This window comes from Falco rusticolus, chromosome 12 (assembly GCF_015220075.1).
Source record: "Falco rusticolus isolate bFalRus1 chromosome 12, bFalRus1.pri, whole genome shotgun sequence".
Classification (NCBI taxonomy): Eukaryota; Metazoa; Chordata; class Aves; order Falconiformes; family Falconidae; genus Falco; species Falco rusticolus.
Genome location: NC_051198.1, coordinates 30,097,205 through 30,236,473, shown reverse-complemented (window position 1 = coordinate 30,236,473; position 139,269 = coordinate 30,097,205). Strand labels below are relative to the sequence as shown.

At 44.9% G+C, this 139,269-nt stretch overlaps 3 protein-coding genes and 2 long non-coding RNA genes across 16 annotated transcripts; 1 reads left to right on the top strand and 4 right to left on the bottom strand.

Annotated features, from left to right (window-relative positions):
- Window positions 1-5,727: 5,727 nt before the first annotated feature.
- STON1 (stonin 1) lies at window positions 5,728-32,121 on the bottom strand. Of its 2 annotated transcripts, XM_037405746.1 has the most exons (6): window positions 32,086-32,121; window positions 23,337-23,531; window positions 19,012-21,005; window positions 9,725-9,927; window positions 9,222-9,328; window positions 5,728-9,120 (listed from the first exon to the last, which is right to left on the bottom strand). In XM_037405746.1, exons 3-5 carry the CDS (start codon window positions 20,954-20,956, stop codon window positions 9,254-9,256), a joined length of 2,223 nt encoding a protein of 740 aa, XP_037261643.1. In that variant the 5' UTR covers window positions 20,957-21,005; window positions 23,337-23,531; window positions 32,086-32,121; the 3' UTR covers window positions 5,728-9,120; window positions 9,222-9,253. The 2 variants fall into 2 exon arrangements, with proteins under 2 accessions (XP_037261643.1, XP_037261642.1); XM_037405745.1 differs by having other exon boundaries at window positions 5,728-9,328.
- On the bottom strand, window positions 12,987-18,978 carry LOC119156210. Its single transcript, XR_005107021.1, has 2 exons — window positions 14,274-18,978; window positions 12,987-14,125 (listed from the first exon to the last, which is right to left on the bottom strand). It is a non-coding gene; the product is annotated as an uncharacterized LOC119156210 (long non-coding RNA).
- A 6,719-nt stretch (window positions 32,122-38,840) lies between the features above and the next one.
- PPP1R21 (protein phosphatase 1 regulatory subunit 21) lies at window positions 38,841-72,240 on the bottom strand. 4 transcript variants are annotated; one of them, XR_005106945.1, is made up of 23 exons: window positions 69,753-70,473; window positions 69,019-69,087; window positions 68,453-68,599; window positions 66,526-66,627; window positions 65,661-65,825; window positions 65,503-65,561; window positions 63,024-63,118; window positions 60,596-60,648; window positions 58,437-58,586; window positions 55,301-55,402; window positions 55,132-55,220; window positions 54,258-54,394; window positions 53,163-53,255; window positions 51,851-51,978; window positions 51,329-51,481; window positions 50,463-50,555; window positions 49,079-49,312; window positions 47,809-47,844; window positions 46,488-46,604; window positions 45,451-45,549; window positions 43,263-43,391; window positions 40,217-41,511; window positions 38,841-39,499 (listed from the first exon to the last, which is right to left on the bottom strand). XR_005106945.1 is itself a non-coding variant. In XM_037405254.1 (22 exons), exons 1-22 carry the CDS (start codon window positions 72,150-72,152, stop codon window positions 41,482-41,484), a joined length of 2,340 nt encoding a protein of 779 aa, XP_037261151.1. In that variant the 5' UTR covers window positions 72,153-72,240; the 3' UTR covers window positions 38,841-41,481. The 4 variants fall into 4 exon arrangements, 3 of the variants coding, with proteins under 3 accessions (XP_037261151.1, XP_037261150.1, XP_037261152.1); XM_037405254.1 differs by lacking the exon at window positions 69,753-70,473 and adding an exon at window positions 72,093-72,240 and having other exon boundaries at window positions 38,841-41,511; XM_037405253.1 differs by having other exon boundaries at window positions 38,841-41,511.
- A 3,812-nt stretch (window positions 72,241-76,052) lies between these two features.
- On the top strand, window positions 76,053-82,723 carry LOC119156084. Its single transcript, XR_005106967.1, has 2 exons — window positions 76,053-76,883; window positions 77,028-82,723. It is a non-coding gene; the product is annotated as an uncharacterized LOC119156084 (long non-coding RNA).
- On the bottom strand, window positions 81,781-116,015 carry FOXN2 (forkhead box N2). Of its 8 annotated transcripts, XM_037405452.1 has the most exons (8): window positions 115,916-116,015; window positions 113,787-113,934; window positions 113,522-113,640; window positions 101,909-102,459; window positions 95,498-95,622; window positions 91,212-91,276; window positions 86,962-87,030; window positions 81,783-86,520 (listed from the first exon to the last, which is right to left on the bottom strand). In XM_037405452.1, the coding sequence occupies exons 4-8, from the start codon at window positions 102,443-102,445 to the stop codon at window positions 86,003-86,005; spliced, it is 1,314 nt and encodes a 437-aa protein (XP_037261349.1). In that variant the 5' UTR covers window positions 102,446-102,459; window positions 113,522-113,640; window positions 113,787-113,934; window positions 115,916-116,015; the 3' UTR covers window positions 81,783-86,002. The 8 variants fall into 8 exon arrangements, 6 of the variants coding, with proteins under 6 accessions (XP_037261349.1, XP_037261346.1, XP_037261347.1 ...); XR_005106965.1 differs by lacking the exons at window positions 113,522-113,640; window positions 113,787-113,934 and having other exon boundaries at window positions 81,781-84,828; window positions 85,351-86,520; XR_005106966.1 differs by lacking the exons at window positions 113,522-113,640; window positions 113,787-113,934 and having other exon boundaries at window positions 81,781-84,080; window positions 85,351-86,520.
- Between the last annotated feature and the right edge of the window lie 23,254 nt (window positions 116,016-139,269).

Genomic DNA, 139,269 nt, shown 5'->3' with positions numbered 1-139,269 from the left:
TGATCCCGCAGCTGGCTTTGACTTACACATCAGACAGATAAACCTGATGCAGAGCCATCTATCTGCCAGCAAACTCTACAGCAGTTTTAGAAAGGTGCAAGCGCAGAAAGATTTATAAAGGAGTTGCCTGCTTTCTACCACCCTTTGTTTATCTAGGGATTACAAAGTGCCTGGAAATTGGAACAATCTGTGTGCCTAACTTCAAAAAGACAGGTTTGGGAACTTGATATCCCAGGACTTCTCAGCTGTCTCAGATAGTGGTCAGGTTATTTGGCTACGTCCACATGAAAATTTGCAGACCAAAGCACTTTGGCTTGACAGCGTGTGTCTGTGTTTGCATATTCCTAGCACATCCCACCAGCACATGGCACTGTGGGCATACCCAGTATCTTGTAAATGATACCCTTTGTATTGCCAGTGAATACCAGAGCTCCTGTCGCCAAGGTCAACGCGTTAGCTCCCTTCGTGCGAGGGACAGCAGACTAAGCCTACTGATAGTACACAGCTATGGCTGGGGAGAAAGTAAAAACTGGGAATGGAAATAACGGCTTTCTGAGCTGCGCAGGGAGGTTGCAGAGGGTGCTTCCTGCTAACCAAGGTGCTTATGCTTTCATCTGATGTCTAGCAACACACTTTATATAATTTATTTTAAAAATTCCTAAAGAAGGTGTCTCTTCACCCAAGCACTATGAGAGTGTCAGCTGAACAGCATGAGAAAGCCTGGCATACAGTGAAAAAAATCCAGTCTTCTCTGAGCAAGAAAAAAAATATTAAAATATCTGTGAATAGCATCACTCATACCGACTGGCTAGCTTTGATATTGGTGATCTTAACCTAGTATCAGTGTCCTGCAGTATAAAGTGCAACCCTGTAGTGATTTTCATGCTTATGGCTTTTGTTAACATTTAACCCCATTTTCAAGAGAAGAAACTGAGGCACAGACACACCAGATAGCTTACCCAAGCTCACAAAGGCAGTCGGGAACAGTACCCAGGTTTCATCAGTCTCGGTTCAGCTTCCAGTCCAGCTCTCCCCGTTGTTGTCTCTTTAACAGCTCACAGGAGTTTTAGAAGTCAGGCTATCGAAAAGATTAGAATGCTGTTCAAGCTCTCCTGATTTTTCAGGGGTTCTGTCAGCATTTGGGATACTGCTGCTTAAGGGCACCTCAAACATTCATTTACTGGACAGGTTTTAATTTGTAATTATTTATACTCCTCTTGGTACTTGATGTCTAGAGAAGATTTATTTTTGGATTATGAACCTTTATTAATCTTTTTTTTTTTTCTTTCTTTTTTTTAAATTGCCGTTTTGAAAAGCCTTCGCTCTAGAAACGGCGAGCCCTCAGCAAACTCAGCTGCTTGGTAGTGACTGCCCTCTTCTGTTTAAATCCGGCATTGCAGCTGTAGAGGAACGTGGCTACTGAACCAGAGGACTGCAGCTTTCTCAAGGCGTATTTTACAAATACCATCTTGCCCTTCTTTCCAAGTAAAAGCAATAATTCTTAGGAGGAACCGGTTGCAGAATCCAGGCAGTCCTCACGGAGATGCCTTGACATGGGCAGAACTGTAATTTCATTTTAAAGATACCCTCTAACACGCTCCCTTTGTTTTCAGATGTTGACTCATAGATACACAGCACTCTAGACTCATAACCAATTTTATTAACAGTGTGATTTTGTTATAAGCTCCATCATTTCCACCAGAGTTCTGAGACAGGTAGCATTGGGACCTGTGATTTGTTCCTTTTTCATTTGTCATACGTGACTCCTGTTGTTTCAAGGGCCTCTCCTTTTTTTTACCTGATTTAAACCACTTTATCAGAGGAACGGCAGAAACACCTGTCCCTTAATTCAATGTGATGATAATTTTTAAGGACATTGGGTGGCATAAAAAGGCTCTGACATGTACAAACTGCTGTAGAAAAATGGCAGTCCCAATGGATTGAATATACTGAATAGTACTGTGTATCTCAGCTTCTTGATAAGACCAGAGACTTGTGTAGTATGAGTAAGCCTAATTAAGGATAAAATAAGCCTTGCCTCTCCTAAATACTCACCCTGATACATATACCTTATGTGGAGAGAAAGCCTCAAAGGGAAACAGCAGCCATCAGCCACTTCACTGTCCTTGCTCTTGTCCCTGCTTTCTACCACACTCCTGCCAGTGCCCAGCTCAGCACTTGTCTCCTGTTCTTCACCTCCGTTGTTGTCTGCCTTGTTTCCCTGGGTATGACAGACAGATGTTTATAGCACCGTCTTTCCCCAGAGACCCCAACCTCCTGCCCAGTGTCCCCAAGAAAAGCCCCAGTCCAACTCCTTCCTCTTTTGTCTGCTCTCGGTGCCTGTCCCTTCCCTGCCATCTTGCTTGACCCCCCATCACCCACGACTGAAATCCCACTCCTTCCTCACCTGTCCATAATTGCCTCTTACCTGCAGAACCACACAGAGGCAGGCTGCAGCAGGAGAGTAAATACCAGAAACATAATTTCTCCTTACTTGAATTAGCTGCTGGAAGTTCACAGTCGAGCAGATGATTGCAGAAGTCCAGCAGTTTTAGTGCAAAGTTAAATAAGAGCAGAGCAGCATGTTTTGGTCAAGGCCAGTTTGCTCTGACTAACTTTGCATTTGGTAATTTGGAGAGGAATAAAGCTGAGTGACCATGGTAGCCCCTTTCACCAGCAGTGAGTTTTGCAGCACCCACCATACCACTAAAATCATCCAGCAAGTGATGCTGAGAGACAGGTTGAAGCACAGCTTAGCAGTCAGGTTCTCCTTTTTACTGCCTAATTGATACCAATTTAACTCTACTAAAGAATAACTCAGATGTATGGAGACTAACCTGCATTGCCATTGGAAGCATTTATGTGAGGACCCCAATATTTGCTCAAGGTCATCTTCCTGAGCCTCGTGTTCTGAGCAAACATGGTTAGGCTCCTCCTGTCCTAATACTGTATGTACTTTTCAGTCTTTTTTTCTTCTTTTTTTTTTTTCCCCAACTCTACTTTTGCGTAGATCTACCTGAATTAGATCTTCTGCACACCCCTTTTGATGTTATAACCACGCAATTAGCAGCAAAGATATTAATGGGTTTCCATGAAAGGGGGCTAAAGCAGCCCTTCACCTTTTCGCTCCAGGCAGTGGATGGCTCCCTCCGTTTCAGATGAACTGTCATATAAATCCTGGTGTCAGTACTTACACTTAGGCAGTAAAATCTACTCAGCATTATAGATGACTTGACAGATGAAGGTCCCTCCCTTGAGAGCAGTCTGACAAGGTTACAGTGGTAGCTTACCTCTGGGTATCATCAGCCTAATGCCCAGGTTCTTGCTTTAAATCCTCTCTGTTCCAGGCTGGGTTTTATTTGATGTTTTTCATTGCATCTCCTATAGCATGCCTGTGTCATTGGTCCCTTGCTTGAGTGAGATCTTCCTGTCCAGGAAGATAGGTTACCATTTCCGACAGCTGTACAGATGTGATGCAGGGATGCTCAAGACAGATTGAGCAATTCTTCTGCTTGGCATGTCATGGCAGCACTATATATATGTATATATCAGTGCTATATGAAAGCAGAGCCAGCTGCATGGCGCGGCACTGCCCTGAGCCGTGGCATGCCACAAGCAGACACCAGCATGGCTTGTTTGGGTAGGGCACCTCTCACTGTGCCCCATCAGTCTCACAGCCACCTTGCTGTGCCTCCGGTAGCTCTGCCCATGTCCCTCCTTCTTCAGCTGCTCCCAGCTCCTCCTCCTCCCCACTGAAGGAGAGCATTCAGTTCGTTTTTCCCCCTGCAGCTACTCACAACTTTGTTCTCGATACCTTCCCTTGAAGGCATTTCTCTGCATGGCTTCCTCACTGCTTTTCTATTTCAGTCTCTTTTACAAGTAAACTTTTCACCTTGACTTAAGAGAGGCAGCAGTTCTCCTCAGCCCTTGCAAACAAGCTCTGCCTGCTGCCCTTCTGCCGGCTCCCTGCTCACTCCCAGCCTCCTCCCTCTTACCTCCACTGCCAGTCTCTCAGCGTGAGTCTCTTCCACTCCCAGCACATCCCCACTTCTGATTTTTTCCCCTCAGACTTTTATTGTTGAAAATGCAAATGGAAGTGAAAGTTATTCTATGTTAAACAAAAAAGGGCATCACAATGCAACGTAATGCTAGACCCACAACCTGAAATGCCTAATCGCACTGGGTTTTGTTTGATTTCAAAGCAGAATTTGAGCTGATGCTTTTTCTTTTATTTCTACCAGTAAGGCTTCAGCAGGGAGCATGAACATCACTTACAACGTGTTATGATTGTTATTGTAAAAAATTACAGGTTGTTTTTACTAAGAACAGGGCTATAAAATAGCACATACTAGGCATAGCACGTATTAAGAAACTGTCCCAAAAATAAATGGTTTCATTTTTTTGTTTGTATTCTAGCAACTTACCATCTAATTTTTTCATGTACTTGAATCATATTGTTCACTGATACTTTTAAATATTGCAAACTGTTTAAACTCTGGAAGGAGACTATACTTCTGCTAGACACCTGCTTTCCATTTGCAGGTGCTCAGTGAAGGATAGAACACCAATAAACTGAAAATGGATATTAACTGTATTTCCCAGTGTTTCCCCAAATAGCTGACTGGTTTGCTACAGAGACAGCAGCGCAGGAGAAGTGGCATGGTTATTTTACTCTTAAAGCTCATCCTTTGAATGCTGCCCCACAAACCTCTGCCTCATTTCCCTATTTCCCCACAGAGGTTCCACTATTTCCCTAGTAATGGCTCATTTGAAGAGCAGACTTTGAAATTTTTGGAAGTCTTAAAACATTTGTTGCTACATTATGTTCAAATATCCCAGCGAGATCAGAGGAAGAACTCAACAGGAAAAAACTCTGTATTCTTTGGGTTACTACTGTTATGCAAAGAAGGCCAGAAAAGGGCCTGCCATAAATGATCATTAGCAGAATATAGTGCATTATTCAGCTTCCTGCAACTAGCTTTATCTAAGACGAGGAGCGATGTCCCCCACTCACAGTAGAACTGCTCTTTCTAATAAACTGCAATACCTGATGATACAAGATCAACCAGTTAATTATAGCAAGTGTAAAAGAAGCTTGATAAATTTCTGGTAAGGGGACAAGAAACTGCTAGTTTGAAATACAACTTTATTTTTTTAATCAATAGGCAATCTACAAAATGTTATTACAAGATTATCAGCACGATCTGTTTATACTTATACTGACAAAAGACCCAAATAAAATTATATTTTCCATTAAGAATAACAGTACTGCTTCAGAGTTATCAAAATTATAGCTAAGAACTACCAACTGCAGCAGGTACTGTGTTTAGTCAACAAAAAGATAAATAAATGTAAAATAGAGGTGTGGACACCAATACTGCAGCTAAGAAGTCCATCAAGTAAAATAAATGCAACTAAAAGCAACACGTGAAAGCATGTTTTCAGATGTAAAGTACTTTTAGACAATTAATGTGGAATTGGGAGGAAAAAAAAACCAAGGAGCATAAGGAGGACAGCAGCTTGGCATCATTCAATGGAGTGCATCATCATCCTCATTTCTTGAGAGCTGCTACACAGGGGCAGCCAGACCATTGTTCCAAATCACTCAAAGCTTCAACTTTGACACCCAGTAACACCTCTTTTCCTCTCTTTTGTGCTCTTTTCTGGTTGGAATAAGCAAGCAGTGTAGGTTGCTTACCTACTAGCATCAAGAATCTTCTATAGTGGTTTTTTTTCCTGCCCATTACCACTGTTCCTTTCTTCTTCTCTTTTTTTTTTTTTTTAATTTGCCTCTCCTTTATTCTTAAAAGACTTTGATGCAGATCCCATTTTGTCACTTAAAAGACTTCCATTGACTTCAATGGGTGTTTTAATCCAAAATTACATCAAGTACCATTTACATACAGTAATATAAAATAGTACGAGAAAGATGAATTCGAAGTTTGTCAGTTTCAGCTAATACAACACTTTGTAAGTAAGGCAAACACACTATAAAAATAGCTGTTCTCATTGATTCCTGTTTAAAATATAAAATATCCCAAACCCTGCTGGTCCTTTGTGAAGGAAACAGACAATTTCTAAATACAGCCCTGTAGTAAATGTTAGTGAAGTGTCAGCATCCGAAGTGACCCAAACAGCTGGAAGCATTTCAGTGACTGCAGGCACTAGCTGTGGGAAGCAGCGATCAGAGACGTGTGAAACCTGGTTCCTCACATGATGCCAATGTACCTCATGGATTATTTAAGGCTCTGGTCCTTCTGCTAGCTGGACACTGAGCATCACAATGGCTTATTGCAACTATTCCTCACCTCCATTCCCCTCCCAAAATTACAGGTAGGCTACATATAGACCAGATTTCTAAAGAATCAAAGCCAGTCTGTTTACTCGCTATCACCTGCTATAGCATTCATCGAAAATGTTAACAAACAAGTCTTAAACATTGAGAATGTTCATTCAGTAGGTTATACTGAAGGACACTGGACAATGCAGAAGAAAAAAAGCCAGGGTGTTTCTGCTTTGGCATGCTGCTGTAGAATAGGAAGTTAGAATTTGAGGGGGGGGGGAAAGGAGTCAAACAACCCAAACTTTCTGCCATTAAACTGCAGCCTATTTTTAAATATTCTGACAGCAAAGCATACAAACATCGGTTTGAGACTGAACTTACAGTGTGGCAGTATTTCTGTGGAATTAATTCCCTGTGAACTTGATCCAATTCCAAATAAAATTAATGGTGAGTCTGGCAGGTCTCAGATGGAAAACCAAGGGTCTGCAACTTAGATAAAGCTGTAGCTTCCCGTTTTTTATGTTAACGAGTTCAGTAAGGCTGAATGGCCATTTTCACTACACCTGCTGTAATACAGATGCGCTAGCAGGAAAGGTGACTTGTAACGTGGGTGCTCATCACTGAGGCCATTCAAAAGGATAGCTCACATCTCGAGGGGTCAACGCTACACAGGCTTCTTAGACACATCAAGATACAGCAGATACCTGACAGAAGAAAAGCAGCCGATGCTTCTGCAGGACCGGTAACACCACCAGGTGCCAAATGCCCAGGAGACAAGTGCTGCACATGGTGATCCTAAGGTGAAAGAGTCCCAGAACAGCCTGGCTGTCCATCCTTCTTGAAAACAGAACAATAGGGGCCAGCTGGGCAAGACAGGCTCTGAACAGCAACCACTGCTAACAGATTTACTGAATGAGCTGTATTAATGCCAATCAAAACCAGCCAGCCTCAGACAAAGGTTAGTGCAGGTATCTGCAACACCTGTTTTGCTTCCTCTACCTTACCGAGCAAAGAGGTTAACAGATATTGTAGCTCTAGTGTAACCATGGGCTTCAGCGAACTGCAGAGCTCTGCCGTGAGGCGAAGTATAAACGCTTCGCCCTAGCGCACACTGTGCCCCTTCGTTCAGCTGAGAAGTATATAAATCAAAATTAAATAGGAATAAAACCAAACATGACTTGAAGGTGCCAATGGCTTCTCAAGTCAAAACACGGATGGAGGATACAACAACAGCTGAGACATATTTGGATCATGACTGCACTCAAACGCTTGCTTAGATCTATAATAATATAATCTGCTAATAAAAAGGGATATATAGAGAAGCCAAAATACCGTAATAGTCTATTTGGGGCTTTGGCAATGCAATGCCCATAAAAAACCTGCCCTCAGGACTTACTATAGAATCTATTACCCATTTCATTCTCAGCTTCCAAATGGGGGGGAAAGTATTGTGATGAACTAGGTTCATATTATGGCCTTCTGTTTCCTCAGACTGGTAATTTTCTCAGTGCATATCCCACGTATTTCTACTTTTGGGGAATAACATTTATCTGTATTTTTACACAGTGTTCATATAAACAGTTACAAGCTGTACAAAATATAAAGTGAGACTTAGTGCATATACTATATTTTTGTCCTCCACTAATTTGAGTTTGAAGTAAGGATAATTTTAAGAAAACTGCAGGGGGAAGGAAAACTAAAAGTATCAGGAGCAATTTTTTAATTTATCAGAATGTTTCAGACCTGGAATTACAAAATGACAAAGAGAATAATGCATGAGGGGAAGCATTTAAAACCTTTCCCTAAATGCCAATAGTTTGTTGAAAAAACAGTTAACACATTGATACAGGATTAGTAGCTCAAGCTGCCTGCTGATGCGTCACCGCTTCGCTTTTCTTGCAATAGTCCATTCCTGCATTATTTCCCCACAGAAAATGCCTTCAGAGCCCAGTAGCATGAAAACATCTCCCCTCCCGTGCATGGAAAGACTGTCTTAGAAGTTACTCAAAGCAAGAGTTCCTGCACTTTCCAAATCAACATCTGGAACTTGCATCCTCTAAAGGAGACCCAGGGCAAACAGCAGCGACCAACTGTTTTTTCAGTTTGTGGGGAAAACCCACCACTGGAGTAAATTCTCCAAGCTTCATCAAATGCAATGGGCCCCGAGTGAGTTACACTTGCTGAGGATCTGCCCCTTGTCTCACTCGCTGCAGCAGTGAAAAAAGATTTGTCTAATGCTGGCACAGACAGTTCACTCACATCTGCCATATGTTTTTTTACCCAAGAGATTACTTTGAGTGAGCCTATAAAGTGCTGGGGAGGAAACACTCGCAGCCACAGAAAAATGAAGAATATTATTGCGGAGGAACTTTTCCCATTTTACCAATGAAATCACCCCAGTTTCCAACTCATTAATTGAGGCTTTTGTTGAGAATAATATTACAACTTGCTCTGTTCACATATATCGAGGGGAGCAGAAACATGGGGGACTTTAGTTTTCAAACACCGCTAAAAGATGTAATTGGTCCTGCTGGACCTTACACAGATGCTGGTCTGCACATAAGCACTCTGGCAGTTTTTATTGCTGAATATTATATGTCCAACTGACATGAACTCTTTGAGTAGTGCCATTAGGTTTCAGTATGGAGTATGAGATCACTCCCAAGTCATAGATACACAACAGGAAAATAATGTATTGGAATCAGTCAATTAAGTGCTCACATTCTGCAAGTATTTACAAGGAGACTTTACTCATACCAGTATTCCCACGACAGGAAGTTTACTTGAACGCACGCCAGTCAAACGAGTACTGATTTTCAGAATCAAACCCAAAAGCACTAAAAAAGAAAAAAAAAGAAAATTCAATGACCATGTTTATCCTAAACTAGGTCACTGCGCTTCTTCTAACAATAAATTTCCTATGTAAATTGATTCCTACTAATATCCTATGATGTTGCCTCCCATCCTCTTTTACTGCATTAGGCAGTTCCCAGCCTTATCTGGATCTTCCCCATCAAGCCTAATCCACTTCTTTTCAATTTCAACCTGTAGTTAGAAAACAAAACAAACAAAAACAAAACAAAACAAAACACAGGTAGAATTAGCAAATAATTGTGCACTGAAAGTGTGAACTGTAACAATGGCACAAATAAAAGCTTTGACACAGTATCAAAACATTTCCAGACCCAACCGATTTCAAAACCACTAAGTCCAAAAATAGTGTAACTGAAGAAAAACAATGCCTCATTTGCAGTTCTGTTTTTCAGCATCTTCTTTGATCAGACAAGGAATTATTTTTTAATGATTCTTTTGCTCAAAGTCATTATCACAAGTACATGCAAGATATGTTGAGAATACAAAGCACATTTGCTTTGCAAATGCTGTATGGGGGAGTGGGGAGGAAGAAGAGGAGGAAAACACTGAAAACAGCCCCGAAAATACCTGGCAATTGTAAAAAGCTTTCTGGACCACGTGTTTCTGGGGCTGCAGATCGCTCTCTACGCCCAGTGATTTGACTTCTGTTCCTGAGGCACAGGTATCATGAACAATGAACTGGACAGTAGCAAACGGATACCAGTCAGACGGTATTTCCTGGTCTGATCCCAGTTCCAATTTGTAAGACAGGCTGTGTGGATGATCTGAACCTTGGAAAAGAAAAAACAAACAAACAAACAAAAAAACCACCATCAGTTAATTGTCTTTTCTTTGTTTACAGCAAGAGAACACAGTTCTATCTTTTACTAATGCAGAGCTGTCGTTATGATGCAAGATTATTCTATCTATAACCTTTTGCTACATGGGCGTAAGGTGGCCCCTCACTCATTTTTTGTCTGCTTCAGCATGCTTTCCACAATCATTGCAGTTTTATGAATTAATTTAGACAAGATTTACCAGAACCTTCCAGCTTCTGCTTGAGAGAAGAGTATTGCAAACTTAGGGATTGGTTGCTAAATTCAGACTATTAGGGAAGAATCTCAGTTTTCCCTTAAAAATACATTTCTTACTCTCGTAGAAAAATAAAAACTGGAAGGCCCCAGCTAAGGCAAAGTAGATGTGCTGCCCTGTGTCCAACAACCACCCTTTCCAGAGCCCTCTGCTGTAGGAATTTTACTGGAGTGTTTATTTCAAGTACTACAGCTATCTTGTGTAACATCATCTATTACAGTATGTCTATGGCAGCGAGATAACGGCACAGCTCAGAGTGCTGCTCCAACAAGATATATCCCAGCTGCCAGGATAAGGGCGACCTGGACTCCCTGCTCTAGCTTGATTTGTTATGGGAAAAGAACATACCCCGTTTCTTCCAAACAAAAGTATTAGTAAAGTAACCATCATGTTATAAAACAGAATCGTGAAGGTCTGCCCACATAGTGCAGCATATTCTAAATTACTGTAATCCAGCCTTAGATCTTAGGGATCACTTGCTTTTGAGTTTCGTATATGTGGCAATGTAAGGGAAAGCATTTCTCCTTCTCCTGGCGCACAGGAACACCAGGGTGAAAAGCCTGCTTTCCGAAGAAACTGAGGTCAGCTGGCTCACTATCTGCATGAAAGCAGTATAACATAACATAATGAAAAGAATCCTTTATATCGCAGCTGCCTCTCCAAATTCTTCAGGGCAAAAAGTACTAATTCTGCATTTCTCCGCCTCTCCCGGATTTTAAGCATCAGCATAGACAACTAACTACCATTTGGCTGCAGGCAGAAAAAAACCAGCAGAGAAAGGATTGGCTGTATTTTGTCAAAGGCAAGCCTGGCAGTGTCTATTTGGGTTTCATCCATTACACTGAATGGCATCTCAAAGTTCAGGCAAAAGCGTCCCATTCTTTATGCACTGCCTTTCTCTGGTGGCAGGAATCAATTTCGTATCAGAATGAAGGAAACACTGAAGATGGAGTTAACATGCACTGAGCTTTATCCATCCCACGGGAAAAATTGCTGTAACGCTCCACATCCACAGGCTCATGGGCATTTCATAAGGCAAAAATAAATAAAAAAGCTACATCTCCATTATTCCTGGGAGCCTTGGGCGGGGTGCGTCCTCTGGTCTGTGCTGCAGGTTTTCCCTGCAACCTGCCTCCCAGCCTGCCCAAGCCAGTTCTGATTTTAGGAGATAATTTATGTTTAAGCAGTTCGATGGGCAGAGTTCTGTCACACATGTCTCTGACTTCACCAGAACAAAGTCTAATTCAATAAACCATCCTCCAGCTTTCATTCCAGGTCTGGCATAAAGTCAATAGATCTGCAAAAACCAAGGCTTAAAGCATGAAATTCATGTTTGTCTTAATCGCACTCACTAGAACATTTAACATTTTTTTTTTCCTTTTGACTAGTTATGTAATTAGTATAATTAATAATTCCCTCCCTCTTCCTTGCTGTTACACTCAACAGCCCAATTAAAACTTGATTGCCTGAAGAAAAGGTGAGGGAAGGGGAGAAAGGAATGAGAATTATCCTTTGGGTTATCAGCCCCTAAACTTCAGATGGGGAGGTCTCCAGCTCTTTTTCTCCCCTTTCTTTTTTCCATGTTTAGTAACAACAACAGTAACCAGTAGCTTAAAAAGCCGTTTGCTGACTGCAAGTGCTTCTCTCTGTTCGGCTGACCCCGAAGGCACACACACACAAGAACACAGCAGCATTTACAGCCAGCAGTCAGACAAGGGGCACGTCCCTGGACAAGTGCAGTCCTTCACTGTCTGGGCTTTGCTGGACGTGGCTGATTTACAAGCATCCCCTGCAGGCTTGCTTCCAGCAGTACATCCTATATTCGATCCTTATCCTAAATGCCATTTCTTTATTTAACTTCTTGCAATGTTCAGAGAAAACCTGAACTGGATTTCAGAAAATAATGCTATCTACACATCGCCTAAACCCTGCACCATGGAAGAGTATCAAACACTGGCCATGAAGTCTTACAGGTGTCTTTAAAGGAAGATGTATCACAGTGGACAGCCAGCATCCACTCCCCACTAGCAGCTTCTTTCTACCAAAGCACAGCTCTAATACATGCTCCTAAGGAATGCATTACAGAAACTGTAGGAAGGGTATTACAGCTTGCACTCAGAAATGCAAGGGCAGAACCATAAAAGGGACCGGTAGGGATCACTGCAACAAAAAATGCCCAAGTCCTGAGCTCTGGGAATGAAGCTGCTCTAAATACATCCAGCACAACAGCATCTTTAGGGTGAGAAGGAAGTGCCCAGCTGTCACCAAAGCCAGCACAGAGGGAGGGAAATCAAACCGAGCAGGACAGGCTGGAGAGATGGGATGGAAAAACTTCACCCCTCCTTGCCGACTTTGCAACCCACTTGCCGCACCAAAAGCACGACGCTTTACAACACACACGCACTTAAAAAATGACAACCACCACCCAAACCCCAGCCCATGACCAAAAGCAGCAGCACTGTCATCTCCTTTTCATGTAACAGCCTACTGCTTAGCTCACTCGGGCATGAATCGGGCTCAGTGACCCACGCGGCTATAAGGTATGGGGGTGGAGTAGGCGGTACCGACTGCCATTTGTGCTAAATCAGTGCTCCTGGCATGTGCGAGACATCACTCACATCTCTGAGCACGCTACAGAACAGGGTCCTTCAAGGCACTAAAGCACAAAGTACCCGGTTTGCAAGCCGGCAAAGAGGTACAATGCCAGGGGGGTGCAGCATGTGGCTAAAGTCTCAAGACAATACACAGAGACAGGTAAAACTATTACATTAGAGACTTTATTACTGAAATAGAGGAGGGAACAAAGTCAGAAACAAGTGTTACAGCCACCTGCCAACCTCCTGAGAATGAAGTTGGAGCACTAAACAAGTGTGAGGAGGAGATGGCACTTCATCACTCGTGACAGGCAGATCTGTATACCTTTGTGACATAAGCCTTGTCCTGCTGCTGGCCATTTCTTGCTGTGTCCAAGCCCATTTCTCCTGCACTAACACTCTCTTGATCCACAGTCGTTCCTCCAGACTGCCTGGACGTGGTGGAATGAGCCCCTGTTGAGGTGGGCTTCTCCATCCTTGAATCTGCCATCGTCCCAGCAACAGCTGTGGTGACAGCAGCACCAGCGGTGAAGGAGGCCCCAAGAGGCACGCCGTTCCAGTGCCAAACTGTGAGATGTCATCCCGTCTATGGCACCACGACCCACCTGAGCTGTGCTCCTCTTGGCTCCCAGGACCAGCTCCACTTTCCTGTGGTGGTGCCAGAATGCAGCTTGGCAACAGACTTATTTGACCTGGTCTTTGTGCTGTTTGCTGTGTTGGGATGTGCAGACTGCACATCAGCCACAAGACAAGTGTCCTGCAGAAAACATCAGGGGTTGCAACGCTAAGATGGCACGTCATGCCTTGGCCAGGAAAGCGGCGCACTCTGCCTCTGGGGCTATGGTTGACCAAGATCTGAGGAGAGAGGGTTTGCTGAAGAGTAGCATCGTTTGGAGTCCATTTGTGGTAGAAGGAAAAGTAGATCTAAAGGCTTTTGGAGACCATGTTCAGCATCTTCCTGTTGTGGGAGGGAAACCTATGGAGAAACAAGTAGCAATGGGAATTGTCCAGGAAATTATTTTGTCTTCTGCAAAAGGGAATCCAGAAATAACCACTGCTTGGAATCTTCCTGGGCAGGTATCTGATGGTAAATGTTGGGTGATAGATGTCCACTTAAGCCCAGGCACAAACGGGCCGTTCCTCTTGGTCTGCTGCTACAGCCTTCACTGTTAGACGTGGCACAGTTGTGATTAGCCCTTAAAAAAAATCTCAGGGTTTATATTCCAGATAACTCACACCCATAAGGTGGTCTGTGTTTGGATCTGATGAGTTGTGGGGTCTTTCCTTTGCACTAGGTGGTAACCTGCAGAGGAGAGACAATAGTTTTGGGATCTGAGTAAGGTTACTGCTCTGGGTCCTCTGGAGCAGCCTCCACTGGACCTTTTTGCACAGGGTTGCCCCCAGCCCATGCGTCTCCTGCACCAATGTCAATGTCAGAAGGAGGTACTCACCGCTTCACTTGTGGAGAAGTTCTTCTGCCCATTGCTGGAGCAACTTCTTCCCATCGGCTGTCAGACAACAAAGTGATCAACCAACACTTGGAAAGACTGTGACCATTGCCTTAGTTTTCACCTAAAACTGGCCAGTCCTTGTCATTCTGCTCCATGAAACTATTGCTTCCCAGGCCTTGTATTACACCGGAGTTTGAAGAAGAAAGAGAGGCTGCATGTACAAGATCCTTTTGCAAAAGAAACTGTAATGCTGAAAATGCAAGATGTTGGCCAGAAACAGAGAAAGAGGTACTGGTGTGGAGAGACAAGTGGGTTGGTGCAGGCACAGTGTAAGTCCGTCCACCAGGCTAAGACAACGTATTCAGATTCAAGCCCAGCTATCCAAAATGTGGCCCATCAGGCTCTGTGGAGACATGATCACCTGGACTGGTGAAAACTAATCACTCCTGAAAGGCAACCAGATAATTCGGGGAGCTAAGTGAGCTTTTACGAACATGAGAGACAGAAACCCTGTGGTTTAAGTGTCTAGGCAACTTGTTAAGACTTTTGTGAATTGAGACACCTAAGACTTTCCTGTTTTATGTCTGAAAATCTGGCTCTTACTTCCTAAATATGTTCCAAATTCTTGCTGTCTTTCTTGAAGAATAACAACAAGAAAGCCAAAATAAACAAACAAACAAAATTATTCAGACTGTCTTTTAGCATTCATGTAGCATTTCACAAACAATTAATAATCTAACTTTGCTGCATGTACTCCCACAATTTAGCCCTTATTCACCTGTCTGAGTAGCATTCAAGCAACAATGATCTGAGAAAGGCTCATGAAAACAAGCAGTTTAGGCCAAAAAAATGTGGTGGTTATTTCAGTTAAGTACTAATTCTATTTTTACCAAAACAGCTCCAGTTCTAAAAGTCTTATTTTGAACATTAAAACGTCAACAATTACAAAGAACAGATTGACAGTAGGGTTGTTAGAGGTCAACAACCCCTGCAGCTATGTCTAAATGGGTGCATTTATCCCACCTTCTGGGAGGAATGCATAGGGAGTAGGAAGGTACCACCACCAAGAAGCAGTCTGCAATGGTGCTGGTGCCAGAAAGAGGTGGGTGGGCAGAGATGGAGCTCACCTGGCAAAGTCATGGCTTGGAGTTTCCACCTAGGCAGTTCAGAAAATAAGAAAAGAGGCAGCTGAATGCTGCTGGGAACCACATCAGCTCCCATACTGGAGCCCATGCTCAGATGCTAAAGGGCAGCAGCAGGGCTGCCAGCAGCCACAAGCTCCCCTGGCTCCATCTCTCTGTGTTGCTTAATCACTGCTTTCTCAGTGTGGCTCCATGATGCAGAAGAAAAGGAGAAATCATCAGCTGAAGAATTGTTGCTTTATACAACGGCCCAAGCATGGAGGTATCCTAGCAGGAAACACCACAGGGCACAAATTTACACAGCAAGAGATTAAAACAGCCAGTTTCAAAGTCTAACCTCTCCCCAGCTCCCTGGGCAATACAGGTGCATACAGCCGCTGCCACCCAAAGGCTGGCCCCAGTGCTGTGCTGAAATCATATGTTCGACGTTTCCTTATACGATGCCCCAATTTCACAAGCGTAGATTCAATTTGCAGAATTTTCAAACTTCATTGGATCAACCCTTTGAAGTCTAGAGCTTTTTACCTTTTTTTTTTTTAAAAAAAAAAAATGCTAACATTCTGGCTTCAAACTCTCCATCTATATAACTGAATAAGCATAGGCAGCTTTTAAAAAATGTGGAGTATCTCGCAGCTCACATCGACTTTGCTTGGCCCGCGCTCTTCTAAGGAAAGTAAGGAAACACTTTAGCAGAATCCAGTGGATGCTAACATATTTCGATGTCTATAAAGAGAATCACTATATAACTGTAGGCAACCTTTCCTTTCCTTTTTTTTTAAGAAGACAGACAAAGGCTTTTTGAAAGCAAAAGCCTAGGCATATTTTTCTCCCTGCAGTAAATGCATTATGAAAGTCTACATATTTCTATTAGTTTGACTGCCTCCAGATTTTTGGCATGCATTGGGACAAGTCTATTTTTAAACTCTTAACTGCATACAGAAAACTTGATAGAGAGGTTTAAAATTTGACTGGGCAGTATTACTACCAAAATGTTTTTTCGAACGCAAGAACATTTCAGGGATACAAATTATTTTGGAGATCTCAGCCAGAGGAATTATTCAAATGTCAAAAGTTTAAGCTACTGGTAGAAAATAATGTAAAGCTGTAGAATGCCACAAAAAACAGTTCTTACTATCAAGTAATATAAATCTGAAGTTCACTGTGCACATCAAACCCTAAGGTGAATGACCTGCAGAGAATTAAAGACTTTTGGAAAACTTATAAACTTCTTTAAAACTGCCTGACTCAATTGCTGACTTGATTTTGCAGAAGCAAATCTATATCAAATGGCAAAGAATATTAAAAGCTACCCAGCCGGTCAGTCCCATAAGCCTTGGGAAGACACGTGGCTCACAGCAGCACAGCGAAATCCTTGAAGCCTTGTAGCGCATCTTACATGTCTATGGATTTTGAAGACCTGAAGAATCTTCTTCTGCCTACTAGTTCTCTTATACCTCTCCATCAGCTCCTCTGCCCTCTCTGGCTATTTTCCAGAGTCCCCAACCCCTCCCTTACTGCCTCCCTTTATCTTCCCTCTCTCTGCCATTTCTCTCCCCCCACCCTTAATTCTGGCTTGGCTCCCTGCCTTGCGTTAACCTGCCTGATGATGCTGCAGCTCCTCTGCCCATCGCTGGGAGCCACCGGCATCCTCTCTGAGCAGAGTGTGAGGTACCCAGCTAACAAGCAGCGTGTAAAAGGGAGCGATCGGCCAATTCGGGGGGAACTATATGGCATTAGCCACAGGTCCAAGCCAACCACAGCTTCTTCCAAAGCAAAACCAGAGATGGTGTTAACACGACAGCATTTCTGAAGCTGACCACGGTGGCATTTGTGCTGTTCCTCCCGCGGTGTGCATCGATAGAAATCGAAAGGCCCAACTGCTCGAGGTTTGGGAGACCTGATGGCCTAAGCAAGATGCAGTCTGCATGCAAAAGGGACCAGTATTTCCATGCAGCATCATTAGTCAAAATACTAGCTCTCGTCTGCCAGCAGCCATGCAATAATGCATGCTCTCACAACTGCCACATTAGCATGTTGATGCATGATGCTTCAAATGCTCTTTTAATCAATCTAGTTCATATATAGGCTTAGGCTAATATTCCCCTTTCATTTGTTCCTGCCTCAGTTTCTCTGTCAATCTGTTATTTCTGTCACTAAATATTGGTCAGAATTCAAATACCCAGCAGTAAAAAAATAAGGTAAAGTCATAAGTACCTAAACAACAATTCAAATTACATGTAAGTTAGAATTAGTTAAAAATGGGGGGTGTGGGTGGAGGAAGTATCCTCGGGAGATTTTTTGCCTTCACTCTTTTTTTTTTTAATAGTTTTGAATGTTAAATTTCACCTGCACACACATCTAGATGACAAAACCTGGGAGTGGATATGTCTATTTAGCACTAGCATATCTGAAACCAGGACTTAAGAAGAGTAAATCTTTTCTGGACATTTTAAAGAAGTAGCTAGTCCAGACAGTTAGGATACTACGAGACTAGGCCAATCCATTTGTTAATACTACGTACCTACCCCCTTCTTAAAAGTACAAATTTTACAGATATTTTAGGCAAAATGCTTCAATAGATGCCTTGTCTTACACAGAGTCCTAAGGCCTCAAATACACATAATGCAGATCCAAGCAAAGGATCAAATGCCTTCACTCTGCTGACCTTGAAGCAGAATACTATATTCCTCAATAATTTTTATGCCTTTAGGAAAGTACTATATAGCACTATTAATCTGGTAATGTGACTAAAAATTGGAATTGTAAAACCATATATTTACATTTTCCTTCTCCAGAAAGTCATATTTTCTCCATTAAATTAAGGTAAATTAACTATTTGACTTGGTGGGAAATTAACAACTTCCACACACGCGACTATAAACTTCGCTGGTTTTATTGCTGCAAGTTTTTAGTGAGGTACCATCACCAGAGAGAAATGGGGATAAAGCAGGATGCATTTTCTGCCAGTGCAGTTATTGCCATGAACGTACGACCCCAAGGCACAACCCCAGAAAAGAGGCAATAGATATTAGCCTTTGCAAAAGCACAGCCAGCCTCCTACAGCAAGTTTGACCACAGTACCTTCTCATTATGTACCATACCTGCTGTTTCTTAAATGACGCTAAAAAGCCAAGAGTTACAATTCCACCTTTTCTATCAAACGTGTCATATTGGGTGGGCAAATCATTTTACCTACCGACGTTTGCTTCCCAGCCCACCATTGCCCAGCTGGTATATGTGAAGCATAAACCCTTCCCTCTGTCTTAGTGCAGACTTGAGGTTTAGTCAGAATGTTGAGATTCCCTTCCGTGATGTTGCACGCCTGTAACTACTGGCAATACACCTGCCTCCATCAAATAAATTAGGAAAATGTCCTTTAAATAAATAAATAAATAGATAGATAGATAGATAGATAGATAGATAAATAAATAAATAAATAAGGCTATATTCTCTTTTTCCTAAAAGGTTACTCCAGCTTCTACCAGTATCACCACACAGATAAAAACCCAAACTACAGAAGCTGACGGAGGTACACAAGCATGAAAACAGCGAAGGTGTGTGCCCAAGCCCATCATTTTAAAGCTCAAATTATTTACTTGAGTTTTTATCTGGAAGCCTGTCTATCTTCCACACAACCGCCCTGTAGGCACTCTCATATTTTGCTGTTCCAACCGAGACTTGTATTACGGGATCAGATTCAACCTCATGTAAAGCGCCAAGGCATGCCCTCCTATTCATTTTCGCTTTTAGGGACTTCTGCCTTTGGAGGTTCATGGTCCAAAGTGCTTTGACCCACTGCGTGGGAACGGGAAAGCGTATCATAATGTTTTCACAGTATCTCACAGAGGGTACACGCGTTGGGATTGGAGCAGTTGAAGACATGTTTATAAAAGCCTGAAGTTCAACATACGCCCCCTGAACCACTACTGCTGCCTTCACAGAAAAGGGAAGGTCTTGCCCGTTGTACTGTGTCCTGAAACGCATCAGTTCCAGCCTGCAGGCATCCAGGGGCGTAAACTTAATAATTCGCGATTGTTCAAATTCCTGCACTTTAACACAGTTATGGAAATGGTAATCGAGAATATCGATCCATTTCTTCTCCTCCTCCTTCTCAAAGTAACGCTGGTCCCTCTTCTGGAGCTCCAGGTCATTCAGGGTTAGAAAGCAGTCAGCAGTCCCGTTCACAAAACATAAGCAGTAGATGTGCGTGATGACAGCACTTTCCACGAGTTTTCCTTCTGCCTTAGTGACTTTCCCCCAAAAGTTATCCACTATCTCCAGCGTCATTTCTTGCTCTTCATAATTCCTCCTTTGTCTAGAAACAGCAGGAAGCTTCATAAGCTCTTCGTCGACCGTTACGAGGAAATCGGTGAAGTCGTTATAATCTGTGGTGCCCAGCTTTAACATCTGCTCAACCTCTGGTTCATGGATCACTTCTACTTTGGGATGGTACCTCCTTTTCTCCATGTAAGACACACACTCGATCTTCACGGTATGGATTTTCCCCGAGACATTATAGCTCTCTAATTTGGGTTCGGACAGCTTACAGTGTGGCTGCAGCTGGAATTCCTTGAAAGGTTTCTCCAGGCCCTTTTCATAATACATCTGCAATACACCTCCGGCTAGGACGCTAAGGTAAATAGGGCCCCACTGCCGAGACGACATCATGTTCTTCTTTTCGGGAATCCTCAGCATGAATGGCCACCCATCCACGTTCCGGCTCCTGAAGAGGCTGCAGGGGACCGCGGGGGAGAGCCCGTGCCATGCCCGAGTGCTGGAGACAGGCGGGCTCCCCGCGGCGGCGCAGCTGTCAGCTTGCAGGTGTTCGAGCCTCTCGCAGATGTAGCTGAAGGAGCCCTGGTTAAGGCTTTTCTGATCGTGGCAAGCTTCTTTGTCTTTAGGATGACAGATGCTCCTGTCAAGTGCTTTATCCTTCCTGTGTGTGCTAACGTTAACTGGTGATGTGCTGGGCAAGCATCCTTCCTTCCAAAAAGGACTGGAAAAAGCACAGTCGCCCTGGAAGTACGGGAAGCGCCCTGGTGCTGAGGACGAGTCTCCTAACTCCTCACAACCTCCTGGTGGATTAGGGCTTCCTTCGTCTGTTGATTTGGAGACCAAAGTCTTAACTGGATGGTCATTAGGCAAGGTGTTCAAAGGAAGGCTGCTCGGTTTCTGTGAGGTTAGGGATGAGCAAATCCCAGGTGATGGAAGAAGGTTAACGTTCAATGGCCATTCGGGGATGGGATAAAGAATGTGAATCCCAGGCTTTGGGAAGCATGGACTCCCTGGGTAGTCTCTGGTAGGTGTAGTAAGTGGAGAGTTGCTGGGTGGTCCAGGACTTAGGTAGAAGTCAACTACAGGAGACGAGAGTGGAGTGCTGCCTGTAGAAGATGACCTACTTGAAGAGTCATGCACACTGGACAGATTGAGTTTAAGGCCATTTGCTTTACAACTGCTCTGATTATCAACCGATTTCTGAGGTGACTGGAAGAGTGGCTCGTCATCGAAGGTGACCCAATTGGCTGGATTTGTGGAACACATCTTGTAGGAGAAACTTGAGGCACTTGCACATGTATTACCCACAAACCATCTACAGAGAAACAACAGACATGAGCAGAAATAAATTATCTTGAAAGACAAAAGGAACCCAGCCCTTATAAAATGCAAACCACACAAAGCTCAAAATTGGCTTGCAGTTCACAAACACAGTGTACTTTCTGCTTTACATGTATCATTCTAAGACAGCCGTGTAGAAACAGATAAACTGCCCACGAATCCCTGCTGCTCTGCTGGGTTGGGGATCAAAAGGACATTTAAGCTTTACGGGCTGTTCAGAGCATCTGATGTATGCAGCCTCTACATCAGAGAGAGCAGAAAGTCCCACAGCGGTACAGGACCACCTGCATAACACTTCCAACTATACAGCTTATGTATAGCTTGGAATATGGACAGAGATCTTCCATATTAGGTCTCTGCTCCAGGTCAAGTTTCCCCTCCTTCCCCCCATTAAACAAAACAGCATTTTACTAAGAATGGTGCAGCTGTTTCCAAAAACAAAACCAGGAGGCTGACAGGGGATTATTTTTTTGTGTAGTTGAAAAGCTGTAGCAACTCACTGCTGATGGCGAAGGTACACACACTACAACCATCAGGGCAAAACCAGCCCACCAAGATAACATATGCAACGAGCAGCTGGTTCCTGAGGTGTCTCCAAGGGAGACATTCTCCTCCTGCGATGGACGCAGGCAACAGGGCATGAGCATCCCCAGATGAGAGGCAGCAGGGAGCATTTTGTGGCCACCAGAACCAGCCTGCGACTCATCACCCACACCATGCTGCTATCTGAGGTGCCTCCTGCCAGGACCAGCACGCGTAGGTTGGTCCCAGACGCCTTCCAGACCCAGGCAGGAGTTGCTTCACGTCAGTTCCTTCAACCCTGACTTAGGACCTTAGAGACTGGACACGTTAGGAGGGGGCTGGAAAAGCATTAGACTTATAAACAAGAAAGCCCTAAGGATGAGTGCTACATCCCTGATGAAGGATAGACTACAAGCATCCACCGGAGGAGATAAAATGCCAGTGAAACACAAGTCAAGGCTAAGTAACCACATACGCACCTGCTAAGTACTGAATTGGCTGGCGGCCTGGAAAAAGTGCAGGTCCTCAAACCAATTAATAAGCTACACTTCATCAAACAAAGTATCTTTGGTAAAGAGCTCAGCTAGATGTCCTCAGAGCAGAGCTGCAGCCAGTAAATAATTAATTTCGCCTTTGTGGTTTTAAATCATGCACTGAAATGTAAATGCTCCCTGTATCCCTATGCAGGGTATGTAAAGTTTTTCCTCCCCGCTGCTCCTGGCTGATGAAGAAGCGAGCAATAAATTGCAAATGCCTGAGGAGGGATCGAGTACAATGAAGCACCACAGGGCACATACAAACATCGTTCATTTGATAAAAAGTTATTCTCGTTATGTCAGAACATATTCACGTTTGCCAGAAAGCGCAAGGCAGGCAGAGTTCATATAGATAAAACCACCTGTGTATATGTTACTCCGTTAATTAAGGTTAGATAACGATGACTTAAAGCTATTCCCCTTCCTGCACAGCCAGCCATAGTTAGGCCATTTATTAATTGCATGGCACTGCAGCGTCTAATCCCGGCGCCACAAAAGCCCTATCTGCAGCATTTAGAACAGGATTCATTTTTAGCGATGCCAAAGTTCAGCCCAGAGAATTCTTACCCTACGAGTCATTATTTTTACCATTTCCCCATTATTTCTTGGCCAGTTTAGAGCCATTCAGAAAGTACCATAAACTGTGGCACAGCCCACTCCCTCTGCGGCTGAGCAAACGAGAGGTTGCAACGGAGGAGGACGCTGGTCCTTCATTATTTTTTGAACTCTCGACCTTTTTGTTCAGTAAAACTATTTGCGCTATGCTAGTTATTTTGTGAGCGCTCTCCTCTCCACTTACAGGGGGAGAGAGAGAGAGAAAGGGAGCAAACAAGTTACAAATGACTGTCATAGCTCAGGCACACGCAGCTGCCAGCGTATCCTTCACCCACACAATCAATTCATCAAAATAAAGCGCAGTGATGGAAAGAAAAATCACAGCCGTTTGGTCTCTGACTTGGTCATCAGTTTTTCCTCCCGTTCCACACCCTTCTCCTCCTTTCCGTCTGGCTGCCGGCGCTGTGCCTTCAGCAGTATATATTGATTATTTCTAGACTGGCACGTTTTAAAGCTTTCAGACCTTCCTTCATCTTAACAAGCCTCATTTGTTAACAACGGCTCCTGCGATGCTCGCTCGCTCGGAGCGTGGCTTTTTGCCCCGGCAGCCAGGACCGCGGGGCACGCTGCGGAACAGAGAGCGTTAGGAAGGCGCCTCAAAGGCTGCCATGGGAAACTCCTCCCGCACTCACAGAGATAAGCGACTGCCAGCCAGAGAAAAATCCTCCCCGGAGTGAGGGGAGAGGAGGTCTTTCTGTCCAAGGGGCTGCAGGGACGGCGCAGGGCGATGGCGTGATGCTGGGCAGGCACGACGGCAGGGTCAGCAGCCTGGTCGCCCCGACTGTGGCCACGCCAAGGGGCAAGTCACGGGATGCTGAGATGCATGGCTGAAAAAGAAAACAGAAAAGGGGAATGTAAGTAAATACAAATGTCTTTAACAATAAAGAACACATTTTGCAGCCTATTTCCCTTTCTCATTAGGAATGGATTTTTTTCAGTGTCCTTTATTATTTCCAGATGTTGATTTTTTTTTTTGCACTTCTCTTTTTCCACGACGTCTGCTTCTATTCGCTTTTTAAAGTGTGATGTTACAGATTATTCAGCAGGTTTTTTCCTGTCACAAAACAAAAGGATGTTTGAAGTTCACCTGCCAAATATTTAACTTCAGTCAATAAATGTCTGTGAAGAAACCCACTTTCGCAGATGGAGCTCTCATCCTGTTACAATACCCTCAGCGTACCTGTCAGAGGCTGTAGCCTTCACCTTTTAGTACTGTTCCAGATACATGATTTTCAAAAAAAAAAAAAAGATGCTGATGTTAACAAAAACACACATGCAAGAAGTGGGGGGTTGAAATAGATACTGGCTCCCCTGCCCCTGTTATTGCCCGCTGATCCCCCAGATAACTGCTAGGGATGGAGGAGGAAAATCCAAAGGGATTTTTCAAAGCTGTTTGTACAATGTCATGCTAACGAGAGGAAATGCACCCTCTCCTGTGTTACACTACTGATGCTTTTACACCTGCACAACGCAATAAAGTAATCCTTTCTCCCAAGTCCTTTTTTGTTCTAAAGAGTGCTCAAAATTCCTTCTTATGAGTTAGGACATTCTTCCTCCAAATTGCAGTAAACTCAGGCTTCAGGATAGATATGTTTTGCCTCCAAAAGGCTCCCATGGGACGCACATAAACGTAACCCAAACATTTTGGGTAAAAGTGGTACAAGATGCTATTGATCTCCATTACCACGTATGTTATGCGGCCCATAACATTTAAATTACAAGCACATGGGGTTCAGATATGCGAAAGGAAATACCATTTTTAGAATATTGAAATTGCAAACAAGAAAGCTAGCTGAAATAAGTTGATCCTAAATGCATCAGTTGCAGTGAACCCAAAAGCTGCGACTCATCTCAATTTATCCTCTTCTGTCTGAAAACAATCTTCCCATTTATCAGATTAACTCAGTCCCTCAGCATCTCATGAACAGTAGTTGCGGCTTAATTTCTTCATTTTAATACCTTGAGGGTGTAAGGAAGAGAAATCCTATCCTATTATTGACAGATTTCATAGGCTGTAGCTATTACCGGGTCCTTTGTTGCTTCGAAAATCCCAGATCAAATCTGCAGCAAAAATTCTGCTCAACTTTTGTGTCTTGCTGGGGATACCGTTATCTCTTCCCGTGGTGAAGTTATTGATAATAACTTCCTACTTACTCCAAGGTGCAGTTCAAGGTATTGACTTTGGTACTTTTAATCCAGATACAGCTTGGTCCTCAGCTAGCTGAGGATGCTGACTTGCCACCCAGCCATGTCCCCCAGCACCCTGATGGCAGGGCTTCGCATCGCCTCCACCAGCACAGGGAAGCAGCAGCACCTGAACCAGAGATGCCCCCGGGGTCTTCCCTATCACTTGGCACCAGTTAAAACCCTCAAGCACATCCCCTCAGATGAAAACACAAAGGTCCTTTTTTTGAAATATTGGAGTGTGGGGTCAGCTAACAGGGGATGGCAAGGAAACCCCTCCCTTCTGCAAAGCACAAAGCCAGTGAATGCTTAATAGACAGCACTCGCATTCCAACACACAGAGAAAAGCATAATTTTATAAATATGTTCCTCGTTGCCTCTCCAGCTCCAGAGGCCATCGTGGCTTCAAAACCGTTAAGCTATACATCCTCTAAATAAATTCTCTGTGTGACACCTGAGCATGTATCTTACACGTGCCACTTTGCATGGTGGGGTCGTACCAGGCAAGTATCAATGAACTGTTTCAAGCTCAAAAAAAGCAGATTTACCTACACACAGTGTGACAAAAACAAGTAAATAATCCCTTCAAAATAAGATGAGCTCTTTAGCCAAGTTATTCTGGTTGTGGACAACACCTGGTCATCATATTTTCACCTTTCCAGAACAACTATGGACCCCATATGCTACTCCATGTCAATTATATTTCCAGGAACCGTGCTGTCCATTGCACATAGGCTATACAGAAATTTAACGCAAACCCCTGCATACTGTGCACACAGTGGCGAAGGCGTCCCATAACGATACCATATGAGTTTTACCATTTCTTGTACAAATAATGTAGACAATTCTTCAAGCATTTTTCCATAAAGCATAACAGTCTCACAGGAAAGTACAAATTCTCTGCAGTTTAAGCAATAAAGCACATATGGTATATAAAATATCCTAAACATTTGTAAGCCTCTGTGACATCCAAGTAAGATACGGCAGATTTATCTCCGTATTTTACAGCCATAGTCTTTGTATCTCCATTCTGTTTATTACTTAACTATGCAAAAAACCTGGAAGCATACCTTCTATGTAAAATACTGCTTGATTTATGTTGATTTGCCTCAAATTTTATTTTGAGACTACATATGGCCACACTTACATTTAACGCTGCTCTACCTCTCTTAGATACAAAAAATAAAATAAAGTTCTCCAACCTATACCTCTGAAATAAACATAAGCAAAAGGCACAACTGATGGGAAATAAGAATTTCTTGGCTTTCGCTTGTATTTGGGATATATACACGGATTAAGTCTCCCACTGCATTACTCATTTCATTACTTTTAGAAAATAAGGAACTGGTGTAATAGTCAAAAATACACACCGACTTCAAAGTGTAATGTGAACTTGTATTTACATTGCTCGCTCTCTGGGGCATAGGCACAGCTGGGAGAAGTTCAGAGCTTGCAGCTAATCTGTTTAATTTGGAATTCCTTACTCTTGGCCCCAAGAGCTGGAGGAATTAAAGCTTTCAGCTTTTGACAGCGCGCACGTCCCCAGAGCAAAGGCAGGCGTAACCCATGCGAATGCCTCCCGCTCCCACTTGCCTCTGCCGTGAGCCGAACAGGAATTCACAGACAGGGCGGCTGGAGCTTGCACGGGCAAGTGTGAAAAAACGAATGTTTTTAAGGGCATCAACGCCAGGCATCACGGGATGTTCCCAAGCGGAGACAACACTTACTTTCTTCGCTGGGGAAAAGGATACAGCTTTTTTTTTCTTTTTTTTTTTTTTTCCAGATACTGAAACAGCCTCTAGTGAGGATGGTGTCACACGGTTTGGGACACGGGGTCTCCCCACACGAGGGCAAGTACCGATGCCTGCAGCACCGGCGCTGTCTGCGCACCAGGAGAGCACCCAGCGCTCAGGAGGGATGCTACACAGAGGCAGCGGACGAGGGAGGCCTGAAGACATGTGGGTTCCTCTGCCTCTCACAGCCACATCTTACGCTTTAAAGGCGGTGAGCAGAGATGAGGTTCCCGCGGGAGAGAAAACCTACGGGAAGCTCTCGAAGGAAAAATGAAAGAAAAGCAGCAGTGCTGCCAGATTTGCAGCTCTGCTAACTATCCCAGCCCGCTCAGCTGTGGTTGAAGCAGGTCACCCCCAGAGAAGTAGCTCTTCTTGCTCACAACAGGAGGTTAGATGGTGAGGATCTTCCAGTTCATATGAAAATTTCGCATAGCTATGGAAAACAATTCCCATCTTTGCACTGAAATAATCACCCAAACCTCAGCTGCTACGCACTGTAAATAAACTCCTTTTCATGTCTCGACCCATTCTAGGAGACCTTCCCTAACACGCAGATGCGAAGCCAGATCAAAGCCGTCTCAAAAAGACAACCCAACAGCATGCACGATCCGTCTGGCTGGCTACAGCTGAGCCCCCCATACACCCTAAGCCCCAATTCCCACACCCTCTAGCACTCAGACCAGCTTTTCTCCACCACAGGCGAGTCAGACTAGCTTTTCTCCTTCAGTATTATCTCAGCTGGGACTAGAAATCAAGGCAGGACAGCCCAGAGACAACGTTTTACTGGAAGTGCCTGTAGGATTTTACAGGGATGGCCAAAGATGCCTTCTACAGGAACTGGGAGGCTGTCGTAAATCACTGCAACAGCCACCTGGGATCTGCACCACCGCTCCTCTCAAGACTTTCTTGCAGAGTTTATTATCACAAAAGTAAATTTCAGAATGGGATAAAATAAACCAAACAGAATAAACTACAAAGAAATAAACTAAAATAGAAACCTAATGTAAGTGTCATTGGGAAAGGTACCGGAATGGATACCTGAAGCCACTCTCGGAGGTCATTCAAGAGTTTCTCCATCGGTGCACAGCCAAGCACTGAGCTGTTCCTCTTACCCTAAAGGCCACCCCGCTCACCTGAAGGAAACTATAAAGTTACTGGCAGCAATTGCTATACTGCTTGCTGTCACCTCGCCAGTACGCAGCCACATTACAGAACAGATGAACCACCGAATGCGACAGCACAGAGAGGTCAGTCAAAAGCCAATCTCCAGCTGCAAAATGTTCAAGGATCACACAGCTTCCAAGAAACACTTTCTAACATTTAAAAAAGAAACAAAAAAAACCCCCAAAACACAACAAAAACCCCAAACCAACAGTTTTCCCAATCTACAGCTACATGGAACTATTTTGTTTCAAGAAGATGCAATCACGTCTTGCATCACACCACCAACTGAATAATTCTGATACATAAGGAAGGGCCAAAACCAGGTACACTTATAACCCATTATTTTTTCAGAAATGTAACAAAAGTGACAAAAAAGACGCTTATCTTTGGTATATCATCACATCTAACCACAAGAATAGCAAACACCAGTACCTGACACAAGTCTAAGCATCTTTTTCAGGTCCATCAGTTCTATTTTCTCAGTCAGTTCCTCCAGAAGAGACTCAGGAAAGAGTCCCAGCTCGGATGTCCGGCATTTTCCTGTTCACGGGGTGGGTTTCCTAGCTCAGGAGGTGACAGACTGTGTCAGGTCTATGTGACATATGTCTGGTAGCACACATTTCTGGGCACCTGGAGTCAGGTCAGTAATGGAGACGGCAGGACGGGCTGTACCCATGCTCGCCTCCATTGGCTGGCAGACACGGGGTGGTCAGGAAAAACCTCAAGAGGACACAACCTGCTATCAAAGACAGTAGGAGCATTTTTCCTAGCTTGAATGAGAACAGTATTAAACCCTAAGAACGACAAAATAGTTCATTACATCGTACGGTACACCTTTAACAGAAGAAAACTCTCTTTTCCTAAAAGAAATAATAAAAAGCCTGATCAAATCAGCATTAACTACTCAACGTTTTCATTCTTTTCCCTCCTGGATATCACTGTGCCTTTGAAGACACATCACTTGTTGCAAGATGCCATTGCAAGGTGTGATGCAAGATGTTACTGCGTCTTCTCAAAACAAAATAGTTTTATGTAGCTGTGGATTGGGAAAACTTTTTCTTTTAATGTTAGTGCTTGTTGCAAGCCTGTGATCTGTTGATGTTTTGTAGCTGGAGATTAGCTTTTGATTGACTACTCTGTGCCGTTGCACTTAATTTCTTCCCATTATATAGTTAGACAAGATATCTAAATAATTTTTAATTCGCTTCACTGCGTATATGCATGTTTCTCTCATGTATACAACACACCTGTCCACAGGGCCTTTCCTCCTACAAACGAAACCCCGCAATCAGAAGATGGATGAGGAAGAGGCAGAGGCTGCCGGGCTGTTGAGCTGCGGGGAGCAGCGTGGGTGCACCCCTGAAAGGTGCTTCTGTTCCTGCTCCCATTCAGTTCACTCAGCCAGTCCTGCTTTATCCCCTCTGAATCGCGCTCCTCTTCAGCATCACCATAGTGATGCATAACTTACGCTCCACCAGATAGTGGAGAGCCAATGGGCAGTTGCAGAAGAGCCTCATGTAAACTGTTTATTGCCACTAGCTGACATTTTACTAGTACAGAAGGCTTGGATCGTTTTGCTTTTTTTTTTTTAATTAAAAAAACCAAACAAAACTGGCAACAAACCATCAGCAGAGTGCTCTGGCCTGGAAGCGACAGGAAAATGAATTTATTTTTACTTACAGTACTTCTGCAGCTCGCTAAGTTAATGGAATGTTACTTCATCTACTGAAGCAGTTTTTAACTGTGTTTAGGAAATTTGTTATTCTTAGGAATGTACAAACATCCCACAAAAGTGCTCTGGTCATGGCAGCACTGCAGAGGGCTCTGGCAAGTATTTTAACATCCCAAATCCTTCCCTCTCCCCTCCCCCTGAGCAAAGGCAGAGATTTATAATATGCTACCGAGCAGCAGAAATGCAGTTACAGGTGGCTGTCCCACTTCCGTCAAATGAACAGCCTGTTTTTTTAGGATGAAACAGGCCTCTGGATGAAGAAAAAAATAAATAAATAAAAGGCCTGAGTGCTCTGGCACACAGCTCACATATCAAAATATTAAACTGCTCATGGTCAGAAACAAATTTAAACCTGGTCCTCTGCTAGTGTTTGCAGCGTCCAAGGGAAGCGGTGGATAAAATGCCACAAAGAACACACAACACAAAAGCACACTCCAAAAACTCTTGCCGCTAATCTCAGCAGTGAATAACAAATAGTAAGGAAGCTAACAGAAATACTATATTTAGCATGTTAGCTGAACAATATAATAGTCTTTTTTTTGGGGGGGGGGGGGAAGGGGGGGTCAGAATCAGGTTTTGCGCCTGCATTTAAAAACCACCTCGTGCTTCAGTGTCCAAGAAACACATGCTAGGACCTTCTGGGAGAGTAACCACGATGTAAGATTTGCAGAAGTCTTCTAATCGTGCAAAGTGCCGCCTGACAGCAATTAATGCCATTTTCTGACAAACCAACTCTCTCGTCAGCTGCGGGATCCTCCCCTTCTTCCTGCCTTAAAGCCTTGGAAAAATACTAGCGCTAACGAAGGAGCAGCACAAATGAACCCTTCTTTGTTTATTTGGGTAGACGTATTTTTAATAGCTACTGATGACAGCAGAGTTCATAATGCCATCACCCAAAAAAGCCCCATTTGGTTTCCACCCCCAAAATAAATCTTTTCCCACAGCATTTTCTCGCTGTAGGCGCACTCTCAGCACACTGAGCCAGGCAGCTCGGCGTTCCGTCTCTCACCTACCACTTTTTCTTCTTCTTTTACAGATGTACAAGACTCTCAGCCTCCAGACAGGGAACAGGGAGTTAAGAGCAAAATGAATAGTTCATTTTTAAGAGCCTCAGGCTCCAAACCCTCTGTTCCCTCCTCCCCAGACAAGTCACTACCACTCTCCAAAAAAAGCCAAGTTCTGTTTGCAGAGAAATCAGCGAGGGTTGCGCGTACGTGCCACCTCGGTGAGAAAACACTGGGCAAGTTCAGTGTGGACTTCTGAGCTGGCTTGAGCCAGGCTCCCGTAAAGTACCTCCATCAGCGTTTTTCCCAGCGCATTTCAGAAGCACTGTTATTTGCCACAAGGATCAGAACACCTACATATTTTTAAAAAAACACCCTTATTGAAAAGCCCCCTTCGGTGAGTACTTCAAGCCAGAATGTGAAAACTTTCTAAATTCTTCCTCATCCACCGTACGCTTGAAATAGCATCTCTGGAGCTCACACTAGGGGTGCACCCGCTGAGTACAGCCCAGTGCTGCTCATCCTCCTGCATCCGCTCCGCTTGTTTTCCCAACACCCCGCGCCCCGCTCCATGTGGCACTGCTTCCCAACACCCCAAGCCTACGTGCACGGTGCAACATCAGCAGCTGAACCACAGGAAAATATGAGAAAGGCTCCAGGAATTCATTGTGCTTCAAGAATTAAACAAATTTTTAAAAAACCTTCTCGATCGCCCCAACTTCCTCCCTGACAGGGCAAAAGCCATGGGAACTTGATCCTGTGGGATGCCCGTCACCCAAAGCCCGCTGGTGGCTGCAGAGGTTGAGAGCTCCGGGGCCCCCAGGCAATGCAGTCCCCTCATTACCACTTCTAACTGAAAAGGAAAGGAAAAGCCCCCCCCTCCCAAAAAAAACCCCAAAAAAACAACAAAAAAAGGAGGAAAAAGAGAAAAAAGGAAGAAAAGGGGGAAAAGTAAAAAGAAAAGGGAAAAAAGGAAAAAGAAAAAAAGAAGAAAAAGAAAAAAAGGTTAAAAAGTAACAAGAAAAGGGAAAAAAGAAAAAAGAAAAAAAGGGAAAAAAGAAAGGGGGAAAAAGAAAGGGAAAAAAGAAAACAGAAAAAAGAAAAGGGAATAAAGAGTAATGAAAAAGGAAAGAAAAAAGAAGAAAGAAAAGGAAACAGAAAAGGCAAAAGAAAAAAGAAGTTAAAAAGAAAAAAAAAAAGAGAGAAAAAGGAAGAAAAAGAACAAAAAGAAAAAAAGAAGAAAAAGAAGAAAAAGAAACAAGGGAAAAGAAAAAGGGAAAGAAAGTCTTTTTTTTTAAAAAAAAAAAAATAAAAATCCCGTTCCCAAAGCAAAACAAAGCCGCCCGTGCCCCGGCCCGCCCCCCGCCCGGCGCTGCGGGCTGCGCCGCAGCCGAGGGACCCCGCACCCCCGGCGGAGCCCCCTGCGCCCCGCGGGTCCCGCTGCGCCCCCCGCCCCCCCCCGCCCGCGTCCCCCGCCCGCGCCCCGCGCCCGGCCGCTCCTCACCCGCCGCCGCCCGCCGCCATGTGCCGCGCTCCGCCGGCAGGGGGCAGCAGGGGGCAGCAGCGCCCGCCCCGCCCCGCCCCACAGGCCGCGGCGGGCCTCGCGCCTGATTACAGCCATCATCATTATTATTATTATTATTACTACTATTACTATTATTATTATGGTGTGACCCGTTATCACCCGCCTGGCGGGGCAGCGCCGCGGGGGCTGGGCCGGCCGACATGGCCCTGCCAGCCCCGCACGCACCAGGCCCCAGCCGCCAGCCCGCTCCTCCGGGTGGCACCGAGGCTGCCAGGTCACCCCCCGCCGAGGCCGGGGAAGAACCACCCGATGAAACGCGCTTGGCGGCCCCAGGAGCTCCAGCAGCTGAGGAGAGCGGCTGCCCGACTGGCCGAGCCACCCACACTCGGCCCCTGCGATGCCCGGGCCGGGCCAGAGGGAGAGAGGGCAGAACACATCCTCCGGCCGGCCGAGGGGACAGGGAGGCAAGGCGGGCGAGAGCGTCTTTGAGGGCCCAAAGGACAGAGCCTAAAGGACACCATGTCCTGGGAAGAGCTTCAGTTCCTTCCCACTTCAGCTGACTTCTCCAAAAGAGTTTCTGGAGTCCTTGTCACGGGTGTGGAGCCTCCACACCCGTAACAAGGACAAGGACTCCAAGATCACCGTCTTTGGTTGCCCACCCTTGCTAGAAATCTCTCTGCTAGCACCATGCTGGCTGGAGACCCTGGGGTTTCCTCCACAGCCATTTAGCTTATACCAGGTCAAGAAACTTGCTGGTTTCTGAGAAGATCTCAAGCCAGGGCAATTTTCTGAGGTGTATAAGAACAGCCCTTTCCTTCTCTGCAGCATCAATCTTCCTATCTCCAAAAGGGCAAAGGATTTCTTGGTGTCCAAATGTTCCTGTCTCAGGACAGGGACACCTAAAAAAATAATTAAAAAAAAAAGTACCTGTGCTTTAATAAAGGTGAGACTCAACCCCTGGGAAAGAACTTTATGGGTGGGGGACCGGCCAGAACAACATTACTGCTGTCCTCAGGAGTAAGAGAATATGAGTTGCTGTCAAAGAGGGGTGAGGAAGGGCCAAGCTGCTGAAAGACTTGGGAGACTCCGAGGTGAACAGCCACTGGTTTGCAGGGATGGGGACCTCTTGGGGACAGGCTTGGAGGAAGCACGTTGGCAGGGTCTGGTGAGGACACGAGACAGTGCCACGTGACAGGCATGACCCAAGGCTGGTTTTCCATGGGGTGAGAAGCAAATGTTTTACAAGTTCTGAGGTTGTCCGTAAGTCATGTCGGAGCAGACGGGCTTTTCTGGCAGCTGAGCTGAGGCAGGCTCCAAGACGTTCAGTGGTGTGAGGTGGGATGAGCAGTGGCTCTGAAAAGCGTGAGGCAGCAAGGATTTCTGTCGATGCTGAAGGACAGCATTTCCAACAAGACCCTGCAGCATCTCAGTGAAGCATCACTTTTTTTGCTTCAGGGTAGCCACCAGAACTGCCGAGCCTGCCTAAAAACCAGCAGAGCTACGGAAAGACCAAGCTGCAGGGTGGGAGGACCAAGGCCAGGCCAGGCCTCACCCTCCATTCACCCTCTGAGCAAACACCTCCCAGCTCCAAGAGAGGACAAGTTACCTCATGCTGCAAAGTTCCTCCAGAGATGGGAGTTACCCCAAAGACATATAGCACAAGGGTTGGCAAAGGAATTAATTACCAGCAGGATAACAGAATTATCTGCAGTAATAAAAATTCCTTATCCGTTACATGGCGTGTTTCTAGAGTGCACCTACCAGAGGTGGCAAGGTACCACACCAAGCCTGCTCCCAAAAGGACAGGACACACAGATGGAATGTGTTGGATGAAGGGGGGAAAACCACCTATAAACCCCTCCAAAGCGTTCCCAGGGGCACAGAGCAGAGCTGCCAGGGACTGCAGCTACTTGAGGTGCCCCTACAAAAAGCGAGGGGTAGCCATGCTAGCTCGCTCACAGCAGCCAGCTCCAGTTTCTATTGCAATGCAATAGAAAAAACAAAACCAAACCCAAATTTCTTCCCAAAGCACCATCCGTCCATTTTAGCTCCCCTGCTTTTTCACCGTTGACATTTTCCTTGTACTTTAGAGAGAATAAGGAGGATGTCCTTCTGTAAATTGCTTTCATTTGTCCTACTTACCTTCTCTGAAAAGTTTTCTGTTTTCTCTGAAATTAAGCCACCCTACTTACTTGCTCTGCGCACAGGAAATATTATGCAGGCTCTGGCTGTCTGCATTTGCAATGAAAGTGTTCAATACAGCTTTCCCTACAAAGAAATTCTTCTGTAAGCTTAATGCCATTACAAAATATTGCACTAGAAAGAACATTGGCCATTCTCAATTGAAAAAAAAAAAATCCAAAGCATTTATATTATCTCGGTTTTCAAAAAATACAGTGCCTAATACAGCTATAGCCAGGTCTTTGTTCTTAAGCGCTTATCATTTCAAACCGGGCAAGATACTGGTTGCTAAAATCATGCTCCCAATGAATTTTACATTGAAAATACATAATTGCACCTGAGGGCTTGCTACCTACCAGCTTCCGACAGAACGCTGCCGCTGCTCCCATTGCCATGCCAATACGGCATAAGGGACGGCAGCAGTTCACAGAGGAAGGATTTGAGGATCTCCTACACAGACAGGAGAGGGGAAGGAAAGGGCAGTGGTCTTCTCCTCTGGTAGCCTGGAATTTTTGCACCATCATCTAACCTGTAACTTGCAAGCCAGTAAATTGCTAATTTACATCTTTTCTCTCTTCAAATGTCTGTCTCCTGCAGCGCCAGCCCGCGGCCCCCAGGCCCAGAGCCGCAGCCACGGCAAGTACAGGGCTGGGTAGCACTGCTTGCTGTACCCCAGCGTGTAGCCCTGGGAGAGCCAGAACCTGATCCCAGCCTCTCCCTCTGGAATTCCATCCCAGTGAGTCTCCTGCCTTCTCCCAGGACACACCCAGTCTCTTGGCAGAAGGAACCAGAGGATCAATACCTCCCTGTTTTGCCACAATGCCAGGAAGTTAGAAATACCAATTTCTACTCTTTTCTACGTACTCCAAAATGAGCTCTTCAAATCCTCATGTGCTCCTGCACAACATTCAATAAATCTTTTTGCCTTTTACCTTCCGCATTAAGCCCTTTCTAATAGTTTTCAAGTGGGAAGGTTATTAATTTCTTGCATCCCTTTATCAAGGTCAGCATCTGTCTAAAAATAGCTCAGATTTTTCCTTTGCTGAGACACATGTACATATTTTCAAGATAAGACTGTTCTTCTCCAGTAAATTCTGCTATCATTTTCTCTTCCTCCAAAATAACTCAGTGCAACATAAACTCAAGCAGCAGAGGGGAAAAAACCATATCTGATACCGAGATTTAAAAGTCCTCAATATAATTAGACTTTAATGAATAGCATATGCAGAACAAATTAGAACTATTAAAATAATTTCTACTGTAAATACAGTTTGAAGAGTATTTCACATAAAGGTACAGTATTCTGTATCGCTACGGGCAGTTATTAAACTCATTCAGCGTTTTACAATGCCAGCACAGTCAGTTTACGTTACTGCACATCATGTTAAGATCAACAGAAATATAGTCAGCATACTCCCCTTTTGATAAAATGTTGACTGTTTATGACTACTTTGGACAAAAGTGAAACCTGTCAGTTCACATCTGGCTAAAACCAAATATTCTTAATTGGAGACAGAAGAGCACTAGTTTCTAGATTTATTTTAACTCTTTGCTCTACTACTTTGCATTTTAGCAACACATTTCTGCAGAAGTCCATCTTAACTGAGAATTCAAACCAAAATGCAAAAGTGAGAGTCAAATTTTTCTCTCCCTTTCCTTTAATAAATTAATTTTTCACTTAGTACTATTGCTAGTAAAAAACCCTCACAAGTTCAGCGTATTCAAGTACTGTATAGTCACCACATATGAACTGATTATAGAAATGTAGCCTACTCAGGTTCTTTTGTGAGAGGTTGAGTGCTTGTTGGCTACTTGACCTCCTGGGCTAGACTGATAATCTGAGAGGAATTTGTCCTTCTCCACTTGTTTGGACTGAAAATAAACCAGACTTCCCACATGTCAAAAGAAGCTTTTGGCAAAACTGATTCCCTCCCAAGGCAAATATTTGCTGTGTCCAACACCACATACGCTATACGCAATGTGAAAGTTACCAAGCAGAAGGCACATCAGGGCTCCAGCTCCAGCATTACAGCTGTTCCTCATGCCAAAGGCTGCAGTTAACGACAATGCACTGAACTCAGTTCAGACCTTCTCAACAGGCTCATCGCTTCGTTAACATCATCTTTCCTGAATAAAGTGTCTGCGTGTACTATTCATCAAACTGAAGCCTTCCAAGTCCAAGAGGAAGGAAATTTGAAGCTTTAGCTGGGGCGGGGGGGGGGGGCGGGGATGACGACAGGGGACGCAGGGGATGACACAACACCGACAAGGATTAAGACTCTTTTTGTAGCAGAAAGTAAGGGGTGCGGATGTTTAAGGTCCCCCATACTCATTTCAGAAGCAACAAACTTTAGGCAGAGAAAGCCTGCGAGAAGCTACACGCCACCCCAGACCAGCTTCCAAGTCAACTCAGGAAGGAATCCATAGTGCTTAAGATGACTGGGAATTACCTGGGCTCTTAATCTTGTGGTTTTAACTCTTCTCAGGACCAAGCTGTGTTGTTTATGGGAGGCCATAAATACACTTTTGACACCCGGCCTGCATTTCAAAGGCTACTTCATTAGTTAAGACCTCTGTCCGTGTACAAAGATTTGGATTTACAGAGTGAAGGAGTTAAAACCAGTACAGATAAAGTAGAATTTCTACTGTTACATCTGCAATTTCAGGTGTAAAAAAACCCCCAAAGCTAAAACCCCCATAGGGCTGCTGGTGTGGTAGCTTGCACGACCCTCGTTGGGCTCATTTTGCAGCTCAGTCATGTAACCTCAGTGTTGCAGAGATGCAAGTTATTTGCACTGGAAGCTTCTGGAAGAAGCCCAGTGACTCTGAATGAGCATTGACACGTCTAAAGCTGCCCACGCACACGGCAGAGGCAGACAGCGAGAAATGCCCCCAGGCAAGTTTCCATGTGGCGGATTTCATAGCCCCAGTCAGGCCTTGGTTTATAAAGGTCCCCAAAAGCTCTTCTCTGTCCCCAAAAGTTCTTCTCTTCCCCCACCGGCACCCCAGCTAGCAGTTCTGCAGACACAATTATAGCTTTAAAGTAAGTTTCCAATTCTCTTGATTAAAAGAAACGTTCAGGAATTAGGGCAAACATGGCCTCTTCTAAACAAACATGGTTTTAATTCACTGCTGAGCAATACTGCAAGAAGTAACAGAGGCAGAAAACAGAGTGGGACAGAACGAGCATTCTTAACACAGCAGCATCCAGCCTTTGTGGGACAAAGTAATCAGACCTCTGGTAGCAATTACAATTTTTTACTGCCCTAAGCTTTATTTTTATTATGACCACGCTGTTGCTAAGATTGTGTTCTCGAATTACCTTACATACATACTGTATTAAAGAACAGGTTTGCCCAGTTTACAGGGCCAGATGGTTCTCCAAAGTTTAATATATTGGATTTATATTTTTAAGAAAAAGCATTCACATTGCTCAACCAACCCAGTAATAATTTCTCTTATGTCATGGTAGGTGATATAAGAAGTTTATTTCCTTTCCCGTATGCAACTGATGCCTCTGATGTCTGGGCAAATCTGTTCTTTGGAGTTGGAGGGGGACTGCTGGGTCCCGCCTGTGCCCAAAGTCAGCATCAAGGAAACACGCTGGGCCAAAGACCTTTCCCCACCACCGACTCAACTCATCTGTCAGCGAGGGAAGGTAGAGTAAAAAGAGCAGCAGGATTATAAGAACAAATCGGGAGCGAAGCTGGCTTGGTAAAACAGGAAAATACCCTGTGTACACCGCCAGCGTGTTTCAACAGAGGCGGGAAGGCAAAGCGTTTCAGTCTGGGTACTGACGCTGCTCAGAGTCCTACCAGATCACCTCTAGTGAGAAGATCCTGGCACCACTATTATTGAAATGTTGAGCTGGTTAAGAATGAACCTGAAGGAATTTGCAAAAGACATTACAGACACCATCGTTTTTCAATCAACATTTAAGATTATCAGTATTTAAATCACAGATATATAGTTACTATGTCTCTAACAATTTAAAATAATCACCTTATTTCAGCAGCAGCGAGATGACAACCTTGCACAGCTTACGTCAGCCTAAGACTCCTGTTTTGGAAGTTAATCTCTCAGGCAGGGAGACCTCTGACCTGCAGGAGCTCGAGGGCCTTTAAACCAGCCGACGGATCTGGTGCTTCTGGGGCCCTTTCAAACCTCACGCAGCAGTAGTTCTTAAGAGGGCAATCAAAGTTAAATTCATGCTTGGTTACAGAAAGTCACTATTTTGGACACATGGAATAGTTACCAAGGATGTATTTTCAGAATTCCAGGATAGCTAAACATCTTTAAATCTTTCAGAGTGTTAGTATAAGCTTAAAACAAAGTTCAGAATGAATTTCTGAATAAAGTTTTAAAGATCCAGACATTAAAACCATTAATAGGAAATAGTACTTGTCTGAATTATTGTCACTTACTCATGAGTATGAGCGATCATTCATGAGTTTCACAACGTTTTGGACAAATGAATTAAACACTCTAAAAATGCTTCAAAAACTTCGGTGTTACAATGAACTGTCTATTTAAAAAAATAACTAGCATTAGGATTTTTCTTTAACACTAGTTTTACATTATTGTTCTAGAGATTTTCCTACTTTACAAGTTTGTCATTAGCTTCCTGATTAATCAACTCGGAAGTATTTACACTGTAAATTTTTGAACATTAATTCCAGTATTAGTACAACTTCTTTGTCCAAATTTTGTGCTTTCCATAATAACCTGCACAGACCATTTCATAAAGACAAAGTAGTTAAAATTCGTTTTTCTTGAGAACTTGGACTCAAGAGACAAATTCTTCACTGCAACATTGAATACATCCTTCAGCTTTTTAATAGCACAGCTTTGTTCCGTAACCATTTTGATATTTAAAAGCATTTAAGATATTCAGAAACTGAGAACGACCTGGTTAGCGGGTGAGCACAAGCTAGCTGGGCATTTTCACTTGTTCCAGTTTCTAATGCCACCGAGTTAAAAGTAATATACTACACCCCATCACAGCATTACTACAACAGTATTCAAAACACTATTTTAAATGTTTTTCTAAGGTTCTATTTTTGTGTATTGATAGTTTACGACTGCTCAGAACTTACTTGAAGGCATTTCCTTGAAAAACTGAAGGCAGCTCAAGTGATCAAAATTGTCTCTTCTTGAGCATGTTTACTGCTGATTGGTGAGGGGGCCACACAAAGACATTTTTAAATAAACACTGCAAGGAGAAAATGCTGATAAACATACAATGGAATTGTACCTAAATGCCTATACTAATTCCAGTTTTGACATTGGGGGTATACTCTATTGCAAAAACAATCTGAGATAACAGACACATCTAACTTTTTAATGCACATTCTTAAGCATTCAATCTTCAAAGCATGTTTTTACTCAGACCAGAATGCAGCCACCTGTGAGAAGTAGCATCAGTAACAAGTTCAGCAATTCAATTCAGAAAGTTAGAGTAAGATAACTGAATTAGTACCTTCACCGCACAATGAAAGCCCTCAAAAAAGGCAGCTTCACAAGAAGTGGAAGAAAGCAGTTAGCTTCCACCCCTAACTGAAACAGCTGACGCTGTATCTGCTTCAATAAAATGCTTAGAGCAAGTAAACACTTCCCAACCCTCACTGGCACTACCACGTAGCTCTTAATTCCACACGATACTAGTAAGAAACCATGCAGGCTCACCCCATCTCCTCTCCAGTTTCATAAACTGCATCTGTTTTGTCATTAAAAGGCAAAACCTGTATCAGAGCAGTTCCGCAGCTGCGATCAATACAGAACAGATGCTTGTTTGCCTTTCAGGAGTCAAGGTGAGAAATGCGGTGTGGACTCTGCGTACACTGCAACATTTAGGTACAGAAAAGCAGCCTGGCTCAGACAGAGAAGCACTACTAAGAGTAACTAGACTAGTCTAGTTACTTATGCTCACCTCACTGGGAATAGCTGCTACACCTCACCACAGTACCACACTGTGCAACCTGGGTATAAGCAGAATTAAGAAAAATGTCAAGCTGATTTCACATAGTTGATTTTATTATTACGTCCTAATAATACATATCGACACAGCTGATATCAGAGTAAACCCTTATGGAACAAGTAAGTGCCATAATGCAAATTATGGAACAGAAGATCAGTGTAAAGCGGGGAGCAGCACAGCATCTGATAGGAAAAAAAATGCTGTGAAAACCTGTAGTATTAGACTTCACTTTAAAAAAGAGAATCTTAGGAAAGGCCTAAAGTTCACAAACTTCCCAAAACACAGGAAAAGCCATGTGCATCACCCTCCAGTGAATCCATCAGGACTTCAGTCCATAAAGACTTTTCACAAATTCAGTGTTTAAATCTTCTACGTATTTCATATTATTCTTTACTGTAAGAGAGCACAGTAAGCTGACCTATTCTACACACATACCGTTTCACTCCTTTGGGGCAAGTTACGATCACAATTTCCTCTAGCTTTAAACAGCTATTCCAACCAATATATATACATACATGTGTAAACAAAATGCCTAAGTAAGGGCTTAAAGCAATTTCATAGAAGTATCCCAGTTCAGCTAGTTGTGCTCTTTACTTCAAAAACCAAAGTGCCAAATACAAGCAGCAAAAGCTTCCACTACTGCAGTCTGAAATAATTATCCCACTTACTTCTGTGCATTCATAGAAATCATTTAAAGCCACAATTCCAATTAATTCAAAAGGGCTGAGAACAGGAATAATACATTTACAGTAACTGCACAGCTTGCATGGCCAGAAAAGTCTCAAAATTAATTTTATACTGTTATTAATAAGTAAAGGAATGTACACATGTTGACAATTTAACCTATAACTCAAAAATAGACAACTACTGCACTGATTCAAATTTGTTAATGCATAATCATATTTGAAAATATACAAAATCTGAAGTTATTACATCAAAATAAGACCTGGTTTTAAAAAGTGCACAGTAAAAACTGAAGGTAATTACTATATAAATTATCCACAGAGTGTGTAATTCCTGGTTTAGAGCCAACATTAAGTTCTGTTTTATTTGTTTCAAGTTCTAAATATTTTAAAGCCATTTACAGCACCAAATCAGTTTTTACTAGACCCAATACGACCCTCTGCTTCCTGGAATAAACAGGAATTGGACAATGAAAAGTCACTATCCACATCCTGTGCAGCAGCAGCTTCCGAAGACAGTTGATTAGCTGTGAGCTATCGATTTTTGCTCTTCTTAGAATTTCCCTGCAACAAGAAACAAGTGAACAGAACATTTAATTCAGACAGGAAAGTCTAGACAGATACACATAAACGTGACATCTGATAATTTATGCCTACAGCAACCAAAGTACAGTCAAACTGAGAATGAATAGTCTGTAGGTTTTTAATAACAGAAGCTTGGAACTGGATTGCTCTGAAAACCCCTCTATCTTTACAAGCATCACAAAGTACCCGATATTTCAAATGGGCCCGACAGAACCTCACTCCAATTGAAACCTGTGGAAAAGACATTTGAGTTATGTCCCAAGGCACTCCAATGTATTAACACTGCTAATAGTGTAAGGGCAGTGAAAGCACTTCAAATCATAATTCACCCTGAAGCGATGTTTCAAATGTAAGTATTACAGGATAACTGCCTCAAATTAAAATCAATCCCTCTGCCCTACCATTTTGTTCCAAACCAAATTCAACTTTAACTTGGTCTATACAAAATACTCCTAGTTTAGAAAAGAATTGGTTCTACATCTAATCAACTCAAATTTGACTGGCAACAATTCCAAAAAGCAATCATGTAGCTTAAGATAAACTTTTGTGCAACAATTACTTGTTAGCAACAGTCTGTCCTTTAAGGTAACATTGTTTTTAAGCTACCCAACAACTCTCTCCAAGTGATAATGGCTTTAACTGTATCATTTTGATTTCAACCAAGTCGCCTTCTACATTTGGTAACATTCAAAAATCCGCATCTACTGTTGTGAGATTCTGAACTACCTCCTTACAGACAGAGCACTACTTCAAGTCTTAAAAAGTACAAGTGAAGAATTCCAGAAAACATTTTATAAAAACATGAAGTGCCATGATAAGTATGCAGCCAAGAGCTTCCCTCTAAAAACACAAGAGCTTGTACGCCAAAAAGTAATCTTAAAGATTACAATGTCAAGTCTAAACACTCAGATACCTGAGGAAAAACAGTTTTATGTACATGGGGGCAAGAAGTTACTCTAAAAAATAAAAATTACCATCATGGAATCTTTCATCAAAACATGGATTTATCATATTTTTTAACCCTTCGGTGCAATCTGCTTCTGTGCATTCCGCAATTAAGGAGAATAATGGAAGTCTGATAGTTTCACAGCCAAACAAGTGAAGGGCAAAGTCCTTCACAACATCTGTTCCTCCCTAGAATTGTCAGAATAAGGTACACCATGGTTTAATCACTAACTTGTTTCTGATAAATGGGTAGACTCCTTGCTTGGAAAAAAGCGTAAGTGTGCATTTTAAATTCACAGAGGAATGTAAGTGGCAACTTTTTCATTCCTACATATGAGACAGGCAAACTAGAATATGGAAATAAAACAGAAACATAGCTGCTAAGAACAGAGTATGCCACAACTGAGAGGGGTGCAGAAAGGACATTCCTACTATTAAGTTAATCATAAACATCTGGTATCACTAGCTGGATTTGATAATAATTCTATTTTCACCACATATAAATAAACAAAAGGTGCTGGTCTTCCACCAGAGGGTAGCTTTGAAAGCCTGCTTTGAAGGAGCACCGTAAAGAGTTTGTTCTTTCCCCCGTGTATGTTTTGAAATAATTTTTTCTTCACTGAAACGTGCAGGACCAGGTTTGCAGTTTTCTTTCCAACTAGCTGACAATAAAAACTACAGCTTGTAAACTGGTTTGTAAAAGGGTAGGGCTGCAGGAATGCCAAATGCAACCCACAGACCTCCAAACTGCAGCCAGTGCCTAATGTCCACGACTGGCAGCTTACCTTATTCGTCATCTTTAGCGTATCGATTTCTTCCCTTTGCTTAGTTAAGGTTTCGTTCATACTGCAGAGATGGTCACTCATCATACTTAACTGATCCTCATAACTTCTCTTCGTCGTCATCAATTCATCCTAAGGGGAAAAACAAAAAAAAGAAAAAACAGAAGCCTTTGCTGAATATTAGTGACAACTGGCAAAGCAGCCAACGTCTATCTCCACTTAGTACACCACACTTCTGATGCTGAATGTGTGCATTTAAGTTAAACGGTTGGAGAAAAAAAAAAAAATCACTTCATGAAAGTCAGTAGCTACTTTTCTTTTACCTGAGGTTTCATGCATGGTCTGTTCTCCTTATTTTTGCTGTTTCCTTCATAATTTCCCCCACACACTTTTTATAGCTTCCATAAAAGACTAACAGCTAAGTTTTCCAACACTGCTTCCAGCCGAGAAACAAGTTTATAGGGTTAGAACATGGCCTGCACATGAACATACGTGGCATACAAAGCTGAAGGGATCAGCAATCCACATGCAGTTGCAGAGCTATGATCTCTCCAGGATGAGACACACATGGTGGGATAGTGCACACCACCAGAACGCAGTAGTGAAGGGACACAGACACTTTAGGAAGGACAGAAGGGGAGAAATCATGCTTGACGTGAAGGAGTGATTTGAAGACAATTCAGATCTCATAGGTAGGGATCAGAGGAGTACAACAGGGGTGGTATGGAGGCATCTGCTACAAGCACATAAAATCTCTCAGCCTCAGACCCTGATCCTCTTTAGGAATTTTAACTACTCTGACATCTCCTGGAAGGGCAACAAGGTGGAAGGCAAGCAATTCAGGAGTTCTCTTGAGTGTGGTAAAGAACCTCTCAATGCCAGTGATCAGGAGGCCTAAGAGATGCTCCCTGCTGGACCTGTTACTCACAAATAAGGAAAAGCTGGTCAGGGATGTGAAAGCCAATGGTAGCCTTGGCTGCAGCAACCGCGAGTTAGTGGAATTTAAGATCCTGAGGGAAGCAAGCAAGATGAACAGGAGAATTACAGCAACCCTAGATTTAAAAGGAGTAGATTTTGGCTTTTTCAAGGTCTGCTTGGCAAGATACCAGGTAAAACTGCCCAGGAAGTTAAAGGGGCCCAGAAAAGCTGAATGATCAAGGACAGAGCAAAGAACAGCCCAGTGCTTCGGAAGTGAAGCAATGACGGCAGGAGGCCGGCACGGCTGTGCCGGAAACACCCGACTCGACAGCTTGATCTGAACTCCCGCCGCTCCGACCAAAGGAAGGGACCAGGTTGCCTTCAGAGGACCCTTCAACCTGAACAATTCCAGGACTCAATATTACACAGACCACGAAACACACAAACGGTGCGCCTGCTAGCTTTTCTTAGGAAGTTTAATATGTAATTGGAGATGAACGTCTCATGCAGAGCTAGATATCGATTCTGGAATTTGTTTAAGGAGCAAATCAAAAGAGCCCTTTGTGTTTATGAACAATTCTTTCAAGCGTGTATAATTATATTCACGCTTATCTTATATGTACGGAGCATTTTAGGCACTCACTATCTCAGATGGGTGAGCAATAAAGATACAAACTAAATATAAACAAAACACAAAGGCATTCATGAACTGCCCATTTATATAAACTTTATTTTGCTATTGGCTCCTTTCACAACTGTGTGGGGAGGGAAAGGACAAAGGGACAGGACATTCACACAACATCTGGCGTCTTTATTATCTATTGTTAACAACGGCTTCTTGAAGTAACCCCAAAGTTACTTTTGCCTAATATTAAGCCATCTTTCAAAAAAAACACCCCGGCATTTTTAAGATTTTCAGTCCCAGGTGCCAGAAAGGATTAAGAATTCAGTGTATTATCTGGAATCAGTCACACAGCCACACCATTTGACATTAAGAAAACCCCCGTTTTTATAATAAGTCTTAACATCAGATGCGCTAAAACACGGGTTTGGCTACTATAACCTTTTACTTGCAAGCATGTTCCACTTACACTTCAGATCCCAGGTATAAAGTTGATTATTTAAGTCTCTTTTCTACATATCATTAGAGTTTTCACATCACATAACTAAGGACCTAGTAAAGGCTAGGCCCTGTTCGACAGTTGTAATTTTTCTCCTCCAGCTTCCCCTTATACACAGTTACATCTATTACGTTGTGTAACATCTTACTTGCCTGTAATCTACTGATGTTTTGACTAGCTAGTTTCAACTCCTCCGTGAGCGATTCCTTGGACTTCTCCGCTAAAGACAGCCTTTTGGCAAGTGCTCGACACTGTCAACCAGAACAGGACAGGGAAGGCAGAAGGGAGGAAAGTTAGTTCCAGAGTATCGCCTTGCGCCATCTTTAACTGATTATTTTTGATGTTTCCATCTTTCTGCATTCTTTAGATTTCAAGAAACTTAGAGCTTGTGCACGTTTTCAAATGCAAGTTAATGTAATAGTTAACACCAAGGTTTTTTTTCATTTCATAGATTTTTTCGATACATACAGAGTTGTATTACCAATGCTCTAAATATCTTATTTTTCACATAATTACTAGGAAATATTTTATAAGGGCAACACAAACAACTAACTTCATACATTGCTCAAATCTCAGAGAAAGACGGCTCCCCCATACTATGTCAATTATCATTAAAAAAATATTTAAGAGGATTTCCTCTGTTAACCTGGAGCTTTGGTATATTCCACATCAGAATTACACAAATCAAAACAGCCACTATTTTTAACAAAAATTACCTCATTTGAAATGAAAACAGGAAACCATATATACAATGAATCATTTTGTTAATTCTTGAAGTATAACTTACGCCTAAGAACCAATTTCTCAGAGGAGAGCCGTTTTCATCACTTCACAATACACTCAGATATTTCTGAATGACATCAGTATGACTTTAACATTAAGTCAAGACCAGCCTGGTAACTAAAGCCAGCTGCTTCAGCTTATACAAACAAACCTATACATGATACACATACTACTTAATGCACCCAAGACAAGGCTACCAAAGGACTTTATTTTTAAAAAAAGAAGTATTTCTACAGTATCTATTTTTATGCATACTAGACCACAGGCAAAAAACATACTCCAGGAACAGTCTATTACGAAACATTATGTTCCACATATTTAAACTCACTGTTGTAGTAACACTTGCCTGTGGAAAGTTCAAAAATGGATTTACTGTTTTCAGCACAGACACTGCCTGCATGCTCACCTCAGCATGGAAGTGTACCGATTTGCTGTCAGCAAGCTGCAGATGAGATGTAAGTTCTGCTATCCTTGCCATATAGTGGGTTTTTATCAGATCTTCACGAGACTCTGTATCTGGAGCCTGGCAAAGCAAAAATCAAAGCAGACAGGCATTTATGTTTAATAGACTGAATACTTGCATCACAACATTGTCCTCCATACTGACTTCTTTTCTCTTCCCTCCTAAGGCCTGGCTGCTCTACCCAAAAGCATCAAATTCCCCAAACACAACAGACAAATTACAGCAGGTGACTCTGCAATTTGTCACTCTCGATGGTAACTTTTAATGTCAGATTTCCTTAAAGGATAAAGAGCTGACTGAAGAAGTAAGAAGTGATCTTGATTTAACATATCAAGTCTCTGATGAAAATCCACTGCAGAAGCAGACTGCTTTCGCCTACATAAAAGTTTACTGGCTTTTCCCAAACAAGGAAGAATTCCTTTGCACAACTAAATTTCAGAAGCTCACAGTCAGAACTATTTCTAATGTTGCATGTTCCAGAAGCTTCTTTAGACATTTGAACTTAAAAAAACCCCAAAAACCAAAGCCAAACCCAAAACTAACCACAACTCTCCAGTTTACTTTTTTATGTTACAGAGCAACCCACTAGCGGCAGCTTTCACATGACTTGTTGTTACCTTCCAGTTCAGCGCTACGCAGTAGTTTTTAAGAACTTGTATCAGTTATTACCTGGCCCCACCCCTTTTTTAATAATATCTTCAGAAGAAAAGGAGGAGTAAACTAAAACACACATCAGTTCCTTCCAGTATCAGAAAAGGGAAAGCACTGAACCTGACTCTGCTAAGCTCTTGCCCCAGCAAGTGCTAAATAAAGAGTTAACATTTAGTCTGACAGCTGGTTCAAAGTTTCTTTCAGTGTGATCTCTGGTTTGGAATAGCCTGTACTTAAGTGTTAAATACCAGGCACTACAGTCAGTGGCTTTTTTGCAGCTTAAGCCTTTCCACAAGGGTTAAGAGTTGAGGCTTGGAATGCAGTTAGGGTTACTGTAGTACAGACAGACCAATGCTTTCCTCAAATTACAGAGGACAGGCCTGGACCACAGCTCACACTGCTCCGAACTGCTTAACAGTTCGCTAAACAGCAAAAGAAAATTAAGAAATATATGGATTTCAGAAACTTGAACATATAGTATATACGGACTACACAGGTGACTCATGCCATTATACGACAATACTCTTGGTAATTAGACCTCTGGCATAAGTTTAACAGAATCAGAATTGAAGTATTTACCAGATGTACTTTGATAATGTTTAAAACAGATTACCTTTTCATTATCGGTAGTTATAGTCAACATTCCAATCTAGAACAAGGAAGAAAATACACTTAAATAAGAACTGCAAAAATAGATACCAAAGCTGCAAGTCATTTCACCTACAGTCATAGAAGGACTTTACATCAAAAAAATCTTGCAACGATTACAACTAAAACTAAGTTTACATTTAATTGTACCTGTAACAAACAAGGGTAATAATATATAGCTGAATGCCTTTAACAGAATTAAAGCTGACACCCACTCTCCAAACTTATCCTTTGACTTACAATGTACACAGGGAAAAAGTAATAAAAGCAACAAGATGTTAAGCTACCGTGTATGATTATGCAACTGCTTGATCACTTGAAGTTAATTCAGAGGTACATCAGTACACTGAAACACAAATTTTTATGTCTGAAAGCGAGGAAAGCTAGCTTGGATTTCTTGAGTACCCTCTGGATTCTTTTCTTTCCACTCTGACTAGTAAATTACATTGACAGCTCAGCGTGAAGCACTGACAGAGCTCTAGCAGAGGGGTGTATGCCACTAACTAGTTTCATGGAAGAATATCTTCATAGAGAACCAGAGGCCTTTTCTGATCTCAAAACGACTAGAAACGTAAATTTATGAGAAATATATACATTACTCTGTATTCTCTTCTGTATAAATGTATACAATATGTTGGTCTGTGAGTTACGTTAAACACGGTAGCTAGAAGGCCATTCCCCTCCAACAATTCTTTCAAAATCAATTGTTGAACCCCAGTTGTATGCAGCTATGAAGATCATGTAGAAATCAGTGCTCTAGAGAACTCTGAAAGCTTGAATAGCTTCAAGTTAAAAAATTCAGCTAAAGTGACCTGTAATAAGTCTTATAACCCATTTAAAAATACTTATTACCTACTTCCATTTGCTGTAACATACCTAGAGATGAAAAAAAGTATCAGAAACTCAGAGCTGACCCGAGATATATACCTGCAAGAGCTCCTAACTACAGATTCAGAAAAATCTAGAAGTTAAGCACCTATCATTTCCCCCCTCAGTCATACAAGTACAGAACTACAAAAATATCTCCATGATACTGAAGACAGTGAAATCTCAAAATCCAAGAAGTTCCAAACTCTGCAGAAAGTATTAGCGAGCAGCTTGCAAATACAAGGAGCCCAAGTATCAATGCATTTTAACACAGTCAAAAAGCTTTCCTTATTCGTGTTCCACTGATCAAACAGTACTACTACTAAAGAAAGTGGATTTTTCTCTGTTGAAGGAAAAAGGTCACTTACCAGACTAGTACTCTTAATAGGTTCCTTCAGACTCTTTTCTGTGGCTTCCTTCTTTTGTTCAGCTACATTTGGCAAAACAGAATGCTCTTGTATAGCTTCAGTTAAATGTCCACTAAGAGAGTTCTTCAGTTTTTGGTTTTCTTTCTCTAGCTTTATTTTAGCTAGCTGGGCCTCCAGCATCCAGTGTTCTTTTTCTTGCTCAAGTTTTGCAATTTTCTCCAAACTCTGCTGGACCTTTAGGAGGGAAAGTTTACAGTCCAGGTTATTGAACCCAAGGGAAAAGCATTGTGTTAAACTATTACATAAGGGAGCTAACGAATAATGCATTTGGTAAACTACTGATTCGAGCTGTACACATAACTGTGGTTACGTGTCAAAAATGGCCACGTTGTTTAATTAGTCTGAAGCATGCATCACAAACTTACAGCTCATAGAACTGGCAACATCACATTAGGTGGAAAAAAACCATGGAAACAGGGAAGAACTTTATGAAAACTTGAAAAATGTGTGCCTGGCACTAGCATTGCCTTGTTCTGTGCTAGAAAGACTATCGCTTTCCTCCCAGCTGCCCCACTTGACACAGACAGAAGAACCCACTTCTCCAGCTAAGAAACCAGCTACGGAATAGCACACATCATATCACTCCACACATTCCTGTTGAAATGAATCTCTTCTCTACTAATACCCTTTGAATATTGGCCACTAAAAAAAAAAAAAAAAAGCAGCGAACTGAAGTGGTTTTCTTCTGCAAAAGTTCAGTGACAGTTCAAGCACAGGCTGAGCATTCAGGCTAATAAAGAAGTTTTAGTATTCATCAGTGAGTCTCACTAATAGGAGATGGATAAACTGCGTAAGCCCTTTAAATACTATTTAACCTTCCTCTGCCTCACCTTCTAGAAAAAAAATGTATGTACACTACAAGAATGATAAAATGTGATCTACTAATTGAACAGAAAAATCATGGTTCTTAACCAGTGCTAATAAATGCTGCATAGTCCAAAAAAGCACTCAAAACACTACATTACATTAATAATTTAAATAAATGCAAAATAAAGACAAGAATAAGGCATACTGAAGTATTTCTTTCTAAAGATTGCCTGACTTCTTGAATTTATAAATTGAGACATCGATGGCCTAATCCTGTCTCTTACAACTACATGTACCTTCTGCAGGTACAGGAGAACAAGTATTGGATAACCCAGCCTGACAAGAATAAGTTTCACTTTCAAAACTCTACAGGAATCTACAGTCTAATTTTACGTTTCAGTATATGCATGTATATGTACAAACAATGACACATGTAAATATGTGGAGACTATTTAATACTACTTTACCTTTACAAAATACACTATTGTATATGTCAGTAAAATTTATACCAGAATACCTGTTGTGCAAGACCTTCTCTGCTTTCTGTGGAACTGAGAAGAACCCTGCGATTGGCTAAAGCCTCTTCATAAGGCACTGAATCTGCACAAGGCTGCGGAAGGATAAAAGAAACCTCAAAACACGTCGCACAGTAGATCAGAATACGTATTCAATATTTATTTTCTTATTGCCCTCCTTACTTCAGTGAAGGGAAGAAAAACATCTTTCAAGCGTTTACCAGCCAGTAGAAACAAAATGGCTTGAGCTCACAAAAAATACCACCCCAAAATGCACACCTGATTAAAAAGTGCTCTGAAATACCCAGGTGTTAATTAATGATCAAACTCATCTTCGGGTCCACTTTACAGACATTACAGTACAGTGATTTAGTAAGAACTGTTAAGCACACCATCATTTGTTACCAGAGACAACAGGGAGACCTGGCAGCGTTCAGTCCTTTAGTTTAGCACATTTTCTCCAGCATACCTCCTTTATTTTTTTTCCCCCTGTTGCTTCCCACTGTCTTCCAGTGAATGCAAGTATAAAAACATGATGTCATTCACTCCATATTCCCAGTGAATACGGGAGGAAATCTAAAACAAGCAGCTACTACCCTCTTCTCCTCGGAGCTTTGGCACAGAAATGATTAGTGGTAATGGGTAACGGCAGAACTTGCACCTACCCTCAAGCTATGTAAGCAACTATGCCCTCTAAATTTTTCAATAGCATTATTGCTCTAAGGGTTTCATTTCCCCAGCCAAGATTCTCATTCAGAGAATCTCATCCATTCCAAATACTGAAAATGCTTAGTTTGTATTCTCTTCAGCATAACCAACTATCAACAGAACTGTGCTTTCCCTGTGCAAGCATGCTAGCTGAACAAACCTTCTTCAGAGACTTCATGTAAGCAACCGCCTTTTTTTTGTACTGCAGCATACACTCCGCTGACAGAGGGCTGATGAACTCTGTTCCTCCTTTGGGGCCATAGCTCAACGAAGTAGTGAAGTGATCCAAGTTGTTGCTAAAGAATGAGGCAATCTAGACACATCAAAAGTCACTTTTTAAATTAAGTTGACCAGAAAGATTCATCACAGCAATTAACTATTTCAAGAGAATGACAAGCATTTAGTGAAACTGGACTGCACAACAAGAACTTCAAAAAAGCTACAGGCTCTTCCACATAACTTAGACTTTACTAATGTAAAGCATCCCCTTCACAGTATCTACTGTTACCACCCACTCAGTAGCGTTTAACATGTAGCCTGAAAATACCTTAGAACAAACCTGGTACTCACGTTATTAAGGAGATGCACATGTAGATTTTCCAAACCATTCAACTAAGGTGTTTTTCTTTTTTAAAAACCTGCACAAGTTAGGACATTATACTGAAACAAAAATATCCATTACCTTGCCCACTGCATTTGTTAAAGCCACAAGAGAGGATAAAATACAGTCATTTGTAGTTATGAGTTTCTGTGTGGCCGTTGGAACATCTTGTTCTAAAGTAGCTTTCTGACTGTAGTCCTTGGAAATATCTAGAAAAAGAAAACACACCTATGTCAAATAACAATTTTTGTCTATTTCAGCAACCACTTTAAAGTTCAGCTTATGACCTCAGGCTTCAAATGCTTCTCCCCTCTAAGCTGTATAAAGCTTTTATGTCCAGATATTCTTAGTTCCTCAGTACACTGCCTTATGACAACTGTTTGTGATCATTAGGAACCAACATTATGCCTGTCACACAAGGCAGAATAAAGGTGTATAAGTGTATTCTGTATCCCAAAAAGTGTAGCTATACAGGGGATCCAAGCTGACATTATACTAGCACTTCATTTCACAAGTACATTTTCTGTTTCCATAGGTTCACATCAGGACATTCAAAAGTAGAATTTTCAGTCATGTTCAGTATCCGAGTGTTAAGCTTACATGACTTACAAGGGAAAAGTATTTTTAATTCTGTCAGAGCAAATCTAAAAGACTAGCAGAAGTTTAGAATGCTGCTTCCTATATTCTAAAATTCTTTCAGGCAAAATTAACAGTCTTCGGGGGTGGTGGGGGATGGTGGTAGTGGAACCACAAAAAACCCACATGCACCAAAAAAACCCCCACACAAAACTTTTTGCAGGTCATTCTAGGATATACAGAAATACCAGTGTATTAAAATACACCAAGTTTTAACCAAACATCACTTCACTGAAAATGTAACATATCCATGTTCCTCTGATAAAAGGAAGGTAAAGGAGGAAGTTTCAGAAAGAACACAGACTTCTTCCTAAGCTTTGGTTATATATTAGTGTTAAAAGTAGTAATCAACCTAAAAAACCTAAGGAAAAATGCCACTTCGAAGACAGGTACTAGGTCAACAGTAGAGTAAGCAGGGGAGAATACGTACATTTCATGGTGTTTCACTCTGTACTCTATTACCACTAAGGCAATGAAATTCAGAAAGTAAAGTGATGCTGCTTGGGAAGATCTAGAGTGCCACAATGAAATATTCCAGCAACTCAGAAGAACAAAGCTAACAGAACAAAGCGAGAAACACACATGCATGCCCAAAAGTAGCAGCTAGTAGGTTTAGTTTCTTTTCTTAGTTTGTAAAGGCAAAGCAAACCAGATTATCATGTTATTACACACTCAATGTTGTTACAGAGAGAGTACGTGTGCTATGTTAAACAGAAAGAAGCAGAACTGAAACATAACAATATTCCTGCACTCTCACCTTTTAAAAGGTCATGAAATCCATGAAGACTTGCAGCAATGTTTGTAAACACTGAGTTGTAATTTGTCCTAAGAAGTCCTTCTGGTTTTGTACCTAAGAGTACCACAAAGAAAGGAAAAACAAACACCACTAAGATTTGACCATGAATGAAAAGAGCTGGCTTTGAAAATAATCCAATTTCCGCCTACTAGAAACATATGCATGGAGTATGAGAATCATAATAGATTCATTTACTTACATTTCCCCTTAAATATCAAATGTATATATACCAAGTTTTGACAGAGTACGCAGGTAAAAGACTTCCAAGTTTCGTAAATTTAATTCAGATTTTACAAGTATCAACTGTTGTAGTCTCAAAACCCAATTACGCGTGCAGAAGGAGTTACATACTTACTGCTCCAGGAGGGACCATCTGGGTCCTTCTAAAGAGTGAAGGCTGAAGTAACTGGAAGCTATACAGTAACAGTTTCCTCCTCTTATTTACAGTATGCATTTGGAGATAGTTTCCACACACATACACACAAAGGTTTTACCTGATTTTTGTTTAGTCATTACCATAAGAACTGCAGTTTAATAATCTTAAAAACTGAAGGAGCTAGAAGTGATAATTAGTAATGAAATGTAGTCTGTTAACAATTTCATGATTAAGAGATGACAAAGACATACTGCCAATCATACCATAAAAACCTACAGTCACTTCTTCTCCTCTTCAATTAACTATGACTATCTAAAATGTGGTACACGTCAATGCCTGGTCATTCCAGACCCACCCCATGCCCATGTCCATCCCGAAGGAGCAGTCTGCAGCATTAACCAAATACTCTCCAGCACACTCAGTCTCCCAGCCTGGATAAAAGAGGGTTCAGTACGCCAGAGCATATTGCAGAACTCACTCGCCCCATAGTTAGACTGTACCTAAAGAGTAGCATTAATCTTATTTTCCTCTATCATAGAAGTAGCATTTTATGTGTCTATGGTTAAAAACCCCCCACAGCGACAACAAAAAAAAAAAGAAAAAAAAAATCCCAGCGCTGGTCCAAAAGTAAAACTAGTACCTTCCACTCGCAATTTAACTGAGCCAAAACTGGCACTTACTTGGTAATGCAAGAAGACTAACATATGTATGTAGCTTCTCAAAGACTGCAGTCAACCTTTTCATGTCTCTGTGCAGCTCCATATTTCTAGCTCTTAAAGCAGCTGTGCAAAGAGAAGACTCACACTCTTCTTCCAAACTAGGAATATATGAATTATTTTTTTTAAGAAAGTGAGCAATTATCTTAAACAAATTCCTGAGTTCTGGAGTAGATAACTAGTGTTCTCTACATCCTCAGCCCAAAGCAACAGTAGACTAGGAATTTAGTCTAGAAAGGTTAACATATCAGAGTAACTTAGCAATGCATAAAAATTACTGTGTGTATGTACTATCCCCACTCTTAGGGGCTTCAGTCACAAGCCAGGAATGGTTTACACTCACGGCAAGGAAATGATTGCATCAGTTTAAAGACTTTTGTCTCCTAAGGAGCAGAACAGGTAAAAAGAAGGCATAAAACAAGCTTTTATTTCTGCCTTAATCCAAAACCTCTTTTTAAACAGTCCTTTACACTAATAATTCATCTCCCTTCAAGCCATTCAGGAACAAAGATTTTTGCAGCAGAAAGGATATGCATTTGGCCAACTTTTACTACAGTGCTATATTTACTGCATGGTAAATAAATTTCTTGAGCCTGTCTGAAGATAACAGTTTCAGTATATCAAATTAGTATCAATGCTTTTGAATAACATCAAGAAACACTAAAAATCTGTGCAGCTTTCGTTAGTCCCATCTGGAGGGGGGCTGTTAAAAGTCAGAGGTTCTGCCTTTTAAGCCACAGTGCTTTCAGGGCTGACAATATTTGAGTTGCAGATGTTGACAATGCTGCATGCCTGACACTTAGTGCCCCTTTAATTTGATCTATCAGATCTAAAGTACCTTTTTAACTGATACGGAAGAATCTTTCTTAAAAAGCATAAGTAGGAAGCTAAATGTTCTGAGAAGGCCTTCAATTTCACAGCCGTTTCCTGGAAGGAAAAAACACCACAAGTATTTTTGCTCTGTAAAAATCTTTTTCAGTACTAAAAATAAGAATAAGAAATCTTACCAGGACTGTCACAGTGTCTTCTGTAATACTCTCGAACAAGTGAAGCATTCCTTCCTCCAGAGGGCGAACATAGGAAGCATTTTCATGAAGATACTGTGAGAACTGAGTACAGCGAGATTTTAAAATGGTGCTTGCAGAAGGCTCTTGCAAACTGTTTCAAGTTAACAATTGAACAGTCCACTTTAGCAAAGCACCTATGATCTTAAATGACCCCCAGGACGTCAATAATAAGATCTAACAGTCAAGTGATTTACAGCAACCTCTTCTACAGGACACACAAACACACACCTTGAAGGAAAGTGAGAAACAGTGAAGACTACGATAAAGTCCTGGCAAAACCCCACCCTGGGCTTTGCCACAGCACCCTATCTCATTTTAACTGCCATGCACAGCACACAAAATCCTTGCTTTTACGATTAAGCATTCTTGCATTTGTTGCTCAACTCCATCAAATTGACGCTAGATCCATGCACCATTAAGACACCAGAATAATCTATCCTACCTTCCTCCCAGCTGTTGCTTGCCTCTCACCCCTTGACCTGTGCATCAGCACAAACATTTGCACAGCTATAGTACTGAAGCATTAAAAAGAGTTTAATCTGGACAAGAGATACTTTTTCATCTTTATCTGTATCCAGCACAGTTTTCAACATGGGTCTAAGCATGCTTACCCCAATGCAAAGGATGGAGCAGTAACTAATCAAAGGGAGAATTCTTACGCCCAAGAACTACAAGAGATTTGGGTGATTATGAAGCTTTTGCCTCACAGAGCTGCCTGACTTTGTAAGTATATTCTATGGCTAATTTTACCTTCAAAAAAGCATACCTGAGAAGAAAGGTGTTTACTTTTACACAAACAAAACATAAAAGTACTGTAGGCTTTTAATTCTGATACCACAGTATTACGAAAAAGCTTTTTTCAGATTGACATAGGTAGTCAAAAGTGATCATGTTTTTTATTTTACCCCATAGAAAGATACCTTCACCTTTGATTACTTATACCACAAGAGTAGCTAAAGATCCCAGGCACACAGGATATGAGAAGTTTTAATTATTTCATGTATTATTACAGTGCGGCAACACAGTGTTAACAAGAAAAGAGATTTGCCAAGCTCTCATTCATGCATGCACAAATCCAGATGGAATTAGGGAAAATTCCTAAATCTAAGGAGGAAGAAATAACACATGCAGAATGCTCCTGGCTTGTGTTGCAAGAAAGAGGACTGGAGTTATCTGGCACAATGCTGAAGACCCAGCAGAACCCAGCAATCCAATACTTAAAGAGAAAAGGAATACTTGAACCTGGAAGGGAATTGTCCACATCTACTTTGAGTGTTTGGTGGGGAAAATAGCTCAAAAGCGCCAGACAAGACCTGGAGTTGGGGAAAAATAAATCAGTGCAAGTGTGCTAAGCCTGACACTTGTCTCATTTTCTCTACCACATTAAAGGGAGATTTCTGAACTACTCAGTGGAGGAGCTGAGATCACACTGAGAACACCTGCCAAGCAAATAGATAAATTAATCAAAAATACAGGAGCAACAGCAGCTTCAGTGAGTGATAAAAGATGCTTAACCGCTGGAAAGTCATGGCAAAAGCCCTGAGAGGTAATTGCACAGAGGAATTAGGTCATGAATACACAATGGGGCAGACTACAAGAGACATAATTATGAAAACAAACAAAGCCTGAACTACTGATTCAGAGTCAATTATCAGAAAAGGAGAATCAAATTACAGTTCTGATTAAGGTGCATGTTTCAGCTGTGTGAAAGCACTTCTCCACTGAAAAGCAACAAAGAAGTGTTAACTAGGACATTAAGAAAAAAAATGCATGAGAAGTGATACCCAAGAAACCTGCTTTTATCCCCTTAAACTGCAGTAGCCTCTCTAGAATCCAATCACCACACTAGGCCACATAAAAAGGAGACACAGTTCCTGCCCCAAAGAATTTGGATGACAAAGCTACACAGTTTTCACCAGAAGGATACGCCGTTTTGAGTATGTTTGGTGGCAGAAGCAAGAAAATGTTCTCAAACTAAGATCTATGCTGAATCTCTGTAAAAGTGTATTCTTGATTCAAATAGTTGAAACAACTGAGAAGGTAAATAGAGGGGGATTTTTCTAGTCGATAAAACACCTTCACAAGCATATTTGTTGCCTGCAAAGAGATTAAAGGAGGTCTTCCCAAGCACCAGAGTTTTGTGATAGTTAACATTGCCACTACCTGCGCTGCAGCCATTTGATCAATGCAAACCACGTCCACCTCAGTAGCTTAAGTCTGAGCCCTACAAACTTCTAAATTGAAATTAGTCTGAATCAGAAGATACCGTCATCCAGCAACTTAAATGCACATAGGTCCGCTTGCATTATGAAGTCAACAACTCTGATGTTAAAGCAGTTTTATTCCCAAGCATACATATATGCATCCCCACACAAATCCTTGTGCACAATGGTTTTTTCCATGCTTCATGGCATAGAAAGTCAAAAGATGCAGCTTAACAGCTCCAAACAGTGCTCTCAGAAAAGCCTTCCCATGGAGTTGCAAAGGAAGAGACAGCTCAGGTTTCTCATAATAATTTCAACATGCTTTGCAGACTTGAAGCTTCAGATGACTTACAGGAAAGGTCTTCACACAAATAGCCCCAAATCAGATTACAAAGTTTGTTTTTGACAACGGAACAGAGCCTAAGTTCTCTCCTTCATAAGCCTACCTTACATTCAGTTTATTTCATATTAAACACAGGACCTTCTGTCTCAACATCTCCCATGCCTCAGTACATTAACTAAGACAAGCATCTGTTTAGCAGTGCAATATTTGTGTCTCATTTTAAAAGTCAGTCAGCCAAACTTTTAACAAATGCACTTTATCACTTATAAAGCAGAGCCCTAATTTTACTGTCATATTGCTCTGTAGCAGAGGCACAGCGGAAAAGGATTCTCTGCAGCTACACCTTTGCCTGCATTCAGAGAATTCACCCTATAGAAAAGGCTTCTCATGCAGGAGAAGCTGCCTCTCAGGAACACACTCACAGCACTCCAGTAAAGGTGGCAGAAGGCAGCAAAGAAGGACTAAGATTATTCACTCATGAAAGTCTACCGAACTGAACATACTCACTATTGAAATCTGTAAGCTTTACCTTCTGATTTAGCGGTGATATACTGTCTGTTGCAGAATCAATGGGAAAGATCTGTACCTTCTGCTCAGTGTATGTATGGAAGTTCAAAAGAGCTGTTACAAGTTCTTGAACAAAAGCCAGTGCCTGGCCAGCAAGGTCTCGCAACTTCAGCTGTAAAGAAGTTCTAAAATTACTACATTTGACAAGTACCTATTTAAATATGAAAAAAATTCTATAGTTGGACACAAAAAATTGCTATCAATTATTTCTTTCTTGTCACTAGGTCATCCTAAAATACATAGCAGCAGTTTTCTTTAACTTTTAAAGTTTATTCATATACTACAATACCACACAGAAGGGCATGTTTTTCTATGATGACAAAGTAAGTTTTTATTTCATTCAACAGGTGGTGCTTTGCCTCTGCTGCATTTCTCAAACAACAGGCCACAAGAACACTTAGAGGTTAGTACAATCACAGAAACCATCTTTGAAATCAAAATTTCTGAAGACCAATAGACTAATCACTGACAACAGCTCAGTTCTTTCAGTGCGGAGGTAGTGAGAAAATCGTAACACCTGGTTGTAAGGAAATGTAACTTTAATTAGCAAAAACCAATGCAGTTTTCTCCCAGAATAAAAGGTGTCAGCTTCTCTAACCAGTAACACTCAATTCTTGTTCTCCCACCTGGACAGAACTGAGCTGCTGCTCATGAATAAGGCTGTTCTGTGGCTTTAGTGTAGTAGAAAGGTATCCAAGAAACAAATCCAAAATGGAACATTCTGAAAAAGCAAAGGCAACAGAGAAGAAAAGTACACTGCTGTGATTTATGGAGGAGGGAATAAGGTTAAAGTGACATTTCAAGCCAAGAATGATTTCTCCTTCAGAGATGTATTCCTAATGCTTCAATGAAGTGTTAAATCAAAGTGAATCTTGACTGTGGATCAGGGATAGTGGCGTGTAATTAATGCAGTCATTACACTCAGTCTGTGTATGTTAATTAGCTATGCAAGGAAGGAAAACAGACAATATTACTGTTTTGCTGTCCTTTCCACTGCAGCCTGTGCTAATACACTAGCATTTTGCCTCCACTGACACAGCCAGTCATAAAAATCTGTCCTGGAACATTTTCAAGACTGCAGATCTCAAAGCATGAGGCTGGCTGACAGTAGTGCTGCTAGCAGGAAATAATAAAGGGATAAACTCTCTGTGCAGTTATTCCCATTTTTCTTAGGACCCAGCACAGGTTGATTTAGGTCTGCTTCCATCAAAACTGGACAGCGGGTCACCTGTTCTCATAGCCAGACGTATTAGGAACAAGGTCTCTTTATAGGCACTTCTGAAAAAAGCAGAAAGCAGTTACCTGAATTTTTTTCTACAGTGGCATCTGAATGCACTAACTTGAAGGTTCAAGAAAAAAACCCAACACTAAGGGCTGTGGAGCCCATCCTCTGTGGTAGTGAAGCAGGAAAATTTTGACTGTATCAAGGTACCCAATCTACTACTGTTAAAAGACTTAATAGATTTAGCTATTCACTGGAAATTAATGCTCATTTTTGAATATGGAGTAAACCACATTCCCAAGGAAACTGATGAAGTTACATTAATGAACCGAAAAGGTTAGGGTTTTTTTAATAATATTTAAATTAATAAGGGTGATTTGGCAAGAAGTATCCCATAAAATGTAAATGAACCATGCAGAGTTCTCAAAGATACAGGATTTGTTCCTTAAGAGGATTACAACTAATGGCAAGTAATATTAACTAAATATTAAAATTTAAAAAAACTGCTAAATATTACAATTAAATAAATATTCTTTTGCTATGCCAGCCTGCAGTAAGTTAGAATAGTTCATATAACTTTAATAAGAGACAAGTATTAAACCTTTTTGCTATTCCTTTGCAAAAGGCATGCCTGAGTTAATACCCCCAGTAATCATCAGCCAGCAGTCAATGGATTAGCTCTAGTGATGGGAGGGGAGCGGATGACTCCTCGACATAAGAAGAGCACAGACCACCTTTTGAAAAGCGCAGAGGCTCTGTGGACAGAAATTCCCTTGGAATATCATGACAGTAAGTAAGACAGGCTATCTTCTGCCACTTTAGGTCACTAAAATGACTTTTTATTCAGTATCTGTGTAGAAAGTTGCATCTTTACACAGGAAGTCACAAAATGTGCTTACCTGGTATCTTCTGTTATGTAATGGTACATTCAGAGCATTGTATCGATTAGATCCTAGGAGACAAAAATTGAGTTATATGCACTTATTGAATTGTGGGGGTTTTAAGAGACACTTATTGGTAAATAGTGATTTTTTTTAATATAAAATTACATTGCAGTAGTATTACAGTTCACATAAGTAATATTAACTAAAGCTATACAAACAACTGGCTTCAATAAAGTAGACCTAAACATCCTCACTTAAGAACTGTTACTGCGACTAGTTAGAGAAAAAGTACTTCCATACCCGTCTCACACTGCAAGTCAGATTTAACCATCTGCACACCTTGTATTTGATCGGTAAGAGCAGAACCCTCTTGCCCAAAAGAACAGTATCCATCACTAACAAGAGTGAAAAATCTTTAAAAAAAAATAAATAATGGAAAGAATTCAAGATGATTTTCAAATTTCAATTGCCTTCCAGGGACTGTCAAACAAGATGAATGTACTTTTTAAAATGGTTTGCACTTCAAAAAAAATGCTCCTGTATACACTTGATTTGTTGATAATTTAGAATAGGAAGTACTTTCCACATATTTCAGCGTTCTGTTCCAGTTACAGAGCAACTAGAATGATTACTCAATTACAAGCAGGCACAATGTTTAAAGAGGTAGAGGGATATTTGTACCTAGAAAGCTTAGAGTCTTACGGATTTAAAAGGGATCACATTCATCCTCAATTAAATGGACTAACAACCACTGTAGTTTAAAATCTATACACAAAGGAAACTTAGTTTCTCATTCCTTTTGTATCATTCACATTTGGCAATTAACAAATGGGAAAAGGTAGTTGTAATCAGAACAAAATACTCTGTCCAAAATTACTGAACCCTACTTGTAAGTAAATGCTTCAAAAAACTTTTTTGTTATCTTTCTACTCTCAAAATCATGCTTAACAGTCAACAAGGCATTTGATTGTTACTGAAACTGAAGCCAGTTGCTAGTTACCCTTAAAACCACTACAGAGCCTACAGCAAGGCAGTTGGATTTCACAGCAGACAAACATTTCCTGACTTTCATTATTCTATCACTAAAGATCTGTCCACTATTTTTTCAGTCTTTTCTACACAAGCAAAAACATAATGCTATAGCAGCTGAGTGAGCAGAAAAATTATTTTCCAAGTTCTCGCTACAATGGTAACCACCTGTAACAAAAGAAAAAAATCAGCTAAAGAAGTCAGAGAAGTAATAGGCAGCAGACATCAGGCAAAGTGATCTCTGTGAGAGGACAGAGTTAAAAGGGTACCAATTCAAGGCACCAACACCCAAGTACAACATGCTGTATGAGAGTCAACATTTCCTAGAGAAGATGATCTGGTGTTTCTAAGCCAAGACTCACTGGATTGCCAGCCCAGTGAACTGGAAGGCTCACCCCTGCGGCACCCGCCAGATCAGCTTTTAGAGAACCTCAGGCTATTCAAAACATTGTCATCAAATTTTAAACTAAATGAAAAATGCACAAACTACCAATAAAACCTACCACAAATACAACAGCCTGTTTTCACTCCTCTGCTCCTGCTTCACTACTTTCAGCTTTCTCACTATTCCAGGTCCTCCTAGTATCACTGCAGAACAGTACAGACTGCTGCCTGCAGTACAACCTCGCATTCAAGCTATTTACAGAAGCACCCAGTACACACATACTGGCACATACCAACCGATTCTTGTACCAACAAAATGCGAAGGCTGAGCACTCCTAAATTCACAGTAAACTCCACACTTCAGTTTATCTAGTAGCAGTCGGAAAGGAAGCAGAAAAAAAAAAAGGTTGCTTCAAGTAAAAGTCCCCAAATTCAAAGGTTGGCTTTTTTTCCCTGAAAAGATGAATGAGTCCAAAACAAACCATGGAGAAGAAATAGGCTGGAGTGTTCTCTGATCAGATATGAGACATGCTGACAGACTTCCCACTAAGTATGGATCATTATTAATGCAATGCCTCATCAAATCAACATCTCTGCAGCCACTAGTTTATCCCCATCTTAACTTCCTGTAACTCTTGAATATACCTTGCCAAAAATAATACGCTTTGAGAGGAGTAAATAAAGAAATCTTTGTGGAGAAATCACTAAATTGACTGTGTTCCTTCACCTTTTACGATATTCTGACAACACTAAGCAAGACAAGTGGCAAATTACTCAAAAGCCTTCAAAAGTTTTTATTTATGTCTGTAATTTTTTATTTATATCTATAATGAAAATTAAAAGTATCAAGTTTTTAAGATAACTAAACAAGATTATGACAAGTATTATGAATACTTACTACAATTACCTCCAAGCATCTGTTCAGATGTCCAATATTTCTTACAGCTAATACATTTTAATTGCTAAGGAGTACTTCCTCCAGATGGATACCCAAAATTAAACAAGATACCAAGACCAAGGCAATACGTACTTGTGTCATTAAAAGGTACTTTTTCATTGATTATGCACAGAGATTCTTCCAGTCTACTGCCCAAAGCTGCTTGAAGATTCTTTAACTGTTGCTGGCTAAGTAACAAAAAGACAAACGAAAAACCACACACACACATATTGTAAACCTTTAAAATTTAATCTGTATCACCAACACCACAGCTCACCGTAAGCACCCCCTGAATGTACAGGTAATTGTCTTCTAGAAGTCAGATAGAAGACGGCAGGAATAATTTTTCCTCCTTTAGGTCATATACAATATATGACATTGTATTTTAATCCCTAACAAGTGCAGTGGAAGAAGCAACAAGTTGTCGTAAATCCCAAGTTCCATTCTTGAGAAGCTCAACTTCAGAGTTAATCTTTACATTATTTTCCAATTCTGCAACTACTGTATAAGCTACATGAAGGTATTCTTTTCTACTGGAACTTGAATGGGAATGCAAAAGGGCCTTTAAATTAGTCACTATATATCCGATGCAGTATTCTAATACGCAAGTAGTGACTTGTCGATAATTCAGTTAACTGTCACACCACTATCAGAAATACCTTACGAGCTTTTCAAAGCCCCACATTGAAATACTGCTACGATACAGCCCATTCCCACAAGACTTGGCAATAATGTTCCTGATGCATTTTCAAGTGGTTTTTCTTTAGATCTGCTTCACTTGGATTTGATTGTGAATATAGGTGTGGAACTAAGTTACTAAAATTACTCATATCATTAGCATACATTCTAATGATGAATAGTAATATATTCCAATATTATATACATACATCAACAAAGATTACTGCATATTGATTCAGACTAAATTCCACACCTTACCCAACTCAGGCCCCCAAATTCTTCACTGTTTTGCCTCCCATTTGACATCTAGAACTCCTGCACATATAGTGGAGGGTGGGGGGAAGCATCAAAGCGACAGTTTTTTCCTTTTTAAAAAAAACCATTTGATATATGGAAAGTTAGAGACTAACAAGGAAAAAGAATCCAAAATAGACAAGCAAGATATGAAGAAACTGGCCAATGAGCAGCTCATGCACATTAACAAACTTATTTCTTGAAGAGCAGCTCCAAAACCACATAGAAACTGTACAGCACAAACCGCAGTAGCATTGGGCATGACAGAAAATAAACTCAAACTGCGGGAGTGTGGATATTTCCTTTTTGTACTACAAAGGAACAGCAAACAAGCAGTTTGGTATGTTTTGGTTTACATTCTGCCCTTTAATTTTCAAGGCATGCAGGCTGTCAAGTCTCATATGCCCTGGCTTTCCCAAATGAAGTGTGGGTGTCAGAGGCAAACAGATCCTTCCCCTTGAAAGAGCGGGGAAAACAGAAGAGCAGTACTCAGACATCTTCTGTCATGTGTTCATTAGGTACTGATTTCACTGTTTATTTTTTGAAAACAAAAAAAAAGTGCCACGCTTTGTATTTAAAAACCCTCCCTTCTTAAATGGTAGGGACAATTTCTTACAATGACATTAATTATCCAGTCATCACAGAACAGGACAGACTAGCTCTAATCTGCTACTATTCAGTTCAGACTACACTGTTTTCCAAACACCAGAAAAAAGGCAAAAAGTGGCAAAACATAGCTTTCATCTTCCTTTGCAAGTCATTTTCTGAAACCCTGACCTGTATTAGAGGAGTTACGGGAATTCAAGTACCTTTGCATTTAACAAAATAATTAAAATATATGCTTCAAGGTTATCATTTGAAAGAAGGAACTCTTCATCTATCATTCACTATGTATTTTATCCATTACATTAAAGATCTATACTGCACGTATATCTTTTAAAAATGCACCTTGACAATGAACTTCAGAGAAGTGCACCCTAATTTGACTTGGCCCGCAGTCCTCAACTTCTTTGCATTTTCTACAATTTGTCTTCAAGACAATGAAGATACTCCAAAACTAACACCACAATGTTTCCAACAACCTCCACGTATTTTAGGTGAGCGTGTTATATCCGAAGCAAAAGCACTGCTCAAGAAGCTTTTGGAGTGGAGGGGGATTTTTGAAAGTCTTCAATCACTTGTCTCAGCATACCTTACCCAAGCTTCGTTTTGAGAAGCAGTTTGTAAAAACTCATGAATCTTTTGTTTCTTTACTTTTTAAGCATTTCATTACAAATAAATTCTTCAAGCTTTCAACAGCTTCACAGCTACTTAAAATAGCCTGGCAACAAAACTGCTCTTACTGAAAGTTGAACCTGTGGAACCTATTGTCTAGTTACGTACCCAGTAGAAGGAAAAGGGGTCTGACCTGCACAGTCTTGATGATAATCAGCTGTTGCCCAGTGTTTTGGGTTTTATCAAAGCCTTTGGTGGCTTAGGGGTTTTTTGTTGTGGTTTTTTTTTTTCTTCAAGATATTATTCTCTAGAAACAATAAAGTTAATCTTTCACAGCAGTTATTTCTTTAAATCAATCTTTTATTTATTAAATAAAAACACTTACCATTCTTCGGTTCGAAGCCTACAGTCCTTAGCTTCTCTTTCTAGTGTCTGAGACTTGATCTTTATGCAAGAAGATAATCTCACAATGTAAGTGCTGACACAGCAAGACATTTCATTTCAAAACTTTTCAAACTTGCAAGTAAAGGAAAAACTCCTTACTTCTAATTTGGCTTTATCATTCTGCAGCTTTTCTATGGTATCTGTGTATTTCCTTGTTAAACTGTCCACCACAGCTTGGTGCTGGGCAGCATCAGTTTCCAAAACGTCAAGTCTACTTCTCAGCTCTGCTTCTAAACGTTTGTGCTGCTCATCTGCTTCAAAGAACTAAAAGAAAAGCAGAACACATAAAAAGTTAATTTTAGTATGGAATCTAGTCCCATGAGTTAGATCACTTACATCAGCCAGCCCAGGTTAACAACAAGTACTAGTCCTCAGACAAACTGAAATTTTACAATGATATTTACAGAGAAAAGATTCGGGAACAAAGTACTTTATGTTTATTGGTTTTGTAGTACCAAGTATTCCTTAAATACATTGCCAGTTTACAGCAGACACATGAAAAATTAAACTTGAGTCATAAGGTTTTTCTTCAGTTTTCTAAGCCAAAGTGAAATGCATTCCATTTTGGTAAAGTAATTCCTGACTTAATTATGGCAACTTGCAGAAAATATTTTAAGCTTTAAGGCAATTCTGAAACAGTGAAGTAAAAAGAAGTTTCCACCCAGTATCAACTACATGGTTGTTTTCAGTACAGTAGCGAAGCGTCACCAAAAGCTAAAAATCTAAATGACAAAACATGTATTACGTGAGTTATTCCACATACTGTCTTAAGAAACCGAAGTCAAAATATTTTATCATTTGCCCAGCGAACACCTTTATACACAAGCTATCTGATCTAATCTACTGTTCTGCATACAACTAAGCATGTAAACCCACTAGTTTTCAGATGGCATTTTATTTTTTCTCTCTTTGTTCATGTGACCAGTTTTCTGAACTAAAAAGAAAAGCTAAAAGTTTCACTCACGAGTATATGTAGTCGTTCATTCTCCTCTATCTTCTTCTGAAGATCTTCATTGAAGACACTTTTCTGCTCTTGACTCAACTGAGACGAGGATTCTGTACTTTTCTAAAAGAAAGAAAATGCATTTGTTACCTCCAAGTCCCTGGGTGTATCCCAAAGCCCATCCCCAAGTATATGAAAATACTTCCCATCACCAGTTCCCAACAGAGGCACATGAGTATCTCTCTTGCTTACATTGATTAATACATCGAAACACATGCATATTGCACACAGCACAGGCCTACTTTTAGCACATTTTCCTTCACACTGTTGTTACTGCACAGTGGTAGAATGCTAACTCAGTAAAGGACTCAGAAGAGCCTCTACTCAGACACCACACACGAAATCGCTCCTGTGGGCAGACGCCCACCTGACATTAGAATCTTGCATGATTTCATGCAGTCAGTAACGTGGAACCCTATGCACTCAGGCTTATTTGGTTTGGTAGCTGCGTGTAAGGCACATCTACCCCCAGCGAGTGTCCACAAAGGTAATCCCATCACCAAACAACCGGGAGACTGTTCATGCTTAACACCAAACGGCAAACGCTTGGGACGGCTAGCATAGCTAAGCCACCTCTGCACTTGAGGGCAGCCTATGAACTACAACACCTGAGATACTGGCATATGTTCTCCTTCTAGAAGAACTGCAGCCTGACACAGATCAAGTATGAAAATCTTTATTTAAATTGGTTTAGATACCATTTATATGGCCTCCCAATGGCAAGTCTCTGAATTAAGAGATATAGAATTTAGTAGGTACATTGTACTGAACATATCTCCACTCAATGATGCTCTATAGGTAAAACTAAAAGGGAACATATTTAAAAGGTAGCACAAACGCTTCTTAAAAAAAAACCCAAAAACCAGAACTGTGCATTCTGACAGCTGGACAGGAAACACAGTCAGTGACAATGGTTTGCAAAGCTACTCAAGCCAAGCTGAGGTCCTTCAAAATTTGGAAACATCTACCAAAGCAGTAAGTTACATAATGCAAAATAAAAGAAGGGTCAAAGTGCATTTTGAAGAACAATCTACTACAGTGTATGAATAATCTAAGTCAGAGGCACTACTGCTTGTCAAGGAACTGGATAGCAAAAAATTGCACAAGAGTTTAGAGAGAAAGTAAGATGATCCTACTACTCATCAGTAGAATGATTTCTTTAGTGTCAGTCTTTACAGATACAGCATTTTGGGAACAAACTGAAAACAAAAGATGACAGTAAGTGGGGTTTCCTCTTAAGAGGAAGGTAGTAAAAGGATGTTTGAGAGTCATTCAGGTCCAGACACATCACTCCTGGAATTCTGATGTTACCTACAGAAGATATGGCTGATCTTAAGACAGAACATGGTATAGCCAGGTTTAATCAGCAAGCATTTTGGCAGAGAAAGATCATGGTACTGGAATTACTTTGTCATTTTGAAATAACATACAGAATATCAGCTAAAAATCTAGATTTCAAAGCATTTGACAAGATTCATGTAAGAGCTGACTAGGAAAAGCTACTATCATAGGCTGAAGAGTGAACCGTTGACATTAAAATTACAAAGCAAGGAGGTGAGGATAGAAAATGAAGGGTGATCAGTTTTCTTCGTAGCAGTAGATTAAACACAAAGCTCCAAGATCTTTCCCAGCTGTTTGAATACTTAAATATCTGAAAAGGGAGATAGCAATTCAGTATCAGTTAGCTGATACACTAGGAAGAGTACAGAACTACTTAGCATATATTATATGTATCAATACCTGTTTTGTGGGTATTTTCACTAACATCAGTTAATAACACAGGTTCTGACAAAAACATTTAGCTCAACCCTTGACAAAAAGTAACTACTGATAGAAATCAGAGTAAGACATTGACAGGTGAGGCGCTTTTTTTGCCTTTAGCACATACCTTGTTTTTCTTGCCCCTAGCTTCACTTAATGCAAGTTCATCTTGAAGTAACTCCACCCGCTTGGCAAGCTGCTGATTTCGGAAGGTCAGGCTGTCCATTTCTTGTTGCAGTTTTCTCAGTGATTGATCCTTCATCTTCAGTTGCTCCTGAATGGCCAAAAAGTTTAATACTTTCACACTGCTTTTAATAAGAAGTATCGCATTAAAAAAAAAACCCACATTAAAAAATTGTTTTCTTCACTATATGAATACTGAAAAGACAAAAAGTATTGTTTTTAAACTAAAAAACAAATTTCAATTCCTTGAGCTGCCCACAGGTCACACTCAAGTACATATTTCATTCTTTAAGGTAATCATCAAGGAGCAACCTTCCACTTTTACAAAGTCAGCACCTCCAGAAAACAATGAAGACTAGTTGCAGAACAGAAATTATTTTACTAGATCAAGTTCCTTCTTTATTCTTTTAATCACAATGCTTTGAGTAAAAGTATTCCCCATTTACCCTTCCCATTTACCTATTTTGTCACAGCTTAATACATCTGACGTGAGCAGTTTGTAGAGATTACCTTCAGAGAAGCAGAGTTTGCTTGCTCATCTACAACCCCTTTTTTCAGCACTTGGTTCTGGGCTCGAAGCTGAAAAATAAGAGATGCTGGTAACTATTCAAGACAAAGGAATAAATAAAAGCCATTCATTAGAATGTGCATACAGCATCATGTTCTCTCATGAGAGCACCAGTTGGGCATGCTTTTTAAAGTATTCTGTTCAGGTGGATTGTAGTGGTATCAGGCTGAAAATAGTATCCAATTCATATCCTGAATTGTCACAAAATAAGAAGTTACTTTACCATCTGAATATTTTGGTCAAATACAGCATAACTCTTAATAAATATCTTGGAAGATTAGTTACGTAGATACAGTTAACGTTTGAAGAACAAATATGGAAAAGTTGCAACTTCTTCCTTGACTAATCAAGTTCTTGCTCATAGTCAGTGCTATTTCTGTCTCTCCCCTCTTTTCCCCAAAACCGCTCACAACTGGTTCTGGAACATAAGCGGGGCTCAAAATAAATCAAAATCTGTATCAATTCAAGAAGAGCTTAACTATAATCTAATGCAAAAATTGCCAGTAGCAGCAGATGATCCAGAGAAAACAGCTTGACATACACTTCAGGAAAATGCATAAAAAGCATAGAAGAAAAATCCCTCTAAGACTGACTTATGTAGTTCACAAATCTAAGCTAAAATCACTGCAGTGCAAAGTGATACTCAAACCTATTTCCCAGTCACTTCATAGACTACCTCTACCCTGCAGCAATGAGGATACCAACAGTTCCATCTTCCCATTCCTTGATAATTGCTTGAATCCTGGTTTCTTCTATAGCAGTTTGTATTCATTTGACATGTTTTGAGTCCAGCTGTTGCAGATATAAATGAAAAGGGTTTCTATAGTGTTTGGGAATACCTTTGGCAGAAGCATAAAAGGCAAGACTCAGTGTAAAACAGCAGTGGCTAACATCTTCCATCCGAGGACTGAATATATGTGAAAAGTCAAGTCAGTTGACATTGCTAAGCACAGGCTTTTGCCCTGGCAGTATTCCCACTGTGCTGCTCAGGTATTACAAAGGCAAGAGAAGGAACTCGTAAGAGCACCACAGAAAAACTTCCAAGCACAGGGTTTCCCTAGCAAGAAAAAGCAGTGCAGTAGTTTTCTACATCTTTCCTTCTGCCACAGGTACTAATGCAGGACCACATCAGGTGCAATGAATGAACTAGCTCGACTGTGCTGCACTGAGATAACCAAGCTGAAGTGTGATCCACCAAAGGCTGTCACAAGTTGAAAGAGCCTTTTGACTAATACTTCTATCAGGGTTGTGCAAGAGAGCCAGAAGCTGCAACTCGAGGGGAAGAAAGGACTCAACACACACATCCTTCTTCATGACTGCTCTGTGAACAGAGAGCGAAAGCAATCCTTTGGCAAGTACTTCCCTTGGCACTCCTTGAGTCTATCAAACTCTTGTCTACCTCTCTCCTCAGCTTCCACAACACAACTAAGCGAACAGACAAACAGCTTCCCAGGGCTACTCTCTGTTTTCACCTGCACACAATAAACAGCCAATTGAACAGCTGATCACTTGCACAAAAAGTGTTATCTGCAAAGGGGATCCCACAATGCCCTGGAGTTGTTTCACAAGGGGGATGAGACCAAAAAATAGTTCCCAGAAAGAACCAATGAAACATCACAGGCTGAAAGTTGCAAGATGAAGTTCAAAAAAGTTTTTGGACACCATGATACCAAAAGAAAGAGGATGCAGCAGCTGGAACTTTTAGAAGCTATAGTCATAAGTCCACATTTCAAAGTTTCATTTGGGAATCAAGCAGCAAAGTCCCTCAACTACCTTATTCTGAGCCACTTTCAATCTCCAAGGTACAGCGAGCCACTGTAGAAAGCAACAAGAAATATGAACTCTTTGATCTACGAAGCCCCAAAGTGAATTTAGTTTTCTTAAAATTATTTTGTGAAATTATTAAAAAAAAAAACATCTGTGAACAGTTTAGATTCTGTATCGGGTTTTTTCTAACATTTCCAAGGAGAATAGTATTTAAAGACACATTCTTCTGTGATCTAGGGAGAGGTCTCAAATATAGTCAAGTGCCTTGTGCCAAGCACTCTGATGCTGGGCTACACAACAACAAAGTGCTGGCTTTCTTTCCCAAAGCTGTTGAATAACTGTGCTATTCAAGACCAACAGTCTCCTTTTCAGTGAGGAAACAGGAATGAAAAATTCTGTATTAAGCGATGCTCCACCATTTAAGAAATCATCTGGAGCACCTTGGAAAGGAAAGGCATTCTCCAGTACAGGCCAGAAGTCTTTGCAAATACTCTGTTAAGCACCAGAAACGGGATGCAGTCACCTAAGGCAGCTGCAGAAGAACAGGAACAGACAAGAGGTAAGTGTGGAATCAAGCGTCCTTGCTTCCAAGACACTGCAGCCCATAACACTGCCGAACCCTCACCCACCGGTCACAGCAAACTCACGAGTCTGTGGGTAAGATACAAGACTAAGACCTCAACGACTGTTCACACCCAGAAAGCTCACTGAGCCTCATGCCCGAAGTGGAGGAGCAAGGGGAAGGGCTGCTGGGTTCACTTCCCTGGTGTAGCCGAACCCGTTACTTGCCCTACTGGATGCTTTGCAGACAAGGCCACTTTGCCGCTCACACCGGCTGGCCCAGCCAGCGCTGGCAACGCCGTGGTCCTCCGGCACCTGCAGCCTGGCACCTGCCCTGCCTGCCCAAGCCTGCCTCCACCTCACCCTCAAGAAACGGGGCAGCCTCTGGGCGCCAAACGCTTCACCCTGCCACAGAAACCAGCGCCTCAGCCCCGACCAGCCCCCGGCTCCGGCCGGAGCGCAGCGCTGAGGGCAGCCGGGCTGGGCGGGGGCGCCCGGGGCCCCAGGGCGGCAGCGGGGCAGGCCCACCGACAGCAGGGGCAGCCCGGTGGGTCGGCCAGGGAAGGCCTCGTGCTCTCAGAGCGGCGGCCGTTAGGCGCGTAACGGCCGGCAGCCCGCGCGCAGGCAGCAGCTGGCGGGGGGCGGCACCGGCCAGGCGGCATCGGGGCCGGGCTGCGGCGCCTGATACCTTGGAGTACTCCTGAGCCAGCTTCTGGTACTTCCCCTGCAGCTCCGCCGCGGCCGCCATCTCCCCGCCACCGGCTGGGCTGGGCTCGGCTTGCCTCGGCACTCCCGCGGAGAGAGGACGCACTTCCGGGTTCAGGAGGTGACAGCGCGGTTGCGTCACCACGCACGCCGCAGGGGGCGGAGCCTACAGCTGCCGCGCCACCATCTTGACGCAACTTCCAAGATGGCGGCACGGAGGAAGGCGGGGCCATAAAGGGGTCACGTCCCAGCAGCGAGGCGCGCGCCACCGCCCTCCTCTGTTGCTATAGCAACAGCCGCCGCGGCCTGCGCGGCCTCGACGCTACGGGGCCCCACCCCGGCCAAAAAGCACTGCGGGGGCAGCCCCCTCCCCCCCCACCTCCTCCCGGGGGGGCGCGGTGGGCGGTGGGGATATGTCGGGGGATCGCGATCGCGGGCGGGGCCTCGGCGCCGTCCCTGAGTGCCGGGGCCGGTCCCTCAGCCCCCGCGGCCGCCGCAGGGCTGACGCTAGGGGGAGCGCCGGGCCTGGGCCTGCGGCGGCGGCGGGCGAGCACCCCGGGGCGCAGCCGCCCGGCCGGCCCCGTTGGCCGGGGGGACCCCGCGCCTCAGGCGGGGGCGGGCTGCTGCAGTGCGGGGCGTCCCCGGGATGCGCTGGGGCAAATACATTTGTTGCAGATTCGGAGGTGAAAAAGTGCAACCAAAGGCGGTTAAGTAATTTCTGGTGGTTCACAGCGAGTGGCAGGGATGGGCTGCGTTGGTGCTGGCGCTTGGTTTTCCGCCACTACGGCTGTGCTCCACGTTTAGTGCCGCTGTATCCTAACGAAGGCGAACACGAGTAAATCCTGTCACTGCAGCGCTGGCAGTTTGCTCTCCAGCCGCAGAAACACGAATTCCACAGTCGGGGGGGGTCGTTTTGAGTAGCTGCACCCTGTGGTTCCCTGGGGAGGGGCGGGGGGGGCTTTCCTGCTGCCTCCTGCCTGTAGGGCCCTTTGTTTCAAAGCTTCCCCCGTGTTCAGCCAGCCTCCTTTAGAGATCGCTTAGACTGTGCTGATTATCTCTTATTTTCTTCTTTATCCTCCGATTTTCCAAACATTAAAATGTGTCTATACTATCAGCACTCTTTAAGCAGAATCTGAAGACATCATAATAGGTGTATTTGCTCCTGCCAGATATCCGGCCAATGCAGGATTTTGTTGCTGAAAATGCCTGGGAACAGATGTGTAAGGAAAAGAATAATGAGGCAAAAATGTGATGATACTTCACCAGTATATGCTGAGCAGCTGGTGATTTGCAGGTTAAGGGCTTCCTGCTCTAGGATAGAGATGTAAGAGCAAATTATTATTTTTGTTCAGTTTCCATGGTATCATTTTTTTCCACTTGATTTCAGCATGGTGTCTTCATAGCCTTTCCTCAGTAGTGGGTAGTGCTAGAGAGGCTAAATCACCATTTTCTTAGCTCCTTTTCCCTTTGTTTCTCTTAAGTAGGAGTAGACAGTAGGTGCCAGTAATGGGGGCTAATCCTTTTCCTTAGTCTTGAGGGTTTGACGGTGTGTGCTATTCTTTTGCTTATCACAGTAGTGGAATTGGCAAGCACTAAATGTGATGTGGTGGCCAGATTAGTAAATATGTTTGTATCTCCACAGGAAGTCTTAATGTTGGAGGACATGTCGCTGATCCATATTGCAAGAACAGAGACTGCAGATTTTTAGGAAGCTAAAAGGGGAAAAAAAGCAAAACACATATTGTCACTATTCATCCAAATGATCTTGCTGCCGTTCTGTGTGACCAGAAGAGCTGAAATAGTAATAGTGGAATAAGAAATAAGGAAGCTCTGGTTTTTAACATTACAGCCACAACAGGCTACTCTTCCCACTCCATTTTGTATTCCCTACGGAAGTTCTTAATGAAGTAAATGGAGTTTGCAGTTGACATTCAGCACACCAGGTTAACAGCAGCACACCTGGCATGGTGTGCACACATCCTCACACATCAGTGCAGTAAATTTTATACTAGAAAATTATTAAAAACCTTTACAATTGATTCTAAGCCTGTATTTTAGGTTTGCATTTTCTAGGATATGTCTTTTATGAAATGTTAGCTTGAAATGCTTTGAACATGCTTTGCAAAATACAGTGCTCCTGGTTTGTACTGTGTTCAAAGATGCTTTTGTGATAAAAATTTCTCCTTGTATCTGGTGCAGTGAATGCTGGCAGAGAGGTTTCACAGCTGAAAGCTGGGAAAGGGAGCCGAGGGAATTACAGTGCCTGGTTGTAGCAGAATGTATTGCTTTCCCACTGACAACAACGGTGTTTCTGACTGGGCAGCTAGCATTCAGGGTGGAGGAACACAGAGTGGTGCGATCCAAATGTACATTATATAGGGCATTTATCATAGGAGGTAACGCCAGTTTCTTAAAACGCAAGTGGATCAAGAGTGAATCAAGAGATACGGGTGCTTTTACTGCTTAAAGGCTGTTAGACTGACAGCTGACTGCAGGATTTTTAGGCTTATCAGAACAGCTCTGTTTCAATGTATTTTAAGCATCAGGCCAGCCTCTTGTATTTTACAGCGCTCCTGTCTTACCCAGTTTGTCAGGGATCCTGGAATCCCGATGCTGTTAGGAACATACCATGTTGTAATTTATCACCATTCAATGGTGGTGCTTAGTAAACAGCCTGAGTCAATTTCCCAAACAATACAGCTAACAGAAGTTATGTGGCTTGTTTTGGGTTTTTTTCTTAACTTCCTCATAGGAAATTCTCGGATTCAGCCTTTTGATTTGTCATTGCAGCTGTAGTGCTGCTTCCCCTACTTTCAGCTGTGAAAAAATGTCTTTATTGTGCTGTTTCCTTGCGAGCGCTTTCTTAATACTCATCTCTCCCTAGAGAGCAAGGTTGTCCGAGCACTGCACCAAAGAGACACACAATGTGTGTTGCTGCAGCATGGTGTCGTAATGCTTCCTTGTCAGTGACTCAGTATGTAATTGCAAAGGACTGATCCTGCCATCAGAAGTTCAGAGTGAGAGAGGTCAAGCGAGTAGAATGCCAGGCAGTGCGGAGTGGTTGCCACAGGACCCCTAAAATACTACCCTCTCCAAATCCACCCACGGGAATACGTGTAGACGTTAAGGCAGCAGAACTTAATGCAAGCTAGAACATGATGGTTGAGCAAAGAAATCCCTTACGAGGGTCACAGTGGTTTTGCTTGGCTTGGCTCTCACGGGGGAGGATGGAGAGCAGAGGGTATACAGTGGAACAGAGGCTGTCCTTATGTCTGTGCTCAGCAGCTAGTATGATGGGTGTTGAATTTTAGATGCGGTCTCAAGACAAATAATTTATTTAAGAGTTACAGTGATTGTTTTGCTGTGCTCTATTTTCAAGCTTGTCTGTCCTCCCTTCCCTGCTCAAACAGTGCCTTCCCTCTGTCTGATTAGTCAGAACTTGTACTCACATACCCTGTGAACAGGAGCAGGTAGAGAAATAAAGAAGGTATTTTGAACTATCCACAGAATGTTTTCTGTGCTTTGGGAAAATAAACTTCATTGTCATTACATACATGCTTACAAGTATTCACAACAAAAAGGTTTCTAAGATCTGGAAAAAAATTAAAAAATTATTGAAAGGGAGCCATCTTCAGCCAGCAGGCTATCACGAGCAATGCATAAACCACATCCTCAGAAGCTGCAAACACCCTAAACTGGTGTTTTGTTTCTGTTATCGTAGCAACGGCAAGTACGAACAGCAGGATATGTGCTCATGATATGTGCTCGTTATTTCTCATGGTGACTCTGTAGCAAGCTGTTTGTTATATATAACCTTTCACCTCTTTCAAAATCTGATTGTTCTGATGAAACAAAAAAAAGCCAAGTACTCAAAAAAAAAGTAGATGCGTGTACAGATATGCACTTCACAGAACAGTTTCTTTTAATTATTTGCAGTCTTCATTATCATAATTTCAGTGTTTCCATAGCATTTAAAAATAGAAATTAAAACAAGTCTCCCTTGTCTCTTGCGTCCCTTCCCAGCCCATAGGATAAATAGCCTGAGTCATCTATAGGGTGTGTGCATGGCTGGGGGAGTGGCGCCTTTGTGAGAAAAGAAATTGCTGAGAACAAGAAGATGGAAAAACTGAGCAGGCAGCTGCCTGCGATAATTCAGAGTTGACTTTGCAGCTCACGTTCCTCTCAGGTACAACACGTACCAGCCCTTGGTGCAACAGCAGCAACTTCTGCATCTTCACAGCAAATCCTTACTGATATTCGCTCCATAAAACAGCAGAATGTAGTAACAGCTGAAAAGGTTTACGTTTCTTCCCCCTTTTAAAAAAAAATTAAAAATAAATGCAGAATTCCCCCTCTTCTAGGAAAAGGAACCCTTTTCCCTAGCTCTGCCATCTTTTGTTGAAGGTCTACACATCTTCTGCAGCCTCATTTCCTGCTTTGCTTCTCTTCATGCTTGCAGGGGCTGTAGCTGAGACACATTGGCCCAGCTAAGGCTGCCTGCGCTCCGATTCTACAGCCTTGCATGTTTGCTGGAGGAAGAAAAATAGAAGCAATGTACATTAAATCCTGGGAGACAAACTGTCCGATCTCATAGAGAAGGATAAAAGGCTGAATGGAGAGGGAGCATTAGGAAGCTCGCACAGTGCAAAGTGGATGCTTTTTCACATACACCATTGTGGACACAGACCTGCAAGCCTTTGAAAGAAGTCCTGACTCGCCCATGCAAGTAACATCAATGGAGCAGGAGCTGTTACCTGCAGCAAAGATGGCATAGGTTTGTCTTAATCTTCTCAAATCTCTGGAGACAGACACATGAGCAGAGAAGGGAGAGAGAGCTGGAAGATTTACCAGTAGTTTAGGAAACATTTTAATCAGAACTATTCTGATTCATGAACATTTTTATTTTTCATTTTAAAAGGATTCTGGCACCTCCAGAAATAACTTGGATTTTTGGAACGAGCTGGAGCCAGGTCTTTGGTGTGTAAAGACTGCTGTGGAAAAAGAAGAGGGATGGAGGAGACACAGGGCAGGGTTCCTCACCGGCAGAGCACAGGGAGAAGGCACAAGACACCATGTGGAAGGAGAAAGCGATAGACAGTTATTGGTACATCACAAGCCTGGCGATGGGAAACGTGAACTTAAAGCAGTGGAAGGGGGGGGCGCCTCAGGAGGATCAAAAGGCAGCAAGGGAGTATTATGATCATATTGGCTGCTGAAAAAGTGCCTTGGCAGAGACGCGTTTGTCTTTGCGGATTAGTAGGAACTGGAAAGGAGAAACAGCATGAGGAGCAACGTGGTGCCGGTTCTGAATCCTAACAATGGGGGGAGGAGGAGGAATCTTAGGGGGGATTACAAGGCTGAGATGATCTATATTAGTGTTTTTAAAAATGTGAATCTTCCAATTTCTTTTTCTTTGTATTTTGCTGCATTTAATGGGGGGAGTTGTGCACTCCTCAGTGGTTGGTTTTTTTTTTCCCTTTTTTTTTTTTTTTTTGTTTATGATGCTGATCAGTAAGAGCAGCATTATTTCAGCTGAGTGAAATATCATGTACCTTTAAGAAGCAGTGAACTTGAGTGCACTTACAGGGACATGTGTAGTAATTAATCAAGGAATGACACAGTTGGTCAGATTTTATTTTTTTTTTTTAAATATGGGAGTACGCTTCCAGGTCTCTACACTTTAGAAAGAAGTAATATGTAGAAAACGTATTTAATAATAAAAAAAAAAATTATCTGTGAAGCTTTTCTGTGAAACTTCATCATGATCTGTAAATATTCTATGTAATGATTTAGAAGAGTTAAAGTTTTCCGGTATTAAAACACCCCTAAATTTCAAAATGATAGCAGGTTTTTTGGAATGGTTTAGATAAGAAGAGAGGCTTCTTAGCCTAGATGAAAATCTGCCAAACGTAAAAGGACACATAGTATTACTAAAAATTGAAGCTTAATTGTTATTGCCAGCTACCCGTCCATAAGCATTCATGTGGCTGAAAACCAGCATTCCTTAGAAAGAAAGTAGGTGCAAGCCACTTGCAGGAGCCAGCAAAACCAGGAAGATCCACAGAATGACAATGCACTATTTTCCACCTCTAATTGCATCCCATATTTCTGTGCATAGATCAGCAGTAAAATGAAATTTGGTATCAAGGTCTGCCCAGGGTGCTTACACTTCTCGTTACGAGCCCCAGTATGTGATAAAACAAAGCTACCAGCGGCAAGGTATTTGTGAAGTTGGACACCAACAAGTAGGGATTAACAACCACATCGGAAATAATGAACCTTGACAGATCTAGGGTTAAATACTTTAAAATTAGATCCTGCTGAAAGCTGAATCTTGTCGCTTAGCAACGGCTGCATGGGATGCTGCTGTCACTCAGTGGATGCTACTCCGGGGAGTTAACGTTATTATGCTCACAGAAAATGGGTTATGATTGGGTCAAGGTGACATCATGCAGCATGGCAGCATCCATTTTTTAAGGTAGCATCCAACACGATCGCACTCCAGTTAATACCCAGATTTAAGGAAAAATCTTTTCTTTTGAAATGGCTCAGCTCTGCCTACACCTTACCTGCCCTGTGGATGGGCTCACGGAGTCTGCGCGGAACAGCAGGTCATTTCAGCCAGCACCCCGTCATCAAGCTCAACAGGTGGATTTTTAATCTTTTCCAATTACTCGGAGCCAAAAGAAAAGCAAAATGCTTGTAATTTGTGGTGGTCTGACTGTGTATTCAGAGCATGGAAACCTCCGCCGGCAGTTCGGAAAACATGCACAAAGCTTGTGAGAGAGAATAAAATGTACCTTTATGAAAATTTAGTTTGCTGAGCTAATTTTAGCATTTAAAACAACTGGGAACATGCTGGATCTTAGCAAGAAACCAAGATACCTACTTAATTAAATAAATTAAAAAAAAGCCTTTGAGGCACAAAATCTATTCTTAAAAGTGATGCTGTGTCAAGGTTGATGTAGGCACCTACAGAGATTTTTTCGAACACCTGCCTGCCACCTGCAAAGCCCATAAGCACATCAGCACTTCTGAGGCTGGCCTGATAGGGGTCAACCTGCATTTCCAGGCATGAAAATACCTCGAGTGCTTAACTGCTGCCACCAGCGCCTTTGAAATGGATACAGAAATTAGATACTCAGCCCAATCTCATATGCTGCCTCAAGTCAAGATGCTATGGAAACAAGAGATTATAGCAACCAGCATAAAAGCCACACTCGGATAGGCGTACCTGGTTTTGAGAGCTGGATGTCCTTCTCTCAACACTGAAAGAGCACAGGCAAGTACTTGGTTGAAGGCAGTCATTCCCATGACTCAAATGAAGCGTGACAGTGGCAAATGTAGCATCTCTTATTAAGGCATGAGGCAAAGACACCTTTGGTCTATCCCCACTGTTTTAAGACAACAACAAAAATCCCCAACCCTGTAGATAACTGCAAAAAGAGCTGAACAGCTGATAAATCTTGTTCTTCTTCCTTTATTTGGACAGGCTGTGCCAAAAAGGAGTTCCTGGTGAGCAGGAAGGTTACCAGGAGAGATCACAAAGAGTTGGGATCAGGACAGATCTCATTAAATCAAGTTCCAGGTCACGAACTACCAACTTTTTCCACCAACTGGGGCCTCACTGCTTGGCAGTGATGGAGGACAACAAAGGCAGGGACACATCAGCTGACAGCGGGATTAGCCGACTGTATGTGACCGGGTGAAGGTCATGACAAGCCTAGGACATGCCAGGCAAGAGTGGTGCTGCAAAGTCAGGGAAATATTAAGGCCAGGTTACAAAAGGCACCAGCACCCTAGAAGAGTGTCTATAGCTCTTTTCTCATGAATTCAAATGTGGAGAGAAGTGGTTAAGAGGAATGAAGATCATGTCCTCCCAACAGAAACTAAATAATCTTGGTTTGTTTAACAAGTCAAGAGCCTAAGGAGGGAAGTGATTGCTTTTGTACTGATGCAATAGGAAAATAAACACTCTGATGTTTAACGAAGAGCTGTTTAAACTAACACTGGCAGAGGGTAGTTAATAATCTTATGTTAGCTGTAAGAAGTTTATAACTGTAAGAGCAGGTAGCTTTCAGGAGAGCCTTCCGGAAGAAAAGGGAGCACAAGAAACCCTATTACAGCACTCTCCAGACTATCAAGCTGAAACAAGGTCTTCTGCCATCTCATACCAGCACACTCTTCATACAGTCCAAACTAACAATGCTTACAGGTAACTGGAAACTCAAGAGCTGTGAAAGTATAACCACATTCTGTGATAAATTTAGACAGCCATTTTTTCCAAATACATCTAATCTATTAGGTATTTCCTCAACAAATATCCTTAAAATACAGCTGGTATAAGTGGGTAATTGCTTCAGTTAATGCTTTATTTCTAGAGTTGTGGCTCCGTACAGAGGGTAATTTCCAGCAAAGTCGTAACAGAGGAAAACACTCTTGGGAAATTTAACAATGAACTTAAGGCTCTCTTAGCATAATATAGTGAATAACAATTAGAAAGATATCATTAACATATGATACATAGCTGTGATTTTGTCCAAACTAATTAGAGCAGTTGTTCTCTTATCAGTATATTAAGACGAACACTAAATCAAAGATGTTAATAGCGCACATATATTCTGTAATTTGTGATTTAAATTTTATTTCACACGGTGACGGAGACAAATCTTTGTTAAAAGTCTTCCACATCACTTCACTGCAAAAGGAAATTGCATTTCCATCGGATCCTACAGAGGAAGCTTCACTCAGTGATACTAGTAGGTTAAAAAAAAAAAAAATCAAAATAGAATGTCTGCTTTTAAGAGAGATAAGCATCATGTCACATCTTGTTTCCTCCTCTAGTACTTCTGCCTCTTAGGCATCGGGAGTGCGCATGTGTGTGCGTGCACGGGAGGGGAAAGCTGGCCTGGGAGCCACAAGCCAAGGCAAGTGGAAAGTGGGATGGGGACTGTTTCATTCCTGCTAGTGAAGTTCCCACCTGTGTGCTTTCCGTAAGGCCCAACAGACACCATAAATCATATCTGAAGAAAGTAAACACTGAAACAACCACCAAACAAGACCCGTGCAGCTTTATCCAGGGACACATTTTTGTAAATTACCTGTCCCGTATCACGCCGTTGATCTTCGAGTATCATACAAGCAACTTGGCCGCCACAATATGGATACAGAACTGTAAATAATTACAGTTAATGAAATAATTTCATCAGAAAAAGATTAATTTCTGTTTAAACAAATGCTTTTGCACAGGAGGGCAAAAGGTACACAGTAGTACTTCAGCAATTTCCAAGATGTCAAAACATTCCCTGAGTTCCAGGTTAAAGGGTGAAATCTTGCCTTTGTTAGATGCTCTTCCAACATTATGGGCCAGCTATGGGTGAACCTGACTGCAAGCAAATCCTGCTGTGGGTTGGCAGGGTATTTTACACGACCTCCACATGCATGCAGCCACCTTACCCAGCCTACGGTGAATTACACATTTGGCTTTTTACCCTAGTCCAGTCTCATGGGAGAGCTTTAAATGGGAAGGTGGAGCACTCAGAGCATCACCTGAGACCAGAACCAGGGTCTGTAGATAAAGAGAGAACACAGCGCTTTCTGTTTGCAATGCTGTTTATTTTAGAAAAGCCCCTTTGATCATCTGAATGAAAAATGTGGGCAGAAAAGTCACAAATGTTATAAAACAAAGTTTATTCTGCAATATTTTGTCATAATGAATTGCATCTCTTTGGTAAAAATAAAATTTATAAACATTTTAATTAACAGAGATTAGCATACAAAAAACTAAACTTCTGTAAATAGTCTTTAAAACAGGTAAAGGACTAAACCGGAGGAAAACGGGTTAGAATTGGTCACCTACTGGCAAAATTATTCTAAACAAACCCAAGGACATTGCTTATGCTACATTAGAAACAAGCTAATGGGAACGGTTTTAAAACAACTCTGGTTCATTTGATCAGAAAGCATTCTTACAATTCATTTTTAAATAAATAATAGTTACAATGAATTGGCAATTATAAAATGTTTTATATCACTATATGGCAGTAACATAATACTTTTAATTATGCACTTTTTAGTTTGAAGAAATGTACACTTATAAAACAGACTTGATAATGGCACTGGCAGTTAGGTGTGAAGAATGTGCTTTAAGATATAATGGCAGGTGCAACATTTAAAATAGTCTACCTTTTCTTTTCAATAAATATTTTGACTACACCATTATTAACATGTACGAGTGTACTTTGCTTTAACCAAAGCTTGTACTTACTTTTCAGGCTGATGAAAATTTGCAAACCGTATAACTTCCACTTTACAGTCGGATTTTAAAACGTTTGATGTGACTTTCACAAAAGCAGTAATTTAGTATTGGAATCTGAAAGGCCAATACAGGTTTGTAGAGTGTTCACACCAGATTTATCCTGAACAGAGCAGCCTCCCTTATACACGACTCTCATACACTTCTTCACTGTATTTAAAGACTTGAATGTGGTTCATTAATACTTTTCTTGCCAAAATATATCCGAGTCAATCATTGGCATGAACATTTTACATATGTCACTAAAAAAACAAAACAAAACAAACAAAAAAAAACAACCAAACCAAAAAAACCCCAAACCCAACAATCAAAATAACTTTTAATTATACTCCATTTATACTATATACACCAGGGTCTCTAACTGAGGTGGCAAACCCAAACCCGATGCTAGATATGTAAGCGAAAGGAAGGGCAGCTCTTCTCCCACTACCAAGAGGGGTGCTCTGCAACTGAGATGAAGCCTTTGCCTGCCCAAACGTACGGGCAGAGGCATGGGACGACGTGCTAGAACAGGTCCAGGAGCACTGCTCGTCTGCCTTCTCCTTTGGAAGGAGAGAGAGAAGACGGCAAAGCATGAAGGTGCTCTGCGTCCTGGGGAAAGGCTGCCATTACTTCCCCCCTTCCACAATTCCAGTTCTCCCAGGCTAAAAGCTGTAAGGATGGATGCAGCTTTCACCACTAACTTCAGATTAGTATGGTTTTATTGCTTGTTGCATATGGTAATTAAATGCAGTGTTAGCATCCCAACCCCATCCCTTCCGAAATTCTGAAGTAGTCATCAACAACTTCAGGGTTAACAGCAGCACAGCCACACTCCTAGTAAGTATTAACCTTCTCAAATGTCATCTGAGGCAAAAAAATAATTCAGAACCAAACCAAACCAAACCATGGAGCACTTTCCAGACTACTTGGACCTCGATCCAGCTTTCACTGGAAGCTACAGAGAAGCTGCAGCCACCTTCAGCGGGAGCCCAATAGCACCCCTCTTCAACAGCATGCAAATGAAATCATGGCACCGAGCAAAATCCCAGGCTGCTAACACTATTTCTGTGTAGCCGAATCCTCGTTTTCACATTGACACAAACTCCACTCTTGGCAGTTTTCCATCAAGGTACAAAAGCAAACCCGTGAGCAAAAAGCAGTTCCACCAAGCATTCGTACCTCCACACTCCAAAATCCTAAGAACCACTGCGCTGGTACTTCATTTTCTTTGAAATCGCGAGTTTTACCCCTGCTATCCATCAGTAACACATCCGATAACAGTTTTAATTGGCTAATGCACCACTTGTGACATCCAGAAGACATACACGTCTGCACACGTGCTGCCCTGTTACGGGTGTAGGCTAATGGGTGCTCACACAAAGCAGGGATGCAGCAGAGTATTCTTCTTCCCTTTCAAGAAATAAATAATTTTTTAAACTGAAGTAACTGGGGGAAAAAAAAAACAACCAAGCAAAAAACCCCAACACAACACTTTTTCTCCTAGTGTTTGTGCTTTAAAAAAAACCCATAAGGTTGGCTTTAAATTCCCAAACACAAACCACCTCAAAATATTTCAGGCTTGATCCAACAGCCATCGAGCCAGCGGGAGCACCACCGTTGTCTTCAAGAGGCACTGGAAGAGGCCCTCAGAGCAACAGACCTTCGGCAGCACGGCTGTGTTGGTATTTGAAACAGACAGTTTATGGAAGTATTCATGAAGAGACTGACAAAGAAGAAAAAAAAACCAAGGAAAAAAAAAACACAAGAAAAAAAAAACCCAACTCAAACCCCCACACTGATCTAAGAAAGGCCTCCACATAGCCAGAGAAATACCCTGTTAGGGAAAGGTGAACTTTTGGCTGGATCCAGCACTGTTTTCAATAACCAAAACAGTGGACATTGGTTTCCTAGGTGGCTCTGCTCCTAATTTTTGACCAGCTTGCCCGACGCCTGCTGGAAGCAATAGCTTCACGTGGTAGTGAGAACATTTATGGCACATCATGCTGCCTTTCAGAAACAGGAAAGATGACCTTTGATAGTTGTATCAATTCTGCAACATACTTAAGGCATCCTTATAACGAACAGTACTGTTAAAACCCACTCCAACAGAACTGCTTACCCATTTTTGAACAGAAACTAAAAAAAGTGGCATCATCTACAGGAACATGTAAGCAATAACCACTGATTTTAAAAGGAAAAAAAAAATGGAGGAAAAAAGTTTCACCATACCACTAAAACATTTTTGGCTGAAGGATGTCTGGGAACTATAAAGAGGTTCTTTTATTGCAAAAATGAATTGTGAAGGAGTTTCTTCCCCAAACAGAGAGGTCCTCCCGAGCTACGCTGTACACTCAAAGGCTACGCGAGGTACCCCGCAGGCGGCAGGAGGCTGGCAGGGGTCACACGCACAAGGCACAGTCATCTGGGAAACAAAAGGTGTGGACAGCCCATGTGACAAAACCAGTGAGCACTGGGGGGAAGGGGCAAAAACCCCCAAAGCAATTCAGGGTTCACCGATCCAAAAGGAAGCTATTCTATTTGGGGATTCGGGGTAAGATGTGCCCTTTTCAGCAGCTTTTCACCACCTGAAGCCTCCACCTCCTCCAGGTGGTCACCACCATCAACTGTTGGGTTCTTTTTCCCCCTCCCCGCATCGGGATAGGGGGGCAGAAGGGTGGATGTGGCAGGATTACGCATTTAACAGTGGTGGTAACGTGAGGACAACATCAAACTTGGTGAGTGGCAGCTTTCACTGCCAGCTACACCCAAGGCATGCGTATGCATGCGGGCACCTGCACGGGAAGGACACACACATGTGCTCCCCCAAGAAAAAAGCCCCCAGAAAAGGATAAAAAAAACCCCACCTGTTTTCCTTCAGGAATCTGACCACACAACAGATTTGGGGGAAGGAGCAAAAAAAAAGAAACCTGCAGATGGTACCCACCTGAGCCACCCTTTGTCCCCACTCTTCCAGGGGGCACTGAGCATCTGGCTGGAAGCAGCTCCTGAGGCGCTACAGGTTTTCAGCTGCTGTGTCACACGGGCTGAAAACTGCAGCCACCTGGAGTTGCTTCACAAGCGTTTCCACTGGGACCTGTCTCAGAAGAGCCAACAGAGGACAAGCAGGAGAAGCCAACTGAGGCCAGGGCCTTTTTTTCCCCCTTTCTTTCTTTTTTCTCCTCCTTTTCAGTCTTTTACATGGAAGTCAGAGCCCTTAGACAGGGCAAGGTTCACCTCTACAGATGGAGCCAGCAGAGATGTAAATATGATCCACAATGTGCATCTGAACAGACATATCTCTGGGAGGAAAAAATAAAATTGACTATTAAAAAGAAAAAAAAATTAAAAGTGATCATTAAGAAGTATGCTTTCAGGTTTTCACAAGTCATGCATCTCTTCTAATTTGAGAAGATTAAATATTTTTTTTTCTTTTTAGGCAGTGATTTAAAAATAAATGGCTAAATTATAGTTAGCGCCAAAAATAAAAAAGCAATGAGTCCTCTTATGGCTTTGATCTCCCTTGTGAAGGGTAAAAGTAGAAGAGTATTGCCACAATTAAAAAAAATATATGTATATATTCAACACTGACAAACACACTATTTTTTCCTTTGCTTGTGACAGTGGGACTTTGCAGTACTTATTAAGGAACTCAAGCATGTTTGGATGCCAGCAAGGTGGAGCAGAGACCCTGCCGCTTCCTTCAGCTCCTCATCGATCTCTTGACATAACTCCTTGAGTGCTTTGTTGTTAGGCTGACTTTCCTCAGAGGTATCTCCGCAAGGTTGCGAGGCATAGCCACTGTCTCCAAGAGGATCATCTTCGTAGTCAACGTCTGTATCCACTTCGCTGTGAAACCCTTCGCTGCCATCGCTGCCGTCATGGCTGCTCTTGGAGATGAAGTCGTACACCTCGTCAAGGGAGGACAAGGAAGACACGCTGGACCGGGACGCACAGCGCTGGGAGCCCATGCTGCTGGCACTGTAGTTGTGATCCTCCTTCGGATCGATATTGGTGGCCGCGGAATCGTTTTCCTGCAGGTTCATGGAACTGGGAGGATTGAACGCACTGCCGTAACTCCTCTTCTTCGGTGTCTTCAGAGGCTGAGGTTTCTCACCTATTAAAAACAAGGATCGTCAGCAAATATTCCGAGAAGGTCCCCTGCAGAACGAGCGCACGGTGGCTGGCTGGCTGCAAATTTGGGAGCTGCAATACCGTGTGCACATTTACTGTCACCCACAGTGACAATGGTCTTCAGCTAATCAAAACTAGAGCTGGAGAAACAGAGAAGCAGCTAGGAAACTCTTCTTCCCATCCAGCACAAAGAGGGCAGGAGAAGAACTTTGCAGAAAAAACATAAACTTGGGGGGGCGGGGTGTGGGCGCACAGGGAGAAGGTGGTTCTGTCAAACTCTGTAATGTTTGCAGAAAGAATAATCGAATCAGAATCGCTTCTTGACTGCTTTTCTTGACTAGACCATACCCATTTCTCGAAACTTTATAGGGAAAACATTTAGCTACTGGGCAGAGAAGAAAAAAAAAAAAAGGCTCATGCTTACAGTCCAGCATCCCTTGTTGAATGGAAGTATTTAACAGCATCATTGCAGTAGCAGCATCAATATCGCATTCTGTGAAGCAGAAAGAGCAAAATGTTAGATCTCAGGTAAGCCTGAACAAAATGAGGTCCTAAGCACATATGAAGAACATATATCTGCATATACTGGCCTACAATAAAGAACAGGGTGGGGAAAAAAATAGCACGAATTCAGACAGAGTGTGACTCTGACACAGCGCAGTTATAGGGCAGTCTCATGACTTAACTATGACACTCAGATGCTGAATACTCACGCTGCACTTACCAAAGCTGAAGCCAAGAATCAGCGACATTAATTAGACATTCATACAATGATGCTGTTGCTACACTTATCAACAAGTGGCTTTGTTTGTACTGGTTGGGAGAGAAGGATTACGCATACGGCACGGCAAAGCATCTCAGCAGCTTTGTGCCCCGCTTATGCGAATGTGCAAGGCTGAGAGCGACCGTGCCCGTTCACACAGCACTGATTCAGCACACCTCTCTCCTCCAGCAATATTATTCATACTAACAGCAAGTCAAAAGGAAAAAATCGAGGAGATGAGGGGGGAAAGGGCACTGAACTGCTCGATCTAGAAAGCACAGGGATCTAAATAATAAATAGGCACTTAACAAGATTTAGCTGAACCCAGGCGCTTCCAGCTACGGTCACAAGCGCTGCTATAGAACGGCATCTTCTGCCGCCCGGAGTGGTTTGCTTGCATCTCAGAAAGGGCACCCCGAGGATATCATGGCAGAGAGTGGCATTTGTAACCAGAATGAGGGGAAAAGCAAAAAAATACTAGCACACCCTTCCCACTCATTTCTGGACACGCACATGCATTTTAAAACAAGAGGAAATCCAAGGTCTTCCTTCGCTCACTTCAGAGATGGATGATGAATACTCCGTATACAGGACAGAAATATGTAAGAAAATATGTAAGAAAAATATAACGAGGCAAAAGAGGTGCAAAGAGAAGGTGAGCTCACACAAGAGCTTTGGTGCCTCAGAGCAAAAGCCCACACCCACAGCGTCCATATGTACATATGAGCAGTGAGTGGAGAAGCAGGGCTGGACAACAACGTACTGGTGGGTACCAGCACCGAGCTGAATGGGCCCCCAGTCCTGTGGAACTGGTGCTGGCTGGGAACTGCTGATGTGAGACATCAGCAACATCATTTTTGATGGCGTTTGTTTCCTCCCCCCTCCCCCCCCGCCGTTATATGCATTAACTGTATTACTGAATCTGAGAGGAGGGTTAGTTTTGGCAAGGGATCTGCCAAATTGTCAGTTTGGCTTCTTTACCTTACATGACTGTCCCTAACTCCTGGCCAAGGAGGAATTTGAAGAGTGTGACAACTTGGGAATGTTGTACCAACGTGAAAAGGGGACTGAGCTGCTGTTCCCAATGCAGGTCTATCCCATTGCACTCATGGATTATTTTTTTAATTCTGTTTCGTCTTTCTTTGGCAGCAATAGAGCCCCTGAATTTGCAAGTCACATGTATCCAGCTGACAAAAATAAATTAAAAATAAGCATGAAGAGTTCCTTTCCTCCACCACTGTAATCAGAAAGTGAAATATTCCCACTCTTGACTTACTATGACAGACATTTTATTTTAATATCTGATGTTGTATATGAGCACCACCTTGTAACAATGACAAGCAATTGGAGGCATTAATGCAACATAGAATTACTATCTGCAAGGAACATTTCTGTGTCTTAGTACCCCCAAAGCAAAAGGAGAGACGCTTCTGCAGTGACATCTTATCAGTACTCTGCATCACCACTGATGTGCTTTGGCTTCGTTTGTGATTGCTCTCCACGCTAGAGCAGCATTTCCCAAATTTGTGCTTCCCCAGCAGAATGGCTGAGGAAGCACATTATTACAAGGAATTCTTGCATCTGCACAACAGCTGCCCTGTGCGACCCCGGGAACATTCATGGCTTGCCTCTGATGCCAGGGAGATGCTGAACAGGTTCACTGAGATGCAGAAATTAAACGGCAGCAGACATATGTCATTATTTCGGCACCTCCGGTGTAGCAAACTGGAATAGCTACCATCGGACTGGCAATCTCCAAACCTGTCATAGGACACACCGGCAAAATCACTAAGAGGAGGGGGATTTCTTGTATTCTCTACCAAGCCCTGAGAATCCCAGATCTATCCAGCCAAGGATGCTTCCTTGCCACCTGGGTACCACCACAAAACCTCCACCTGGATGCGTGGTGATTATCACCTGTGGACCAGGCAGCTGTCTGGTCTCTAAAATACCCTGGCTGCCTAATCGATGTTTCTGGCTTATGGCTGAAAACTAAAAGCAACTTTCCCACCCCAAAGCCTACTGCGCCAGCAAAACCAGAGCACCACGCTGCTCACCTCCTGCTTCGCTGGTGGCCCTTTTGAAAGAGTTTTAACACTCCTCTGCAACAAATCAACACATACTCACTTTTTCATGGAATTAGCCCTTTAAAAGTTGAGCACCATTTTTACCACTTAAAAAAAAAAAAATTACTACTATTTTGTGACAAGGACAAGCCTTCAACGTATTAAGCTTTAGCAGTGAGGTGGAAGATGTGCTCAACAGGCTTCTGCAAAGGAAACGCTGTGACACCCAGCATGCTGCTTCACGCCCTCCTGGTGCCAAGGCCCACTAAAATGTTTTAAAATGAAGAAAACTTTTTAAAGAGTACATATGGGCAAATCAAGTAACCATCTTCTGTTCAACAGCTGTTGCTACTTCTATTTGCATTTGGACTGTCAACGAAAACCAGATTTCCATCTTAATTTTTTTTTTTTTTTTTTTTAATCTGAATCTGGCTGGGTTGTTTTCCTCATGGAAAGCAAAAGTAGAAATCCCTAGGACAGAACTGTGGCTAAGTCCTTGTTACTCTAACACTCATTAAAACCTGTAAGAGTAGGTAGATCCCAGCGGGCTAAGGAAGGGGACACCAGAAAGACAAGCAATGCTGCCCTTCAGCCGGGATTCCCAGAAAATAAAACAGCCAAAAACCAGCCCCCCAACCGAGTTCTTTCTCAGCAGCAGTACCGCCTCGGGTTTGCCTGTGCCACAAAAGCACCGGCGTAGCTACGCTGACGTCCCAGCTCTGTCGGCATGCTGCTGCCGGTGCCCAGCCCCCGCCCCGGGCAGGTGCCCTAACGCTGGTGCCAGCCACCGCAGGGACCACGGGAGGGACAGGCACCTTCTGAAACGTCACCAACGGGCAGCTGTTTCGCTTGCTCGACAGGGAAACGTGTCGTGCCGCTGAGCGCCTGCCATGGCAAGAAGAGTTCGGTCATCCACAGCAATACCCTGCGGCGTGACCCGGTCCCAGCCAACCTTTCTCCACCAAGTGTTGGTGACTATGGTTAAAATAACATTTATACAACATAAAAGCTTTTGGTTGCGGACAGGACTTGTTTTCTCCTGCACCTACTTCATTACTGGTGCAGGAAACACGGACATAAATTCGGTTGAGGAGCAGCACTGCAGCCTACAGCATCAAGACCTGTACTCAGAGTCCATATGTTAAACCCATCCTCTTCCCCTCTCCCAAGAGCTGCAATATTTAAGGTGATGCCTTAAACTAAACAGACATCATGAGGCTATTCTGTTAAGTGGGTTAATAGGCAGGAAAACCTCAGTTCTGGGTAACTACAGCGGCAGTAACACCAGCTTGTGCCCAACTTTTTGGCAAGCGAGTGAAAAGCACCACGCAGCCGCGAGGTACTCACTGAAGGATATTTGTTGTTCCATCTTGCTCCGCTGCAAATCCACCCACCTGTATCAAACAACCATCTTTAAGGGGCTTCTGTGGCCACATCCCTCAGGTTTTACCCATTAGAATTTGCTACCTTTTCTTCTCAGTTCTTGCTAACCAATAAAACTCGCGCAGACATACGTAGCTTCCAGATTTGTTTTCCACTGAACTATTCATTCTTTAAGTAGGTCATATTTGGGAGTGATGTGTCTGCTAAATACTTTGCTGGCAGAACAAGACGGCCCCATTACATATTGAAATTCATCTTAGAGATTTAAACTTAGTACGCAAGTGGCTAATATAATAAGCATGCGTTCTACTACATCAGGTTTTTTCATCATCTAGCAGAGCATTCACAGCAGGTCCATACCCATCATCAGCTGGGCTTCAGTAGGTGCTTGCGACTAAAACTAGGGGAGCAGCGCAAAAGAAAATTATTTAATTTTAAAAAATATTAAACTTAAAAGCTTACCTTTGAGAGATCGGCCATGGTTCTGCTGAAGGACTGAAGTTAGGTAGTGAGGGGACGCTGACCTACTGAAAAGAAATTCAACAGGTCAAAGCCATGCCCTAATTAGCCAAATGATTTCTACAAAGCATAGTAGGCACAATGCTACGATCACAGAAAGGTGAAAACAAACACAACCCCATCACCACAGTTCAATGCACGAGCAATTTCTATTGTGATCAGTAGAAGGCTTGACCCAATGGTCGACGGTTTGTGTAAGCCATCATCAGCACTTGCAAAACACCTCCAAACACGCACACACTAAGCAAAAGTCTTGCTGGCAAGAGATACCGGCTTCTATAGATTTTATGTACCTGCCTAAAGGCTGGATTTTAAACAGAGATGTGTATTTTCTAGTAAGCCAAACCTACAAGTGAACAAAACATTAGCTTTTACAGGGATGCTTGAAGCCTATGAGCAAGAGAATGGGTAAGGACCAGTTGTGTCCCTCTGCTCTTTGAAATGGTGGTGGGAGATCAATAAAAACAAAAGGCAATGTCGTGCAAAAAACTGGGGAAGAGCCAAAAACTAAAGCAAACCAAAATATCTGCTGATTTAAAAGTTATCTGAAGCTGGGCTGTCATGGTGATGCCGTCTGTTTATTTGCACCCAGCAAAGTCTTGCTTAATACCTTACAGTATAAAGGGCACGTTGAAGCTTTTATATGATTTTCTGCTACACACCCAGTCCTAATTATTCATTTCATTATAAATATACCAGCAAACAGTTGGGAATAGATAAAACAGAAATAGTACACAACTATTAAAATTGCATGAAACATGGCAATGTGCATCTTTTACAGTATCACTGGAAGAATTCACAGAGTGATGAGCAGAATTTTCAAGCCCAACCTGTAACAGCAACCTCATGGGATTAATGGGGTGATTTCTACGATTAAGGCATGTTTAATATTTATCACATCTAGGCAGCACTATTTTGCAAAATAAGGCACAGCCACAAATCCCTCCAAAATCACAAAGCTGCTAAGTGCTTAACTTTTTTCTTTTTTAATTACTTGTCTAGATCATTAATTAAAACCCAAACAATGACTTTGATTTTTAAAATACCTTCTTTAAACTAACATCTTCATTATGTTCAGTTTTGAAGAAAATGTTTTTCACTGCTCCCTGGCCAGTGCTGTGGCTGCACATATCCCAACAACCCTGAGTTCAGCTACTCTGCGCAGCTGTTAATGAGGGATGCTCGGTTCATACTCTTGCTGCTCCGACTTGCCATCATATTATCCAAACCCAGTTGGCCACTGGTAACAGCTCCAAAGGTTGGTATAGTGCAGGAGGGAAAAAATCAAAGCAAGGTGGCTTGAAATACATCATCGAGCTCTGTAAGGAGCTCTGGCAGCACTGCAGCCTGCCCGGCGCCGGTAGCCAAAGCTACTGAAAAGGGAAGTAATATTTAAGCATCTCCCAATGTGGTAACCAAAGGGAAAAAGATCCAGCGCAGCCGAGCACAAAAAGCTCACTGCCTGGTATGTTTTCTTGTAGGGGTGATGGAGTGCAAAGGGAGCAGATCCAAAAACAGGGGGGAGGGAAATTAAAAAAAAAAAAAAAAAAAGAAAAAAAAAATTTTAAAAAAGTCCCAAGGGAAGCAATGGACCCATCCCAACGTGGCTGGCTCTGCAGATAAACCAGACACAGAGTTGCTGAACAACTTCATCCTTTTGCCTGAGCTCAGATCCTTCAAGAATCACACCCACATAGAGCTTTCCTAGAACCAATCAAGGCTTAGTAGGCTTAGTATTGATTAAGACCAGCTATGCATCTGCATAATACACTTGCAAGATGAGGACCCTGGCCATCCCGAGAGCCCAGGGATCTAATACACGTAGTACCGGAAAGAGAAGGCAGCCGAGGGCCTCGCACTGCCTTGTTGAACAAGCTGTGCAGAAATAAAACGCACCGGTGACGCCAATCATCTGCGATAAAACAAATTTCAGTGTAACTAGACACAGATTACAGTTTGGAAAGCTTCTGCTCAACGTAACACCTTAAATTTCATTTTTAAATCCTGCTGAATGATAGGTATATTCCCCGCAAACAGGCTGTAACCCTCCCACAGACAAATTCAGAGGCTCTCACAGCACAATTCCAGCATCACCCTGGAGATGGATCTGGGCAGCCCTTCCAGCCTCTCTCCAGCTGCACCTCCGGGCACACACGGCAGCCCCTTGGGGGCCCTTCCCCAAAATTCAGCCAGAATTTCAATCTAATCCAAGATTTTTTAAACGTGAAAGGGAAAAAAAAAAATTAAGTCTGTTTTTCAGCATATGACTGAAAGCCGTACAAATGTTTTTTTATTATTAAAGGAAAATAAACCGGCTTTCATTAGGGAGAATTTCAGCAGTGCTTTTATTTTGTTGTCCTTACAAATACCAGCGCTGCACAACCCTTCACATATTGAAGTCAGTGGGAATTTTGCCATGTGGCTTCATTAAGATCAGGATTTCCTTCTAATTGTGATTGTTGGCAAGTGTGACTAGTTCTTCAGTGAAGGAAAAAAAGAGTTACCAAACCCAACAGCTTCAAATTAAAGCCCTGATCTTGCAAGTACTTCAGCGTTCAGATAAAACCTCTCATTCCCAACACCTAATTTGAGTACGTTGTATTTATACAACCTGGGCAAATCACACCTCAGTGCTTGTATCGTTGGACTAATCTTGAAGACCTTGGAGATATTAAAAGCTTAACTGGTCAAGGCTCTGAAGGACCTGCCCTAGGCTGAGGCTGTCGTGATCCTCTGCCCCTCTGGCTGGGTAGACAACATCTAGAGGTTTCTTCCCATCTGTATTACTCACTAAATTTTGAAGTTTGACAGTCATTAACATAGCTTTCAAGGACCAAACCTTCACTCAAGTTGTACCAGATAACAGAAGTCCATGCCCTTACGTAGAAACATTGAAGCCTGTAAAAGCACCAGCATCTACAGTCCCATGACAGTAGTTTTAATCATCTTTGACCCTGTAAAAGCCACTCATACGTTCCAATTTGACTATTTCTTAATACTTAAATGCTTCAGGGTTATTTCAGTAGTGCTCCCGTTCCAGAAGAGAGCTGGAAAACAGAACACTTCTGCCTAACTCGTTGAAACCTAAGATGACCCTTCACAGCTCAAGACGTCTGGAAGGTCAGAGACCAGTTAGTTACACCTTCTGGGTTACTGGAAGGTCAGAGACCACTGTTGCATCTTGTGGGTTACAAGCCCAACTGGAAAAACTCATGCCACTCAAATCTTCACCACTGCCAGACGGCCGAGGCTTGCACGGGGGTGCCAGCTCCCAGGGTCAACGTCCCGTTGGACCCTTAGAAACATCTGCTCAACGTTATCAGTTCTACATCCTGCTCCGGTCATCCCAGTTCCTCCTGTTTATTAAGGAAACTCCTCGCAGTAAGGTTAAGGCACAGGGCAATGTGCAGACCGTAATTATCTCTTATCTCACCCAGCTTCTTTGCTGAACTAGACAAACCGGCCGCTGCCTACCTAAGAACTGAGCTCACCAACAGCAACGCGTTCCTCTCTGCTGTCTGTCCTCCTCCTCCTCCCCGTCCTGCCCCTGCAGGCTGACCCAGCTGCTGTTCCTCTACTGAGAGCACATGACGTTGACTTCAAATTCTCCAAAATCTGTTGCCTAATCTTAAAATGTGTCAGATGAGGAAGCCCTGATTTCAGAAGCCTTGCACGCTCCACCTCAGAGTGTGTTTATGGTAAAGGCTGTTCTTCCCATCGCTGCTGCAAAATGCTTTTTGAGAAAACACCTTTCTCTCAGACCAGCCTCTCTAAGCACTTCAGGTTGTAGAAAACTTGTTTTTGACAACCGCATAGAATATATACATTTTATATCCAGACAAGTGACTTACAGGAGAAGACACACACCTCCTCCCACGCTAGCAGCACTGGGCAACCTAGACCAGTCCCGGTGAACCGTGCTTGAAGCAGAATTTTGCTCCAGCTCCTGGGACCACCTGCCTTCCCCTCCAGAGAAATGGAGCTCACCAGTAAACACCCAGCACAGCCCTGACCACCTTCTTTTAAACACTCCCCCAGTTACAAAGATGACTCGGACATGAAGCCCAGATCTGCTGCCCGAGCCCATCGCATCTCCCCGCCTTGCCTAAGCCCCACTCTGGTTCCTCTCGCGGGTGGCAGCTGGTAACAACACATCAGTATCTGCGTGGACATCTCTGCTGGGTGAGCAATGAACCACACACCCTGCTCGGACAAGAACATTCACCTACCTTGGTGGTGACGCTGGTGGAGTATAAAATGCAAGCGCTGAGGGAAAAGGCTGCTTTTTCAGGGCTTGCACGAGGTTAGGCTTATATTCTGGGTCAACGCACCATAACGAACCCTTTCCATTCACCTGCAAGAAAGAAGGACTACAAATTAGAAAGCCCAGGGGCCAGGCTGTAAAGTCGTTTCTAATTTAATATTCCCAAGACGCAGCACAGTGCAATGATGTAGGCATCCCCCACTGTACAGCTGGTGTACATCAGCCTCGGGCAGCTCCATCACCTGTGGATGCTCCCGACCCCAGCGCACGGTCCCAACACCATGGTTACACGGTATGGAAGCACCCCTCTTGCAGCTTGGGATAGCATCTCCAAAGCTCCTCTTCTAAAACCTCTGTTTCCATTCATGTTTGTCCACTGAAAGCTGTAAAACTTATTTTAACGTGTGGTAAACACGGCTGTGAGTTTAAGGATCCATCCAGGCGACAGGGAACTGACAGGCAGCCTTTTCATTAACAGGTTTCTCAGCAAGAAAGCACCTTTCCCGTCACGTAGATGTGGCCACACGTGCGTTTAACTCGACATTGTCCTGCAAAAACATCTTGCCAGATGCCCAGCTACAAAATGGAATATTCCCACTTTTTCAAAATCTGAAAACCTAATTAATGTATTTTTGATGCACCTAACAATGCAAGCACCACCTTGCTAGTCATTCTTGATACTAAATTTTATAAGCCGAAAGTGAAGCTCCTCTCAAGGGTTTCTTCACGTATTTACTACATAAAGAAATCACCTGCTTTTTGAGCCTGCTAGCTCTTGCAACATAAGGAGGAAAATTAAATAGGAAAAGTTAAAACAATCCTATAATCACTGACCTAACAGATCAGCTAACAATCCTACAGGCAGTGGCACCAGGGTTTTTTGGGGGAAAACAGGTGTTACAGGAGTGGTCGTGGTCACAGCAGAAGGATGGGGCAGCTCTGCACCTGAACAGGAAGATCTTTCTAGGGGGTTTTAGGGGGAAAAGTCTCAGAGCAGAAACCCAAGCTTTGTGGATGTAGTGGGTTTGTGTGGCAAGGTTTTGGTAGCGGGGGGGGTGCAGGGGTGGCTTCTGTGAGAAGCTGCCAGAAGCTTCCCTGATGCCCGATGGAGCCAATGCCAGCGGGCTCCAAGATGGACCCGCCGCTGGCCAAGGTCGAGCCCATCGGTGATGGTGGCAGCACCTCTGGGATAACGTATTTCAGAAGCGGGGGGGCAGGGAACACTGTGTGACAGTTTGCAGTGGAAGAGAGGAGTGAGACTGTGAGAGCAGCAGCCCTGCAGCCCCCCAGCTGGGGCAGGAGGAGGCTGGGGGGCTCCAGGCACCGGAGCAGAGTCCCCGGCAGCCTGTGGGGAGCCCCCGGCGGGGCAGGCTGTGCCCCCAGCCCACGGGAGAGCAGACCCCCACCTGCAGCCCATGGGGGACCCCACGGCCCAGGGCAGGGGGATGCCCGCAGGGGGCTGTGACCTGTGGGGACCCCACACTGGGGCAGGGGGGTGCCCGCAGGGGGCTGTGACCCATGGACAGCCCTCGCTGGAGCAGGGGCAGAGTGTGAGGAGCCCTGTCCCTGCGGAGGAAGGAGCAGAGACACGTGATGACCTGACTGCAGCCCCCATTCCCTGTCCCCCTGTGCCGCTGGAGGGGAGGAGGGCGAGAAATCGGGAGTGAAGTTCAGCCCGGGAGGAAGGGAGGGTTGGGGGGAAGGTGTTTTTATCTGTATTCAACGATAACAAATTAAACTCATTTGCCCAAGTCAAGTCTGGTTTGCCAGTGATGCTAACTGCTGAGTGATCTCTCCCTGTCTGTGTCTCAACCCACGAGCCTTTCGCTCTATTTCCCCTCCTCCGTCCAGTCTGAGGACAGTGACAGAGTGGCTTTGGTGGGCACCCGGCATCCAGCCAGCGTGAGACCACCGTGCTGGAGCCCCTCCCGCGAGCCCCCAAGGCCAGCCAGCCTCCTCCTGCCAGCACCAAGGGGGTATTAACACCATGTTACGGACGGATACTCCGTGACTGACTTAAGCCTGAATAAGGACCCGCAAAGTGTTGAAGTCTGCGGTCCTGTTTAAGTCCCGGGGCTTTCCCTGAGAAGAGGAAATACTTCGCTCTCAATAGTGAAAAATCCAATCAGGGAGAGCTCCAGCTGAGCAGCAGAGATGCTGCTCTGCAATTTTAGTTGAAGCCACCGCCTTTCATAAAGATCTCCGAGCTGCAGCATCTCTGAGTTTATTTTTTTTAACTTGAATCTTTCTTATACTCTTTCCGTGCTCAAACTGAGCACAGCCTGTAGGACGCCCATCACAAAGCTCACCTTTAATTAAACAGCCGTGGTGGCTGGCAGCTGATTTAGCCAGCTAGGTACTAACACGGAGTATCCTCCCCACTGGCTTTATTCACCATTTCAATGACAGACTAACACCGTGATCCCTTTCCTGCACTTCTCCCAGACCCTTTTCTCCAGCATCCCAAGTCTGGCTCACTTTATCATATCCCCCCCACCCCCCCTTCGGTAGCTTTGAGGCTGTCGCCCTCAGGGAGCAGCAGGAACTCCCCTGACCAGCAACCCACTGCTCTACACTGGTTTATCTGCTACTTTAGGTGACCACTTCCATTTGATACCTAATCCAGTTCAGCTGGGGCCGGCAGCCAGGACGGGCTTAGTTTCCCTCTTTCATCTTCCCAGCCACGCTCTCCCACGGCTTGTGCCCTGACAACACAACACAAGGGTTTGGGTGGATATTGCAACAGCGAGCTGAAACAGGGCGCACCCTGAAGCCATGCAGACACCAATGCAAGAGGCAATAAACAGGGTGACTTCTTCTTTGGGTAGTTAGCTTGGGTTAGATGTGAGACCACGTTTCCACCCACCATTACCTGTACTAAAAGCAGGCATTGAGCCAAAGAGATGATGCCCGCAGGGCTGCTGGTGTGCACCGTTTTCACTCCCGTCTGCTGCTTAGCAAAGACACCCCGTGGAAATCCAGCACAGGTCTGAAGTTAAGCGTCATGCTTTAGGGGCAAAGCCATGCACAGCTGGAGCTGGAAATCCCATCGAACACAGACACATCCCGCCTTAAAACAAACCAGCGGTCTAACCACTGGCTTCACATCTTCAGGGGCACCAGGGCCACAGCAGGTACACTGGGAGCCAAGCAGGCGTCCCAGGGACTGGCTCCCGCATCCTCCCCTTGCTGTGCATCAGCTCCAGCTCCCAGCCACCACTACCAGAGAACCACTGGAGATCTCGTCTGGATGCTGCAGACAGGAGCTCAACTGCAACTCTGATAAGAAAGGGCATTCCACCTCGTAAAACCTATCACCTGGGGTAGACCTTGACAAACCACTTAGATACAGCAGCACCACAGTACGTGCGTGCAGAAAGGCTGATGTATATTTTAGCAGAGATGTGACGTACATACATCCTGTTTCCATGGCATGAGAAGTTCCTTCTCTCAGCTGCAGTGCTGGCTCATACCTCCGGGCAGCTACTTTCCCTTCAGCTCATTAAAAAAACCCAACCCACCCCCAAACGCAAGGCACACTATTTTTCTAGCCATCCAAGCAAAGCCAGCCTCCCCCCAGTCTCCGCTGAACACTGTCCTAGAGCCCCGAACACCCCCAGCCCGCTGCGCCAGGCAGGGGACGGTGGTGGGGTGGCTGATGTGAATACACACGCAAAGAGAACGACCACCCGTGGCCACGGCTGCGACACGCTGGGGAGCAGGGGGGTGCCAACAGCTCTGCAGAGCGAGGAAGCTGGTGCTGCGGGGTCACCCGCACGTGCCTCGGATGTTTTGCCGGGATCTGCTCCAGCAGGGTCTGGCGGATTAACATCCAGGAGCAACCAGCACGCATGCACCTGCAGCATCTCCTCCAGGTTAGCACCAGCGCCGTGAATCCAGTTCATGTGTCCCCAGACCGCCCTGCAGCGCCAGCTCATGTGGGAAAAATCAGGGGATTCACTTAGGACTGCACGCCCAGTCCAAACCCAAACATCAGCTCTATGGCCAATGTGAGGACGGACTCTTCCTACTTTTTCTGCCAGACCTCCAAGGGATGATTTCATAGCAGCCAGCCGGCAGCAGCAGGCAGGAGGTGTCAGAAAGCAGCCTGCCCCGGGATGGGGGGGCGCAGACCCTCCCCTGCCGGCAGACGGCTGCACCCTCCCCAGACGGCAGCCCAGAATCGTTTGAAAGGCTTTAAAACCCTTTTTACCCCGATGTTACTAAATAAACCGCGCTCCTCTGACGCAATGTTCCACGGCCTCTCCGCTTCCACGGAGGCAGAAGCAAGCTGGCTGCGCGCTCCCTCCAGGACACAATTAAATGCCGTTAACAAGGAAAGGGAAGAAAACACAAAATGATCTTGCCCTCACAGCGAAGCACCCAGAGGCATGGCTGGCACTTGGTCACAGGCAACGTGATCAGTCAAACGAGCTTGTACCGTTGCCTGCTCCAAGCCACGCACCACAGACGTATCTTGCCGGAAGAATTTGGAGCGGTACCCTCATGACATCCTTTTCTAAGCAGGGCAGAGGGTAAAAATTTACCTACCGTTTGTTGGAAATGGGGAAGCTTCAGCAAAGTTTCAGGAGGGGCTTTTGGGGGGTGTTTTTTTAAGGTAAATACTGTTTCTTTTCTTAAGAATTAGACAGCTGCGCAGGCTCTGGAGCCCTGGGAAAATGCTGCCAGAGCACATCAGCATCACCTTACTGGTAGTGGTGGTAGCTATTCTGCATTTTGGTTTTCCGTTGTAGGAAAACATGTAGCAGCAAGCCACCCTTTGAGCCCGCCAGTGCTGGTGGAGGACTGGGCAGTCCCAAGCTCCTGCCACCCAGATGCCAAGACATGAGGTTTGACCGGTAACTCCTAAACCACGCAGCTCTCCAGGCGCAAAACAACCGAGCTTTACAAGGCCGATCCACAGACTCGTACACCAATTCAGATTTCCCCTCCCTGCCCTAATTCTTCTGCAACTCGTGTCTCCCTTCCCGGACAGAGCCCCCCAGTTCTCTAAGGGCACCTTGGCCACCTGCGGCAGCACGCGGTCGCTGCTCACATCCACGTCCTTCCCAAAGGCACAGCTTCCAGCATCTCAGTCTCTCCAGCAGAGCACCTGGAGTCACATTAAAAGCCCGTCCTAACTATGGGGCAGTTACCGGACCTACCACACAGCAGCAAAAAGTCATGGTTGTTGTTTTTTTTTGTTTCAAGGCAAAGCTGCTGCTGGGAAAAACACCGCCCTAACGATTTCCTGTAAAAGCAGGGATACTGAGAAGCGGTGATGATCAGCCATACCGGTACAAGGCAGTCCTCCCCGATGCACACCCAGCTCCAGGACCCCTATCTACAGCGAGAGGCTGTCAAGCACGCCAGGCATTGCATGCATGTCTGATAACAAGCCTGTTACCACTTAGGCTGACCTCCCAGCATACAGGTCCGGGCTTTGTTTGTTGACTTTTGGTATGTGGTTTGTTGGTTTATTTAAGTCAGAGCTGGCTCTTTGAGGAATGGGGTGGGAAACGAGAAAGGGAGGAAGGAAGTCACCAGTAAAATCAAACGAGCCAGAAGCAGAAAGAATTTGTACAGAAAAGAGCATCCTTGACTTTAAGAAGCGAAGCTTGTGTCTGTGCCGTGCAGAGACACACACTGTTATGTCAGAGGTTACAGCAGTACAGTACAGTAAATGCAAGAATTAAGATGGTTGTTGGGAAGCTGGAGCTGTGCTGAGTGTAAAAGAAGATCGCAAGTCAAAGAGTCGGTTTAATATGCCAGACAGCTTTTAGGCTGCGCAACGCTCAGCCACGGACATACAGCGTGCCTGCAAGCAAGGGTGCCTTGCAGAAGATCAGATCTGCCCCCAAACAGGCAATACCCTGCTCGCCAAGTGGGGAAGCTGCTCGGCATCCCACGGTCTCTTCTGCTTCCCTGTGCAATCCTAGCTGTGGCTGTGCTGGAAGAGCAAGGGAGGAGGAACACATCCCGAAATTTCAGTATTGGAACATAGAGCTACCACCAGTTTAAGAAGCTTCAGCAAAAAAGGCATCCGAAGGCAGATGTCTGTAATTTCAGGCTGGGTATTGCAGACTAACAAAATTATAAGTAAATGGAAACGGGGTCCTTCGCAATAGCACGTTAGCCAGCTTTGGAAAGGACACACCACAGCTAGCTCTGCCCAGGTCAGCACCACCTAACAACCCCGAGGGACTTGCATCCTGCGATTCGTCAGAAGCGGCGTTCCCAAACCATCTCCAGCTGCAAATCAAGTGTTAGAGGACACGGAGGGGGAAAAAACCCCACCCAAAGAGTCTTTGAGAACAGTTTTCTCCATTCCCCCTGGATTTCAAACGTGATCCCCCTCCCTCCCTCCAGGTCTCACCTTGCCATGGCTTCTTTCCACCTTTCGGAAACACTTGTTCAAGGAGAGGTTGTGTCGGACTGAGTTCTTCCAGCCAGTGGGTGCCGTGGCAAAGTAGGGGAAGCGCTCCAGGATCCAGCTGTAGATTTCTTTGACTGGCAAGCTCTTGTTGGGGGAATGCTCGATGGCCATGTAAATGAGCAGGCTGAAAGAGTAAGGGGGTTTGGAAGTGGAGGATTTTTTTTCAGGGTTCTGGTAGCAGGACGGCGAGAAGGATGGCACGCTGTCGCCCTCAATGTCGTACAAGGGGCTAACGATCGGAAGACCTTCACTTCCGAGGCTGAAGTTTGTTAGAAGGTTAGTACTTTCATGCAGCCAGTTCAAATTTGTGAGCTCGTCGTCCGCCGAATCTCTGTCCACCACGGTGGCCTTTGGCTTGCCAGCATCCCCTGCATCGGGCAAGCTTCCCATCCCGTGGCACTGCCGTAGTCCCGCGGCTTTTTCTGCTCCTGGTGTTTCAGCTTTCTTATCCGGAGTCATTCCAGTGACTGGACCCATTTAGCTTTATTGGTCTGCAACAAAGGAGACAGTCAGAAAGCAATGCAAACCTGCAGAGCCACGTTCAGTGGGAGCCCACCAAACCCAAAGGCAGGGCTGTACTGTCCCTGCGCTGCGCAAGAACACTGCGGCCACTGGTGAGAGGCAGGGTCCAGCACCAGCCCCTCCATCATCTCATGTGTTAACTCCCCTCGGTTTATAACCAGAACTCAAGGTAAGCACTTGGAAACTGCCGTACCTATCTTGAAATGCCAGTGTGGACACAGAAATAATAGCTGTTTTGATGCCAACACCTGATATCTGAAAAAGACCTTAACAGGTAGGATCTAATCTGCTCAGCTCTCACATTAACGCCTTAGTTATACTCATTATATTGTAAATTGTATATTGTAAATTTAGAAGCGTTTGCCTTTGGTGCCCAAAGAGTCAAAAATAAGTTGTGAAACTTAAATCAGCGTAAAGTGAATTTGTGGTCTCAGCAGAGATGAAGTCTTTACAACCCCCTGCAAGTCGCAATCATTCCCAAGTACTGCCACCCGTTTCTACCAGGGAAATATCTGGCCAACATATCAGTCCATCAGCTGGGTCCCGTGGAGCTGCCCAGGTCCAAAAGACCTTCTTTTTCCCCTCCTGCAAGGGCTTGCTGCCCTAACCTGGGTTCCGCTTCCTTTCAACAAGAAGGGACCATCCGCTGGGGTGGCAGCTCAGACCACTGTTGCAGAAATAACGTCTGACCACTTGGGGGTTTTTTCCCTAGGTGAGAAAAAAACCAAATCAATCATAAAATGATTATCTATAAAAAACTGCCACCCAGAATGCAGAGTCTCACAGGCTACCCATGCTCTAGAGGCATTACGCTAGCAAAAACCATGCTGCTTGTAGAGCTTTACCTAGGCTCATGTAGCGAACTATCTTATGGCAACAGCTGTTTTTTCCTGCTGATGTGACCACGTTCGAGCCTCGCTGTGCCCGCAGCTTGGGCTAACACAGCTGTGCCAGAAGTACAGACCTATAAAACCACTCTGCAGATGCGGTGTGGGTACATATATATACACACAACCCTATATACCGGGGCTACAACAGCCCGCTATAAATGTTTAAGCATTGCAACCATGGATGCAGTTCACCAACAAAGCTGATGTTCATATATACTACTAAAAAAAAAAAAAAAAAAAAAGGGGTGGGGGGTAAAAAAGAGAAAAAACCCAACCTAGTTCCCTGTCCCAGTACACGCTACCATTCTGGTTTCATGCTCCAGCTCCTACCGCAAGAGCTGAATTGCAAGACCAGGGCAGTTTCCCTATCCCACCTCACCCGACAGCTCTATGCAGGTACTGCATGTTCTCTTACAACAGTTTTTACTAAACGCACGGCTTTGTGCATGTGCATCTCCTCCTACGAAGCGAGGGCAAGGAGCCGGCACAGCCTGGCTGGCCACCTACAGAAGCACAGCACCGGCTGGCTCCGGCCCCACCGCCTCACCGGCACACCTGCCGGGTGATGCTTTTGCACAGCCTCCTTATTTTGGAGGAGGGACGCAGCGTGTGCGACGGAGGCATGGCGTGGCAAGGCAGAAAAGCAATGGGATACACCCAGTTTACACTCCCCAACAGGATCCAGAGCCCTGCCAGCCCCTGCCTGGTGCTGTGCAGGCATGGGGTGCAGAATTTGTGCCTCCCTCAGGAAATGCACCAAGTTTCCCATCAGCAATTTCTTCTTTCTTCATCTGCTCAGGGGCTTTTGTACCAGCTATTGCAAAGCCAGTTTGACAGTAACACCTGCACCTATGCTTACCAGTACTGGTGCTGGAAACCATCCCCAAATTTTCTATTTAAGTGCAGGGATGGGTGTGAGTAACTACCAGCTCAGTCATTAAAAAAAAAAAAATAAATTAAAGCAAAGCAGACTGCTCAAATAGCTGGTCAAAAATAGCTTTGCTCTCCCTACAATTTACTTCTCCCCCAAAGCATCAGAGCAGATTTATATTGGCAGTCAGTGATGGCTGGCTTTAAACACAGCAATATATACATATGCTTATGTCACTTTTGCAATCCTTTAAATTCAAAAACAAACAAAGAGCTAGGGATAAGATCCACACCGTGAGGCAAACCCCAATCCTACTGCAATGTGAGTTGCACCGCTTCCCTTGTAACGATTAGCTCTACCTCCTCGTTCAGCGCCTCTTTCGCCAGCTACATACTAGCTTACACCTCTCAGCTGTGTACTAATAATTTTAGCACTCGGTTCATGTTGCACGACATAGCCCTTTGCAAACCTTCAGGCCGCACAGTAGATCAAGAACACACACACACACATGCAAGTTTCAGGTCACTATATTTATTCCTTTGAGTGAAATGGGGCAATAAAGTCTGTTTTACAACACAAATCTGGCCTGGGCACACTCACAGTCTTCTCAAACACGTGGAGGGAAGAAAAACACATTTAACGCATTAAACTGGCACTTCAAATCAGGTAGGCTTTGTGGTGTCAATGCACTATTTGTTCGCAGGCTATTATGTGTTAGCAGAGAATCATTAGAATAATAAATACCCTACTTCAAAAAAGAAATTATTTGCAAGCAATATACTTAGAGTAAGTAACATTGGCTAGTGCCACATTTCTCTTTGCAGATGCATCACAAAACCCCACGTCTGACATTACCTCCTTAGTGCCTAGTTCACCACCTGGCACATCTTCTACACGAACACATCAGCAGAAATTAAAATATTTTTTCTAGAAAGCTATAAAGGCCATTATTAGATTGTTCTCATCTAATAAATAAGGAAAAAAAATTAAAACCACAGCTCCATAGCTATTGCAGTTTTCAAAGGGTGTTCTCCAGTGGTCTCAACGGAATGGTGCATCAAGGATAACTCAAATGTAGAAACAGCAGAGTATGCAACAGCGAGAGTTATTTCCATGACGCAATACTTAACTGCATTGCGATGGCAGTGACGAGATCGGTAACGTCGAGGACCACCAACAGGTCATTCTGGCAGTGCCTTTCTGGAGACAGCCAGTGGTCCCCGACAGCATCACCTCGGCCCCAGCCATGGAACGTGCTTTACGCCACGCTAGCCTGCCCTCGCTTTGCTTGGTCTCAGGATATTGTAACCTCTACGTCCAGTTTGCTCTGGAGTTAGTCTGAAGAAGAAACCAACATTGGCAGCACTCCTACCGCAAAGCCATCAGAGCTTACCCTGCCCCTGGACAAAGCTCAACCACCACAACTCCAAGGGGTACCCCCCAGCTGAGCTCATTAACAGGCAGATTAATGTTTGTCTCACCCCTCAAGCACCCAAGGGCCATGAGGACCACAGGACCTCCTCACCTCTCAAGGACCCAAGGGCCACGTGGACCACCGGGACTCCGCACCTCTCAAGCACCCAAGGGCCATGTGGAGCACAGGACCTCCTCACCCCTCAAGCACCCGAGGACCCCGTGGAGCACAGGACCATCTAACAATTCAGCTGAGTGAGCACTGCTTTCTGCCTGTCGCAGCCTGGTAGCAAGCAGTGCCACTGGAGCGTGTCTGAAGGCACACCAATGGTCAGCTCACGTCATTCACACAGACCCTTAATGACATCCAAAATTCACAACTTGTTTTTCTCCATGTGTGCTCTGCTTGGCCATAAGCAGACCGGACCGTGAGCACACAGGCTCCGAGCTGTCGTTGTCAGGATTACCAGATCCAATATTTGAGGTTTAATATTTTATATAAGGGGTCAGGCGACTCACCAAAGCTGTCGTTGCTGTAAGCTCAGCAGGGTTTTGTGGGCAGGGATGACCCAGTGTGAAAGCCACAGTAAGAGCAAGGAGAGCAGGGTGAGAAGAGCACAGCAGCAGCTCTGCAGTGCAGATGTCGTGATAAAACTTTATACACTTGGACCCTCAATATTTTTTCCTGACGTTTCTCACTATTATGGGCTGGGGGGGTTGATGCAGCAAGGCTAGAGGACCTGCTCTCCACGGTGCTCCCAGGCAAGCCATGTTAGCAGCACCGTTGTGAAACAGGGAGGGCGGGGAAAGGGAAACCTGCCGGGATGGCCGGGCAGAGAGCGCACGTGAGCGTTGCAAAGCCACTTGACGACTTTGGACAGAGAGCGCTGAAGCTCACGTAGACAGTGTAGTCCTTGATCCCCAAAGACTTGCCAAAGTTCTGGCTCCCAGATCCCAGTGAATTGTAGGGACCTTTTCACCTGCACATTTTAAAAAGTTTCCTAGAGGAAACATGTCTATCTCAAGGGCTTGAAACTCCATTACAATAAAATACATTACAAGAAAATAAAATAAAATTTATTTTCCACTCCTTTATTCCCTTACCACCAACTTCCCCACCACTTCAGCCCCTCCAAGGGCAGCAAAAGCCTTGCAAGAAACCCACTTCCAAAGGACAGCTGCTGAGACATGCTCCCCATCCCTGTCCTACGGCTCTCGCCAAGCCACATCGCACCAAGGAGGGTGGCAGACGCATTAACCCACCTCGCTAACCGCCCGGCACGCTGTAAGCCCGGAGACACGCTGCCGTTCCCACCGGGACAGCCCCAGCCCACCAGGATGGCAGGCCACCTCCAGCCAGGCAAAGGCAGGAATGAGGGGCTTTAAGCACACCTCTGAAAAATGTGCAACGGTTTACGCTCCGTCCCATGTGCTTTGCCGTACCAGTAAGTACACATAACGCAGCAGGCTGCTGTTAATTAGGATTAATGCTTGCCATGGCAAGTGGAGCGTCACGCACGCGAACCCTAAAGGGACCGGGGTATCCATCACCTGTAAGCGCCTTCAAAAGAAACGCCAACCAAAACACCTACTCCTCAAACGCAAAGTATCGCCGTGGAGGTGCATGCTATTTTGCATGTTAATTACAGAGAGAGGACCATGATTCTAGGGTAAGAAGATTAAAAGGCTGCGAAGTCAACCCAAGCTGCTCAAATAAAAAAGTTTGGGTGCATCAGGAAAGAGGTGAGAGAGACAACCTGCTTCCCAGCAGCCCTGTCGTTTTTGGCATCAGCCAAGAGCATGCAGAAAACCAGGAGAGGACCTCCCCGCTACTGAACGCCAGTCCTGCACCCAGCGCCCCCCGAAGTCCTGCTGCCCTGGCCACTGGTGACCCACACGGCACAGCCCCGGCTCCGCGGGGCTGCATGAGGCTGCAGCTGTGTTCCCGCAGGATTCTCTGGAGGAGAATCAGCGGCACAAGACGATATTTTTTGCAATCTTCTTTCAAATTCAGTGAAGAGCTCGGTTCGGGCAAGGTTACGGGGACTGGAAGGTCCTCAGCCTAGCAGGGCACACCTGGGGTTAGACGCCCCGTATACATCCGCGGCTCTGACTTCATTCTGGTGGACAGCCCCGGGCACCGCCATGCTCTGCCACAGCGGCGAAGGCTTTGATGCGAGAGCATTTTTGGAAGACAAAGCTGCTTTAACATAGGCCAATCGTTCAACAAATCCGGAAGCCCGCTCGGGCACCCCGCAGGGAAGCACGCTTTTTTGGTGGCAGCCCTTCTCCAAGCAGCCTCAGCCCCAGCAGAGTCCAGGCGCACGGGGCAGAGCCGCAGCAGATCACTCTGTCCCACCACAGGTGACCTTCTCCAGACGCAGCAGCGGGGCAGGTAAAAGCACACAGATGCTGGTTTAGTACAAAGGCCACCCCACCTGGCCTCAGCACCCCAGCAAGAAAGAATTTAGCCTTTTTGTTAAAAGATGCCACAGCCTCGTCCATGCCAAGCTAGCGTGCGAGCGGAGCTGCTGTTGGACCCTTCGTTACTCTCCGGTGCCGTCGGATGAAAGGTGCCATGCGGCACCTGCACAGCGTTAGTTCCCTAGGTTAGGACAACCTTCTCCACCACTAAACGTGCCTGCTTATTTCTGTAGGACCAGCCGAGCAACTAGGTCACCTCTGCTAGCAGTGGGAAGACCCAGAACCTGCTAACAGCGCAGTAAAATTTCCCTCCAGCTTTAAAAAAAATATTTTTTTTAAAAAAAGTAAATAAAAGAAATTACATTAAAAATACCTTACCATGCATTGTCTAAGCCTGAGGAGCGAGAATAAGATTTTAATCCCAGAGAAGAGGTTTTTAGCCATATCATGCTTACGTCAATGACAGCAGCCCTGCAGCCACCCTCTGCAGCAAGCTCAGGGTGCGCAGCCCTGGGTGCAGAGCCGGGGCATCCGCTGCTCCATACACAGCTCCTGTGCTAACACAAACAGGCTCTGGGAGAGTATTTAAAAAGACGAGTACGTGCTTTTGCATGCAAGCAGCTATACCAATAGTCAACTCTTCCATGGATTTTTTCATATTCCCTTGCATTTACAGGAAGCTATTGACACCGAGGCTTGTCCTGACTTAAATACACCAATGTATGCATTCTGCTCTTGAAACAACCCAAGAAATAAGACAAATACGTGACTGTCACTGCTCACCTGCACAAGTTTGGGATAAACTTCGAAGCCAGCCAGCACACAGCACAGGACCAGCTACAAGTTTTTGCATGTTAGAGGGGAGAGCAATAAAAAATAGTATTTGGCACAACTTGTGTAAAACGCATCAATAAAAAGCACTGCATCTGCTCGACCGGGAGCATTAAGAGCACGACACCAGACCATTTTCCCCTGCAATAATTTAACCGTCTCCCCCAGCACTCCTCTCCTTTGTCTGGGGCTGCCCTGCTCCATCCCCTGCCCACCTCGCAGGAGCGCTCGGCGGGCAGGAGGTCAGCTGAAATCCCCACCCCCGGCCCTGCCAAAGGCCTATATTTGATTACAACACTATATGATGTCACGTATCCAAGACAACTAAAGGCATTACGGTCTCCCGAGGACAAAACCGCCTCTCGGCCATAGATTTCGGCAAGCCGGGACCTGTTGTCTGCAGAGGAGACACCGGCAGCTGCACCCCCACGACAAAAGGCACCCAGAGATGCTCCTGGAGGCACCACCCATGGCAGGAAGGGCACTTCCAGCTCCTCATGCCTTGCAAAGGGGGGGAAATTGTTTAAAAACCCATTAAAAAGGCGGTTATCAGCTTCTCAAAGCCAGCCTGAAAAAAAAATCTAATTTAAACAAATGAAAGAACCAAAGAAGAGGACAAGCCATAAGCTCAGGGGTTTCGTCTTAACCTTGGCACGGGTGGGCTCAAAGGAGAAGAGGCTCTCCAGGTATCTGCTGAAACACTTCCAAGCCGCTCTCACTTTAATGCCCCTTTATTCTCCTGCATCCTGTGACACAATTAAAGGAGGGGGTGGGGGGGAGGGGGGGGGAAACAACAAACAGTTAACAAAAATCAGTGAAAAGTTCCAATATTAGGAAAATTAAGAAAGGCTGCAAAATTTAAAAAGGGATGGGGTTAAACCCTCGCCATAGCCCAGGGAAGGGCAGGGAGTAAAAGAAAGAGATTTCACCTAACTTACATGAAAAAAAAAAATTCATTCTTTTAAGTACACATCTACACACAAGTGGGTTTGTGACTGAAATAAATATCTGCAATGAAAATGATATGTAAACCCAGCCATGCCCTGACCCCGCGCACAGCCCTGAGCCTCTGGGCCATTTATCCCAGCGCTGCCTGCAGGGACTTTGCGATGGTGAAGCCTTTCCAAAGGCTGCAGTCACTGCTGGACACGGTTCCCTGTGCCTCAGATTTAAAACATGCACATGAAAACAGTCTAACAGAGAAACTGGGAAGCAGGGGGGGGGGGAAAAAAGAAAACAAATAAACAAGAAACAAACAGCAGTGAAATCTAAACTATTAAGAAAAGCCCTTGGTGTCCCAGAAAGGGGGGCGGGGGGAGAAGGGCTTCTACGAAAAATACTTTACTGCCAATAATAGCTTTTCAAAAGATGCCTTCGGGTCACGTTCCTTAAATTCAGTACACTGCCTATTAAACGGACTAAAATGCAAAAAAATGTAAGCCATTGATATATTCACAAGTGAGCCGTTTGAGCAAATGCCTTGCAAAATAATTCTGATGTGAATTCCCTTCCCAGGGTAACCCTTCCACGTGTCCTTCTACCATCCCCTCGAAACAGAGGTGAACAGAGATACCTTTCAGCTGGTGTCAGTACCAATTTACCAACACCAGAAAACATAATGCTATCTTTTCCATCCAGCTTTTCTGCCTTCTTCAGCCTCACAGTACCAGAACTCCCCATTTTCAGCTGAAAACCAACAATTTGAAGCTTCGCCCCAAGTCACCCACCACAAGCTGCCACCCACTGCTGTCTCCCAGCTCCCGAAGCACAAGTTCTCCTCCAGAGCCTCAGGCACGGCACAGCGATGCTCTTCACCGCGCTGACCGCCCTGGGCAACTTACTCTTAGTTTTACTCCACAACTGTTGAACTTGGCTTTCTGTTTCACAATCAGTTGGTATTAGAATTATCCCTCTGCTCGTAATGGTTGTGGCATCAGATTATCTTCTCTCCTCTATGGTGAGCCCATACTGGAGCAACTGGCCCAAGCAGGGCTCTTGTACAGAAAAACGGCCCCGTGGAGTCCCACAGGGCTGGATGCTGAGGTACGCCTCCAGGTACCAGTGTCTCTAGATACAAGGCAGGCACCCACGCTGGCAAAACCAGACCGTCAGAGGAGACAACGCCATCCGATTCTTCTCACATGGCACGGTCAAAAGCCCAAAACCACACTAACTCCTACCTTTGACTACTCAGCATCCCTAAACCAAACCAACCTGGCTGATAACCGCTCTGGTGACGGTCCTCACAGACCGGCGGATGAGGGACGAGGGATGGCTGGTGCCCGGCAGCAAGCCTCCCAGCTCCCACTCACTCCGCTCTGCTTTGTGTAAGTTTTCCAGCCACTGAGCTCTCTCCACACCCAGTAATTCGCTTTTAGGCAACCACATACTTGCCCCAAATCTAAGCACGATGCAATCCAGTGAGAGTGTTACAAAGGAAACGAGCAGGGGACCGCACGTGAACTGGGAAACTAAAAGCAGCTACAAACTGCAAGATAGGAAGGCGCTGAAAATAAACTGAGAGAAGAAACAAAGCCTGAGCACAGTATCAAGCCATCAGAAGGACTTTGGGAACACATCCAGTCACACATCGCGACATCCACAGTCACAACGCGATGGCAGTTTGTACGATGCGCACTGGTGGGACGCCCGGATGCGAAAGCAAAATAACACGAGAATCCAGCAGCGTCACCCAGGTACCGCCAGCGCTTCACAGGCTGAAAACACGGTCCCGCCGATGCAGTGCGAGGTACCCGCCGATGCCGGTCCAAGGCACATGGAGGCGTGTGGGGCTGAGGAGGTGTCGCAGAGAGCAGGTTTGTCGCTGGCCGGAGGGGACAGCCAACACCCGTCCCTACGTGCCATGGCTGGAGGATCTCAGCCCAGTGCTGCGTTTGAAGGAAATCCTGTAAGGATTTTCTGCCGGCAGGAACTGGGTGAAAACATTCCCAGTTTGTAATCTAATCCTTACAGAGGGTGCAGGAGAGCAGGGCTGGGGGTGGATTTCTGCAGCAGCCAGTTTAATGGAGCCCCTAAGATACCCTAACCCTTGAGGGGAAAAGTAGGGAGCTCCGAGTCTCATTTGAACAGAACAGAAAAAACACTGGAACACGTTAGGGGAAAAAGAAAAAAAAGTCAAAATCCACATTGTTGACTTTTGGTATAAGTCTTCTTATCTGCACAGATCCCAGGCTTCTCTGAAGATGGCCCTGGCACGCGAGGAGCCATGCGGTGACGGGGTATTCCCACCCCGGGCACGGCAGCTGGGTTGCCGGTTGCCCCCCAGGCAGACCTGCAGGCACTCGGCACTGAGGAGCCCTCAGCCGCGCTCTCCGAAGGCGAGTGCGACCAACCCTCATGCTGCCACAGCCGTAACGTTCTACAGGGAGGAGGCCGAGTACCTGGGGTCACAAAGACGCTGGCTGGCGTCAGGCAGGACTCCTTCCGTACGACACGATCTATTCCCGGAGCACGGGCGAGCTGTCTCCCGCCTGCTGACTTTGACTGTATTGTGCCAGTACCCCAGAGCATCACCGTGTGCTTTTACCCAGCATGGCGAGGATGGGATGGAGAGCTCATCGTCACGCAGCGTGCACGAAGTCAGAAGCCACATGGAACGTGACAGGGAAAGAATAAATACCAATCATACAAAGGTCCAGCCAGAAAAAAAGCAAAGCGGCATTTCAGGGTTTTCTTGTTTTACGTGTGTCTCCTCTGGGAGCCAAGGAAGCTGCTGGAGCCGGGAAGAGACACGCCATGTGCGCCCTCACCGACCCTCTCGGTGGCTGCGCCGGGATGCGGACAGGGCTCGCAGCCTGCAAGCGTGCACTTGCTGAGAGACGAAGCCGCGTGCTGATGTGAGTCACCGAACGCCGCTGACAGCAGCGCCGCGGTGCAGGAAGTTGCCCAACACCATTTCAGCTGCCGAGCGGCCAGGCACACGCGCCGGGATGAGCCGCTCGCCGCCTCCATCTACTTCCCTCCAGAAAGTTACAATCAACGCAGTGGCACCGATATCTGAGCTTACACACCACACACCTCATTAACAGGAGGGGAGGGAACAGCAACAGCCACAACAAGAAAACTCGCAGAGCAAAAATGGAACAAACCAGACAGAATTTCCACCTGGGCTAAAAGGTATGCACCCATACCGCTGACAGCCTCCACCTAACGAGGACTAAAAGCTGCTTGTTACCGATTTACAGCCAGCAGAGGAAAGCTGCGTTCCCCCCAGCTCATTCGGCACCGCAGTGGTGCCTTAAGGCCACCCCGTTGAAGGAAACATCGTAAGGGGCGCACAGCAGCAGTGGCTGCGGACACGCCACCCCCCCTCCCAGCTCCCCTATGCTGTCACCCCGCCGGCTACAATCCTGCTGCCCGGTTTGCTCCGATGTGGTAACATGAACCTGCATTTGGAAAAAGTCTTCTGAGCGCCTGGGGTATTTCATAAATAGCAGCTGCTTTCAAGCACAGTGACGAGAAGCCAAGGAGCAATGATGGGGGAGGCAGGTGGGATTATAACCCCGGTGAAACCAGCATAAAAACATCCACTGTTCTTATGGGAACCAACATTTCCACCCAAGAGCTGCACCGCTTCCTCACCAGTTTCAACTCAATCCGTACACAGCATCCTCAGGCACCAAACCACCTCGTTCACCGAAAGAGCGTGCCTTTGCTCAACGTGTCACCTTTTCACATCTACTGCACCGAGTGTGCAGCACCTGTGGTTAACAAAGACGGTAAAAATCAGCTTGGTGTGCCCCTAAGCCTCGGTCTTCTCTCCCAGGCACTACACTCGCTCGTCAGACAGGCCTTCTCCTCGTCCAACGGGACCATCACACATCCCTGCGTCTGCTCCGTCACTTACTGGACTGGCACGTCCCGACACTGAGATAGCTGCTGGCCATGCTGGTGCCTTCCATCCCGAGCTCCGCAGAGGACACGGGAAGGCTCCTCAAGCAGAAAACCTGTGGCGGTCGGAGCCGCTGAGGTGGCACGGTCCTTGCTTGGTGTCCCTTTTGGATAAAAAAAAATAATCTTACTTCTGGGCTGAGCAATCCCTGTGGAGCTCCTTCAGCACAGCCTCGACAGCAGCACCCAAAGTGGGTCACAACTCCATCCTCTGGTCACCACGCTGCCGACAAAGACATCCGCTGGGTTTTATTCCAGCTGGGAACGCACACCTGAAGCAATGACACGGGGTCGGTGCCTCCAGCTCCCCCGGGGCAGCGCAGCACCCCCAGCACGCTCAGCAAGCCGGAGCACCCTGCATGGTGGCACCGCTCGGTTTATGGGCACATTTAAAAATACATAAAAAAAGATTAAGCACAGAGAAATGCTCTACACATATTTTAGGCAACTCATACAAAGTGAGGATTACCTTCTCTTCCCTGTCTCTACAAAACCCAAGTTTTCTGCAGCTGGAGACGAGCCCCCCCCCCAGATGCCGAACCGCTGCAGCGGCACGCGGCTGAGCTCGGGAATAACATAGTCTGGCGCTAAGTTCATTAGCCCAATCTCTGTGCCGTGCTAATTGCCACTATATAGTTTTCAGTTCAGAGCTGATGTGTCCAACTACCTTCTGCAGAGCTTGGGAAACATGAGTTGGCACCTGCTAAGATAAAAAAAACACAAAAAAACCCAAGAGAAAAAAAAACCCACGCAAACAACTGCAAACTAGTCCAAGTTTTCTGCCATAAGGCAACACCGGCTTCACCGGCTTCATTTTTCTTGCACAGATGTAGCACGACACCAGCTTCTCGGAGCGGAAAAAAGACCCCAAACCAAGAAACAGAGGAGAAGTTAAACGATTCACACGGCAACATACTGCAACGCAACCGTTTCCAAAGCCCATCTAAACGCAAGTCCACCACTACCAACATTTGGAGAGTGTGCGCGTGTCCATATGTAGTATGTTACATACGAAATTGTCTTGATTTCACGGTTAGCCACACAGCTAACCTAGTCACCTCCGCAGCGTTCCAGTCCAGCCCAGTCCAGCAGTTCCCGCGTTACACCGTGCCCGCGGCCGGCGCCCAGGCGGGAAGGTGAGTCCCCTGGCCCCGCTCAAGGTTACTCCTCATGTTCTGCTTTTACTCTTTGTCCTCGCTCCTCTTTGTGCGGGCCTTGTCCCAATCCCAAATCTTGACGAACAAAAGCCAGTTGCCGCTCCCAGTGAAACTGGGAGAGCCAGGGTGGTTGCGTGCGGGCGCGGAAGCGGGGCGGCGGGGCAGGGGGCTGCTGCTGCCCCACCAGCCCCCCGCTCCCCTGCCCCACTCCACCAAAAAAACCCGTAAAAGCCAAAAACCACACACAGGGCCACACGCAGACCCCCTCACCCCCCCAGCCCTGCTCGGGGGTGCTCCCAGTGGTTCCCCAGAACATACGGGACCCCCACCAGGCGTCTGCCGCTCCCCTCTCACCTCTGCAGACCCGCACACCCGTGGGGGCTTCCCCCGGCTGGGGGCACTGGGGGCCCCGGGAATAAGGCCCGGGGGTGGTTACTGACTTAAATAAAGGGTTGGGGGGTCCGGCCGTGCCGCGCTGGGGAGCGCAGGCCTGCGCTGCCGCGGGAGGTCACCCGCGCAAATCCCGCGGAGCCGTCAGGGGAGGAGCTGGGGGGGGGGCACAGCTGCCGCGTGGGGGGGTCCCCCCGCACCCTGCGCGCCCACCGCCCCACGAGGGTCAGGAGGAAGCGCCGCGTTGTCCCCCGGAGGGGGGGGGGTCGCTTTTCTACCTCCACACGTGGGGGCAGCACCCCCGACGGGGGGGAACCCCCCCAGCCCCCTCCCAACACCAGCGGGACGCGCCGCCCCGCTCGCCGCGCTTTCCCCTTCCCTTCTCCAACCCTCCCGGCGCCTTAAAAACAAAAAGCCCCCACCCTCAAAGCGGCCGAAAAGGGCGAAAAGTAAAGAAAATAAAAAGGGGGGAGCAGTAAAAACAAGCGTGGGGATAAAAGGGAGGGCGGGGGGGGGGGGAAGCGGCGGCTCCACTCACCGCGGTCATGAAGCCGTGCGGCCGGCAGCGCGGACACAATATGGCAGCGGGGGGATGTGTCAGGGAGCAGCTGCTCCCTGCGCAGCGGCGGCAGCACCGCCCTCCCCGCCTCCCCATGGCAACCGGGAACATCCCCATCCCCCCGCATCCCCACCCCCCCCACGCTGCTACCGCCTTCCCGTACCGCCCCGGTGGCCCCGGGGGGGCGGCGGGGCCACCGGGGCGGTACGGGAGGGCGAGGGGCTTCCCACCCCCGCATCCCTCCCCGCGCATCCCCGCTGGCTAAAAAAAGTTTCCACCCCCCCCTTTCATTTCAAGCATCACCCCTCCTTTTACTTTCGCTTCCCTTTCCCCCCTCCACACCCCCCCCCCCCCCCCCCGGCCTCTGATTTTTTACCTCTTTACCCCCTTTTTGCCATTTGCCCCCAGTCATTAAACCTTTGATTATTTCCCCTCCGCCCCCCCCCTTAAAACTGAAGCCGCCGCCGTGTTTGCTCTGCCTGGTAGCACGTTGTGTTCCACTCGTGCCTTGAGCGTTCGGCTTTTCAAGGGCGAGAACTTCGCTGTTTGCTCAGCAGGGTTTTACACTTGGAGTTTTATAGCGTAATAAAGAAGTGGCTGGCAAAGAGAAATTTGGGGTCGAGGCCCATCTGGCGAAAAAAAAGTTTTTTTCCCCCTCCCGAGGGTTCCTCCGAAACAGCTTTTGCCTGCCTCCTGATGCATTGCAGCGATTGATCAGGGAGGATGGGACCGTCTTTCGAGGAAATTGCCCCGCTCCACATCAGCAGGAGCCAGTTACCAGGATATTTTTTTATTCGACATAATTTCAGAGAACGACCTCTTGGGTTTTTGTTAGTGTTTTGGGTTTTTTTCCCCCCAAGTGAGGATGCCCAGCGTCACAGTGAGCAGAACGTTCTCCCAAGATCAGAGGATTGAATCCTGCCGCAGCGGCCAGGCTCAGCCGCGCACGCAGGGGCTCCTGCCGGAGTGCACGACCCACTTCAGAAACAGGGTCTGACTGCAATTTTCACCAGAATACATTGCTCCCGACAACTTTCATTTTGCTCCTACCTAATTCCTGCTGATGGGATACGCTACGATTCGTTCAACCTTTGCTTTTTACAGCCTCATAAGTTAGCCAGGGCCTTCCCACCCTCCCAGTTGACAAGAAAAGCACGCTCGGATTAATTATGCATTACTAAAGCCATCTAATGCTGAAAGCACCCTCCATTCCTAAATCACTAAAAATAGACCTGCCTCTGCTGGGACCAGCGGCGCTTTGCCTGTAAGAGGCTCTTTTCCCTAAATTCCCACCCCTCCGCCTCCCAGACAGCATGCACCACAGCTTGCCCGCCTGGCTACCACAGCTCGGCCGCCTGGGGGGAGCTGGGGGTGCCTGTGGGAATCGGGGGGAGTTGCTTTGCCTTTTGCCCGGCTGGGCAGAGACCTGGGAGAGAGATGTTTGAATCCAGGATCCCTTCGGCTTCAGCGTGTCGGATGAAAGGCTTGGTGCGGGCCACCGAGGGCAGTATCTATTCCCATCCCTTATTGCATTTACACCCTGGCCTTGGAAGTGGAGCTGCTCACAGGTTGTTTCTGCCTACCCCCCCCAAGCTCAGCCTGAGCTCAGGAGGAACCTACACCCTTTCAGTGGAAGAAAAACAAAGACACCCCCCAAAAAAAAAGCACTAAAAAGATAAAGCCTGAAAGTGCCCTGAAGTTGCCACCCCATCACGGAAATAAAAAACAATAATAAAACTTGGCCTTTGAACTGACATTTTATTTAAACCAGGGTGTAGCGCAACACTTCAAATGAAATAAAATGTTTCTACACCTCCTGAAAAATGTTGTCGCGCCTCTATCTTCCTCTGTCCTCTCTACTCCTCAGCATGCCCACATTAGGATTTTTTTGGCTTTAAACCATACTACATTGTTTAAATCTAGCAACCCTGTATCAATAAAGGCAGTAACCAGGATCTGAGGTTTTCTGGAGCACCTTCTGCATCACTCCCTTTCTCCAGCGCCAGCCTCCATCACCTTCACTCGCGCTGCCTGAGAAGTCGCCGGTGGCTGCAGCAGTGCGTTTGGGGACAGGGGACTAAAGAAAGCCCAGCACAACCCCTAGAAAGGCTTCAGCTTTCCGCCTCATGCCATGCTTGTCTCGCTAAGGCGCCACAGGCAGAGCTACATCTTCCAGGTGTGCGTGTACAGTCACAGCTCCGCAGCAGCTCCTCCGCGCAGTGTTGGAGGACCCAGAGCTGGCCCGGCTCGGTTGGGGTGCAGAGAATTTTAGATGGGCATCGCCAGGTCGGTACCAGGTACAGGGCAGGCATATGCCACAGGTACATGATTCAGCATCCTGAGCGTTACAGAGATGCTGGGGGCTTCGCTCTTCAAGGGTGGTCGCTTTCGCGCCAGCCCCCAGCAGCCCCACAAAAACCAGTGCCAATTTTCTTCGTAGGAGCTGGTGCAGCCCCGTGTTTTGGGTTTGGTGGGACGACAACGTCGACAGCACACCGATGGGTTTGGTTGTGGCAGGGTGATGGTTATGCCAAGCCAAGGACCTTTCGGTATCTCTGGCCCTGCCAGCGAGAGGGCTGGGGGGGGCACAAGAAGTAGGGAGGGGACACGGCCAGGACAGCTGACCCGGACTGGCCACAGGTATATCCCATACCATACGGCATCATGCTCAGTATATAAGCTGGGGGAAGAAGGAAGGGGGGGATGTTTGGAGTGATGGCGTTTGCCTTCCCCAGCCCCATTAGGCGTGCTGGAGCCTGGCTGCCCTGGGGGTGGCTGAGCACTGCCGTGGGACCTGGTGAGCAAATCCCTTGTTTTGCTTTGCTCGCGTGCGCAGCTTTTGCTTTATCTATTAAACTGTCTTTACCTCGACCCACGAGTTTTCTCACTTTTACCCTTCCAATCCTCTCCACTGGGGAGGGAGCAAGCAAGTGGCCACGTGGGGCTCGGTTGCTGGCTGGGGTTAAACCACGACAGCATCCTTTGTGGACAGGCAGGGACAGCCCTCCACCGCAGGCCTTTTTAATCATAGACTCATAAAATCATTTAGGGTTTTTGGGTCATCATGGGAGCACTCACACCCCTCCTGATGTTTGCCTGCCGTGCCTGTCCCTGCCTGTGCTGACTCCTGACTAGGACCTCAGACAGCATCAGGATGCCTTCACTTAGCGCTCAGGCAGCTGCCAGATGATCGAGGAACCTGTGTTTGCCTCTGGTGGCCGCACCAAGTTTGATCCCTGCTTCCCTACCATGACCCACTTTGCTTGTTAAATCTTGCGAGCGCTCTGTGAGAGCAAGAGGGAGCAGGTGGTGGAGGCCTGGGAGCAATGGTGTCAGAGCCGAGGCCACTGGCGTCATCCTGCCGCACGTCTGCTCACCCCTGAGAAGCTGAAGAGCCACGGCGTGGAGGGTGCCCTGCCAGGCTGCTTTGTTCAAAACCCCTGAAAGCTGCTTGCTCCCAAATTCGGGATTGAAGGCATGAAACCATTCTTTCCTGCAATTTAACCTGTCCCACACTGGAGGCCTTGGTCTCCCTCTTGCTCCATCTCAGCTTCCTACCACACGCAGGACAAGCACCAGAGCTACTGAAGGAAACCCACAGCAAAGCGGCCACCGAGCAAAGCAGGCCTCATCTGATAACCGTGACAAGGACATGGAGCTATTTCCCAACACAGACCTTTACAATAGGTGGGGCAGACGTTAGTCACGGCGCTGCACTGCGGGTGTCCACACAGCACCCCAGGGTGTGCGCAGCACCTCCTGCAGCCCCCTAAGGCAGGGGGCGGGGGGAAGGTGGGCTACAGAGGTGCAGGCAGGTGCTGAGGAGGTGCATCCTCCACCCTGCCCTTGTCACCTGCTGCTTAGAACCAAGACAGACTCAGCAGAGGCCGCTGGTGCCTGCTGGCCCAGCTCCAGGGCTGTCCTTCCAGGGACTGCCCACTCAGGGACACGCCGTGCCCGCTCTGCCCGGGCAGCTCTCGGCACCGCAGCCCTCCGTCCCGGCTCCCGCACGGTTCCTGCTGCGGGCTGGCTGTCCCCTTCCCTGCGGGGCACGGCCACGGCTCCAGGAGGTTTGTGCTTGCCCCAGGTGGTACAATGCAAGCAAATAAAGCGAAAGAGGAAGCGGTGTTGGTTTTTCTTTTCTACTCTGGACAGAAATTAGGCCTTTCTACCTCTCCCGTGTCAGGGTCAACATCCTTAGACCTCCTCTCTTACTTCAAAGCGCAGTGTTGATGGTGGGTGGCATCTATATGTGCATCCTGGGATAGGGCTTTCCCTGGGTGAGGATCATCTCGATGTGGCAGGGAGAGCTCATGTAGGGGTTGATCCTGAGCATTTTGGGAGCCTTGTTGACCTGGATGTGCTCAATGACAGGGGACAGTCACCCAAACCTGTTTGGAGGAGGGCAGACCCCCTGGGCAGGTGAAGCCTGCCTGCCAGCAGCTGCCATCTGCCCCTCCCGAGAGGCACAGTGGGGACGCTCCCAGGGCTGTACTGGCCAGACCAACCCGTGCCACCCAGCGCCTTGGCAGCACCTCTGCACCCAAGCTGTCATCTAAAGCACAAGGCACCATCAGTGCTCACAGGTGCAACCAAAGAGCGTGGAGAGCGGTTAAGGGCAAGAAGGGGCTGCTAAAAAGCAGAGGGGCAAGTGCCGGAGGTGTGGTGGCGCAGACGTGTGGTACGAGAGCCACGAGCCCCAGTTACTGCGGCAGGATTTCGGTGTGAAGGGTCAGCCAGGCCTCCTAGCGCCTCAGCGCTCTGCATCGTGAAACCACAGGCCCTTTGATCCTGTGACCTACAGCTGGTGTATCACCCTGCAGAAAGCCGGCATAAGAAGCGTTGGTCAGGTTAATCCACCCAGGCACAGTGCTGTCTCCTCCAGAAGAGCAAAACACGGTGCCGTTCACGGGCTCTGGCTAACCTCTGTTTCTGCTCAGGGATGCCACGAGAGAAGTGCTGGTCCAGCACTGGTTGGACACCTGCTCCTTCTAGGACTCCTTGTTGCAAGCGGCATCTCTGATTTGCATTGGCAGCTCATTTGAAGAATTAACTTCAAAGGGACTTCCTATTTCTCCAGGTTGGTGTGCCTGCCTACTCAGCTCCCACACCGTGGCTTTCTGCTTGTGGGTTTTGCCTGGGAGAGTCTCCCACTTTGCTCTCTCCTACCACCAGCCTACTCTGGCATTTGATCTCTTCCCTCGCCCCAGGCAAAGCCACGAGGGTTACCGTGCGCTGCGTGATTTGTAGCATTTCTTCTCCCACCATCCTGCCACCCGCCACGTTTGCTCTCTCTTTCATCTCTTGCTACATCCTAAATGGGATTCGGTGCTGAGGTTCTTGTTCTCCTCACAGCTGTGTACAGACAGGTCCAAAGCACCTTGGTTTAAGGGCTGAACACACTCCCTGCTGTTTTCTTTCCCTCTTCACAGCTCCTCCTAAGACTCCTATCTCCTGAGACCCACTCTTCTGCACTGAATATCTCTGCAGTATAGATCCAGAGCTCAGACAAGCAGGTAACCACCAAGGAAGTCTTAGAGGCAATATCAGCTGGCAAATTAATAATTAGGTGCTTTCCCAACCATGCAACCACTGATTGGGAAGGTGTTCGGTGCTGATTGCAGCGTGCCTCCCACACCACGTATTGCATGTCTAAGAACTGAAACACATGTGTTGAATCAGCATCGAAACATTAAGACTCTACAATGGTGGATATCCAAAACGATTTGCAAAGCTAAGAAGTTCTCTTTATCAGAAAGAGTTTCAGATTATTCCTACTGTGGGAAACTCTTTGGGTGGGAATACTAATCATACTCGCCTCTGGTTGTGCGGTATAGCCGATGCTAGCTCGGTAAATGATGTAAGACCAAACCCGCCTGAGATGGTTCTGCCAAAACAAAATAGCGAATGCATTGCCAGTTCAGCTATGTCACTTGAGGGTGACTTTTTTTTCAGACTTCTCAATGATACAGCTGGAAAATACAAAAAGACCAGGCCGATGCAGCCTGGTTTGTAAGCTTATGCAGAAGTACCTACCCAAGAGCAGATGGATCAGCCATGGAGTAAAGCAAACATGGTCTTCCTTAGCCATGTGTCTGGATTATATATTTAGCGCCGTCATCTATTTACTCTTAAGCAGGAGGAAGTTTATCTGTAGCCTTGCTACCCTCAAGAATGGATGAGGAATAAACCCAGCATTTTTACTATTGGAAAGAATCTTGCGTTTTTAAGAGGTAACTTGCCTCCCTCCCTTCACGGGTAATGCAAATACGTTACAGAAAATAGTAGCAATTTCCTAAATAAGACCAAGTCAATTCTTTCTGTTGTGCACAAACAAAAAGATTCATGCCTTTTAGTAGATAGCCCACTATGTAATCTGCCAGGCTGAATTACCCAGAGATACTTTGTTTTGAAAGGAGTGCAGAAATCCTGCAGTTTTAATTGCCAATAAATCAGCATGACCTCCACTCCCTGACACTTTTTTTTTTTACAATGATCTTTTCAAGCAGAAAATGAAGAGACTGATTTTTACAGTGTGTGCATACTGCCTTTGGAGAGATAAGAGCAATGACACACAGGCAGGTTCCTCCATTAAAAGCTATCCTAGATAATGAAGGACTCAATCAATGGTGTGTTCTGTTTGCTTTCTGCTTATTTTCACCTTGTGTTATGGTGCTCTCTTTTTGTTATGATTAGGAGACTACTTGCTTGTTTAACAATTGCCTTTTAACTTGTTGTGTCTCTGCGTTCCGCAGCACTTAAAATGATTTTACTTGTAGTTTATTTTCATACCGATGCTCAGAATTTCAAGGTAAATGGCAATAGTTCAAGTTCTGATCTGAGGTTAAATAGCTGACTAAGGACTTGGCAGTTGAAAGAGCGCTTGAGCATGTTTTAAAGAAACTGTTTTGATTTCAATGTAAAAACGGTGCTTCTCAATAACAAAGGTTTTGTGGCTTTGCACTGTTATTCCAAAGCAAAGGTATGATTTAAAGCCTAAGGAAAAACCTGAAAGCTACCCCCTCATCTTACTGCACATTATAAGCTTTACTTCTCATATCAGCTTTTACTTAGCCTACCTTTAATCCAGATATCTTCAAGCATTTATGAGTGTTCAGCTTCAAAACACTGGCTGAGGTGGCTGGTTATTATAATCTCCTCTAATAGATAGGTGGGATGATCCAGGGAGGGGCTGGGAGGGGAACAGCATCTCATCACTGCAGAGGTGGGCTGGGGTTCACCGTCTCAGAAATGATCCCCAGAGAGATTCGCTTCCGTCCTGCCATCATTGCTTTGGCTGAATTAGGAACAGCACAGAAGAGCTCCGGATCTGCCGTTGGATGCCCTGGGACGCACCTTACAGGGGCCGGTGAGCCTGAGGCGATGCCACCCTGCTGGGCAGCCCGACAGCGAGAGGCACGCACGAGCTTCCCGAGGCTGTTGCTGGCAGGACAGCTTAACGGGATGCTCGGGAACATCCCCTTTTGCACAGGAGGTTTACAAATCCAAGCGCACCTAGGACAAGGATGGCACTGCTCAGCCCACCAGCTCCTCTAGCCTACCTGTGTGCTGCAAAGGCAAGCGAACAGACACTGCCCACCCCTGGGGGAAGAAAGGACCACAACACGCAGCTTACCTCTCGCAGCTTTTGGCACTGGATGAGTTGGTTTTTGGACCAGAGGCAACAGGAATGGCAGTGACAAGGGCTCTGATGGCAGCGAGGGCATAGCTCAGGCGTGCGTGCATAGCTCGCTGGCTCTCCTGCCTCTCCACCATTGCCCCTAACCCGTAATCCAAGGGATTCCGGACAGGACAGAAAATATTGTACATGGAACTGGCGCTTCATTCTTACTGAGTTCAAAGTGTTTGCAAAAATATATAAAGGAGAAAGAAAAGAAATCAAGGCAAGAAGTGGGTCTATGGAGAGGACAGGCAGAAGTCCTGATTTCTTATAGCTAGTTCTTATATATATTATACACGAGGCTCTTTGTGCAACGCTTGCATTTCAAGAGATTGCCATAGAGTTCTGCCATCACCGGTATCGAAGCGTTGACTCAGGCAGTTCAAGCTATCAGTTCCAGAGACTTCAGGATATGATAAGAGCCCGTCGGGAGAGCAGTGCCGAGCTCCCGATCCTCACTGTGTAGGGCCCATGTGGTTTGAGACTCCAGGTGCATTGATAACCATGGGTCTGCAGCCTGGTCCTGCAGGGTTCTGTGTCTGAGTCGCTCTCCAACCCTGCACGAAGTTGCTCGGTAAGAGAAACCCAAGATAGGTGTTTTTTGTACGAGGCAAATAGCAACGGCTGCTTTTGTACCTGCGAACCGATTCGCAATGAACTTTTCAAGGAAGCTAAGAAATGTCGCTCTCACATGGATGATATCCCAGCACCAAGCTGGAAAACTCCCAGCCTGTTCCAGTCAAGGATTTCAGGCAGGCTCCCTGGCTGGAAATATTAGAAAGATAATGGTCAAAGACCTTGTGGCTGGTTTCTGTGCTGCCTCTGACCGCCAAGACCACGTTTTTGCTGAACTTTCTGTTTGAGCTAATGAACACTGAAATCCTTATCACCATGCATCTGGGGGCTGGCGTGGCTCCTGCCAGTTGTTTCAGAGTGGCTGATGTGTAGAAATGAAACGAAGGCATACCAAGCAGATAAAAGTATCAACCTGTGACCTTGCTATCGCTCAGTACAAAAGGCATGGGAGAGAAGGGTGATTGAAATGGTCTTTATTCTGCAGAGAAATAATACTCTTTCACCCTGTCATTGCCTGGGCAGGATGAGCTGGTCTGAAGCATCAACTGTGTTGAAACTCCCAGCTATGGCATAGAATGTTTCTCTGCAGTGCATTGACACTGAGTATAACCTCCTGGGTCAGAGCAGGAGATGGATGAGGCCTTGGAAAATACGCTGGACTCAGATGTCCTGTTGATTACGGTGTTATTTGGAGAGAAGAAAGCCTTTTCAACACCAGCTGGTGCATTTCTCTTTGGCATTCAGGAAGGTGCCTTCCAGCTGATTAAGACCGGCATAATGATCACGCAGCATTTTGTTTCGTTGATATATTCATGTAGTCATTGCGGCCAGCAAACCGTATGCCACTAATGGTCCTGGTTGAGTACAGGAAACCTTTTCTCTCGACGCCAGTCTTTTTAGGCACATTCACAATACCTATCGCTCATGGATTGTCAAGGTTTTAATCCACTTCACTATCAAAGCACCAACAGCTGGCTTGCCAACAGTAAACCTGTTGATCATGGATCTGCTGGGTATCTGAGGTAGTCGAGCTAATAATGACGTCCTTTGGGACTGGTGGTGTAGCCCTCTACACAGGCTAATATACCCTGCTGGGGAACACCCCTTGTGATGCTTGAGTGGCATCTCCAGCTCTTCAGCTGGGTAGTTGTGGCACCTGATGCAGCTCGGGCAGGGCTGGCGGGTCCCAGTGCAGCACAGCAGTGTGCAGCGTAGCACCTCTTAGACACATATCACCATGGCATCCAAGTGTGAGCGGCAGATGGAAGCTCCCCAGGGATGTTTCCAAATGTGAATGGGAATTTACAAACTGTAAAAAAGCAGCTAAAATAGTGGATGGGCTGAACGTGGAAAGGACACAAAGCAATTCTGTGCCGGGCCATGTGTGTCTGTGCACGTATGTCTAGAAAATGTCCTGATCCCCATCTAAGGCTGGTTCTAGTCAGAGACCAAAGAACAGGAGCAAAATAAAGTTACCGAACTTCACTCTGCACCTTTATTTCAACTGGAAACCCTGATAAAATAAGAGGCTTCAAAGTTCGACCACAGCAAAGTGACACTTGGAAAGAGAGGTTCTTTGGACCCCTGAATGTCAAAGCCAGGGTTGGCTTTGGCTCCAGCTGTGCCGTGCATGCTGCTGTTGTGCATCTCACTCCTCATCCCCCCTCCTGATGGTCCATCCTCCTCCATCTGCCCCTGCTGCTTCTGCATCTCCGATCTTTCATCCTCATCCATCTTCCCTCCTGCAGCTGCTTCTTCAGTCTTATTCCCTGTGCAGCCACACAGGGACAATTTCAGCCCATCTCACATAGTCCTCCTCCCTCTCCTTCCCCAGGTTATTATTGTTGGCTGCCTTTTGGGGCAGACAAAATGTTGGTGAGCAGTCAAAGACAGCCCTGAAACCCCTTGTTTTGTTTACTGAGCCCAGCCTGTGTTGAACATGCAATGGAGAGAATCAGCAGAAAAAGTTGTTAAGAGTTTCAGTTGTGAGCCTGGCGTTGCCCTAAGCTTCGGCTGGAGCTGTTCAGTGCAGGGATGAGACCACAGAGTTCATTAAAACATCAGGAATTAGCAATGTATATTCCTCGCATTCTGTTACTGACTTGTCATTTGTACTTTTGAAAAATGAAGTGTTTTGTCTTTGTATGAATCTGGCAGGGTGGGGAGGAGTGAATTAGAGCTCATTACTGCAAATACATCTGGTAACTGGGATATGGCCGGTGAGGGGCCTCCAAACCCACATCCATTGTGAGAGAGGGGACAGGGTAGGAGGAGACGTGGACTCTCCTCCAGTGCATACGCTGTAGGCAAAGCCAGTTTTTAAGAGGCTGGTTCGCACAGAGTTGGTGCTGAGGAGGAAGACCCCGCACCATGTCTCGCTGAGCTTGCTGTGCAGATCTGCCCCTTGCCAGAAGGCATTTCCTCCCGTCTGATCGTCAGTGTCTTCAGAAAAAATAGTTTCACGACAAATGTTGTATCTACAACCTTGGGAAAAAGCTGGGGGTTATGACCAGGATTGCATTTCCTTTATCTAGCGTAAGGCTAGAGTTCAGCCAGTGAAGCTGCCCGCCAGCTTGTGCAGAGCTGGTGGTGGGTCCTCCTCGCCTGGGTCTGCCGGAGGGGTGTTTCTGCACTCTGGCTTTCACGGGCTTCAATAGCCTTGATGTCCTGATCTTTCTTTCACCCGTAAAAACCCAAATAATTCAGAATTGTCTAAAACTTAAAGCTATGCAGGAAAGGAAGATTTTCTCTACCTCCCACTAGACCCAAGGTGTGAGATGATCCAAGGTGGAATTAACATTCCTTCAATCTCACTGCTGCCAAGTAGCAGACTTCCCTGAAATGACTGTAATCAAAACACTTGTCACCGAACATTACACTTAGCAAGCTATTTCCACATTTGCATGTAGCATTGGTTATCGCTCAGTAGCAGTTTACAACTCCTTAATCACTGTGAGAAGTTTTCTCTATATGCCACCCAAAATATCAAAGCTGATGTCCCTGAGCTGGACTGTCCTACATATTCAGGGCTATCCTCACATAAGGCTTTCAGAAACACTACGAGTGACTGACTGCATTCCACCTCTAAACTTTTTTCGTTTTTTTGAAGTTTAGATTATTGTACGTGTGTATATATATATTTATTTATATACGTGTACACACATGTATTTTATATGTGAATATATGTGCATATATTTGTACATATATACAATTTAACTGTAGGATTATGTCTAAATATTGAATATAAATCTACTTTGTTATAGGTGTGCATGGAGCCCAGCAAAAGAGGGGGCTGCATTCAGGTTAGAGCATCTGGAGGTACAACAAGGTAAAGAAGAGTAGTAAGAAATGGCTGTGCTCAATCCCAGTAATCCTCATTTGAGTAAATGTTCCAGGATTTCGCTGGGCATCTGCTTGGTTTAGGATGACGGAATTTGCCCCAGAGTAATTTCTTTCCTTTCTGGAGCCTGTGAGAATGTCTGCAGTTGGGTGCACAAAGTCAAAAGCGCCTCCTGTATACCTGCTCCCCATGTGTGACAGGGACTGCCTCTGCCAGCGCGACCGGGGGGCTTCTCTGCCCCTTCCAAGGAGGCAGAAGGGACCAGAGGGAAGTTCAAACTCCAGCACCTTTTCTCCCCATCAGCCTGAGCCTCAGCTCCCAGCATGGTTACTGGAGAACCTTTTAGAGGTCTTTTTCCCCTGTCACAGGAGCAGTTACTACAAAACCCATCATAACTCATCTGCAGAGAAGTGACCACCATCCCGCTCCCGCTCCGCAGAGCACCTGCACTAGCACCAGCAATCCTGATGGCAAACCTGCGGGCTCCGACTGTTCCGTGTGTTGCTTCCCATGTCCTTTCTCCTTCAGTCTTTTCAAAGTCATTCCAGATTTACAGCAGCGTAACTTAGATCAAGATCAGGCTCTGAGGCATGCACCTATTCACTTCCATAGATCACTACACTTTATCACCAGGACTCTTTTAGATTCATATTATTTGGAGAGTTAGCTAGAAATCGGTAGTTTGGTACTGCAGGCCACTGGAGGGGCTGTGCCCTGGGCAAGGAGAGGAGGACTTTCTCTGATGGTGCTTGTTGAGTTTCCCAAAAGATAAATGCTTCTGACAGGCACATCTGTGCAACAGCTGGCAGGGATCGCTGCCTGGACCTGATTCCAGCTGTCCAGGGGACTCATACTTTCTGGCATCTGCATGGGGATAGCCTCTGCCATAGCTGAGGATCCATCTTTCTCTATTTAATACATACATAAAGGATGTTGCATTAATAAAACTGTGTTGTTGGCCTTCCTCCAGGAAAGCCCGAGGCCTCCAGCCATCTCAGCTGCCTTGGCCAAAACCTGGGGGTGGAGGAAAACTTCCAGCCCACACGGAGAGCACACGCTCCTCCCGAGAGAGTCAGTGGGGAGACGGGAACCTGATGAGAAACAAAATAAAATGCAAATCATCGTTAATGTCTCACGTTACATTGATATACTTGACATCAGTTCTGGCTCTGACCACCTCGGTGCACAAAAGAGAGAAACCTCAGACAAACTCAGCTGACTGGCAGAAATGCAAGTTTTAATTGATTAATTATCATGATGAACAAAACCTGCATTTAATTCTCTCTGAACTGATGTCTTCCTCAGATCAGATTTGATCTGAAAGCGCAGAACAGGATCATCAAGCAGACCAAACGAAGGTTGTTCCGCCGGCACCGCTGAGGCGGGGTGACACCATGCTGTTGTTCTCCCTCTCTTTACCGCAACTTGGGCTTGGGAGTTCCAATGGATCGGGATGAAGCATAGAAACTGCTACCCCTTACTTAAGGGTTCATTTGATTATTCTAGGAACCCATGAAAGGTAAGTTAGACAAACCAAGTTTATTTTGTGTAACTTCTAGCATAAAGAAACATTGCACATGAATAAAATGATAATGAAATGTAGGGTTAGGCGTTTCTGTAGATCTTTATTGTTAAGATCTATAAGTACCCCCACCACCAATAAGTAATTTTGCTCTGTTAACTTTGAAAGATCACTAAATAATTAAGATGACAAATTTACTTAGTGTTTAAGCAAAAAGTCAGTCAGATAAAGTTAAAAATTATTTTTGTTATTATTCACTTTTCCTATGCCCAAAGGTTTGAGCCACCAGTAAGGCAATCCATCCAAATCAGTCACCAGCAAACCACTTCATGTTGCCCAGGATCCACACGAGAAGGCGGAAGCACTGTTGGCCCAAACGCTGCTGTTTTGAAGACTCAATCATTACGCGCGGAAACGCATTAACTTGTCCTCTGCAGAGGCAGGACTTCAGCCAGGGGTAAGCTCTGCCTGTGAACCACCATTCAGAGGCTACGTCTTGCTCCTGAAAGCCACCGATGAGGTGCCAAGGTGGCCACACTCACTCCAACCAAGGATCGTTCTGTACCCAGGGCAGAGCAGGAGCAGCACAAGTGTGCGTGGCCCTTCTGCCCCCTAATGTTCTCCCAGCCTCTGCTTAGGTTCAGCTCAGGGGCTTCCTGAGCCTGGTGCACTTTGTCTTGCGGTAATCAAAGGGTCTCTCCTCCAAGCACTTTCCCATCTTCCCTTTGAACCCATAAAAACATCTTACATCCAAACACCATCCTTTAAGAAAGACTTCCTAGGGTCCATCACTTTAACAGAGCACCACCTCCTTTTGTCCTGAACTTGGTTACTTTTCTACCTGTGTGTAATTCCGTAGCATTTGAGTAAAGGTCACCCTGTCCATTGTACGAAATTCCAGCATCATTTTTTTTAAAGATCATATCTATGTGACAAACGCTAGCCAGTTCCCCAGTTACACTGAAAACAAAGTACTCTGAATGATCTGAACCAAACTTTAGCTTTTTAACAAAGGGAAGCGAGGATGAATTGCCCAAGAGAAGGCGGCAGGTGGCCATGCCAGGAAGCAGCTTGGTGATGGGAGATGTGACCCCCCACTGTGGGTCCACGAGTAGATGGGGACATTCAACCAGCAAGTGAGGAGCAGCCAGGGACAGGAACGGGGCACACGGGGCCCCCGGGAACAAGGCAACGGGTGCACTCAGGGCCCTGGCAGCCAACAGCAAAGACCAGACACGCTGCTTAGGGGGTTTTGGCTCGTTTTCCAGTTCCAGGAGGAAGGAGGTTGTGGCAGGAAAGTAGGAATTAATCTTCTGGCTCGATCTCAAAGTCCAGTCTGTTCAGCAGTTCTGATGCAGACTAGTATTGGATGCTTCCCAGGGTGTAGAAAAATCTGCATTTCTCATCCCAACACCAGGAGTTAAACACTGGCTTCCAGGAGGCCATTCAAGAGCTTTTTCAACTTTATTCTCATTTGGTTTAGCAATAACAATAGTAACTCTGGATATTCTTGATCGCGCCTGCTCCCTTTTGAAAACCAGAGGCAATAGGAGAGCGGAACTGGAAATGATTCATGTGGCTAAAATCTGCAGAACAGAGGTAAACTGTTGGCTGAGCCAACACAGGCTTGTACAGATAACTTCAGAGTTTTTTGGGTAGGAAAACCTCTTCATCTGAGAAAGAGAAAGACCCTCCAAAAGGCATTGCCAACCCCTTTTTAACTTCCTGATCACATAGCTGTGTTTACACCACCCATGTTATTTATTGGCCGTGTGCTTGACAAGCGGTTACCATGAGGAATACTAATTCAAGGTGGCAGAAAATTTCAGGAAGAGAAGCATTACATTTTTCAATTAATACTATTTGCAGCCTTACCTGGACACAGTGGGTTGCTTCTATAGAGATCTGTACAGTAAACAATTTACTTTGCCTACACATCTGTTTAATTGTTTCAAAAACGCAAAAGAAATACTTCTGTTTCGTTTTCTACTAAATCCAAACAGTATTTTCGTAAGCTAATCAATAGCATCGCCCCTTTGTACACTTGTTTACTTTCTGATTTCTGTGTCAGCTTTATATGAGGTGGAAGGGGAATAATATCGCTTGCTCTGACCCCGCAGGCAGTTTCCAAAGAAATGTATAGATACCGCTCGGTGAGAATAAAGCCAATTAGCTATTAAGCTGGCCTCTACTGTTCTGCCAGGAACATTTTTATTACCATACCAAATATTTCTGATTCTCAAGTCAGTTGTAGCTGTATTCATTGATTTTCACAGCTTCCCAAAAGCGAGTGCCACAGCAGTCAGGGCTGAAAGCTGCTGGGAGCCAGTGGCTGCTTAAGGATGGCTCCAATTTGGGGAAGCAGGAGATAAATTTGCTGGTCAAATGGCCAGTGTTACAGAGATTTCGGAAGCTTGGATCAAAGCCCTGTCCACCCTGCATCACCCCCTCAAACTGGGATCATCACAGAATAGATTGATAAGGACACAGAAAAATTGATCCACAGTACGCCATAAAAACCTATTGGCACGTGCGAGGACACGTGTGATGTGGTATTTCACAAAATTGCGGCTATGCACGACAGCAGACTCCTCTGCCTTATGTAATCATTGTATTGGCATTTGCTGCAACCTACTTGCAAGAGTGTATTTTGAATTTTCAAAGCATGGCTAAGTTAGCAGGCATTGTATGAGTCAACACTGAGCTGCCAAATTGCACGTGAGTGATGTTCTATCATACATGAATATTGGCACTACGCAACAACGTGAAAAAAATTTTCAAGGTTTAAATTAAATGCATTTTAATTAAAATTAATTATGGCAATGATCTCAAACTGGATGCAATTGCAGCTGATGTCTTTGTTTAAACAATTAGATGAAAGTTCAGAGAACAGCCCTGAGTTTTTAACCATTGGAGTTGCGCCTTTGACTGTTTTTACAATCAGATTTTCAGGTTCTCATGAAGTCCCTAATGTTATGTTGTTGCTGATTGTACAGAAATACTTATTTGTCTGTTTTTTTATTTATTTATTACTCCCTATAATAAAAAAGCAAAGCATCTGCTAAGAAGCGGGCAGATGAGCTGTAAGCATTTACACCTACCCAGGCTCTTGCTGGCCAGTTCCACGCCAGGTCTGTGCACACTAGCGTTGTAGCGCCTGGCTTTGGGACACATCACCTCCCAGCATCACAAGCGCGCACCCCTGCCGTACGCAAGGGGACTGGGTCAGCGCCTCGCACTCTGCCACACCGAGCCACCCAGATGCCCAGGAAGAAACCCCGCAGCCAGCAAGGTGTCTGATGAGCATCGTTCCTCCTTGGCACTCAAGCTACCATCGGCTGGGCAGCTGAGCCCCCAGCCCTTCCCTGGGGCTAAGCACCTCCACTGTCCCTTTCTGAAAACACAGAAACTGTGTTTCTGGGAGCGAACAACAGCGCTCCGGCTGGGTACGGGTGAGCCAGCCTGCAGGTCTCAATTTCTGACTGGGCAAGAAAGGGAAATTTTTTCTGCTGATGTAACTAGTTCAGCTCCGCTGAGCTCATCAGGACTTGTGTTTGCACCAGCCACACATCTGTCTCCCAGCTTCCTTTGCTTACTCCTTCCACGGATGATAGAATTAAACAAAGAGTCCAGAATGTCACTCCAAGAGACTGTTTTGATGCGAGGATGGGCAGGGCAGAATCACTTGCATGTGACAAATCAGGCATAATGTCAACACCCTTGACACGTACCAGGCCTGCTCCCAGCCCCCAGCGTGGTGGTGGATGACAGCATCGCTGTGCCAGCGCAGCCCCACCGACAGCAGCACTGCTGTAAGTGCGGTGGTGAAAGGACAGGCTGGTAAGCAAAGGAAAACAAGGTTGACCTTGCTGTGAGTTAGCTGGGCCCCCCATCCTCAGGGAATATCACGCACGCAAATCCAGGGTGCTGAATTGGATGGCAAATGAAAACTTTGTGGCTGGACTCAGCAGAAACACAATTTAGTCATCGGTATAAATTAGCTTCATTTTGTTTATCCAGAAAACACCAGGCTGATGCAAGTCCCATGGTTTTGCCATGTGGATCTGCTTTCTGGTTACCATGGGGGGCACATCCTCCGTCACATTTCTTCTGAATTTTCCTGCTCTTTTCCTGTGTCTGGTACAACATCGTGCCAGCTGCCAGTGTTTAATGAGTTACAAGAAACCGAAAAGGGTAAGCTTTTCCCATGAGAATTAAACCAAAACAAAGCAGAGGATCATTTAGGAACTTTATGAAGTACAAGGGAGGCCAGCAGGACTCCTGAAACACCTCTGTAGCAGTGTTTCATTAAGTTTTATAACGAAAACAAGGCTTAATGTTTAATCGCATTTAAAGTAATGCTGCAGACTTCAGGCAGCCAAATTTTCCTGCCAGTTATGGGACCGTACAGCAGCTCCACCTAGCCATCTTCAGGCTGCGCAGGTGAAGGCTTCCAGCCATGCCCAAAGGCACACTTTGAAGCCACCTTCAGTGGAGCACGTGCACTGGACACCAGGGCTTGGTGGGAGCCTGCTTGGAGCAGCATCCCCCTGTTTTGAAGTTTCTTGGGATGACTAACGCAGCGAAGAGTTCAATGGGAACCTCAGCCTAATTAAAGGCTGAGAGCAAATCCTTGTCTTTGATCTGGAGCAGGTCCCAGGCAGATGTGAGCATGCAGCTGCCGTGAAACATGGGGGCTAGATGAGCACAGAGGCAGAAGGGCAGCGGGACCGCCTGCCTTGGTGGCAGACCGTGCCAGATTAAAGTGTGGGTGACACTGCAGACCGAGAGCTTGTCTTTCTCATTACTAGGCAGAACTTCAGGCTGAAAGGCTAAAACCTGCCCCAGCGATCACACTGAGAACAGATACCCCACGGTGTAACATGCCACTCAGTGCTCTCACCACGAGCACTTTGCTGTTTGCCCCAGAGCCTCTGCCCACTCCAAGCCACCCCCCGCTCAGGGTGACGGAGCAGATGCAGTGCCCGGCTCCTGCAATGAGCTACAAGTACAGGAAAATGCTCTCCCACTGGCGGAGCAGTGCTGGCAAAACAGCCTCTGACACATGCACAGCTCACCACAGCGGCAGAGTCTTTTTACTCTTTTAATTACATTGATTGGGGGATTTTAGCTCTCTAGGAAGAAGATTAGTCTTATCATTATAGGGCCTCTCTCTCCTGTGGTCTTCGTTGACAAAATCCCACCAACAAAAAATTCTATGCAGTAGCCTTTAGTCACTCCTGGGTCCCTGTCTTAAGATGTGGATGCAAATGTACTGTTTGTATTAACTGAAGGAAGTTGATCTTTCTGCTCCCAGCAGTATTAAACAGCTCCTCACACATCCTCTTACTCATATTAACTTCTCCCCAGCTTTAAATATGTTTTCCCAGTTGCTAATCCAAACCTTACTCTCATTTATGATAATACAGATGTAAAATCTGTATCAATCAACAGAAGCCAATTCAGATATTAATCTTGAAAGCAGGATTTAAGCCATGACCACAGAAGCAAGTGCACTTGTTTATCACCACTGTGGTTACTCGTAACATTGCGGTAGCTTGAAAAATACAGGATTCTTTTAAGTAAATTCTTTTGGCATTTGCAAAGATGTGTGTTAATGTAGATAGCACGTTTTCAACAAATACAACCATGCATTCTCAGTAATGACTGTAATAGTGAAACTGTTTTTCATGTTTTTACTGACGTGATAATTGGTTTGAACATTGCAAAGTATGGGACATGAGAAATTGCTGTTGTTATATTCTAAAAAAGCTCTTCCTTCTGTTTCCATAACACAAGGGAAAGTCATAATTAATGTAATTTGCAAAGATGTTATTACATTAGTTGTGCCTCACAAATCAAACAAGGCAAACAACTGGTTGAAAGTGTTCTTGATATCCATCACACATTTTGTGCAATGAAAGCAATACTTCTGTAGCTGCCAGTTAAAAAAGCCTTAATCACCTCCCGTAGCGGCACTTGGTAATAAAGCTGGAGGAAGGAGTTGGATTGGATTCCCTGTGAGAAAGGCGAGCAAGGAGAATGATGACAAAATTGATTTTTTAAAAAAAAATTAACAGCCACTTGGAGGGGATAGATTTGGAATAAGGATATCCCAACATCTAATTTGACATGGGGGTTTATAACGATCTTGACGGCAAGGTGAAAATGTTAAACAAAGGAGCCAACTTCGCCCATGCTGTGCCTCCGGAGGTGCAGCGCCCGATGCCTTTATTTTCCAAGAGTCACATCTTGCAGACTTTGAGCTAGATGGATCTGTCCTTGCATTTTGAGCAGATTCAGCCCGCACAGACAAGGCAGAGCTGCCAACTTCCACCCGGTCAGCTTGGCTGTCTCGCAACCAGCTCACCCAGGTTCAGCACACACTTCCAGGTGCTATCCTCATTCCTGTTTTGGTTTTGAGGATTTTTCCTTCCAGTAGTAATTTGCTCCCCTTAATACTAAAGTCAGAGCTCACACGTTTCTCCAGCAGTCAGTGGCTGCAGACTGGAGTGCAGATCCTAGCCGGTGAGGGGTGGCAAGCCTTCAGCACAGACAGTACTGCCAGGCTGGCTTGCTGCTGGTTTCTTACATTTTTTTTCCTGAAACCTTCAAATGACAAGGCTAGGACTAACCAAAACCCACGTCTCTTGTAGTGGTGGGATGGAAGAGTGAGTCACTTCAACTTGACAACGGTGGGGAGGAAGGCCGGAGCACAAGCTGCATCCTCATCCTGCACCCAGGTGAGTCGTCAGAGTTTCCCCAAGCCATGTGCAAACAACGCTGTCCCTGCAACTGGCATTTCCCGTGGCTGCGGGGAAGGAGCCGATATGGGAACCCCACCTGGCCAGCAGCTCTTGGCTGCTACCAGCACTGATGAAACACACAGTAGCCGAGGGGAGGAAAGTGGTTTAACATTTAGTAATCAGGGAGGCACCAAATGTACCAGACAGAAAGAAAGAAAATACCTTATTTGTGAAAAAATTCTGGGTAGGGGCTGCTTCAGGGGTCTTTTTTTCACCACCCCTTTCCTACAGAAGTAAGGCGCAGACACGGGACTGGGATGAAGACAGACAATTCCTGCACTTTACCCACCTGCACAACAGCAAAACTACTGATGTGTTTTCTCCTCTAGATGAGACCAAGTTTCTAAGAAGAGATTACATCTTTTATTAAAGCAACCACCCATGTGGGAAGAAAATTATCCATCGCTTTCGGTACACAAGCCCTTCTTCTAGTTACGAGGAGGACTTTACAGTAAGATACTTGAAGCACACCCATGAACGCAAACCAGCTGCGCTTGGCAACAGGGCAGTCATGCCCAGCCCCAGGTGTCTGCATGAGGGACTTGCCTGCCTGCCCCTTGCCGTCGCTCCAGCTCACAAACCTCACAAACCCAGTACTCAAGCGCCCGGTTTTTAATAACACACCACTCCCAGAGGCAACCTGAGTGCACATTATCAGCTACTGCTGCAGCGGTAACGGGATCTCCAAGGCTTTAGGGATTCAGGAAAGCTTTGTGGCAGTTTCTCAATTAACGGCCCTAAAAGAAGAAACGGAATGTGCTAATTATATACTCAAACTTGAATGCCAGACCTAGGAATTTTCCATGCAGGTACCTTGGTTGCATCCTCAAAAGACAGCAACTGGCCCACTTCATGAGCGCAAGCAGTACGTGTTGGGAAAGGAGGCCAGAGGCATCATCAGTGCTCTGTTTTAGACACGCAGAGAAATATTATTATCAATATGTCTCTCAAATATCCAAAAATGCACTGTGCCTTGTTACTGAGACACTAAACCCAAACTTTAAATGGTTTTGATGTTCTGCTTGTTCAAATATTTCAGAAATGGGGGGCCGCATGTCCTTGATACTGCACATAAACTATTCGCAACAATCTGACTAAAGCCACATTGCTGACAGAAACTCTTTAGCTGTTTCTTTGAACTTGTAAAGCTGCAGGAATGTTTTATGAGTGCAAGAGGAGCATGGCTGGAGAGGCAGGGCAGAGGATGCAGCCTCTGTGATATTTCCTTGGTCACCATTTATCTGTGTGATGCTGGATGCTGATATATTGGTCAAAGATAACCTCAGCCGAGTGATTTTCATGGAAAATGTTTTGAATGTTTGAATATTTTACCTGCTTCTGTGGCACTTACTTCAAACAGGGCAATTTATGCATTGAGTCAACCCTATGCTTTTAGTCTAACATCCAGCACCAACAGAGTTTCATAGCAGAAGGGCTGGTGGCACATACTCAAAGCCTGAAAACGGGCAAGGAGGGAACGTCCTGTCCAAAAGAAGCTTTCTTCTAAATCCGGACTAATGGCAATTGCCTCACGTCTAATTTACAGCTCATCTGATGTAATGGGGGATATTCTCATTGTTCCCGTAAGCAATCTAACATCTGCTCAGCTCCTGCGAGCACCAAGTCTTGTTGCGGCGAGTGCTGCGGCCCTTGGTGCAGAAACACCTCCTTCACTGCCTTACATCCACAGCTTTCAGTGCTTCGTGGGATCCCAGTTAGGGAGGTGGGTAAATGAATGAAGACAGAGAGCGCTTTCGGTCCAGGTATTTTTCCGGGCAGGGTGTGCACCTGTACGCAGTTATCATGGGCTGCAGTCTACCGAAAAGCCCATGTGGCTCTCGGCATCTCCCATCGGTACAGGGCCACGGCAGGAGCAGGCACTGCAGAGTTGCACTAAGGGACACAAAGGAGCAAAGGAACTTGACCTGCCTCTTACATCTGCGATGCAAATGTTCTTTGCTTGATGTGTAATGGAAAGGGGAGCCTGTTTCTCTTGCTGCTGCTGTAAGCGGTGTGAGCAAACGCCGTTAGAGCACGGAGCAAAATATCTGGAAGGCAGTAGGGGCTATAGATAATCACCTCTTGCATGTGAAAGCAAACTGCCAGTCCACACTGCCTGCAAGGACGGGGCTGCTGAGGCATCTAGGAAAGCATTATCTACTCCACAGCAATAATCAGCATTTTGTTTCACTTTATTTTTAGCTTGGGTCCTCCTCTTCCTCCCCACATACGAGCCCTTCAGCTCAAGGCAAAGGTCCAAGAACAATAGCGTTTTGAGCCAAGGACTAAGCTCACAATCGAAAATCCAGAGCCTAGATATGACAGGCTGCTCTATTTACTAACATAGAGCATATCAAACCAAACCAAACCAAAATAACCTACTTCAATATTTTTGCTTCATACAGCAAGGAAAGCAAGTCTCCCTTGCACTCAACTCTGATCTGCTGCCACCAGGAATACCCTGAGAAGTCAGATGAAATTTATATAAAACACTGAAACCCTTGTGTTTATGTTCTCGCTATAAATTTGAACCTCAAATGGGAATGTGATTTGAATTTAAACACTTAAAGCTGTGGCCTTAACAGTAGGCACTTTTGTATATTCATGCTCCTGCCACTGTCCTCAGTCTCCCATGGTCTTGAATGACGTGTTGTTTTTAGACAATTTGCTTCTTGTCTGCAGAAGAGCAGTTTGGCCCTATCCCTTCCATTGTCTTTTATGTCCAGCGAGGAAAAGGGGGAGGAGAGAAAAAAAAGAGAGAGACAGATTTCAATCAAAAGCACTACATTGATAAGGGATTAATAACAGCCTGCCTTGTGATCAGCTGAAACCTAACAATCAGCCTGAACACCTTATATTTGATTAGCAAAAATGATCACTTCCAAGCACTGCACGTAGAGCTGACTACCCGCATCGCCTCCAGCAGCAGCAGCTCCCAGCAGTGCTGGTTGCCGGTGCATTGGCACTCTGGCAGACCCTGCTTCGGCCAACTCATTTTAAGGACAAGAATCTGATGAGCTAATTGAGTAACATAAGAACGGTGTTTAACGGCCACAGTTAATGCCGAAGACACAAACAGCTCTTTCCTAAGCGCATGCAAGAGAACTGCTGATGGAGAACTAAACAGGCAAAAGCGGGCAGCCTGGTGAGCACCGAGGGCTGGTGCTGTATTTCAGCCGTTCCAGCAGGTTTTGAATGCTCGAAGTTTTCAGGGCCAGACACCCCACTGCTGTGAAGGAGCCAAGGGACACCAGACGGAGCAGCGAGCAGCAGATATGGGGCAGGCAGGTGCTGCAGGGGGGTGGTTTGGGGGCAGGCTTGAGGGTGTACAAGGCAGGTGGGAGGCAAAGCCCCTGGTATGCTTTGCTGTTTCTCGGAGTACCCAAACCATCCCTCGCTGGAGAAGCA

Coding starts and splice junctions, on each gene's coding strand:
- FOXN2 (XM_037405452.1), bottom strand. CDS start 102,445: ATGGGTCCAGTCACTGGAATGACTCCGGATAAGAAAGCTGAAACACCA. Junction 95,623..101,908: donor TGGAAAGAAGCCATGGCAAG/GTGAGACCTGGA, acceptor TCTTTCTTGCAG/GTGAATGGAAAGGGTTCGTT. Junction 87,031..91,211: donor CCATGGCCGATCTCTCAAAG/GTAAGCTTTTAA, acceptor TCTGCTTCACAG/AATGCGATATTGATGCTGCT.
- PPP1R21 (XM_037405253.1), bottom strand. CDS start 69,848: ATGAATACAAACTGCTATAGAAGAAACCAGGATTCAAGCAATTATCAA. Junction 55,403..58,436: donor TATCACCGCTAAATCAGAAG/GTAAAGCTTACA, acceptor CGCTGTACTCAG/TTCTCACAGTATCTTCATGA. Junction 54,395..55,131: donor CTTCCGTATCAGTTAAAAAG/GTACTTTAGATC, acceptor ATATATTCCTAG/TTTGGAAGAAGAGTGTGAGT.
- STON1 (XM_037405745.1), bottom strand. CDS start 20,956: ATGTGTTCCACAAATCCAGCCAATTGGGTCACCTTCGATGACGAGCCA. Junction 9,928..19,011: donor GCTTCCAGATAAAAACTCAA/GTAAATAATTTG, acceptor TTCTTTTCCAAG/GTTCAGATCATCCACACAGC. Junction 9,329..9,724: donor AAGCTTTTTACAATTGCCAG/GTATTTTCGGGG, acceptor TTCTAACTACAG/GTTGAAATTGAAAAGAAGTG.